This window comes from Leptodactylus fuscus, chromosome 1, assembly GCF_031893055.1.
Source record: "Leptodactylus fuscus isolate aLepFus1 chromosome 1, aLepFus1.hap2, whole genome shotgun sequence".
NCBI lineage: Eukaryota > Metazoa > Chordata > Amphibia > Anura > Leptodactylidae > Leptodactylus > Leptodactylus fuscus.
Genome location: NC_134265.1, coordinates 111068807 through 111176467, shown reverse-complemented (window position 1 = coordinate 111176467; position 107661 = coordinate 111068807). Strand labels below are relative to the sequence as shown.

The window sequence follows — 107661 nt, the reverse complement described above, 5'->3', positions numbered from 1 at the left end:
GCTGTTTGCTAAGAGTATGTTTACACATAGCAGTCATGTAGAAATTTCAGAAACTTTTCCATACGTGTAAATAAGATTTGCAAAAATTCATGCAACTTGAAATCTCATTCACATCTATGGAACAGATTTTAAGTTTCAGACATTTCTACATAAATGTGCCACGTGTGAACATACTCTATAGCGTACTGTATACAGCACCATATAAACGCCCAGATAATGAGGACTAAAGTCCATTATTTCAGTCATTGTTGCTAGCTATGATAACAAATCTAAACAGATTTGAAGATTGCAGGCATGTTCATTGATTTAGTTTGGGTGTATATTTAACTCTTTAGGGCACAGGGTAGTTTGTACGTTAATGCTTGGTGACTTTTTTTCATATTTTCCTTCCCTCGCCTTCCAAAATGTTTAACTTTTTTTATTTGTTGGGAATCACGCTTCGCAGTGAAAGGATACAATATAGGCCATGGATCTTTGTAGAACACACTTTATTAATTATAAAAGAGCGTTTCAGGGTATAGCATGCTAAGCATAGGTGCGCCCCTTCATCAGCTCTGTATCCTGCAGAAAGTAAAACTAACTCTAGGACCTAGAGCTAGTTTTACGGTCACTGATAAGCGCGATTCCCGCTATATTGTCCTGGAACCTGTACAGTTCCAAATACACAATCATTTACCTACGGCATTGGGCTATCCATATAGCCGTCATTACTGGTTGAACGCTGCCCTCCTTTAATTGGCTTTTACCTTAATGTCCAGTATTTGAGCACCTACCAATATAGAAGAAGGTGGGCCACTCGAGCTGGAGAAGGAGCTTGTGGCCCACCTTAACCTGGATTTTTATAATCCTTTCAGTTCTCAAACACAAGGAGTGCGTCTTTCTGGCCTTTTTCCTCTTCAGATCTCTTTTTTTATTTGTCTGTTGAGATGGCTATACCAGGGCCTATTATTTGCGTGCCAAGTTGTACTATAATTTTGCATCATTTTGGGGTATCTATAATGTTTTGATTAGCTTTAATTAACCTATTTGGGGGGTCCATGTGAAAAACCCCAGAATTATATCATAATTGTTTGCATCTTGCTTTTACTGCATTCACACTGCATTAAAAATGACATGGTAACGTTGTTTGCCGGGTCATCACGAATATGGCGATACAATATTTAAATTGATTTAATAACGTTTGTAGAGTTCTGTTGATGAAGATAAGTAAAGGCTCTTTATTTGCAGGGCAAGTTGTAGTATTTATTGGTATCAATGTTTGGTATGTATTACTTTTAGATCAATTCTTATTGCTATTTTTTTGAATGGAAGCCAGGTGACCAAAATATGTTAATTTGTGCATTACTGTATATACAGTCCTATGAAAAAGTTTGGGCACCCCTATTAATCTTAATCATTTTTAGTTCTAAATATTTTGGTGTTTGCAACAGCCATTTCAGTTTGATATATCTAATAACTGATGGACACAGTAATATTTCAGGATTGAAATGAGGTTTATTGTACTAACAGAAAATGCGCAATATGCATTAAACCAAAATTTGACCGGTGCAAAAGTATGGGCACCCTTATCATTTTATTGATTTGAATACTCCTAACTACTTTTTACTGACTTACTGAAGCACAAAATTGGTTTTGTAACCTGAGTGAGCTTTGAACTTCATAGCCAGATGTATCCAATCATGAGAAAAGGTATTTAAGGTGGCCAATTGCAAGTTGTTCTACTATTTGAATCTCCTCTGAAGAGTGGCATCATGGGCTACTCAAAACAACTCTCAAATGATCTGAAAACAAAGATTGTTCAACATAGTTGTTCAGGGGAAGGATACAAAACGTTGTCTCAGAGATTTAACCTGTCAGTTTCCACTGTGAGGAACATAGTAAGGAAATGGAAGACCACAGGGACAGTTCTTGTTAAGCCCAGAAGTGGCAGGCCAAGAAAAATATCAGAAAGGCAGAGAAGAAGAATGGTGAGAACAGTCAAGGACAATCCACAGACCACCTCCAAAGAGCTGCAGCATCATCTTGCTGCAGATGGTGTCACTGTGCATCGGTCAACTATACAGCGCACTTTGCACAAATAGAAGCTGTATGGGAGAGTGATGAGAAAGAAGCCGTTTCTGCACGTACGCCACAAATAGAGTTGCCTGAGGTATGAAAAAGCACATTTGGACAAGGCAGCTTCATTTTGGAAACAAAAATTGAGTTGTTTGGTTATAAAAAAAGGCGTTATGTATGGCGTCCAAAAAGAAACAGCATTCCAAGAAAAACACATGCTACCCACTGTAAAATTTGGTGGAGGTTCCATCATGCTTTGGGGCTGTGTGGCCAATGCCGGCACCGGGAATCTTGTTAAAGTTGAGGGTCGCATGGATTCCACTCAGTATCAGCAGATTCTTGAGAATAATGTTCAAGAATCAGTGACGAAGTTGAAGTTACGCCGGGGATGGATATTTCAGCAAGACAATGATCCAAAACACCGCTCCAAATCCTCAGGCATTCATGCAGAGGAACAATTACAATGTTCTGGAATGGCCATCCCAGTCCCCAGACCTGAATATCATTGAACATCTGTGGGATGATTGGAAGCGGGCTGTCCATGCTCGGCGACCATCTAACTTAACTGAACTTGAATTGTTTGTCCAAAATACCTTTATCCAGGATCCAGGAACTGATTAAAAGCTACAGGAAGCAACTAGAGGCTGTTATCTTTGCAAAAGGAGGATCTACTAAATATTAATGTCACTTTTCTGTTGAGGTGCCCATACTTTTGCACCGGTCAAATTTTGGTTTAAAGCATATTGCGCATTTTCTGTTAGTACAATAAACCTCATTTCAATCCTGAAATATTACTGTGTCCATCAGTTATTAGATATATCAAACTGAAATGGCTGCTGCAAACACCAAAATATTTAGAACTAAAAATTATTAAGATTAATAGGGGTGCCCAAACTTTTTCATAGGACTGTATATTTTTTTATGGCATTCACTATATGGGATAAATGACTATTTTGAGATAGTGTGGACTTGTTTTTTTTTTGTTCATGTTATGTATTGTTTAAGTGTAAGACCCCTTATAGATGGCCATGAGCTGGCCGTTGTCTGTGACTGAAGGGCATGGCCAGCGCATGGACGGCATGTGGATGTTAGCTAATAATGGGAGATTTTTTGTTTTATATCAGCCATTTATGTATTATATATACTGACAATTTTAAAGAGTCCCAATAATCATAAGGGGCTACTTTATGATATGACAGTAAAGCAGAAAAACATATTATTCTGGATGGTTATTAACTTATGATCCAGTTACACAATAGTGTATGACAGATCCTTGAGATAAAGGTTTGTTGACAATACATGAACTGCATGAGGAATCTAGTAGGCAGGGCCATGACATATACCCCTATCATATCAAGGTAGGAAAATTACTGATGTTCACTTTACAGGTCTGGGGACATATTGCCTTACGCTAGGTTCACATCTGCGTTTGAGTCTCTGTACGAGACTCCATCCCAGATTCTACTTCAGATTGGCAGAGAGAAAAGTCCTGCAGTATATAATTGGTGGAAACTGGGCAGAAACCCATCGGACCTCATTATAGCTTATGGGGTCCGCAGTTTTCTGCATGTAACTGCTTTTTAAGCAGATAGGGTTTCTGTCTTTTAGGTCCCCATGTGGACCTGAAGGATGGAAATCTGAATGCTAGTGTGAGCCTAGCGTTAGAGCTCCACAATACTGGGTAGTTACTGGTAAACTTAGGGCTCAAAATAATGTTTAGTCACATGCCCACCGATAAATAGAAGGAAGCCTGAAAGTTACCTAACTACATATACACAGGTGACCAGTACAGCTCTCTTTTTATATAGTATTCAATAAAGGTGTTTAGTTGGGTAGTACACAGCAATTACAATTTTCTAGACACTTCTTTATTTGTCACTTGGTTACAAGTTATTACTCCCCCTATTGCCATCTCAAGTAAATGTAAAAAAAATAATCTGGACAACCTTTACTAATGTAATTAAGTGAGATCCATTTGGGAGGATTATTTGGTCACTTTTTTGCTTTTTAGGTGCCATAAAGTAACATCAGGGGAGGACACTATTCATCATGTGGACAAGATGTGCAATGCACAGGGGCTCCTGGAGGCTGAAGGTGAAGCACAGGAGGGGAGAGCAAGCAAATGGGGAAATTACTGTTTAGAAGCCAGTAAAGGAGGTTGCATACTGTATGGGGGCCAAGAACATGTGAAGTCACTAAGGGGCATGTTGTATTGTGTGTGGGGCCCAGGAAAGAGGGTGTTATACCATGTAGGGACCGTGAAAGGAGGGGGGCCAGTAAAGGGGGGTATTTCACCATGTGAGCACCTGTAAAATGGGCTTTATACCATGTGGGGCAAAGGAAAAGGGTTGTTATTTTGTGTAGGAGACAGGAAAGAGGCTTTATACAGTGTGGGAACCAGGAAAGAGATTGTTATGGCATGTAGGGGGCAGTAAAGGCAGTTTTATACTTTGCGGGAGGCAGTAAAGAGGCAATATATTGTTTGACCCCTGTAAAGGGGGCTTTATACCATGCGGAGCTAAGAAAGGTGTCATTACAATGTGCGGGGTTGGTAAAGGGGGCTTTATACTGTTTGGGTGCCAGCAAAAGGATGTTATACAATGTGGGTATTTGTAAAGGGGATGTTATACTGTGTGGGGGCTAGTCAAAAGTTTGTTATGGGCCCCAGTCTTTCCTATTTATGCGCTTAGTTGGTATTATGCTGCTGTACAACTTCATGATAGGTGTAGTGGGTTGGGGTTTGATTCACAGTATTTCATGAAGCAAACATTTAATTCCATGTCACTAAATTGCAGCTCATGTAAGATGCCAGAAAAATTGGGCGCCATTTTTCCATAACTGCTGTCACCTTAAGGGCTAGTTCACACGGGGACAAGAAGGCGGATTGTGACAGCGGATTTCGCCTCAAAATCCACCTCCATAGAATGGTGGTCTATGTAGAGGGCTAGCTTTTTTTTTCCTGCTAGTGTTTTTTTCCGCTAGGCGAAAAAAGAAGTGGCATGACCTTTCTTCATGCGTTTTCCACCTGAAGAAAGCAATAGAAGGGAATGGAAAACGCAAAAAACACGCGTAAAAAACGCAACTCGTTTTTTGCAGCCCATTCACTTTACGGGAGGGGAAAACTACCTTGCATTTTTTGAAGTATTTTTTTTCAGGACCAAAATACGCCACTTGTAATTTACGTTTGAACTAGCCCTAACATCTCCACTGTAATTCACTTTCTGTGCTGGCTGTTAATCTTTATGCTAATTCTTTGTTACTCTGTCACTGTCTTACATAATGAATCACCTATGAACATGCCCAGTGTTAAGATGTATTACCAGTCCTGAAATGACTGACACTGGAATGTCAAGAAGGAGAGAACACATTAGTAATCTATGTAAAATGATTACCGGTAGCTTGGTAGAGGCTGAAAGCTACACTGGATGACAGCCTCATCGCTGCCTAGAAAAGACTGCTATATGACAACGCCTTTCAATTAATTTCATATTATTCCCCTATTATATTCACGTATTTATCTAGGACTCACCACACTTAATTAAAAGAGAAGAAATAGAAGAAATTCTGTTACTGCATAGAAACGGCTCATGCACAATTTAGTATAAGGCAGGGGCCCCACGTTGCGGAAACGCGGCAGCAAAAAATGCTGCATATTACAGTACCTGCAAGCTGAATGAGATTCTGGCTAACCTCATCCATTGCAGGAAAAAAAATCCACATCGGAAATGCTGCGATTTCAGAAACGATCCAGTTTATGAAAAATCACAGGATGTCAATTCTATCTTGAGAAACGCTGGTAGTTTCCTTGTACAGTATATAAATATATATATATATATATATATGTGTGTGTGTGTGTGTGTGTGTGTGTGTGTGTGTGTGTGTGTGTGTGTGTGTGTGTGTACCAATGTCACTACTTTTTTTGTAATTTTTTTGTATAATTTTTAAGGATGAATTAATGGATAGATTTGGCCTTTTTTGTGCATTGCTGAGTAGTGAATATACTGCTATATTGCTGTTTGGCTAACAGATTATTCTGACAGCCTCTATTACCTTTCTCTTTCTCCCTTTATAGAAATAACATGCTGTTCGGCTCGATGACATGGGCATGTTATGCAGGGCCGCCATCAGGAATTTTGGGGCCCCATACAGCCTAAGTGTCTGGGCCCCTCCCCCCCCCAGGCCGCAATTTTAAAACTACTTTATTTTGCGACATACCAATCCTGTATTACATTTCCCTTTATTTAGCAGCATTACAAGGCTTAATCAGATTCTATTTGCAGGTACAATCTGCTACATGTGACAGCGCCTATAGAGAGCCAACACCATTTATAAGAGCCCTCCTAATAAATCCTCAGGGCATATTCACATTGCGTTTTTGGCCTCCCTTGCCGGGATATGTTGGTAACCAGTCAGAATCAGCTGTCAACTTATCCCTGCACGAAAAACTGGCCATTAAAAAAAAGGGGGGCCTGCAGTTCTCCGTGCAGGGATAAGTGGGGAGCTGATTGTGACTGGTTACCAACGTATCCCGGCAAGGGAGGCCAAAAACGCAATGTGAACACTCCTTTAAAGTAAAAGTCCCACCCCCAAACAGGCTGCTATGCTAGTAACATAGCGGCCTACATCATTATTAATACAAAGCACACATACCTTTGGAGCTATTGTGTGCCTTGTAGTTGTCCAGCTAAAAACTTAGAAATTATATATTATTGCCCCAGTTCCCTCTCCGCAGTGCCGCACACCCGATGCCCCAACAATCCCCCTTCTCCCTTCTAACATCTTTCCATTGCCCCCTGTACCCATACCTCCCAACTTTTGAAGAACCACAAGAGGGACAAAATGTAAGGCAAATTTAGCCCCACCCACTGTTATGTTGACTCCACCCATTCTCATTAATTTTTCATGTGCACGCACACAGTATAATCCTCCTACAGTCACCCGTACATTATATGTCCCCCCTCTATCTCTCCCCCAGCTTCATATACACCCCTCATCTGCCCCCAGTTTCATGTCTCCCACCCAATCTCTGCCCCAGATTCATGTCCGCCCATCTATTTCTGCCCCCAGTTTCATGTCCCCTCCATCTCTGTCCTGTTTCATGCCCCCATCTCTACCCCCAGATTCATGCCCTCCATCTCTGCCCCCCCAGATTCATGTCCCTCCATCTCTGCCCCCATATTCATGTCCCTCCATCTCTGCCCCCATATTCATGTCCCTCCATCTCTGCCCCATATTCATGTCCCTCCATCTCTGCCCCCATATTCATGTCCCCTCCATCTCTGCCCCCATATTCATGTCCCCTCCATCTCTGCCCCCATATTCATGTCCCCTCCATCTCTGCCCCCATATTCATGTCCCCTCCATCTCTGCCCCCATATTCATGTCCCCTCCATCTCTGCCCCCATATTCATGTCCCCACCATCTCTGCCCCCATATTCATGTCCCCACCATCTCTGCCCCCATATTCATGTCCCTCCATCTCTGCCCCCACATTCATGTCCCTCCATCTCTGCCCCCATTGTCATGCCGTCCTCTCCATCTCTGCCCCCATTGTCATGCCGTCCTCTCCATCTCTGCCCCCATTGTCATGCCGTCCTCTCCATCTCTCTCTCTGCCCCCAGTTTCACATTCCACATTACACTGACTGACTTACCTTCTCCTTCGTTCCCTCGCAGCTCTCTGCGCGCCTCTCTCTCACTGGCGCACAGTTATAGACGCGATGTGACGTCATCACATCGCGTCTACAAGCCAGTAGCGGAGGCGGCGAAGCGAGGAGCTGACACAGGTCAGCTCCTCGCTTCAGCCGCATATGTGACAGCGAGAGAGGCGCACAGCGGCGAAGCGAGGAGCTGACCTGTGTCAGCTCCTCGCTTTGCCGCCGGCTACTGGCTTGTACACGCGATGGCTGAAGCGAGGAGCTGACCTGTGTCAGCTCCTCGCTTCGCTGCTTCCATCGGCTACTGTAGACGCGATGTGATCACAGTAGCCAGTAGCAGCGGCGGCGGCGAAACGAGGAGCTGACACATGTCAGCTCCTTGCTTCAGCCGCGTATGTCTTCAACTCAGATCTGCGTCCTCTGGATGCAGATCTGAGTTGAAATAGGACATACACAATGACTGCTACGGGCGCCAGGGGGCCGGCACACGGTGGCGGGCCAAAACCGGGCCCCCCCCATTTTTCAATTTGGCCGGGCCCCTGAAGCCAGTAGCAGTAGTACTGGCCTATCGGCGGCCCTGATGTTATGGGAGACTTAAAAAGATGGCTGTTAGCTGAACAATTCTTTTTACTTTTGTGAACAGTAAGGCCCAATCCTCACCATTCATGTGTTGCATAAGAGTCCCCAACCCCAACAAGATATGAGCCAAGATTTGACAAAGTCCTAAGTATGTTATGTAATTGTTTCCAAACAAGTGTACAATTATACAATGACACCACAAGACACTCTAATTGGACTTGGACAATTATATTATTTCCTACCAAATGACTTAACTAACAAAAGATAAGGAACAATATTCTATTAACACATTAATGGTCTGAATCCATTGTAACCTAGTGTATGTCAATTTACTAAGCATTGCTAATTATTCTGAACATAGTTTAGCCCATTGTAGAACAATAAGTCAGATTTCAAAAACTTTCTTTTGCTCAAGAAACTATCAATTGGATGTTGGATGTGAGTACAACAGCTCAGCTCAGCCTATACCACGCAATGTCAAAGAACAAGGTCATGAGTGCATGGATGTAAAACAAGTCATCTGTTCGTAGGAGCAGTATTCACACAGCCATCTTTGGAAGCAGCATCTGTAAATCTCTGGGAGGATTGTAGAATGGGCTTCCATATCAAGTAGCCACATATGAGCATGATGCCATTTTGCTCAATGGTAAAAGTGTCAGAATGGTAGAAAGCATACCTACTAGAGATGAGCGAATAGTATTCAAAAATAGAGTTTCGAATACCTCACTCCCATAGGAATGCATGGGAGCGTCCGTACAGCAAGGGGTTTAGTGCCGGCCGGCGGCATGTTGTCGCTCACGGAAAAAATCACCCTGGCGATCTCCATAAACCACCATTGTGAGGGGTCGGATTATGACGCGCGCCATAATCCGTCCCCTCTGCGTTCATGTGAACGGACCCTTAGGGTGAGATCAATCACCCTCTGGAGGCAGATATAGCTAAGGGTAACAAAATGGCAGATCTTCAAACTGAAGCCTCCATATACAGGCATGCTTGGCAAACAGGAGCAATTTAGAAAATAAGCAGGCTGATTCTATTAGCCAAGGTACATCAAAAATTCTAATATGGCAGAAACTAAAACTAAACAAATAGCATAACAATCCAACTAGATCTATCCCTGTGTGGCTTCACTATTCTTACCAAATGAGTATACATGATGAGGTACAATTCTTCCATTTTACGGGGCCTTTCACATACTGGCGTCTACTTGCTGCTTTCTCATTATCAAGCAAGTATGTGACAAACAAGACCCAAACGACAAACTCAGAGCTGGCTCACTTAGCCAAGATACAATGGGTAATTCAATCATGGCCGAAACTGGAGCTAAATAAACAGCAGGTAAAATTAAAAGACATATCCAATGAGCACGGATAATACGATTCAAACCAGCTTATGAAGAAATATATTCAGAGTAAATGTGTTCTTTGGCAATGACGGGCAACTGTTATAAAAATCATGCTGAAATCAAGACTGAAAAGTGATATATATATATATATATATATAATTGTATGCAAGCTATTGGTTTACTACCTGGAAGGGAGTTGATATGTCCAACACAAACGTGCCATCACTGCCGCTATACATTGAACTAATACTTTTAGTTCAGGATAACCATGGGTCAGGAAGGGGGGGGGGGGGGGTGTCTCTCAACTATAATTCAGAGTCTTAAAGGTAGCCATATTATGGTCACATCTATTATGTTTTCATACTGCTGTAGTAGAGCAGTTAAATATGGATCAACAAACAAAGATAGAGTCAGAGTGAGGCGCTTCAAAACAGATCCCATTGACTACAATGGGTGCCAGCTTACATGTGCTACGCACTGAAATCAATGGGAGGCTTTTAAACCCATTGATTTCAATGCGTAGCTCGCACACATTGAAGTCGGCACCCATTGAAGTCAATGGGATGTGTTTTGAAGCGCCTCACTCTGACACGTGTTTACGTGTCAGAATGAGAGGCGTGTTACTCGGTGGGAACAGGGCCTTAGTTTGTTATAGAAAACATATTCCTGCAAACTGTTAATATGATGTATTGAGTTGGGGGCTTTTTATTTATTTATTTATTTATTTATGTGGAATTTAGTGATCTTAGACTCTGCAAACTTGCAAAAGTTTATAAGATTGTCTACCTGTACAATACAAAAAGGAAAAATATGATGATGAAATACAGTAACTACAATATATAAAAAATATAAATTTATTCTATAATCACATAAATGAATTGCCATAAAATCACATATATTACAGCACTATACTACTAAATTCAATCCACTTCTAACTTTGGCTCAAAAGACCACAACAAAATCTGCAAGAATACGCTGCTTTTCCGCAATGTGTGGCGTTAGCCAAAAGGGAATGTGTTATCGGATTCACGCTGCCCTAACCAACAGCAACTTTTGCCCATCTGACTTGGTATGATTTAGACGTTTCTCCTGCATGAAGAAACATGTAGATCATATTACTGTGTGGGCCAAAATCGGAGATGAACCTTCCATTGGCCGCCTGTCACAGTTCCTCGCTCTGACTTTCAAAGCAAAATATAAAATGTTTTTTACATGAAAGAGAATCTTGACATTTCATACTGCCGATGGGTCAGGCAGCAAAAAAAAATAAAAATAAAAACAATGAAAATTTGCCCTTAAATTTCATTTCTATGGACCTTAAAGCTGGCCATATACATTAGATGAATACGGGCCAATCGTACCGATTTCAGAGAGGTCACCCAACAATGTAATATATACGGAGCTTGTAAATTTCACCTTGCTCTGTCCTTTGATCCTTAGCTGAATAAGCAGCTGTCTGTCAGAAACTGATCCTCCTACACAAAGTGAAATAAAATAAATCAGAGGCGATAGCAGTCAATTCAATGACATGTCTAGCGCATGTAACATACCTATATGACAACCAGGACTGTTTTAATACATTGGTAGGCCCTGTGCAAAGATGTCAGAGAAGGGCACCCCGATCATCACCCCTTAGAAATACATGACCTGCACAAATTCTAATGCTTCCTCAATGGTCCCCACCTAGTATAACACCCCTTAGTGGCTCTCACACAGTATAATGGCTTTCTAGTGGCCCCATACAATATTCCCCTTATAATGTCCCCTTCCAGGTTGCCCCCCACAGATTCATGCCCCTCTCCAGGTTTGCCCCACAATTTCTTGTTCCTCCATCCCGTGGATGCCCCCACCATGTCACCCCCACTGTGTAATGCTCCCCTTAGGTTGTTCCCACAGTATCATGTCCTCCCACCCCCAGGTTGTGCCCCCAGTGTCATGTCCCCCCCCCATTGCCCCGCAGTTTCATGTACCCCACAGATTGTCCCCACAGTTTCATGCTGCTCCCCCACTAGGTTGCTTCCATAGTTTCATGCTAACCGTCTGGTGGCATGCTCGCAAGGTGCTGCCTTAAGAATGAAATAAATACAATAGATGATGTTATTCACAAAAAAATAGGATAAGATATATATATATATATATATATATATATATATATATATATATATATAAGACATAAGTCTACATAAGTAAAGTACTTACTAGCTTTACAAGAGGGCGGCTGTCAATTACAAAGCCACTGCAGGCTGTACTATAAAGAACAGAAGGAAGGGGCCTTTTGGTGCAATCCCTTTCCCTGACTTTGTGGCTTGCGGTTGGGTTTCTTTGTAGTTTATAGGCTGCAGAGAGAACTTCAGTAATTGTGGATCTTCAGGTTAGTGTTTTCGGGAGATAACGTACCATGTCTGACAGCTCTTTACCTCTCAGGTCTAATAGGGCAGTATTCATCACTTCCTTCTATTTAGTCTGCACCCAGAATTTAGGCAGCTCTAGTTGGCACAGTGCGGGCACTAAAAGCCTTTATTGTGGCAGCACTGAGACTATTCTTATATAAGTACCATGGCATCCTTGTTCCTTCTAAGAATGAATAAAAAAAATTATAAAAGTAAATCGATCCATGATTTTCCGAATCTCATTCACATCACTAGAAGAGCTGGATTTTCCGGATGCAGCAAAGTGCAAAGTCTAAGCCTCTAATAATAATTTATTGTCCTGACAATATTCTGAGCTGCCCAGTTATTATATATGGGAACCATTCCCTCTGTATTCTCTGGAAAGTAGACGTTCAGATCCTATAACGGTGATAAATCCTCAGGAGGAACGTGTATGTTCTGGCAAGACTTACAGGTCAGTTGTATATAACACAGTATGCTGGGTGGAACTACAAGACTCATCATGTCCTCTCTGGATTTAGCCGCACTACTCAGAGGAGCCATACCTATGAAGTACAGTATATAGTGAGTTGTATAATAACCCCTGACCTGCCCTTTGCAGGCTGTCACTGTCCTGTATGTGGTACCAGGTGGCCTTGGGTCGGGACAGGGAAATGTCTGTGTACTCTCCCTGCTCTGTCTCCTCCTCTAGAGAATTCCAACCAGCCCCTGGCAGCTTAAAGATTCCGCAGTGAGGAGCACTTGTCACACTCAGCTCACCTCTGGTCACACTGGGAGCACAAGAAAAAGGTAAGAGGGGGATGGGGCATGGAGGTATCTCTGTCTACTTGTACTTTATAGTGCTGGACTGGCACTATGTCTAGAACTGGTACATGTTATGTGAAACTTCCTCAGACTTCCAGTTATTTAGCTATTGCCACCTGTAGCTGCCATTTGCACTTGTGTAACTTGTTACAGGTGATCTGTTTGCCCCTTAGCAGAATATGCGGCACATTTATTAAGCCACATTCGCCTTTTTCTGGTGTATATTGTACGTTTTTTTTAGGTCTTTTTCTGCTCTTCGCTTCATTTATGAAACATTTGCACTTTTTTCTCACACTGTAATACTGCTCTCGCAAATTTGCGTTTTGGAGAGAAAAGGAGATGTCACCTAAATGAAGATCCTTTTCACAAAGTATTTATAACTTGTACCTTTGTTTTTTTAAAAAACAAAAACAAAAAAAACTCAAATGCAAAACGCTCAAATTCAGCCCATGGGCAGAGTAAGGGTGCATTCACACTGAGTAAACGCTAGCTTATTTTGTAGAGTAAAATTACACTTGTAAATTTTGCTATCCCATTGACTTCAATGATATTTTTTTACAAGTGTAAAAATACGCCTGTAAAAAATACGCCTGTAAAAATACGCCTGTAAAATGTCATTGAAGTCAATGGGATAGCAAAATTTACAAGTGTAATTTTACTCTACAAAATAAGCTAGCGTTTACTCAGTGTGAATGCACCCTAAGAGAGCCGTCAGGTTAGAATGCATTAGAAAGGGGAAATTGCACCTTTTTGACCAAAAAGGAGCAAAGTGAATGTCTAAACTAACAGGTGCACAACATTTTACTAGGAGGTGCGCTGACATCATAAATAAGCACAACTGGCCAAAAAAAGGGCAGGTGATACATAACCCCGTAGAGATGAGCGAACACTGTTCGGATCAGTCAATCCGAACAGCACGCTCCCATAGAAATGAATGGAAGCACCTGTGACGCGGACTTTGCCGGCAGTTGGCCGGCGTCACAGGTGCTTCCATTCATTTCTATGGGAGCGTGCTGTTCGGATCGGCTGATCCGAACAGTATTCGCTCATCTCCTTATGTGCCAGGTAGACTCTTTACTGCAATGTTCAAGGCTAGTTAGCATTGTCTGACAATGTCTAGTAATATATGCTGTATAGGAATAAACAAGTGTGTGCCACAGTACCTGGACAGGGTGACAGTATAGCAAAATAATTCTACATCACTATAATGTTGGGCAGAAGAAAATGCTACTAAGAATGTGCCAAGGGGCTTCTATATATGGGACATGTTAGACTGTATTCATCCAGGACACATTTTACATTTCTGAGACTGACCCATTCATCTACATGGGTTTACAGGAAGCCATGCATATACTACAGAGATAACCCATTCACATGTAAGAAATAGATTTGCAGTCAGAGACATTTCTGCAACAAATCTGCTGTATATGAATATACCTTGGTGTTAGGACACATGTTCAGGATTATGATGGAATTGTTGTAGTCAAAGCCCATGGATTAAAGAAAAGAGAGGTACCATATATCTTTATAGGTTCTCACTCTTGTTTTAATGCCTAGAAACCTCACCCATCATCATGATCCACACCTGGTTTTGGTAAAACAGCACCTGGAAGCCTCACCTATCAGTAACATGGTAGTAATCTGGTCAGTATTTTACATCAGTTAAATTCACACAGAGTTATTTGGTCAGGAAACTGACTCAAATTCCTCCTCCTAAAAAAACCTCACCATAGGACTGTATGGTGAGGCTTTTTTTTGAGGAGGAATATGAGTCAGTTTCCTGACCAAATTCCTAACTAAAAAACTCTGTGTGAACTCAATTAAGGGCTTAGGCTGTGATCACACACACACACACACACACACACACACACTTAAACTACTTGTGTCTTTTTTTTTTGCATAAACTGCACCTTTTTGTGGTCCTGTTCTGCCCTGCACTTTATTTATGAAGCTTTTTTCCAGATCTTATTGTGCCCTTGCCCCTTTTGCTTTGAAGTTAAGGCTCCATGTAGTGTGCCGAAGCAAAAAAGTGCTGCGGGAAAAACCGCAGCAGAAACACATCGCTTTTCACAGAAAGCCAGTAGAGTTTTCCTATGGTGAGTTTCTCGCCAACGTTTCCAGAGATATAATTGACATGCCGCAATTTACAAAAATGTGACAGTTTTTGTAATCCCAGCATGTCCACTGCAGGTATTTTTCTGTAATGTGTGGATTGGTTTAGCTAGATCCCCATTCACTTTGCAGGTACTGTAAAATTTAGATTTTTTTGCCATGGCTTTTACGCTATATGGGGCCTTAGCTTGAGTCAGCTAAAGGGGGGATGGCATAAATGGAGATTCTTTTCACGCTATATTTATGACTTGAACCCTTTTAAAAAGGAGCAAAAAAGGCACAAACGCAGTCTAGTATATAGGCAGTGTAAAAGAATCCATCAGGTCCAAATGCTTTAAAAATGGGGTGAAGTGCCCATAACTTTTAGGCTGACGCCCCACATGGTGTAAAGGTTGCGATATGCCTTCGGTAGACACAATCGCAGCATTTTACAGTCAGATCAAAGTGGATATTGGATTGTAGCGAATCCCATGCCCACTTTGTGGTAGAAACATCTGCAAACTTTCTGTCTAAAGTTCTGCATGAATAACCATGATACGTTGTCGCTGGCGTTTATCTCGCAGTGCTTTTTTGCTGCAGGACGCTACGTGGGGCCTTAGCCTTAACCCTTAAAGGGGTATTCCCATATACATGTACAGGGGCAACGCATCGCAGTTCTTCCCACAGTGCTTTAAACAGGAAGGTTGCAGAGGTTTCCTCCGCTGGTGTTCTGTTACAATTATACCTATAGGGAGGGCCACACGGTGGCTCAGTGGTTAGCACTGCAGCCTTGCAGCGCTGGAGTCCTGGTGTTCAAATCCCGCCAAGGGCAAAAAAAACATCTGCAAGGAGTTTGTATGTTGTCCCCGTGTTTCCATCCCATATTCCAAAGACATACTGATAGGGAAAAAATGTACATTGTGAGCTCTGTGGGGCTCACAATCTACATTTAAAAAAAAAAAAAAAAAATTATACCTATGGGGAAACTGCTGGCGTTTCTGTAGGTATAATTGACATGCTGTAATTTCCAAAACTGCGCTGGTTCGCACAGTGTTTTTTTTTCAGTAAAGTGGGTATGGGATTCGTCAGAATCCCATCCACTTTGCCCATACTGTATAACTCCGCAATTTTTTTTATTTTCTTTTAATGTAGATTGTGAGCCCCATATAGGATTCACAATGTATTAGTATGTTTTATTAGGAAAAGTATGTTCCATTAGGAAATCCACGCAAACACAGTGAGTATGTATATACATATAATAAGTATCAGAGCATAGGTAAATAGAACACTTTCCTGAAAATACTGTTTAAACCACAGTCATGGGCACAGTGGATTGCTCTTAGTACGGTACACTGACCTGAACTAGGGTCATGAAAGTTGACACATCTACACAATTTATTATTTCTAACAATACAAATAAAAGTTGAAGGAGTTATCCAATTTAAAACAATATTGAGAGACAAATATTATTGTTTGTATAATGAAAACCTATACAATTTCCCAATATTTCCTGTATCCGTTCCTTACGGTTTTCTAGATCTCTGCTTGCTGGCATTCATTCTACTTACCTCTATTGGATAAAAATCAGTCCATGGTCTTGTGATCTACACATTTCAAGTAAAGCTGTTAGTCACTTAGATTAAGAGCATCGATTGAAATGCGTAAGTGCCGTAGAAGCCGATGCTTTTTATTTTAATGCATTGATTGATAGCCCAATCGCTACAGTAATGAACTCCGTTTGATGCAATGTGTTCTATGCACGTGGCTGAGTTCAGTCTGGGTACAACGGACCACACATGCACCATTTTCCATGGATGGGACTCAGACTTGTACAAGTGTTCTTAAAGAAGAAACAACTTGGGTAGAATAGTGACAGTAGTTCAAAGTAAATGAATAACCAAGGAATTTGCTAAGGTTGATAGATCTGTAGAGTGTTTATATCCAGGAGTGCACCCCGTTCTTAAGCAGTTTAATTAAATCTTGCCTTAATGAGTCTAAATGGTTTTAATACTTAAAACAATTCTGCTGTTCTAAAGTATTAACTATAAACCAGTAGTCGTAACTCTTGGACAGCTCTACTAACAAACTGGTGGACAAAAATTATTAAGTGCCAAGTGATCCATTAGCCTAAGGGCCCCACATAGCGGATCACAGCCAAAAAGCGCTGCGGGAAAAGCCACAACACTCTTCACAGAAAGTCTACAGAGTTATACAGTCCACTTATACACTCCATCTATACAGAAACCGCCAGCATTTCCGTAGGCATAATTGACATGCTGCAATGGTATTTTTCTGCAATGTGTGGATGGGATTCACTTGAATCCCATCCACTTTGCAGGAACTGTAAAATTCAGCATTTTTTTGCTGTGGCTTTTCCACTGCAGCCACATCACACCATTTACACCACATGGGTCCTCAGCCTTAAAGGTGTAATACCATATTATACATTGATGGAATATTCACCATATATGCCTCAAATGTCTGATAGATGCAGGTTTGCCCTCTGGGATCAGCACCTGTCTTCAGAACAGGGGTTATCCGTGCGTCATCCTTTATGGTGGGTAAATGCTGGTTGCCCATCTAGATACAGAATGAAAGGAAAGGTGCCTGCAAAAATGAACTGAACCGTTTTTCTGACAGCCATCAAAGTGAAGGGAAAGTGCAAATATATGTCCATCTCTCCATTCATTCTCCGCATCAAAGAGGCAAACAGCATCAATTAGATATTTATAGGGTAACCAGAGGATATGCCATATGAATTAAGTTGCAAATACTCTAAATCATCAGGGATACTGTATGTTTTTAACTTGTTAGAATTTAGCTTTTCTAACAGCAAAATCACTCCTCCTCCCACCCCTGTCCGTCCACTGACCAAAGTGGAAGAATATCTTCCATAATGGAAAAAACACTGCAACTACTATGATGTGTGGATGGTAGAGACATAGATTCTAATGATGCCATAGTAGTCTCCTAACTCTCTCAATTCCTTGCAGTAAGTTAGTGTTCTGTATACTAATAAAGTATCTAGAAGTTTGCTGTACTATTTGTCTGTGTTTAAACATCCAGGTATGCATTACAACGCAGCAAATAGGATGTTTTATGCTGGGGAGTGAAAGTGAGTTCAGAAATAATAACATGTCTGGAATCTCTGTCGCTTCAATGCCTTATAATAGTTCAAGGTGAGGGTAGAGCATGGTGACAAATTTCCTTTAAACATTGCCGACATAGCCCAGACTGATCATGGCTTTCCGTTTGCTACACAGCAGCCATGTAACCTTCTTAACAACAGTGCCAGAACATCTGGGTGAAGCAGCAGCGTAAATCTGTCAGGTTCACACACTACAGTTTATTATTATAGAAATTGTAATTTTAGCTTTTTTCATTCCAGTATGATTTTTACACCATAGAATTTTTTGGTGGTGGCTATGCTCTTATGTATACTGGTATTACCTCACGCTTAAAAGCGTATCTGATAAGATGGCAGGGAATACTGTGGACCCCGCACAAGATGGGTCCACAGAAAATTTTTTAGCTTGAAATCTTATGTAGCTGGCCTGGTTTTCAATCCCCAGCAGTAATTGATACACTGCGAGTTCCAAACCTGCAGTACAAGACTCTGTAACAGTTGCCTTTCTGCACAGAGAAGGGTTAAACTTCTGTCCCAACAACTCCTGAGAGTGTAGTGTTGGTAAAAATAGTGTGCCACAACATAGCGTAGTAGGGTTTATTGATTATGCTATATCATGTGTTGGATGATGTGTTATATATAAGCTTATTTTGCTTTATCATGGTTCTGGCATTTTATGGACGTTGTGTCTGATTCTTAAGTAGTGGGACTTAGTTGCACCATGGGTGAAATTTTTTACTGTCTTGCAGTGATACCTACTTACATCAGGTGTTGCATTCGCCAAAGCAGGGTGGGAGATGGCTCAGTATTTAAGCACCGTTACCACACATTGTAGGAAGTGAGATGTCTTGTAGTACCAGGCGGTAGACACTTGTATGGTTTCACACAAGGCATACATTATCCCCTACATATACATCCTGGTGCATGTTAACTATAAAATGATCCTTTAATAGTCCCACCGTGGGGAAATTTTAGTATGTTACAGCAGCATAGTAATACAGATGCAGGATAATAACAGTAATATATTTGTCAGGATACGGAGTCGCCGCGGTCTCCTTGCTTGCTGGGAGACGTGTTAGGAGTTCTATTGGGTGTGCTTAGGTCATTAAGGGTTAATCTTTTCCCTGCTTTCAGTCTCCATGTCATTAGCCATCAGGTGTGTTTTTCTGCTGCTATTTTATCCCCACCCAGGCATGGATCCTTGCCAGCCATTCACTTTGTGTTTCCTGGTCCCCCTGCTCAGTCTGATTCCCTGTCTGTTTGTATTCCATATGTTCCTTGGTTGTATACCCGGCTTGTATTTTTGACTATCCCTTGTCTTTTGATTTGGTACCTTTTATTATATCTCCTGGCTTGACCTCTTGCTCGTCTGACCTCGCCTTCTCTTCTGTGTCTTGCTGGGACTTGTGGTCCTCCCTGGTTCCATGCTGTTTAGTCTTTTGTTTTGCATTGCATTTACACTGTGCTTTCTGTTTAGGTGTGACCCCGTGACTCCAGTCCCTAGGACTTTCAGGGCCTCCTCTCCCCTTATCCTAGCCGCCGCATAGAAGGTTAGGAGCCGTGGTAGGCGCACTTCAATTAGGAAGTGCATTGGTCTGCCTCATCTCAGATATTACAGCATAGCTGCAGGGCCTGCGACCCCTTTTGTCATTAGTTGCACAGTGTTGCTTTCCCAGCTGTGTCACTTTGCACTGCCTGACCCTGACTCCAATCCTTACAATATTACAGAAGGCAGAGGAAGATGCTAGGAATCAATAGCAGCTAAGGAGAAAAGAAATAAAGAAGACTTCAGGATCATTTAGCTCTTTCTCTTTGCTTGGTCTGATGTAGATTATGTAGCCTGATCGCGGTTGGGAGGAAGGACCTCCGACCTCACTTGGGGTGAAGCAGACGGTCACTTACAGTGCTGCCAAGTGCCGGCAAGGTCTCATACATGGGTGGGAGTTATTCTCCAGCATGGAGCTCACCACGGACAGTATTCCTCTGTCACCCACCACCTGTACTGGGTCCAGGGGGCTCCCCAGGACAGAGCTGGCCCTTCTGATCAGCCTGTCAATTCTATTTCTGTCCCTTGTTGATATACTGCTCCCCCAGCAGGCCACACCAAAATAGATGGCTGAAGCAACCACAGAGTTGAAAAAGGTCCTAAGAAGTGGCCCCTGGACTCCAGAGTCCCTCAGCCTCCTGAGGCATCCACTCTGATGCTGTTTCACACAGCAGGGACCTGCCAGTGTTGCCCTGTGATTTCTTTCGAACTTAGAGTCATAAGCCATAGACGCAGCCCCACGTTTTTCAGCAGACATAGCTTGATTACGTACCAAAAAGGCGTGATACAAGTAGACCTATTTTTGGAGTCCACAAGGACTTATATGTATTCTCATATGTACCTAATTTTTAATTAGCGCGGCCACGCTTGGTAATTCTATATATTTCGGTTCTTTTTACACATGTATTTTGGCAAGATACACATGCGTTTACTCCGTGTGAACGGGCCCTTAGAGGACCCTAAAGGAGAGATGTTTTTTGGAGCTGTTCTCAACTCTGGCTAAAGGACCCTTTACGGGTCCCATTGTGGTTAAAGGCTCCACAAAGATTCTGGATTGTTAGCAGCATATCGCTATGTGTAAGTCGGGAGATGTGCTGTTGGAAAGTGAAAACTTTATAGGGATAAATGAGGCACTGATGTTGCAAACCAGTGGGCAATGATCAGGAACGGACAATAGTCAGGAACGGGCAATGATCAGGAAGGGGCAATGATCAGGCATGGGTACTCCTAGCAACGTTTGATTGTCATCATTGCTTGTTGAGACAGCTTGAACAGGACATTTTTATCTATTAAGTAAAAAAAAAAACTAATGGGGTATTGCTTTTTTACAATCTTATAACCCCTATAAATTATGTAACCAAATTACTTGTATTATTCCCTTTTCACACCAGGCATCCTAAATAATATCACAACTCACATCCCGCTCCAGTTTTACACTTGTTTGTATTTACATTGGCACAACTGTATAATAATAGTAATAATCTATATTTATATACAGCCAATATATTTTCACAGCGTGATACAAATTAGAGGATACATGTACAGATCAGACATTGCAGCCTAACAATCGAATGAACAATATAAATAACAGAAGGGGGCCCTGCTCACAAGAGCTTTCAATTTATAGGATCAATGGGGTTTTATAATCTTTGTTACTATTGACAGATCTTTTCTATGGTATAGAAATTTTGGGGATCAATTGGTACACCAGTTATTAAGCTATTTATACCACCAGTAGAGTTAGCCATACACATTAGACTACGCCTGCTAATTTTTATAGGACCATTAGACTGGTTGTTGTGCATTGATGTATCCTGACTCTCCTTCTACAGCAAATGTAGGGGAAAAGAAGTGTCAGTCTTACTGGTTTTCAGCATGTCCAATCCTTTATTCACATGGGAGATAAAGGCGCTATTAGACAAAGTGAGTTTAGAGACATTTATCAGGAACAAACACTTGCACAATATTCCAGCCTGCCTAATAGTGCCACCAGTAACCCGAAAAATGGCATTTACTTGTTCACTGAGTGATCACTTGCTTCCAGGAACAAAAAAAAAATCATTGTTTGCCGGCAGCATATCACACTGTGTGCAGAAAGCAAACAATGGAAGAACATGCTGGGAGAATGATCACTTTAGCTGTTGGATTGGTGCAGAACCGGTGCTGATCAGGGCTTGTAAGAAGAAATCTACTCATCTAATATAGGAATGTCACCCATAGAGGTCTATTCCTTCCAACCTCCCCATATCTCTTTGCCTGGCGAAGCATACATGTATTCTTAGGAGAGAGAGATAAAGAGTCAGATGGTTGTCAGTCGAGAGTTTGTCTGGAAACTGACAGATTGGTAACCTGGGAACCAAAATATTTAGGATTTTCATTTTTTTAGAATTGTATTACAGAATCAATGCCCTAGTGCCCCTAACTTATGGCAGGTGTCTGACAGGATCAGAATTGCTGCAGTCAGTTGATAACATTTATGTCATTTTAGATTTCCTTTAATTTTTCTTTATTTTATCGGGTTGAGACAGAAATCTAGCTCGACAGGGAAGGGGGGGGGGGGGTTTGGGAGGGCTGTCAATGCTCACGTTAGTAGAACAGATGGCATTGCCACCCACTCATTCTTCCTGTCATAGTCATGTATGCAGATTTTACTGTATCGCCAAGGTGCATCACATAGAAAATGGGCACAATTAACCCTTTTACTCCTGGAGATTTGTAGATAATTAGAAAGTTAAGTTTTCTGAAATTGAAATTGAATTTTCAGCCCATAAATAGCATTTCTATAAGTGATAATGAGTGCAACATGTAGTGATATCACAAAAAGTTGGACAGGTTACATGATTATAATACCCATACTAGACCATTACTGGAAATCCAGCTAGATGTGTGTATATGTGTATAGATATGGGCTAATTTGTGATGATTTGTGCAGATAAAGGCTGCCTATAGGATTGCAGTGATACAATTCTGATGGATATGTTGATAGTTATGGAACACATTCTCTACTTAGGGCCTTGACCTGTAACTTTCCAGCAAAAAAGCTTTGTCAGATTGACAAAATGGTTTAGATGAGAAACTTTAAAAGAAGACAGGCGCCGTATACAACAATACCCCTTTCAGGCTTAGTATTACGGAATTTATTATGGGATTGTGCCGTTTATAGGCACTCCTTGATCATGAGCTTGATATAGTGGAGCTTTGTGATAGAACAAAACAGTGTCGAAATTTCCTTACCGGGAGGTCAGATTGAATTTTTCAGTGTTCGTGAATAAGACTGCAAATTATTAACATGGTGGTGACACATGGCTCCTTTTTGTATATGAAAAAGCATGATGTCAGAGTTTAAAGATTTACCTGGTTTACTAAGAAATGTCTATAGTCTGCTGAAATTGTCAGAAAAAAAAAATCTACATATCTTCTTTTCATCTCCTTACCCCGTTCATTCACAGTTTCTCACTTGGATTCAGAACAGTTGATTCTTTTGACAATTTATAATATGTACAGAGATGTAAGGCTAGGTTCACACCTGCATTCAGGCTCCCCAAACAGACCCCCGAACGGAAACCTAATCTGCTTAAAAAAGTAGTTACTCACAGAGGGGTCACACGGTGGCTCAGTGGTTAGCACTGCAGCCTTGCAGTGCTGGGTCCTGGTCTTCAAATCCCACCAAGGGCAAAAAAACATCTGCAAGGAGTTTGTATGTTCTCCCTGTGTTTGCATGGATTTCCATCCCATATTCCAAAAGACATACTGATAGGGGAAAAAAATGTACATTGTGAGCTCTATGTGGGGCTCGCAATCTACATAAAAAAAAAAAAAAAAGTAGTTACTCACGGAAACCAGTGGACCCCATAGACTACAATGGTGACCGCCAGGTTAAAGCCCAGTTTCCGCCCAAAAAGGGTGAAAAATGTGGAGAGAAAAGTGCTGCTTGAAGCAATTTTCTCTTCACATTTTTCAAGCGTAAAAGGGAACAGAATCCTTGAATGGATTTCCAGCACTGGTGTGAACCAGCCTAAAATGCTGTTACGAGTAAATGTAAGTGAACTTTATGGAATTACCTGGATTTCTGCACTTATTACTGAGAAATCTGGTCAGATTGTTATCAAAGTCACAATTGTAGACAAATACAATCTAACTAAACTAATAACATACAAACAATTGTCATGTTCATGAGCACATTGAGGCAGATTTATCATTCTTTATGTTATGGATCAAATGCAGCTCCGGGCTATGTAGTGAGTCCCAGTACCAGACACACTGATGAAATGGCAAAAATCTGCACTGAGCATCTGGCACACTCCTAGCTGCACCAAACCTCATCCTCAAGAGATGTTCACCAGAGCCCCTGATGATGGGGATGGACTTGGAAGCTACTGTGGGGCAAGGAGGTTACAGGTCCAAGAGCGCAGGACGCACAGCACACCACTAGTCTCAGAAGAACCAGAAACTGAAATAACTTCCTGGAAGACTTCTAGAGATGGGATGAAGGTCTGAAGCAGAAAGCAGCAGATGGCAGTAACCAGAAGGTGGCAGCAGAAAACCTATAGAGTAGTCATCCAATCTAAGTGGTCAACATGAGGTCAGTGCAATACAGAGGGGTAATCCAGGAGAGAGGTCAAACAAACCGGATCAATAACTGGAGCGCAGAGCGGAGTAGTACCAAATTGTGATCAAAGAGCAGGTGTCTGTAGGCAAGCCAAGGTTGTAGCAGAAGAAAGCGTAGTACAGAGTCAGGAAATTAAAGCAGAGCCAGGGATGAAACCAAAAAGTCAAGCAGGACACACACAAAACACAGGAGAGAGAGCTAACTTCCAGTACAGACCAAATAGCCAGCGGTAAGCGGGAGTGGAAGTGATGAATAAATAGCTTCCAACAGGCCCAACATTAACCCTGTATCGGAAGAAGAAAGGTCCTGGTCCATGTTAGGAGAAGGCCGGCAACCCCCGCATGCTGCCACAGAGGTTCCTGCTTTACTCCTAAACATCTAATATACTACAGTTTTCTGCATACAAGGCATAAAATGTCATATTTTTTTTCACAAATAGTTTTTTGCCCAAAAAATGTGTGCCTTTTAGGCCACTTTTTTTCTTACCAGAAAAAGACGCATTGGTTGTGGGGCCATATTTTTTTTGTAATTAACACCTGGCACAAGGTGCACCTCATTTATGAGGCATGGACCTCTTCATAAATGAGGCTCACCATCCGCTGGCCAATGGGTTATGAAGGCTGGTGTTGAAAAGGATAGCACAAAAGAAGCTGATGTCCAAAAAAATCAAAACAGTCTGTCTCAAGTTTGCCTGAGACCACCTGGATATTCTATCATGCTGCTGTGCAACTGTTTTATGGACAGCTGAGACAAAAGTGGGACTTTGTAGCACAAATGCACAATGCTATATATGGAGGAAAAAGAATGCTATATACCAACACAACATTATTCTGACTGTCAAAAATGGTGGAGGGAGCATCATGCGGTATTGATGAACTGAAAGGGAAAAAATGGCTCAAATTTTCTCCTTGGCCGGGACCCCATGAAAATGCAGCGTTTTGGCCATGGCCAAGGCAAAAACCATAGCATTTTACATTACATGCAAAGTGGATAAATCTGGCTAATGCCATCCACATATTGGAGAAAAAATCTGCAGTGGAAAAGCTGTGATTTTCAAAATCACATCATGTCAATCATATGGAAAACACCAGTGTTTCTATAGGTATAATAGGGGCACAAAATCTGCAGAGGAAAACTCTGTGAAATTACAAAGAAAAACCTTGCGCAAAAAAGTGCTGTTTTTCCGCCACATTTTTGTTTTCTGAGTATTTTTTGCCACTCTACTCTACATGCAGCTTTAGCCTAAGGGTAAGTTCACACAGAGTTTTTTGGTCAGGATTTTGAGTCGGTCAGTTCTTTTTTCTGGGAGCCGGTTTGTTCCGGCTCCCGGAAAAATAAACGAGATGCTCATTCTTTTAGGCGGATTCGCCTCGAGACATCTACTTGAAAACACTCCCTGCCGACTAGGCCCATTCATTTGGGCCTAATCTGGAGCGGAGTGTGCGACTGGATGCCGGTACACTGCATCAGCATCCAGTCACCGCTACCTGTATTTTGGACCAGAATCTGAAGCGGCCTCTGCCTCAGGTTCCAGACCAAAAAAACCCATGTGAACTTACCCTAAAGGAGTGGTCTAATTTCAAGAGACAAATCTCATTGTTTATATCATATAAAGTTAAGCAATTTTCCAATATACTTTATCTATCAATTCCTCATGGTTTTCTAGATCTCTGCGAATTCATTCTGCTTACTCCCACTGGATAAAAACCAGTCCATACTCATGTGATATACAGTCCATGGTCATGTGATATACAGTCTATAGTCATGTGATATACAGTCCATGGTCATGTGATATACAGACTATAGTCATGTGATATACAGTCCATGGTCATGTTATATACAGTCCATGGTCGTGTGATATACAGTCTATAGTCATGTGATATACAGTCCATGGTCATGTAATAAACAGACTATAGTCAAGTGATATATAGTCCATGGTCATGTAATAAACAGACTATAGTCATGTGATATACAGTCCATGGTCATGTTATATACAGTCCATGGTCATGTGATATACAGACTATAGTCATGTGATATACAGTCCATGGTCATGTGATATACAGACTATAGTCATGTGATATACAGTCCATGGTCATGTTATATACAGTCCATGGTCATGTTATATACAGTCCATGGTCATGTGATGGACACAAAGCTCATTACACCTGTGCAGTGCCGCACCTCCCATGAGGCGACCTGAAGCGACCGCTTCAGGCGGCGCTATGCCAGGGCCACGGGGAGGGCGGCATTTTTGCTGACCTAAGCCAGTCCCAGACAAGCTGTCCTGGACTGGCTTAGGGTCACTGTTATTGAGCGGTGGATTGGGGAGGCCGCTGGAGCAGCGCTGCTCCAGCAGCCGCCCCTCACGCTCAGGCAGAGAGCAGGTCCTCTCCCTGCCTGCTCTCTGCCTGCTAAAGACGATTGCTCCGCTCGGCCCCGCCCCCTCCGCTCGGTCCCGCCCCCTCCACTTGGCCCCTTCCTTCCCCTTCCGCTCGGCCCCGCCCCCTCCTCCGGGGGGAGGGGAGCGGCTTTCTGACGTCCGCTTCAGGCGGCAGAAACTCATGGTTCACCCCTGCACCTGTGTGTTCATCACATAATGAATGACAGCAAGCAGAGATCTAGAAAGTGGGAATTGATACATAAAGTATGCTCGGTTTACATTAGCATTGCCTCTCCATTGTTCTGTCTGTCGTCTTAAACAGTAGATGATAAAGTCCTCCATGCAAGACTTTTTCCTCCATTGATATTCAGGTGGATGCTGTGACAACGGAGACTCCCTCACAGATATGAACATAGCCGTATATTAGAAAACTGTATAACTTTTTATTATACAATTGTTTCTTAATATATTTCTGAAAATGGACCCCCCCCCCCCCCTTTAAATAATAGGCTTCTCTCATATTTTCTTCCTGTACAATGGATGTTCACCCATTGCTTTCAGTAAGAAAAACTTGATTTCTTTGTGTGTTATTAGGTCAGTAAGATTGCTTGTGTCATGAATTATGACTTAGATACCAATCACACCATATTTTCTTAGTATTCCATGCAGTAATACAGCTATTCTCAGGATATTCACTTGCTTTTTCTTGCAGCTGTAATTGCACAATTCTATGTGTCTATCGGATTCATCTACTGATCTAGGAATTTATTACATTGGTCAACTGACTCTTCTAGAAAAAATTGTAAATCTTTGTCATTGGTCTATAAATTCTATACCATGCTATTACGTACAATCTTATATCTCGTCTGTTATCTCTGAGCCTTCTCATGTTGCAGGGTTATTATCCTCTGTGTGCACTTCATTTCCAGGAAGATTCACTGCTTAGAGTGTTTTCTGCGTCACCACAGCCCATAATATGCAGCCAAATTTACTTGTTCATAACACTCTTGGCAAAGATACTGGGTAGAAGGATATTTTTCTGTGTAAATACAAATGTACTTGTAGCTGTTACTTTTCTCCTTTACTTTAGACTGTAAACTGTATTGGGCAGGTTCTACTCACACCTCCTGGTTCAATGCTTTTTTTTTAGGTTTTGCATACTTATTATATTCCCTTCTTATGAAATGTCTTGTTTGGATGCTCAGCGCTAATCTGCATATTGATAGTCCATGCCCTTATATTAAAAGGAGTCTAAGACCACCAAAATCACTTCTAAATCACTTATATGTTGTTCTAGAGCAATTGGTGGCATAGTGAATGTATCCTTCTTGTGTTCGGCTCCAAATTGTGGAAATGCAGTTTTTTTGTTGCAGATTTTGATGCAGATTGGCTACAAAAGGAATAGCAAATATATAAAAAAAAGTTCTTATATTTCTATCTTCTGCACAATCTACTCCAGATTTTGTCTTTAGCTGCATTTCCATAATTTTCCATAAAGCCCCAAGTAGTGGGCTGCAGCAAAAAAGCGCTGCGGGAAAAACCAAGGCGGCAATGCATCACGGTTTTTCCCGAAGTGCTCTTCACAGAAAGTTCGCAGAGGCTTCCATTATACCTGTAGGGAAACCACCAGCGTTTCCATAAGTATAATTGACATACTGCGATTTCCAAAACTGCATCGGAAATCACAGCATTTCCACTGCACATATTTTTCTGCAATTGGTGGATGGAATTCATTACCCCCACTTTGCAATGACTGTATAACTCCACGTTTTTTTGTGTGTGTGTTTTGGTGTTTATGCCACATGGGGCCCTGGCCATAAAGTTCAATGTTACTGCTGATAAATGTAATTTTTGTTCCATATGCAGATGAGCTGTTTAACCCTCTCAGTAGTGGCGTAACTACCGCCGTAGCAGCAGAGGCAGCTGCCACTGGGCTCGGGACATTATGGGGCCCGGCGACAGCCGCTACCACTGCGGGTTTTTTTCCTTAATAGTTACTGGAGTTACTCCAGCCAGTAACAGGCCTTTTTTTACTTACAGTTCCTGGCAGGGCCGGGATCGGTAAGTGACACTGCGGTCCCAACAAACAGACCCCCGAGTATAATGATCGGAGGCCCGGGAGAGGTAAGAAACATAAAAAACACTGTTACTTACCTCTCCACGATCCGGGCAGGCTTCAGGCCTAGTCGTCTGACGTCTCATGACACTGGCCTGCGTCCCGGGTCATGTGACGTCTGACGTCATTGAAGATGGACTGCAGCAGAGTCGGGAGATAGGTGAGTAACAGTGTTTTTTTCATGTTTTTCTCCCCCTGGGTCTACGATTATTATACCCTGGGGTCTGAAAAGACCCCAGAGTATAATAATTGTTTATGGGTGTCCACAATGGGGCATAATACTGTGTGCAGGGGCCACTATGGGACACAATACTGTGTGTAGGGGCCACTGAGGGACACAATAGTGTGTGCAGGGTCCACTAAGGGACATAATACTGTGTGCAGGGGCCACTATGGGACATAATACTGTGTGCAGGGGCCACTATGGGACATAATACTGTGTGCAGGGGCCACTATGGGGCATAATAGAGCGCGCAGGAATGCGTAGTCGGGGGTCGGTCAGGGGGGAGATCATGTCAAAAGTTCACCACGGGGCCCCGCCATTCCTAGTTACGCCACTGCTCTCTCAGGACAGGGTGACCTTTGCCAAAGCACCAGTTTTCTTTTGTGGTTGTTACTACTGAACAGATAAACTGACACGTCCCACAGAGAGTGATTTGTAGCAACCACAAAAGAAAATGGTACACCAGTAGGTGTTGTCCTGCCCTAAGTACATTTTAATACAAGAAATGTATGGTCACTATGCCACTAACTATCGCAGCAACAGCAAGTGCATTGTTGAGTAGCAATTTTGATGGTGGAAGACTCCTTTAGCGGACATTTTTTAAAAATCCATTTTATTTGGTATATTAGATTCAGTATTGCCATCAATTTATGCTCCTGGACTTTTTAATAGGACTTTGGATATTGGATTATTTACAGTGCAAAAACATTTTATAATGAAATTCACTGATACGGATATTATACAAATGAGCTTAGATATAATACATGTAAGGGGCGTTCACACTACCGTTACTAATGTCCGTTGCTGTCTTCTTGCATAGGATGGCAGCAACGGACTTTAGCTGTTGCAGAGACACTAATGTAACAACAATGTAATGAAAGATAAAGTCCTGTATAAGATTTCACACTCTATATACAGTGTCCATTGTAAGCACGTTTGTTAATGGATGACAACATGCTCCATATGATACACTTTGTGTTCTTTTTTTAGTAGTATGTGTTAATATAACATTTTTTTGTGAGATAGAAGCACACAGTATAGCCCCCCACTCACACTTTGGTGAGTCTTGGGCACCTATGACACTGTCTACAGTCTAGAGATGCCTGACGTAGTCGTTTAGCCATCACTATTTGTCACTTGTCAAAGTCACTGCGATCTTTACACTTGCTCATTTTTCCTGATTCTAATACATCAACTTCAAGTACCATTTACTTGATTCCTAATATATCCCTTGAGAGGGGCCATTGTCATGAGAAAATCTGTGTTGTTCAGTGGTTTTAATGTTATGGCTGATAGTTGTGCATCTTTCTATTGATCTCTATCTAAAGCTAACACATGACAAAGCCTGGCAGATTTTTATTTGGAGTCTTGGCATGGGTTTAGTTTACATTACATGCCATTTACATGTTTATTATGCACATTGGCAGCTGTTGTGTGACTCTCGTGGTTTTACTTTAATACTTTTATGTTGTGCTGGTTTACATGACATAGTCGCTGCACTTTATTACATATTTGCATCCAAGCCTCAAAAATTCAGTTAATTAAACCGTTTAGAACAATAATAAAGTCATGTGGGATTCATTGGTGTCTGGTGGACTGGATTTAAAGGGATTGTTCAGGATTTTATAAATAGTGGTTAACACTTTACAGTAGGAAAAATGACAGTTAAAAGTAACCAATCCTCCCCTGTACAGGTAATGTTCTGGCGGTCCCTGTCAGTCTTTGATCGCTGCAGCCTGTCTTATACCGTCTATTAGTGCTGACACCAGAAATTCAGTGATTGGCTACAGCGGTCACATGATGTATGGTATGCCGTCACTGCTGCCTTCACCACTGGAGATTCCTTTTAATATTTTATTTCTATTTATTCCTTTATATATTTTATTTCTATTTATTGCTGATAACTAAAGGTGAAACGTTAGACACATTATCGCCAATGCAGAACCAGTGTCAGGGTCTTTTCATTGACATGTCAGGTATAGTACTTCCCTTAGGCACTATGGTCCTGGTATAACTGCAACCTCACAACTTCTCATAGATACATGTCTGGGATTCACTTAAGTATAGCCCACAGCCTTGGAGTCTCAGAGCTGTTTCTTAGACAGTCTCCCAGACAATCCTTTTTACACATTAATCATTTTCTAGTCTTGGTGGTTTTGTTAAGTGTTAAAGTAACTGGTAATATTTCATGGCTGGACACATTCTTCTCCTCCTACCATGGCGCTGATTCTTAGAAAAGTGGAATTTCTTTTCAGATTAGACTACACAGAAACAGTCTTAAATAAGAAAAAGCTGAACGAAAAGTTCTTTCTCATTTGAGAAAAGTTTATTGCAACCTTGCTGATTTCCACCAAACAAATTTTATAAGATTGCTCCAGCTTACGTCTTGTTATATGAAGGAACAATTATTTGGTTGTGAACCTATCTGTGCATAGTGATAACTTCACCTCCGTTGTTCTCCGGGCTTGTTCATCTTTTGTAAAGTATTTACTTTGTTCAGGCAAATAAGGAGGAGGGAGGGGAAGGGAGATGGAAGCTTTAAAATTGTTGCCCTTCTGTATACTATTATGTCTCAATTTTCGGTACAATGATAGTGACTAACAAAAAGTTACTAAAGAAAAAAAGCCAAACTAAAAACAAAACAAAACTGGTAATGTCATTCTCTACAATGTGTACAGGTAGATTAATGTTATGTAGGCCGGGGACCCCACATGGCATAAATGACTCGGCAAAAACCACAGCTTTTTACAGTCCCTGCTAAGTGGATGGGGTTCTAGTGAATCCCACTCACACATTGCAGAAAAATATGTGCAGCATGTCCATTATACCTATGGAAACACTGGTGGTTCCTCTATAAGTTTAAATGAAGCAGAAAGTACACAGATGAAAGTAGACTTTCCCATATTGCTTTTTGCTGCACCCCGCTATGTAGGGCCTTTGCTTTAAAGAGGGGTCTTTTTTAAGTCACAGAGGATTGTTTAGATATTTTGTTGTAACTGTCTCTTAGTATTAGGTCTGTATTGGTTTTTAGCTCCTGGCTGTGAACAACAACGTTTCAATTCAATCAGCAAACATAGAGCTTGGTAATAGTGAAGAATATGAACAGTTCACTACAGGGGTTAATGTTTCCTTAACACAACAGAGAGCTCCTTTAGGCTAAGGCCCCACGGGCCGTATCTGCAGCACTAAAGCGCTGCGGGAAGAACCACTGTGTGAACGCATTGCGGTTCTTTCCGCAGTGCTTTTAAGAGAAAGTTCACAGAGTTTTCCTCTGCGGACTTTCTCTTAACATTATATCTACGGGAAAGCCGCCGGAGTTTCCGTAGATACAATTGACATGCTGCGATTTGCAAAGCCGCAACAGCTTTGCAAATCGCAGCGTGTCCGCGCTGCAATCTTTTCTGCAAAGTGGGCATGGGATTCGCATGAATCCCATCCACTTTGCCTGCAGTGTACAAAGCCACGATTTTCCTGCAGCGTCTCCGCTGCGGGCAAATTGCGGCGTTTCCGGTCCATGGGGCCCCGGCCTTAGGCTGAGGCCCCACCTAGTGACTCGCAGGGAGTTTTTCTGCAATATGTGGATGAGATTCACTTACAGTTTGTTTGCAGGAACTGTAAAACACCGCCGTTTATGCCACATTGAAACATGGCTTTAGTTTCATCATTTAGAATTTCCCTGGTGGGACATGAGCTAGTCTCCTGGAGTAATAGGATAACATTTTCCACCCATGGCAGAAAAAGAGCATATTCATTTATGTGCCGTATCCACCGCTTTTATAACAGATCTTGCCTAAGGTGAGCCTCTGTGCAAGGCTCACCCACATGACTGCACTTAGTCCATATACATGTTCCTATCACAATAAGCACATTTTTTTGAAATTGTGCCAGAATTTTAGAATGAAAAGCATGGCTAACCCAACATGATGAAATTGGTGGGTTAAAAAGTCCTGCACAGAGGACTGCACACTTTTTCCTCCATTGGTTTCATTCTTAAAACATCGGTCACCCGGTCTCGCAGCACCTCCCATGAGGCCACCTGAAGCGACCGCTTCAGGCGGCGCTATGCCAGGGCCTCGGAAGGGCGGCATTTTTGCTGACCTAAGCCAGTCCAGGACAAGCTGTCCTGGACTGGCTTAGCGTCACCGTGTCTGCAGCCCAACACGGGAAGCGAACAGTGTATTGGGGTGGCCCTGCTGGACACAGTGCTGCTCCAGTGGCCGCCCCTCACACTCAGGCAGAGAGCAGGTCCTCTCCCTGCCTGCTTTCTGCCTGCGAACGCCGCTCGCTCCGCTCAGCCACGCCCCCTTTCCGTGTGACCCTGCCCCTTCCACTTTGCCCCGCCCCTTTCTTGCCACCTGCCCCCTCAGCTCTGCCCCTCCTCGGGGTGGGGAGTGGGGGGGTGGGCGGCTTTCTGACGCCGCTTCAGGCGGCAGAAAGCCCAGGTTCACCCCTGCCCGGTCACATCCCATCGGTCAATGGTGTCTGCTGGGCTCCGTGTGTAACAATTATTACAGTGGTCCCCATAAGCCAGCGTAAGCACAAATGTAATGAATGAATTACACGGGAAACGGTGAGCCAGTCCCACTACTGTCAGCATGTACGGCCCGTATACAACTAATGTTTGTGCCCAGTTTTATGTGAATATGTGTCACCAGTTATCTGACCTTGATTTACAGCATGTCCTAAAGGCCAGAAGTATCGTCACATTTCTACTGTTCTTACTACCTGTTGATATTAAATGTCTGATCTGAGCTTACTATATAGTGGTTAAGGTACTATATAGTGCTTAGAATCTGGCAATCGATTGGTAAATTTCTGCCCAGACACCAAACAAGCAGGAGATACTTCAAAATGCACCACTAGTTTATTCAACGCTATAAGAGCACAATAGAGATGATGATAAATATAGTGTATCTTAAGCAGATAACTATTAAAGGCAGCGCCAAACCCAGGCAAGCACAATATTTATGTGGAGTTTCTCTGTTCTTCCCGCTTTTGTGCGGGTTTACTCCCACCCTTTAAAAACATTATTGTAGGTAAATTGGCCCGTGTACAGTATATACAGTATGTGTGTATGAGGGAAATTATTTGCACTGGGTACAAACTTTGTACAGCGTTGCGGAATGTGTTGTTGCTTATTATAGCTGCAAGGAATTCAGATTTCTTGACGTTCGTTTTATTGTAACATTATTGTGAAGGTAGAGGATTCATGCCGCCTTAGAAACACAAGATTGATTTTGACATGGCACGTAATATTATGTGATTTATGTTCCAGTCCCAGATTGATATTGTGTGCTCCATTTTTTTCTTTACTTACAAATAGTTACTTATATGAATGAAGGAGGGTTGTCCATCATTGCTTGGTTGATCTTTTGTCTTTCCTGGTGTTCTTTTAACTAGCGAGATTTATGGGTTTCAGGTTTTTCTATTACTGGAGTGGAATTTTCTGTTATTAAATAACCAACAAAACTGAGTGCAGATTGATACAGCTTAGAGATCAGGTCTGTTGTAAGATCGATAGCTGTGCCCTGTCTGCGGGCCTCTTGTGATGTAACATTATGCGGGCAGCGCTGGCACCATCTGAGCCAATTGGAAAAGTCCGGAGAATGCTGGCAGCATGAAGGATTGCCAAGCACAGGCAGCTTCTTTCTGCAGCACAAACACAAGGCAGGCCCCGTGTAACTGTACATCCTCTGGTATATTCATAGTAAAATGGACACACATAATGTCCCTTTTATCTATAATGCCATTCATGAGCGAATACCTAAAGACTAAGCAGGTAAGGTATGATATAGGAAATTAGGGATGTGCATTTGTACCTTAGTGAAGGTCATTAGAAAGATGGTTCTTAGTCCACAGATGGAGGAGTAAAATAGCAAGTTTACAGAATATATATGAAATTCTGAACCCACATCTTTTCTTTTATCTTTGTTAATCCACAGCGCCATGAGGAAACGTATATTGATAATAGGATTTCTTACTGCCATAGTGGTGGCACTTGCTCTGTTTTTGGGATTGTTCTTTGGACTGCGTACTCAACCTACGGATAATTCACACATCTATGACCGAGCAGCTGTAGCCACAGATGCTGGAAAATGCTCTGAGATTGGCAGGTAAGTCAGGGCCATTTTCAGAATTCATTACTAATTACTCACATTCCTATATAGATATACAGTCCTATGAAAAAGTTTGGGCACCCCTATTAATCTTAATCATTTTTTGTTCTAAATATTTTGGTGTTTGCAACAGCCATTTCAGTTTGATATATCTAATAACTGATGGACACAGTAATATTTCAGGATTGAAATGAGGTTTATTGTACTAACAGAAAATGCGCAATATGCATTAAACCAAAATTTGACCGGTGCAAAAGTATGGGCACCCTTATCATTTTATTGATTTGAATTCCCCTAACTACTTTTTACTGACTTACTGAAGCACAAAATTGGTTTTGTAACCTCAGTGAGCTTTGAACTTCATAGCCAGATGTATCCAATCATAAGAAAAGGTATTTAAGGTGGCCAATTGCAAGTTGATCTCCTATTTGAATCTCCTCTGAAGAGTGGCATCATGGGCTACTCAAAACAACTCTCAAATGATCTGAAAACAAAGATTGTTCAACATAGTTGTTCAGGGGAAGGATACAAAAAGTTGTCTCAGAAATTTAACCTGTCAGTTTCCACTGTGAGGAACATAGTAAGGAAATGGAAGACCACAGGGACAGTTCTTGTTAAGCCCAGAAGTGGCAGGCCAAGAAAAATATCAGAAAGACAGAGAAGAAGAATGGTGAGAACAGTCAAGGACAATCCACAGACCACCTCCAAAGAGCTGCAGCATCATCTTGCTGCAGATGGTGTCACTGTGCATCGGTCAACTATAAAGCGCACTTTGCACAAATAGAAGCTGTATGGGAGAGTGATGAGAAAGAAGCCGTTTCTGCACGTACGCCACAAATAGAGTTGCCTGAGGTATGAAAAAGCACATTTGGACAAGGCAGCTTCATTTTCGAAACAAAAATTGAGTTGTTTGGTTATAAAAAAAGGCGTTATGCATGGCGTCCAAAAAGAAACAGCATTCCAAGAAAAACACATGCTACCCACTGTAAAATTTGGTGGAGGTTCCATCATGCTTTGGGGCTGTGTGGCCAATGCCGGCATCGGGAATCTTGTTAAAGTTGAGAGTCGCATGGATTCCACTCAATATCAGCAGATTCTTGAGAATAATGTTCAAGAATCAGTGACGAAGTTGAAGTTACGCCGGGGATGGATATTTCAGCAAGACAATGATCCAAAACACCGCTCCAAATCCTCAGGCATTCATGCAGAGGAACAATTACAATGTTCTGGAATGGCCATCCCAGTCCCCAGACCTGAATATCATTGAACATCTGTGGGATGATTTGAAGCGGGCTGTCCATGCTCGGCGACCATCTAACTTAACTGAACTTGAATTGTTTGTCCAAAATACCTTTATCCAGGATCCAGGAACTGATTAAAAGCTACAGGAAGCGACTAGAGGCTGTTATCTTTGCAAAAGGAGGATCTACTAAATATTAATGTCACTTTTCTGTTGAGGTGCCCATACTTTTGCACCGGTCAAATTTTGGTTTAATGCATATTGCACATTTTCTGTTAGTACAATAAACCTCATTTCAATCCTGAAATATTACTGTGTCCATCAGTTATTAGATATATCAAACTGAAATGGCTGTTGCAAACACCAAAATATTTAGAACTAAAAATGATTAAGATTAATAGGGGTGCCCAAACTTTTTCATAGGACTGTATACACATTCCTATATCCTATTAATATTATAAATGTGAAATGTTTGTGAGTTTGTGACTTTGGATGTTCGGATGTTTGGCGGTCAATTACGCAAAAACCGCTCCACCGATTTGGCTGAAATTTTCCACAAACATAGCCGCTACACTCGATTGCACAATAGGCTACTTTTCGTCACAATAGCGCACATACGTTTTTCCCAGGACCCCCACAAAACCCAAACTCACATCACTATCTTTGCAATCTCACACACTTTGGACCATAGCAAGCCACAAAATTCATATTACCCTCTACAACAGAGGTCAGCAACACCTGGCACACGTGCCAAGAGTGGCACTCCTGCCATATTTCACTGGCATGCCAGCAGCACAGGACCTGCAAGAGTTAAATGAAGTCCGAGGTCCCTTCAGTGCTCTGCTAGAGCTGGGGCATAAGGACACTCCACTTTGAGAGGGGTGCAGGAAACCCAGGGGGTGGAGCTTAATCGTTCAAGTCTCTGCCTGCCTGCCTGCCTGCTATAGTGATAGCTCCTGCCATCTGCACCCTGCAAACATTCCCTGAGGAGGACAGGAAGCTGCTAGCAAACTGAAAGTAAGAAACACACAGCTACCTTCCTTTAGTTCCTATTCTCATTAATGTCCGGCATTTGGGGTTATTAGTTTAGTGTTAGTAACTCCATGTGCCTCACATTAATAGGAATAAACCCCATCATGTCCCTCATATTAACCCCTGTGTGCCTCACATTAATAGGAATAAACCCCATCATGTCCCTCATATTAACCCCTGTGTGCCTCACATTGATAGGAATAAACCCCATCATGTCCCTCATATTAACCCCTGTGTGCCTCATATAAAGGTTACTAATATGTGAGACATATGGAGTTACTAATAAAAGACCTCAATAATGAAGATACTTAATTATTACCTCCAAGTCTCTCACATATCAGTAACTAGAGATGAGCGAGTACTGTTCGGGTCAGCCGATCCGAACAGCACGCTCCATAGAAATGAATGGATGCACCTGGTACTTCCGCTTGGACGTAGCCGGCACGATTAACCCCCCGCGTGCCGGCTACGACCATTCATTTCTATGCGAGCGTGCTGTTCGGATCGGCTGATCCGAACAGTACTCGCTCATCTCTATCAGTAACTCTTACACAGGGGTTAATGTGAGGGACATTATGGGGTTAATTGCTATTAATAAGAGGCACATGGAGTTACTGAACTGTCATGCACAGGTCCAGACTTTATGTTGCTTGCTCAAGAGTATCCTGTGCCCAAAACTTACATGTACTGGCGTAAAATAACAAATCATACAATGTCGTATATCGAAGTATATTAACCTGAAATACCTCTGTCCCAAAGACACTATGTACAGTTTCGCAGAACACCGTATAGCAGCTGAACTACAAATTACGTTCAACACAAAAGTCTCACGTATTCTCTGAATTACAGCAAAAACAAGATACAAAGTTACATTTTAGATCCCAGACCTTATACACAGTACTAAAACCTTACCCGCGCCTGTATTTACACACTTCTACAATCACCGCAGACGAAGTCGCGGGTACCAGCTAGTATATGTATAAATATGGCAGGTAGGTTATGCATAAATGATTGAGACCACAGACCTTCGAGAGATGTACATGACCCACCAAAGTACTGTTTTATTATAATATTGAACAATTGATGTTGAAGCAAACCCTATAAATCCTCCTGATAACAAATTCATTTACATTAATATCTACCAATAAAGCATGCAAATAAAGCAGATGACTGAATATAAATTAGTTACAAGGAGAATTTATTGAGTTGGCTCTGAGATGAATTGACCTGAATTTCATTGTTGACTTTCAAGGCATGGAAAATCAGCTTTATCTCATTGCAGCCACATTTCTTTTTGTTTTGCTGCAGTTTTAATTATTATACGATTATGTATCATTGCAGTGCATACTTGTTAACTTAATAAATACAATGGCACATATAACCATTGTCTTAGGGACAATATGGGTATAGGAACAGTCGTCTTTATCTATGATAGCTAGAGATGAGCGAGTACTGTTCGGATCAGCCGATCCGAACAGCACGCTCGCATAGAAATGAATGGACGTAGCCGGCACGCGGGGGGTTAAGCGGCCGGCCGCCGTCAAAGCGGAAGTACCAGGTGCATCCATTCATTTCTATGGAGCGTGCTGTTCGGATCGGCTAATCCGAACAGTACTTGCTCATCTCTAATGATAGCCATTATAGCTGATAGTATGTCGGTGTAAAAGTCATATAATAGATTAATGACTGATTCAAAGCAATTCAACCTATTGGTGATAATACAAAATTCGGACCATGGTGCGATTGGGAATACATAATGAGAAGGTAACATGCACAGTGTAAGGGTTCATGTCAAAAGATTTGGCCCAATGGTGAAAAGTCACTTACTGCCCCCTCTTTGTACCTAAACCCTCACATATTAGTATAAAATCAGCCACGATGCTGCCAGTGGTAGATAATGATAAACATAACCAACTAAACAGCCCAGTCAGCTGTTTAGTTGGCTGTGTAGTTTTAAGTTGGTTTAGGGGGCGTTCACACTTGTGCCCATGTCCGCCCACTGGGTCTCCGTCCTATTTCCCAGAGAAACTGCCTAGGGGACGGCTTCCCAGCGATCAGTTTTAAAACTCAATCATTTCAATTGGTTTATAAAGCAAGCCACCGGTGTCCATATGCAGCCTCTCTGTGGGGAAACCATTTTTTTTGGCCAGACACAAAGTCTGACATTCAAATGAATGGGTTTTAAAACTGACCACCGGAAAGCCGTTCCCTATGCAGTTTCTCTGGGGAACAGGAGACCCAGTCGGCAGAAATGGGTGAAAGTGTGAACACTCCCTCAGTAGTTTTTTTATGTTTATCTTTGCATTCTATCAAAATAGAACACACACAAACACACAAAGAACAATATAGGCAAAAAAAGAAGAAAAAAGGGAAACTAGTACAGTGAAGAGCAATCAATGTAAAATATGTTATCATCAATAAAAGTTGAACCAGACACATTTCAAACAAACAAAAAAAAAAAAAAAGTGCCCAACACCATTCATTGAGTTCGATGAGATACGATGGCGTCATCACCCACACACTCACAATCTAACTTGTGCTCGCCTGTGGTGGGAGGAATCTAGGAAAGGGATTGGTAAATAGCTAGCTGAAACTGATCCAAGAATCCCTTATTTGCATGAAGTGGTCTGGGGTATCTCTGGCCACATATTTATATTTCCAGAGACCCAAGTCTATAGTCTATATCAGTTGTTCCCTAAGAACATTAGGGAGATTTCAGTTCAACAATAGTTTTTCTGTTGTAAAATAGGAGTATCTGGTTAGTAAGCGCAAAGTCTTATGCCTGAGAGACCAACTTTAGTGTTCAAAAAGTGGTGGACCTCCTGCCAAATGATCGAAGAAATGTGCATTCCCATACCATATGATCTACGTCAGGTGGGCAGTTTAGGAAAAACCCCAGTCAGAGACCACATAGTGTGAACCAGAAACAAACTGGTGATTCTGTTTTATAGGACAGAGAGCACAACAATGGGTGCAGACTGTTACAGATTGTCAACTAAAATACCCCAAATCGCCTTTTATCTTAAGTCTGGCCAGCCTTAGTCTATGCAAGGGTTGTTGAGATGTGTCTAGAAAAGCAAAGGCACTGTCGGCAGCTACCTCTTGGGTCTCTTTCACAATAAGTGAATGTTCTTTAAATTTACATATAAATTGACATGACAGCTGCATACTGTATTAATATACAATTGATTATCATCAGGCACCACAGTAACAAGATGGCCTGTAATAACAACATAGCATCAATATTATCTTGTAAGTTCATTGCATATATTTGCATTCATTTAAAGCGGATTTATAAAAGGGGTAGGCTAATATGTTTGCACTATTAAAAGGATATTATGCATACAAATTTTATTGTATGTGACATTAATAATTTCCTGTTTTTACAGGGATGTACTAAAAGAAGGGGGTACCGCTGTGGATGCTGCTATAGCTACCCTCGTTTGTAATGGTCTTATGAACGCTCACAGTATGGGGATTGGAGGAGGTGTGATCCTTACCATATATGATCCAAAAACAGGTAAGGAATAGACTGTGTTCAATCTTTGGCATAGTTGGAAGACTGATAATTAGAGATGAGCGAACACTAAAATGTTCGAGGTTCGAAATTCGATTCGAACAGCCGCTCACTGTTCGAGTGTTCGAATGGGTTTCGAACCCCATTATAGTCTATGGGGAACATATACTCGTTAAGGGGGAAACCCAAATTCGTGTCTGGAGGGTCACCAAGTCCACTATGACACCCCAGGAAATGATACCAACACCCTGGAATGACACTGGGACAGCAGGGGAAGCATGTCTGGGGGCATAAAAGTCACTTTATTTCATGGAAATCCCTGTCAGTTTGCGATTTTCGCAAGCTAACTTTTCCCCATAGAAATGCATTGGCCAGTGCTGATTGGCCAGAGTACGGAACTCGACCAATCAGCGCTGGCTCTGCTGGAGGAGGCGGAGTCTAAGATCGCTCCATACCAGTCTCCATTCAGGTCCGACCTTAGACTCCGCCTCCTCCGGCAGAGCCAGCGCTGATTGGCCGAAGGCTGGCCAATGCATTCCTATGCGAATGCAGAGACTTAGCAGTGCTGAGTCAGTTTTGCTCAACTACACATCTGATGCACACTCGGCACTGCTACATCAGATGTAGCAATCTGATGTAGCAGAGCCGAGGGTGCACTAGAACCCCTGTGCAAACTCAGTTCACACTAATAGAATGCATTGGCCAGCGCTGATTGGCCAATGCATTCTATTAGCCCGATGAAGTAGAGCTGAATGTGTGTGCTAAGCACACACATTCAGCTCTACTTCATCGGGCTAATAGAATGCATTGGCCAGCGCTGATTGGCCAGAGTACGGAACTCGACCAATCAGCGCTGGCTCTGCTGGAGGAGGCGGAGTCTAAGATCGCTCCACACCAGTCTCCATTCAGGTCCGACCTTAGACTCCGCCTCCTCCAGCAGAGCCAGCGCTGATTGGCCGAATTCCGTACTCTGGCCAATCAGCACTGGCTAATGCATTGTATTGGCGTGATGAAGCAGTGCTGAATGTGTGTGCTTAGCACACACATTCAGCTCTACTTCATTGGGCTAATAGAATGCATTGGCCAATCAGCGCTGGCCAATGCATTCTATTAGCTTGATGAAGCAGAGTGTGCACAAGGGTTCAAGCGCACCCTCGGCTCTGATGTAGCAGAGCCGAGGGTGCACAAGGGTTCAAGCGCACCCTCGGCTCTGATGTAGCAGAGCCGAGGCTGCACAAGGGTTCAAGTGCACCCTCGGCTCTGCTACATCAGAGCCGAGGGTGCGCTTGAACCCTTGTGCAGCCTCGGCTCTGCTACATCAGAGCCGAGGGTGCGCTTGAACCCTTGTGCACACTCTGCTTCATCAAGCTAATAGAATGCATTGGCCAGCGCTGATTGGCCAATGCATTCTATTAGCCCGATGAAGTAGAGCTGAATGTGTGTGCTAAGCACACACATTCAGCACTGCTTCATCACGCCAATACAATGCATTAGCCAGTGCTGATTGGCCAGAGTACGGAATTCGGCCAATCAGCGCTGGCTCTGCTGGAGGAGGCAGAGTCTAAGGTCGGACCTGAATGGAGACTGGTGTGGAGCGATCTTAGACTCCGCCTCCTCCAGCAGAGCCAGCGCTGATTGGTCGAGTTCCGTACTCTGGCCAATCAGCGCTGGCCAATGCATCCCTATGGGAAAAAGTTTATCTCACAAAAATCACAATTACACACCCGATAGAGCCCCAAAAAGTTATTTTTAATAACATTCCCCCCTAAATAAAGGTTATCCCTAGCTATCCCTGCCTGTACAGCTATCCCTGTCTCATAGTCACAAAGTTCACATTCTCATATGACCCGGATTTGAAATCCACTATTCGTCTAAAATGGAGGTCACCTGATTTCGGCAGCCAATGACTTTTTCCAATTTTTTTCAATGCCCCCGGTGTCGTAGTTCCTGTCCCACCTCCCCTGCACTGTTATTGGTGCAAAAAAGGCGCCAGGGAAGGTGGGAGGGGAATCGAATTTTGGCGCACTTTACCACGCGGTGTTCGATTCGATTCGAACATAGCGAACACCCTGATATCCGATCGAACATGTGTTCGATAGAACACTGTTCGCTCATCTCTACTGATAATGTAAAAAAAAACACACCAGCTTGTGCCAAGTGCATGCATGACTGATTCAGGAGATATAGTAGAAAGCGGGCAGTGAATCAGCTCTGTAAAGGGATTTAGAGAGCAGACAGATATTTCCTTACATGTTTTAATACCATGTGAAATATAACCAATATCATTTTCTGTTTAGCATAATCTAAGTGATGAAACAGTTGCCAATGTAGTTTTCAAGTCTGTTCTTGCTACAGTAAACTTGTGTTTTCCTGATCTTGCTCCATAAGCCAGTGTACTTTATTCCTATGGTAAAGTAGACTTTATACCAATGATGACTGACACATACAAATAAGAAAGATAAGCTGTAAGGTTATGTAAGTCGAGGAAGTAGCAAGTGAAACTCAGCCCGCAACTGATCAGTATTTAAAGCATGTGCGAGTGGTGGAAAAAAACAGAACTTCTAGAGATAGATAGATATGGGGAATACTGCAGACTTTCTAGGTATTATTCTGAGGCCATGAAAGTTAACTATTCAGTTACAATACATTATATACTCCTTCAATAACATTCTGGTTTTAATCAATGTAATAAAAATTAGTTTTTATTATCCCTCTATACAGCATACATGGATGATACATAGATGCGTAGTAGTTTGCCAAAAAAGTAGAAAAATAGAGTATTTTCTGTGGTTATACCCTCCATCTATGTGAGGAAAATTCATTTACTAGGGTGTTATAAAGGATTTTTAGCCACATGAAACCTAAAAAACCTTATAAAATACTGTGGTAAGGGCAGGTTCACACCTGTGCCCGATCTCCATTTTGCAGGTTTCCGCTTCCTGCCCCAGAAACTAGACTGGAGATGGAAGTGTCCGCCCGTGAGCGCCTGTGAGCATCTTCTGCTCTCCGCGGCCAAACCGTATTTTTAACCGGACACAAAGTCAGACATGTAGGACTTAGTGTCCAGTTAAAAAAAACTAGTTTTGCCGCGGAGAGCAGAAGACGCTCACTGGAGCTCACCGGTGGACACTGAATGCCGGGTTTCTGTCTTCTGTTGACAGAAAACGGAAACCTGCAAAACGGAGATTGGGTGCTGGTGTTAACCCACCCTAAGATGCCTCTTGTTTGTTGAAAGTTATCTCCACTTGTCGCAAAGTGAGAGGAAAAAAATCCTTAAACTGAGAGACCTTGGGATATCACTCCTGCAGATAGCTATGGGTTTAGGCTGAGATGTCAGCACTGTTCAACACTGTGTGTCCCATGAAAACAGTGGCAAACTGGAATAAGAGCAAGTGGTGCACAAAAGCAAATCTCTGCACAGGCGGATTGTTTAATTGAAAGAATAACATGTAGTGATCCTTTGTGTACTAAAAGTGAAATTGGATGTCACATCTGAAACCAAAGGAGGCAAAGAGTGCCAACACAAACCATCAAAGGCACTCGTACAACATTTGGTACAAGCCAGCACTCTCAAAAGCTATCATGCTCATGGCAAGGCAGCAATGGAGGCTGAAAAGAAGGTCTATCTTCTTCAAGGATGAGTCCTGTTTTCATCTTGGATTCAATGAAAACCAGATATTGGTCTGGAGACCACATGGGAAATACCATGAGCAGGCCTTCCTAAGGGAACATCACACTGGTCCTATTCCCAGGATTATGGTGTGGGGTGGCATAATTTATGGCAACAGGACCCCTCTGGTCTTCAATTCAGATACACTAGCAGCTCAGCATTACATTGATCTGGTTGTGGAACCAGTGGTAGGGTTATTTCTCCAAAGTGTCATAGGAGCTGTCTCTCAACAGGACAAAGCCAGGCCACATGTTGCTTGTACTACTGTGAGCAGCCTTTGTGACTTAATCATGCTACCATGGTCTGCACTGTCTCTGGACATGTCTCCCATCAAGCACATATGGGCGTCATTGGTTGGGAACTGCAAAGATTGTTGTCAGTAGCCAATCTTGATGATGCCAAGACATATAAGTGCATGCATTTCTCCATTTGTCATATTCAGTATGACATGAATAAATCTGTACTGAATAAATCAAAATGTTCTGACTAATTTGTTTTCATTGTTTTTAACAATTTGCATATCATTAACATATCTATTAAATCCATAATTTCCATAACGCAAAGACTTTTCCTTCTTGGTTCTGAAATTTCAATGTGGATGAGTTTATATATTTTATAGGCGTCAAGAAGTAAAGATGTGTACCAGTCCAAGGCTCCATGTTGTAGAAACGCAGCTTTTTTTTTGTTGCAGATTTTGATGTGATGTTTTTGAGCCAAAGCCAAGCGTGTCTACAAAAGGAATGGAAATGTATAGAAAGTACTTATACTTCTATCTTCTCAATCCACTTGGCTTTGGCTCAAAAAAATGCAACAAAATCTGCAACAAAAAAGCTGCCTGTCCATGGGGCCTCAGCCTAATACTGGTAATCCTGACCAATATATCCTCCCAAACAGAAGTCCTGCATACTTCTATTCAATTCATATAAAATACAAAAACTCCATTGCCTCTGGTAGATCAGTATATTAGTAGTGGTGCATCTACCATCATGCCTTCTAGTAAATGCCTCTCAGTCCGGTTGAATTTACAACTTATTGGTAGCTGTATTTCCTTAAGGGTCAGTTTGCATGACATTATTACTACCCATTTAGTGGCTCTGTCTATTTCTGTAAAATTGTGAACACACAATATATCTAGTTGAAAAAAAAAACAAGGAGGAGGGTCTTTTTTTCGCAAGTGCTTTTTGGCTGTGGATCGCTACATGGAGAATTAGCCTCAAAGTGTAACTGATGCAAATCAATTGGGCATCTAAGTTCTGAATCTGTTTTATTTTTTTTGATGGATAAAAAAGTATGGTAGGATATTCTTTTCTCTGTCTCCATTTGGGCAGTTTTATGTCTCCTTTTTTGACAGACAGCAATAATGTGGGATGAATATGAATTCCAGTGACTGAACATGTCTCTTTAAGAAAAATATTTGAGTCTTTACACTCTTTGTCCTTAGTCTGCTTGGATATGAATAGCAGAGGTATTGTCTGGTAATTTTCCTGACCTGGCATGAATCTTCTACTGTCTTTGTACCATCTGTTTTACTATATAAACAACAATCTGCAGTTTGGATTCCAACAAATGCAAGTGAAGACATGCAAGCCAGGATTTACATTTTATCTGGCAAGCCAGCTGGCAACGCAACCTCACTGAGATGAAAAACAAAAAACAAAATAAAAAAAACCCTTGCCCTCATGTATGAGATCTTTCTCCAGATCAATGGTCTTCTCTGTGTTACTAGTTGTAACATCTGATTCTATTTGTGTTGGAAAGCAATGTTATAACATTAAAGGGAACCTGTCAGCTGGTTTGGAACCACTGAACTGCCAGCATGCTGGTATGCCCCAAACCTATGTATATTAATGCTGCCCCTCCTTGGAATATGTACAGGATAGATCAATAACTTACCAGCCTGGTGAGCCTAGGAGATCACATTGGCGCAGGTGCATTGTCCCCAGTAAAGTTAAATTCAGTAAACCTTGCTTCAATGTGCAGGGCCAAAGAAGACTCCTGGACCAACTTGCCAGTGAGTTATCTCTACACAATCTGGGGATAGCCTCTCTGCTGCATTAGGTGAACTATAGAAAGACACCCCTCCAAAATAAAAGATATACCTAACCCAGTTGCATGATGGAGCCCCACTAATTAGGCCATGCCTAAATCAAAAACTCCCTTGTTTTGGCCCCTACATAGTATAACACCCCCTTTTTTCGGCCCCCACATGATACATGACCCCCTTTTTTGGTCCCCCACATACACAGTTTATGACCCCCTTTTATATTCCCCCCTTCCCACACACACACAGTCTAAGTTAGGCTGCTACTGATAAATTTTACTCACCTATCCACTGAGAGCGGCCTGAACAGGAGTGCGGACAGGTGAGTAAAAATTATCAACTGTTATCTATTGCAATATCACAGTAAGTAGCTGCAAATTTAAAAAAATGCCACCCCCTCAGTTTATTCCATGAGGACTGTCAATAAAAAAATGGCTGAATTTCATTGGTCTTTCTTTTCTGACCCAACAATTGATCCATTTTTAATGTCCCCCTCCAGTAGCCCACAGTTTATTGTCCCCAATCAACTACCCCCATGGTTTAATGTCACCTTCCTGATCCCCCTTTAATTTCCCCCAGTTTAAACTGGGGCACCAGGAGAGGGACCTCATACTGTCGGGTAATAGGAGATGAACATTATAATGTGGGGGCATATAATGGGTGACTATAGGAGCATTATACTGTGTGGGGGCACATACAAAAATGGATCAGAGTGGGCGGAGTCAACATAGAAGAAGGTGGTGCTAAATTTGCCATGGTGCGCCGCTCATATTGTCCCTCTTTCTGTCCTTTGAAAGTTGGGAGGTATATAATAGGGCTAATCCACTAATACCTACCTGCTGCATGTCAATATTACGTTGGTTCACACTAGCAGGACTTTTCTCTCCACCGATTTTAAGCGAAATCTGTGGCGGAATCTCGTACTAAGACTCCAGCATAGATGTGAACCTAGCCTGAGAATAGGTTTATAGGGGCTAACCACATATGAAAGTCATATTATATATGTACATGAAAAATGACTCATTTTCATATACATATATAAGGCTGTATAATATTATTATATCAATCAGATCCCAGGCCAGAGAGAATTAAAAAACAAACTGCAGAATTGATTCAGTACCTAATTCTCTTCCTGTTCTGGAATGCACCTAGAACCCTAGAATATCACTGAAGCACATACATTGTACATGTACATGTACATTGACGTCACAACAGTGTCCTGATGGTGTACAGTGTCACAATGATGTCTGTATTTTTATACCCTGTATCTTGATGCTGGATGGAGGGAGTATATCAGAATGATGCCTGCTGGAGTCCTGTATACTTGTCTGTTTCAGCTATGACTGTTTTTTTTAGCCACTGACTTGCTTGCTACTACAGACAGGCAGCTAAACATCAGTGCTGAAGCAGAGGTCATCTTTATGAATAGGGCTCTGGGCAATTGCCCAATTTTCCCCTCCTAGCATCGGTCCTGTGCACACTGGAGAAATACAATTCATCATTTCATTTCATAATTTAAATAACTTCTGACATGTCATTGAAAATATGTCTCTAAAATCCAGAGAGCCCCACAGGGGGTACAGTATCTGAAACATCTCATGACATTTCATAACATTCTTCAAAAACCTAGGTATTTGCTTGAATCAGCATTACTGTCTTGGTCTGTGCTATTGGTGCTGCTCTCTCCTTTTGTTGCTTATGTCTTTGTGATACTCTCTGGAAATGTTGTAGGAGCCCGTTGCCCAAATTCCACTCCAACTACGCCAACAAGGGTTATTTCAAGCGATGCTCACCTCCCACTACTCCAACATTGCAACTTGATTTCCTCTTCTTGACTGTACTAGTGTCATTGTCAAGAAATACACAGTCACTAGTGTTTATTGAGGTAGATGATGTTTAGCATAACAGATTAGTATCAGTTGCTCGGTAGTAAGAAAGTCAAGATCAACATCAGCAGTCCAACGTGACAGCCATTTCTCGCTCAATACTCACCGTATTCTATTATCAGGCACACAACAGATTCACTAGAGTGGGCTTCAGAAACAGACATGGATGGAACGTCAGAGTGGTAGTAATAGAGGTCCAGAGAGAAGATATAAAGATGTGAAGGTGCACAAAAACCATTTTATATGAGAGTTTTCCCACCCAGCGTGACTACAAGGTGTCAGGTCATAGTGCACAAAGACTCTATGTAGAGTGGCGCCAAAGAGACAATGCCTGCTGCACAGCAAATGGTCACAACCTGGTTTCACCCGTTTTGGAAAATCACCTCACTGCCTTCTTTCCAGAAAATACCAGACTAATGTAGACACAGTGACTCAGCAGCAGAACACGGTATGAGGGCGGGTTTACACCAGCGCCCGGTCTCCACTTTGTAGGTTTCTGTCTTCTGCCCGAGAAACTGGACAGGAGACTGAAACCAGCAGTCAGTTTTCAAACCCATTCATTTGAATGGGTTGGCAAAGTGTCCGCCTGTGAGTGTCTTCTGCTTCTCCGTGGCGAAACCGGTATTTTTTTAACTGGACACAAAGTCAGACATGCAGGACTTTGTGTCCGGTTAAAAAAAAAAGGTTTCGCCACAGAGACCAGAAGACGCTCACGGGTGGACACTGACTGCTGAGTTTCCGTCTCCTGTCCAGTTTCTCGGGCAGAAGACGGAAACCCACAAAGCGGAGACCGGGCGCAGGTGTGAACCCGTCCTCACAGTGTTAAATCATATAGTGCAATAAGTCATTAGCATATTCAACATAATACATGTCATAAAATGGACAATAGAGGGCACAAATCCCAAGTAAATATACACATCAGTTAAACAGGCCAATCCTGGGTAAGGCTCTAAGCAAGTCACCCACCTAAGGTCATTGTGTAGAAGCTGGTGGCTCCTACCACCTTACATTGTGAACACCTATTACAGGGCATTTATTCTAAAAATTCCAACATCCCAGGGCTAGTAGTGTGCAGATGATGCCAGGGAGGAGGCCCATGGTGGTGGCTCTTCACCTGTGTCATTCTGCCAAATTCTCTTACAGTTCGTGGGGCACCACAATGGTGAGAGAATTCTACATGGATGATAGTAGAAGGCTCTAATAGGGCACTTTCTGTTGCAGGTCTCCTACATACTGATGAATTGGGGTTCCCTTGATGGTGGGGTATACAAGTGGACCTGGACGTTAGTGGCCTGGTCACCCCCTCCCCTTCTGTCACTTACAGGAGAGGAGAGAATCTTGGTGACTGTCTAACCCAAAGCCATTTAAATCCTCAGAGACAGAATACTACCTGGCTGAATAGAATGTCCGCAATGGGACATTTAAACGCGATGACTGCAAGGCATGCGATGTTGTCCTTAAAAGTGACTAGGTACAATATGTTTCAACTCGTTCCTTTGATGCCACTAATAATTTTATCAACTGTTGGACAGCAGGGGTGATGTGTGTGGCTACCTTCCCCTACCCTCTCAACTACATTGGAAAATCCAAGAAAGAGTTCCGACTGCGGATACTCAATCATGTACGGTCCATAGTGTGCAAAGAACACAGGACCCTCAGCACTATGTTTGGGAATATAGTGAAGGGAATCCTCGATGCTTATGCTTTCAGGGTATTAAACTAGTTTGGCAACCAATGAGAGATGGAGTGCATTTTCTGCTATCAGAGTGCAAAGACACTTGACCTAAATTAATCTATTTCATTTGCATCTTTCATGTAGCTTCTTTATGGATCTATTCAGTTTCTCTTTCTGATCTTCTGTTCATGGGTTTGACAATATTGGTGGTTATTAGTAAGATGATCCTATGATTTATGCATATGACATCATGTATAATGTGGCATTCACCAGCCTCTAACAATGTTTTGTGTGTCATGATTTCAGAGACTCTGTGAGGCATGCAATAGGACAGGGGCGTAACTACTGTGGTAGCGGATGCCACAGGGTCCGGGACATTAGGGGGCTTGTTATATGCTAGACTTTAATCATATGTCAACTCTGGTACATGCTCAGAAGTGAATAACGGTATTCTCTGTATCCCATTACCTCTATACCTGAGTGCAGTATTAACTATTATTTCAATAGTCCTCCTGATTGGATAGTGCTTATAACACACTATTTTGTAATTTTTATACTAATAATGCATCAATCCTCCTTCTATTATATTCCACTTCACAATTGCATATCATTACTCATGCAGATGTAATGCACAATGGCAAAATGACTCTGGCCATACTGCGTGAGTTATTTATTTTTATATCGTTGATTTTCCTTGGGTCAAATGTGGCTCTATATTTTATAACCCGAAGGACAGCTCCATTGTCTTTTTGAGCCATCCTCTCTTTGATTAGCCTCCTATTAGAGTTACTCGGTCCGCTATATATTCATGTATATGATTGGTATGTACCACACATTAAACCAATTGTAACATACTTACCTCTACTTCCTCGAACCAGCGCTGTAAATAGTGAGGCGGGGTAGCGTCCTCACTACCTAGTTAACAGACCTCACCTTCAGGTATACGTCCTTCTGGGGAGTGTCCTGCAATCCGATCGGTCCAACACTGCTTATGTCAGTAAAAGGGGCAGAGCAGATAGATGGGATACGGCTTTTTAAATCCTGCTTCTTCCAGTATTCAGCGTTGGCTATTCTAGTACTGGTGCCCACCATCCCAGTAAATGCAAATCTTATACTTATGAAGGACCTTATCTTTATTTACTTCTCCTGATGAACTCTTAGATACTCTGCAATAGGGGGAAATGCGCTGAGAATCTTAGGAATCTAATACATCATGCTTATATCTTATACACAATATAATGTAATTTGAGTAGTGACAGCTAAACATAATGTCACGTATGGGCCGTCCTAGCACATGACGCTGGTGCAGCTGTCAGGACTCAACTCACTCCACTCACTCAATATTTCATTCACCCTTCATTCAGGCTACAAATTGAGTGTAAGTTGTTCCCCAAAACAGTCCATGCGCCCCTAAATACACACCGCCACCACCACTGATTTGACTCACATACATCAAAAGCTAATGGGTTCATACAGCATCTCAAAATAACCTTGAATTTAACAATTTAATACCCAAAGGGAAGTTAACAAGAATAACATAACATGGCAACACAGCTTTAAAAATAAATTGGAGGAAAACAGAATAATACTTAAAAGAATCTTTCCAGGAGCTTGGAGATCTTCTGTAGTGAAAATGGACACATCCAGTTCTCTTAGCTGACTCCATAGATGTGACAAAAGCTCTAGGTCTCCCAGGCACACCTCACTGCCAGGGTGCTCCCCTCCTCTCAATCCCCAATTCAGGATCCTGAGAAAGAAGGATGTTTTCCTGGCTGTGAGAAAGCTGTGTCTCTGTCCTGGCTCTGGATGTCAGCCCAGGGAACTCCCCTTATTGTCTCAGAGTCACTAAACCAAAACATCATAAAGCAATAAAACAACATCTGGTCAGCCAGAGAAAGGCAAATTCTCCTCTGACCCCCATGTATACACGCAAACCACTGAGGTACATTGATAACACATCAATATAAATAAGTAATATTACATAGCTTATTTCATCACATCTCCCCCTTTATTTGCTGCATGACTTATAAATGGCACACACCATTAGTAAATGTTTGCAGACTCATAAACCATTATCGAGTGACCATGCCATGATAATATCGGGAACTCGGACCCTGCACACCTTACCAGCCTGCGGGCCTTTACTCTTTGAGTTCAAGGCTGAATGAGGAAACTGCAAACTGCTGTACACATCAGCAACTGATAATTTAGGACACTTATGGTCGGGAATCTGGTGTTAGGGGGTGATCCGGTATTGTCCTTTATGATCCTGTACAGCATCTCCTTTAGTAATGGATCGTCCCCTACATGATCACTATGGGCCACTTCTTTCTCCTGCAGAACCTTGTGCCTAAACTCCGCCACAGGCCGCATACTCACAAAGTGTTTATGCTCTCCAGCTTCCCATCCCCAGACTCTGTACTAAAGGAAGGCGAGGAGGAAAGTTGCAGCCTCTCTACTAGGCCATTCCCTTGGGAAGCTGGCTGGGTTCCATCTAAGACAGCATTGGTTATGGGACCCTCGGGGAACCCTGCTATAACGTTGGTCCTAGTCTTCTCCCCCAACACTGGTTCTGGTACTTAAACCACTTCAGGTTCACTGATATCTTCTTCCTCCCAAGTCTGAGTGGAGACACTCTTAAGCCTCATGCCCTGAGCCCCACCTCATGCCTGCTCTGGGTCCTCTTCTTGAGTGTTGGCATGTCCCAGATCCACACTCAGACCCCTAGGGCATTGAGGTATTGTTTCAGAGAATCCATCCTGGTAGTCTCTCAGGTTTCCTCTAGCCCTGACCGCTAGCTGGGAGAGTTCTTAGGGATTCGTCACCTCCCCCTAACTTCTATATGTGGGGACATCTCAAGTTCTGGCACAGGTTTAACCGTTCCATGTCCTCCCTCCCCTCGGGCCTACGCCCATTATATCATGTATTCAGTTAAAAATTAGGGGTTCAGACTGATCTTTCTTCATGCAATGAATGGAAAGGGGAGGGGCTGATTTTCTTCACAGCCTCCTCACACATCTGCAAACAGCTTTTTCTTTGCACTGGACTGAACATGTAAGATAAGTCTAGTTATGGCTGCTTATGTTATTGCTGATAGGATTTGAGTTATAGACGGCAAGCAGCTTTCTTGACTCAGATTTCTCTTTCTGTGTCAGGGATCTGTTGAGCTGTACAGTGCCCTGTGCTGCAGCCATAATGGGGAAATTAGCAGCAGAAGAAAAAGTGATTAGAATATTACGGTATATATGAAAATTGCTGCAGGTACCCTGTCAGCATCATAGGAGGAAAGGGGCAGGGGAACTACAGGCAGAAAGTGAAATCTGCACGTACCTCTTGGCTCTTGACAGCCCAATGAGCGTTTCCATGTGTATAAAGTGGGCTCCCAGGTGCTCTGAGCCCCAACACCTGCCCAGGTTTGCCAGGGATTAATGCTGGACCTGACTGTTCCTGTAAGAAGACCTGGTATAATGTACATATAGTCTTTTCTCTACACGGCGGTTAGGCTGTACAACCAACACCGAGCTAAGCAGAGATCATTCCATACAGAGAACTGAAAGATCCTTAAGTTGTGATATCCCTCCTACTATTTTTAACCTTTATTTTTTATCTGTACCTACTGTCACTGTAATGCCTCTACCGTCGATATTTTGTATTATTATTGTATTATCCATGCTGCTGTAACACATTGTCTTTCACCATGGTAGGACTATTAAAGGATTATCTTATTTTATCTTATCTTATATATGTCGCAGCGAAATGATGAAACTGGGGATTTGATCAAATCCCGGGAGATGTTAAAATAACAACTCTGTTGGGTCATTTCCCTAAAGAAAGTCACTGATTTGATCAAATCTCTGACCTGTTTTAATGAAATGCTGAAATAGCACAAGTCAGGACTCGCACAGCTCTGTTTCACTTTCGCTTTACCTCACCACTGTATGAAGCGCCGCGCTTCTGACGTGACACACATGAAAAATGGGTTCAGATATAGAAAAAATCAAACTCTGACCGAATTTGTATCTGAAGAACAGTTTACTGAAAGTATCAGGACGTTTTTGAACAAGCGGCATGATAAAGAAAAACCTTTGTGGACTCACAAAGGATAGAAGAAGCTATCACAGTCATTGAACAAAGGACACATACACAGGACTATTATGGAAAAAATACAATGTTATGGAAGTAGGTACTAAAAAAATCTTTGATTTTGAAGAGAAAGTCTGACTCCGATCCAGTTGTGAAAATAGTGCCAACGGAAAATTTTTACCACATACTTCGAGAAACCCATCAGTCAACTGGCCACAGAGGAAGAGATAAAATGCTGTATAGTTTGAAATTGAAATACCTAATACCTACTTCAGTTGTACTGGAGTTTTTAAAGCTGTGCACGGTATGTCAGTCTAAAAAAATTTTTTCCAGCAAAAGGAATCGTTGTTTGCCCAATTGTGTCTAGCAACTTCAATCATTGTGGCCAAGTCGATTTAGTTGACTTACAGTCCACCCCAGATAGAAATTACAAATGGCTATTATAATAGCAGGACCACGCAACGAAATTCAGCTTTCTTCGACCGTTGACTTCAAAAAGAGCTACTGAAGTAGCAATGGAGCTATTAAAATTATTTTTGGAAGAAGGTTGTCCTCATATACTACAAAGCGACAATGGCCGTGAGTTTACGGCTGCTGTCATACAAAAATTAACATGCAAAATTTTAAATGGTAGGCCTAGACATCCAGCTAGTCAAGGATCTGTTGAGCGATCAAATCAAGATGTTAAAGCTATGTTACGTGCTTCGCTCATTGACAATGACACAAAAAATTGGGCTATAGGTTCAATTCCAAAAGAATTCCTCTTTTCATTGAACCATTAAACGATCACCTTACAAAGCTTTATTTGGAACAGAACCAAAAACAGGACTCCAATCTTTTCACATTTCGAAAGAGTTGCTTGAAAAACTTGTTACCAAAGAGGACTTGGATCTACTTCTTAATCAGAAGGACCATGACATTATTTTAACACCAGAAGACTTAACAGCAGCTTCGTTAGAGAACAACAATGACGACGCTTCAACTTCAAAAGATCTGCCAGTATTTGAATTAATTGATTACAATGCTTCAACTGTTATAGTGTGTTATTTCATCATTTCACTAAAACAGGTCAGGGATTTGATCAAATCACTGACTTTCTTTAGGGAAATGACCCAACAGTTCTTATTTTAACATCTCCCGAGATTTGATCAAATCCTTAGTGTCATCATTTCCCTGCGACATATACACTTTGTAATAAAATGAATGCCTGAGCTAATTTTTTCCTTTTATTTTTCTTACAGGAAAGGCTGAGGTGATAAATGCTCGTGAAACTGCCCCAATATATGCCACAGAGGGAATGTATGGAAATAACTCAGAGTTATCACTAAGAGGTAACATCACAAAGTCCTGAATTTGTTTCCTTATGGGAATGGATATTTTTTATCAGCCTTCCCAGAAAACTTAGTATTAAATAAAAGAGAATAGATTTGGAGGGTTATCAGTCCCTCAAACTCGACCTTTATTAGTAATTTTAAAAGCCCCCCCCAAAATAGTGGAACCGTTTGACTACCACCAATAATAGGAGATATTAAAAGGTGGAATGGAGTGGTAATAACGTCCTAAATATGTAAGTCTCTCGGGAAAAGGCCTTAATGTTCGACCTATAAAATCCACCTGACATAGACTCACTAGCCTTAGGCTGAGTTACTGGTCTAACTGTTTTTTGTTATTTGGTTTCATGAATCATCCACAACCCCCACATACTAGAGGACAGGCATGCATACAATCGAGCTGAGCCGATGTTAGGACTGGCCGCTGGTGTGGCTATACATTACAGCCGACCTGAGCGACTACACGCTACTAACACATATTGATGCTATGCAACATTGCAGGCCTTATTTACCGTATTTTCGGACTATAAGACGTACTGGACTATAAGACGAGGAGGAAAATAGGGAAAAAATATCTTGAAGCAAAAAATGGTAAAATATTTAATATATGGAAGTTGTAGTTTTGCAACAGCTGCAAGGCCACATTGACAGGTGACCCTGCAGCTGTACGGGGATGCATAGAGTGTTTTTTTTTTTTTGCGGGGCCAGATGTACTTTTTAGTTATAACCATTTTGGGGAATATCTATTGCTTAGATCACCTTTTATTGAAAAAAACCCCGGCAGTTTAGCAATTGTGATATTGACGTTCACCATACAGGAAAACTATTAGTAGACTGGGCATTTTCGGACACAGGAATACCTAATGTGTATGTGTTTGACATATGATTTTTTACTGTTATATATATTCTAGGGAAAGGAGGTGATTTAGAACTTTTACTTATTTCATTTTTTTATTATATATTTTTAAAGCTTTTTTTTTTTTTAACCATTTTATTCCCCCCCGGCTCCCGGCTGTCACCCGAACAGGTTGGCTCCTGCGATATCGCCGCACAGGAACCAGCCTGCAACTTTACAGCTACGGGAACGGTGGGGACCGGCCCTGGGGGAGAAGGGGCCGCCATTACAGACCCGGCATCCGCTGTAATAGAGAGGCGGATGGCGGCGAGGGATAGACGTCGGCACAGGTGCCGGGGCCTGAGACATCGCTGCCCTGCCCTGCATGAAGCCAGCAGCAGCAGGAGCGATGCTGATATTCCCGGCGGGGGGACGGAGGAGCGGAATAGCAGCATCACTCCTCCCGCTGCTGGCTTCATGCAGGGCAGGGCAGCGATGTCTCAGGCCCCGGCACCTGTGCCGGCGTCTATCCCTCGCCGGCATCCGCCTTTCTATTACAGCGGATGGCGGGTGGCCACATTCAGACCATAAGAAGCACCCTTCTTTTCCCCCCAAATTTGGGGGAAAAAAAGTGTGTCTTATAGTCCGAAAAATACGGTAAATAGCTCGCATTGTCTCTGATAAACCGGCTTTTGTCTGGTGAAACGGACCGTCAGGCCGAGCTTTTAATCTACTAATGTGTTGACAATTGAGCGTGTGTGGGGTGGAGGGTTTTAAATAGGAGGGAGTGATAACTACATTCCCTGCTAGTATGTATTAGGCCCTAACATCGGCTCAGCCGTATGCATGCCTGTAATCTAGTATGTGGGGGTTGTGGGTGATTCATGGAACCAAATAACAAAAACCAGATAGACCAGTAACTCAGCCTAAGGCTAGTGAGTCTATGTCAGGTGGATTTTATAGGTCGAACATTAAGGCCTTTTCCTGACAGACTTACATATTTAAGACATTATTACCCCTCCATTCCACCTTCTAATATCTCATATTATTGGTGATAGTCAAACGGTACGACTATTTTTGGGGGGCTTTTAAAATTACTAATAAAGGTCAAGTTTTAGTGCATTTCATTTTTGGTTTGTTAGTTTTCTAATTAGTGCACATATTTTTTGCATTTATATTTACTTGTCGGTCAGTTATCAGTCCTTCACCTTTATAAATATTACTTAGCTACAAGGCTCTCCCAACTTAGTGCTATCCACAATGAAACCGACTGCCCACAATGGGTGACATTAGAATCTGCACCGGTAGCCCCAATCTCTCTGCAAGCCTTGCTTTGGGCCCCAAGATTGGCACCCCATAATATTCATACATACATAGCATAGCAATGGTATTTTACAGTGTTGGCCAAAAGTATTGGCACCCCTGAAATTCTGTCAGATAATACTCATTTTCTTCCATAAAATGATTTCAATCACAAATTCTTTGGTATTATTATCTTCATTTAATTTGTCTTCAATGGAAAACCACAAAAAGAATTGTCAAAAAGACAAATTGGATATAATTCCACACCAAACATAAAAAAAGGGGTGGACAAAAGTATTGGCACTGTTTGAAAAATCATGTGATGCTTCTCTAATTTGTGTAATTAACAGCACCTGTTACTTACCTGAGGCACCTAACAGGTGGTGGCAATAACTAAATCACACTTGCAGCCAGTTGAAATGGATTAAAGTTGACTCAACCTCTGTCCTGTGTCCTTGTGTGTACCACATTGAGCATGGAGAAAAGAAAGAAGACCAAAGAACTGTCTGAGGACTTGAGAATCAAAATTGTGAGGAAGCATGAGCAATCTCAAGGCTACAAGTCCATCTCCAAAGATCTGAATGTTCCTGTGTCTACCGAGCGCAGTGTCATCAAGAAGTTTAAAGCCCATGGCACTGTGGCTAACCTCCCTAGATGTGGACGGAAAAGAAAAATTGACGAAAGATTTCAACGCAAGATTGTGCGGATGGTGGATAAAGAAACTCGACTAACATCCAAACAAGTTCAAGCTGCCAGGCAGTCCGAGGGTACAACAGTGTCAACCCGTACTATCCGTCGGCGTCTGAATGAAAAGGGACTGTATGGTAGGATACCCAGGAAGACCCCACTTCTTACCAAGAGACATAAAAAAGCCAGGCTGGAGTTTGCCAAAACTTACCTGAGAAAGCCAAAAACGTTTTGGAAGAATGTTCTCTGGTCAGATGAGACAAAAGTAGAGGCATCAACATAGAGTTTACAGGAAAAAAAAGAGGCCTTCAAAGAAAAGAACACGGTCCCTACAGTCAAACATGGCAGAGGTTCCCTGATGTTTTGGGGTTGCTTTGCTGCCTCTGGCACTGGACTGCTTGACCGTGTGCATGGCATTATGAAGTCTGAAGACTACCAACAAATTTTGCAGCATAATGTAGGGCCCAGTGTGAGAAAGCTGGGTCTCCCTCAGAGGTCATGGGTCTTCCAGCAGGACAATGACCCAAAACACACTTCAAAAAGTACTAGAAAATGGTTTGCGAGAAAGCACTGGAGACTTCTAAAGTGGCCAGCAATGAGTCCAGACCTGAATCTCATAGAACACCTGTGGAGAGATCTCAAAATGGCAGTTTGGAGAAGGCCCCCTTCACATCTCAGGGACAACCTGGAACAGTTTGCCAAAGAAGAATGGTCTAAAATTCCAGCAGAGCATTGTAAGAAACTCATTGATGGTTACCGGAAGCGGTTGTTCGCAGTTATTTTGCCTAAAGGTTGTGCTACCAAGTATTAGTCTGAGGGTGCCAATACTTTTGTCCGGCCCATTTTTGGAGTTTTGTGTAAAATGATCAATGATTTTACTTTTTTTTCATTCTCTTTTGTGTTTTTCCATTGCAAGCAAAATAAATGAAGATATTACCAAAGAGTTTGTGCTTGCAATCATTTTCTGGAAGAAACTGAGTATTATCTGACAGAATTGCAGGGGTGCCAATACTTTTGACCAACACTGTACTGTAATAGTTAAATAAATAGTTGTGAAACTAAATAAGAGGATGCAGCTATAGGGGATGCAGTGGCTGAAGTTGTTACCAGGTGCTGGACCCTGAGGGCTTCCATTAAATATACTACTATTTTAAATGGCAAAAAGTAGGTAGGTGCCCCATTACAGATTTTGCAATGGGGTCCAGGAGTTTAGGATTGCGCCTCTGAAACAGTATGCGTTTATATGAGGATAGAGTCTCCTAGAGTCCTAGTTCTGAAAAGGTGTGGTAGTATCAGGAAATACTAAGCTTTGGATTAGAGCTATGCAATATTTGGCATTGTGCATCCCATTGTACAATATGATTCACTTAAAGTATGAATCACCTAGAGCATAAACAGTTCAATATTTATATAGTGAATAACCATGATGTAAAAATGGGAAAAAATAAATATAAGAAATATTTCATAATCTTTACACAATATTTCACAAATAATACCTTTAAAATGGCCAAATCGGGCCTGTTATTTAAAGGGGTTATCCAGGTTTGTAACATTGATGGCTAGTGTAGGTAGGTATTCCAACTCTGTCCGATAGATTTCAATAGGACAGTGCTGCAGTACCTACACTTGCCACTACAATATGTATGGCGAGTGAGCAGCACAGCTCATGGTATGCAAATCTGCAGGGTCCTGTTAGCGCAGGTCTGATATTGATGGCCTATTCTAAGGATAGTCCATCGATGTTATAAAACTAGATAACCCCCTTAACATAGTAGTGCCTTTACTGAGAAGAAGAAGAACAAGAAGTTCATATTACAGTAACACCTGCAAAACACATGACACCAAGAAGTGGTTTTAAGCAATATCAGTTTTTCCCAAGACTGCTCTATCACAAAGGAGCCCCTCCAGAAATTTCTGTTTTGAAGTATTAAACACTGGAATTTCTGGTACCAGTTAAAATCTTAATGTAACGGCTATAAAGCTCCTGGACATATTTTCTGGTCCATGGTGGTCTCCAGCATCCTCCTTAAAGGGGTTTTCCCATCTCTTTGTTTCAGCAGCTTTGCCTTTTATTTCCTCTTCCCTCTTACTGTATTCCCCCCCCCCCCCTTCCCATCTTGCTGAACAGGACACTATGAAGGACCACAATACTTATGATTACTAGAAATCTTATATAAATGCAGATCAAATAGTATGCACATGCTTGTAGAGAATGGGCTCAGTGTTATCCATGTGTTTACATAGAGAGATAACAGACTCAGATTTATCAGCAACTGCAATTAGCTGAACTGATTGTCCTGCTGGCAGGGCTGTAGATAACAGTGAGACCAGTGAAAGATGTCACTTGTCTTATCGCACAGGTCCAGCATTATGGAAATGCTGTTTAACAATGGGAGGAATAAGTTCACATAGCAGGAAAAAAAGCATAATTTCTAAAGCAATATATTTAGGAAAAGCCTTCAATTTACATAAGCTACCAGCATAGATAGGATTCGTGAGATGGGAATATCCCTGTAAGCCCCTTCTGGCCTTTGTTTGACATCACAAACCCAGGGTCCTGTCGTGATGCTCAGTGCAACCTATGTGACCCCTGAAGCCCCTTCACCGGTCTCAGCAGTGGTCCTGAGACACATGATGTCAGATGAAGACCAAAAATATGTCCACTATAGGTGAGGCAATGTGAATATAATTTTTTTTTTCATCATCTACCCTGAGCCTTCACTTATTATACTCTGGATAATGAGGAAACCACTAAAAAGTTCACCCATCCCTAGACACTGACCAGTGGTATACCTACTATGTAGGCAGACTATGCAAATGCTCTTGGGATCATGGGGGTAGTCCATCTTTTGCTTCATTACACTGATGCAATTACTGGCAGCCACCACTAGGGGAGAAGAGTGCAAGTAGAGTTTTACAGCTTCCATTGAGTTCAATGGTAGCTGTATTAATTCCTATAAACTGAGATCTCCCTAATGGTGGTTGCACACAGTAAGTTTTATAACTCTGAGCTGCCTGGTATAAATAAATTGAAAAATACTGGCTTTTCAAAACTTTTGCCGCACAGCCATAAGATTGTGACTTTTCATTGATATGCACTGGTCTTGCCAGTTTTCTTAAAAGTTGAACTACAGGGGACAGGATTCCCACTCAAACAAATGTACTGGTGTAGATTCATGGATCGCCTGAGATACTGTATGTCAATTTATTAAGAGGCGTTGTGGTACACTTCACTCATGGCTGTTTATTAACCCTTAATAAATCTTCCCCTTGGTGTTCTCACTGAGAACCATATTTTTTTATTACCACTGGAGTCTCATATACCATCCGAGACTTCATAAATTGTAGGACAATGGGTTTGGTCTATATGGCCACCTGAGAATCTCCTAAGAACTTTGTGGGGAAAACCACACGCAAATTAAGGAGAAGGATTCTGGAGCATATTGGCAATGTGAACCGGAAAGAAATAAGCCTATTAGCTACAATATATGGGAGGTACATGGTGGCAATCCAAAATCAATATCATTCCAGGGTATCAAGGTGGCGAGACCCTCGATTGGCAGAGGTGATTTGAACAAAAAGAACATTACAGAGAGAGGCCCCATGGACCTATAGGCTCCAGAACTCCAAAGCCTTTGGGTCTTAATGAAATTATTTCTTTTACTTCAATTATTTAAAAATAATGTCCTAACCTTTTGATATGTAGCAAGCTTGGGGATGTCCTTAGGTGCCCCTCTACCCTGCCGTGTATTCTTATTGGTCTAAAGATCTCTCCACACCATTCCTTTCCCTTTCCTTTTCTCTCCTCCTTACTCTAAAGAAATTCCATCTTTAGGAAGGGGACACTATTTTGGGGGTAATGTTCCCCCTTCCCTCTTCCCTAATTGAGGGTTGTGTAGGTATATTGTGTTCCGTATTTTCATAAATAAGTTCAGATAATGAGGTTTTTACTTGAACCACAATTAATTAATTTTGGCTCCTTGATATTCTACTCCTTTTACACCATCGGTTGAGGGTAAGTCTGAGCTTTGTATAGTATATGGAATTTTCTTGTCCCATCTACATGTGGGTGTCCTAGGTAATTTACACCTATAGTTATTTTTCATCATGTGCAAAGAAGTAGCTCTTCTACAAGACATTTACCATGGATATGCAGGATACTATCGGGCCTGCCATGGAACACATTAAATATTTAAGCTGAATGGCATACTAGGTGAATATCCACATTATCTACGCAGGAGACGATTCTCTAGTTCACCTCTCCAACCTATGGAATATGCAAAACATCCTGTTACTATGCCTACTGCCTCGCTCTGGTTCTTTAATCAAGCTATGGGGGGCATAGTCTTTTAGACATGCTACTTTGAGAAAGCAGATTAGCAGAGCGGTAGGCAAGTTAACCTGTAGTCCCAGATATAAAAGGACTCACTGTGGCGCTCTGCGGGTGGATGATCTTTTTAGTTCATATGCACACCATCAGGGCATAGGGAACTGCATTTTTAACTGCAGGTATCTTCAAGGCTGGTCATACTTTTCTTCTGATGCATCCAATATGTACATGGAGGAAATGCGTTGAGCTTAGACAGAGTCTTTACTAACCAAGTGCAGAATCTCTATTATTCAGCATCCCTTTGCTAAGAATACTAAGACATCTGCTTTAGCCGGTATAATCAGTGCTCCAAAATATTCAACTTCCACTACGTGGGACTGGGAGGAGAGACCTGATGACTTGAAAATATAGCTGTGCTCCATCTTGACTTTTAAGGCAGCTGTCACGGCCATTTCTTTTCATAGATATTCAGCTAGACAAGGGGCTAGATGAGGATAGCTACTGACATGTTAAGTCCTTTCTGTGTATCCTTTGCTTCCCACACCAATAGAGGAACTTTGGGAACCCATGACTCTGCCGCCAGCTTACCAGTTGCCTTTCCCAATTCAATGTATTTGGTAGATATTGGCCACTGCATATTGAGGATATCCCAGAAGATTGGTTGTTTTGGAGATCTAGTATGATCTGCCCTCATCACAGGCATTAAACCACTCAGATAATGTGGTCAAATGCGGAGAGATTAACACTTATTGCCAGTTTACTTCAGCAGATTGATAGAAATCTCGGCAAATAAGCTGTGATCAATTTATTATCAAGAGACTCTTCTAACAAGTAAGGATTGTCCATTGGCTTTATTTGTTGGCCAGCAGTAACTTTTGATCCAACCATGAACTGAAAATCTGCAATGTAGCTCGGTTACTATAAATTTTGCCAATGATTTTTTTGCAGCAAGTTCCAGATTCCTGTGGCACATTATTAGAATATGTTGGAAATAATAACCTTGATGCACACACAAAAAAAAGCAGGAAAACAATTTGGTTAATGCATCCATTTACACAATGCAAGGATATGAAGAGAAGTATTGATCAGTTTAAAAGCAGTTCAGGAATTACGGTAAATAGAAAGAGGATTACCGGTTTGGAACTGGCTTGTCTGATCAGAGTCATCTGTTCCTTTATTAGATCTTGTCCAATAGCTTTTCATTAGCAATACAATTATTATGCAATTTCCATGGCCATATTTTCCAACAGGTACTTTCTTTCAGTATTCTCAACAGCGCAATACAAACATATTCATGGGAAATTATTATAGTTTCCGCTGAAGATATGTTCAGCATATCGGAATTGCTACAAGATCTGCCACAGGAATCTGAGGTTTGGATTTCTGCTGTGGATTTTCAGTTTGATTTGCACTAGATCAACATGAGGTTTTTCCCTGGTCAACGGAGCTAATCCATGTTTGGCTATTCTGCATTTCCATGAATAGTTTAACCTAAGCTAACCCCTCCCCCCCCCCCCCCCACCACACACACACACACACACACCTTCCAAATTACTTAGGTTACCAAAAATCTTTATTTACCTAGATTGTCGGATGATCATGCGACCACCCCAGGCACATTTTCCAATTTTCCAGTGATGTTCCGTTTCCTGAAAATGAACCTCACCCATACTAAACCAAACAAATACCCAATTCCCCCCATCACGCCATCAAACTTACCTGTCTTCCTGTCCGGATCTTCTGGTCATGGGGAATCATTTGTTCTGGGTGGCCGACACCTCTTCTTCTTGCCAGCTGCTCACACCTGATGAATAGAGCTAGAGTACCAGCCATCCAGAACAAGTGACCTTCCCTGCCCAGAATATCCAAACAGGAAGACAAGTAACTCTAGGTTCACACCTGCATTCTGGTCTCCGTTCTGTGGTTTCCGTCTTCTGCATGCAAGAAGATGGAAACCACAGACCGGGTCCGGCCGTGAGCTGCGGTGAGCGTTTTATGCTCTCCGCCACGAAACGTTTTTTTTTTAATCCGGACACAGAGTACTGCATGTCCGACTCTGTGTCCGGATTAAAGAACCCGATTTCGCGGCGGAGAGCATAAAACGCTCACCGCCGCTCACGGCCGGACAGCTTTCTCACCCATTCAAATGAATGGGTGAGAAAGACTCCTGCAGGTTTCTGTATCCTGCTCTGTTTTATGCAGGAAATGGAAACCTGCAGAACGGACACCTGGGCGCAGATGTGAACGAGCCCTAAGTATGATAGGGTGTGGGAGGGTTGAGTTAGTTAGCAAAGGCTAGTAATGGGTGGGCTAGCTCTAGATGTAGGGAGTTGGTGTGAGTGAGAAAGGAAGGGGGAGTGAGAGAAGGAGGTGTTGTGAGTCTGCTCTGAGTGAAGTGCAAGACTTCATGGTAGTTGTAGGAAAACAGAACAAGAAGAGATCCAGATGCAGAAGATGTCAGGAGTGCCCAGAGAAACCCAGAAATCACTCAAAACACTGCTAAAGGTATTTGATTGCACTTCTTAACCTATTAATAGTACTAACAGACCTTTTTTGAAAAAATATTTTTTGCCCAGAAAATCCCTTTAAGAGCCTGACAGGCACTTAAAACTTCATTTTTATTATTCTTTTTTTCTAGCGTGTGTTTACCTCCTGCTATTTATCTTCCATTAATAATCATATCATCTACAGGTGGATTGTCCATAGCAGTGCCAGGAGAGCTTCGAGGATACCAGTTAGCGCACCAACGGCATGGCAAGTTACCATGGAAACGTCTGTTTGAACCAAGCATTAAGTTAGCCCGCGAGGGATTTCCTGTTGGCTTAGGTCTGTCGCAGGGTCTTAATTCAGCAAAGGCATTTATTGAACAAGACAAGTCACTTTGGTAAGAAATGACATTTTATTTGTCACTACCATTAAAGGGATTCTATCATTAGAATCTTGTTTTTAATTTTAACTAAGCCCACGTCAGAATAGCCTCGAAAAAGGCTACTCTTCCCCTACCTTTAGAATTCTCCTCCGCGCCGCTGTTCGGTAGATATCCCAGTTTTTGTTGTTATGCTAATGAGTCTCCAGACAGCACAGACATGCAAAGTTGTTGATTTTGGATGAACATGTAACAATGACGCGGGAGAAGAAAATGGAGGTGGCACTGGAGAGCTTTCAAGCAACACAGGGGATGCCCCAGTGCTGTTTGAGCACAAGTTGTCTGGAGACTCATTAGCATGATGCCGAAAACCAGGATATCTACCGAACGGAGGCGCAGAGAAAAATTCTAAAGGTAGGGGAAGAGTAGCCTTTCTTAAGGTTATTCCAATTAGTTTAAAATATGATTCTAATGATAAGTAATGGCTCCTCTGTTGCTCCTGTTTTTATTTACACTTTGGAACCTCTAAAAATGACTGTAAAACTCCACTGTAAACCAACTTTTGCCAAATGAGTTATATGAAATTAAAATTAAGTTCATTGTATTCCTTAACACTAGACCTTTTGATACTTAAGGGGAGTATGTCAGATCCAAAATGCTTTCCGGCACTGCCCCCAATGCACTTGAGGTTGATTTGCATATTCAGAAAAGGAATATTATCTCTGAATTGTTTAATCAGTTTTTGAACATGAAGATATGTTTTTGCTCCTAGTAACAGCCCCTATCCAGCACTATTACCTGTTTGGGAGGCATTTCAGACCTGACAGATTCCCTTTAGGCTAAAGTCCCACATTGCAAAAAACACAGCATTTTTTGTTTCAGATTTAACAGAAGGGAAACGTCTAAGAGCTGCCTTTATATTTTCCATTCCTTTTCAAGCTACTCCTGACTTTTTTTTTTTTTTTTTCCATTGTCATGTCCTAAAAGGTATAACATTTGGACTTTCATTCCCATTATTCAGATCCTGTGAGTGTGAAAGTAGCCTAAGGTGCCATGTAGTGAAACTCAGCAAGAATGTGTTGTGTTTTTTCTGCAGTACCTTTTCTCCTTCTATTAAAGGGGCACTATCACTGGGAAAAGTATTTTTTAACTAATCACACCCTTGCATAGGCTTTAGAAAAACTATGCCACATCTATCTTTAGTATATGAATTGCCTCAGTGGTTTTTGAATTAGCCCATTTTTATTCATATGCAAATTAGCCTCATTGTGCACCCTCTGCTATTCTTTCCTATGTATGTGTACAGCACAGGCTGCTTTGTGTGTGCACACACAGATAGGAAAGAATAGTAGAGAGGAGTGCTGCTGGGAACTTCCTGTGCTAGCTGGAAGCTAATTAGCATATGAATAAAAACGGACTTATTCAGAAACCACTGAGGCAATCTACATACTAAAAGGTAGGTGTGGAATAGCATTTCTAAAGGCTATGCAAGGATGTGATTAGTTAAAAATGACTTTTCCCAATGATAGAGCCCCTTTAAATCTATAGGAAAAACGCTCACTAAAATGAACAGGCTGTGTTTTTTATACATACATAACTTTTCTGCAGCTCCTTTTTTCCATAATTTGTGGATGAGATTAATAATAATCTCATTCACTTTGCTGGTACTGTAAAAACACAGTTGGTGGATACAAAAGGAATAGGAAATATAAAGGAAGCATTTATAGTTCTCCTGCCTTGGCTCAAAAAAACGCAGCAAAATCTGCAACAAAAAAGCTGTGTTTCTGCAAAGTAGTGCCTTAGCCCTACTGGGTTCAGTCTAATATCTTGTGGGTTAATGTGGAACACCAAAACAAAAGCTATAGGTTTTGTCTGTACAATTTTTTCTCTCTATATATTTATTTTATTGTTTTAGGCTAAGGCCCCACAGGATAATCCACAGTGCTAAAGTGCTGCGGGAAAAACCGCGGCGGGAACGCATCTCGGTTCTTCCCACAGCGTTTTGAGCAGAAAGTTCATGGAGTTTTCCTCTAAGGACTTTCTGTTACCATTATATCTACGGGAAAGCCGCTGGCGTTTCCGTAGATATAATTGACATGCTGTGATTTCCATAATGTGCCGGCTTTGGAAATTGCAATGTGACCGTGCTGCGGTTTTAACCGCAAAGTGGGCATGGGATTCACATGAATCCCATCCACTTTGCCTGTACTGTACAACACCGCGATTTTTCCTGCAGCGTTTCTGCTGCAGACAAATCGCGACGTTTCCGGCCCGTGGGGCCCCAGCCATACTTTGCTGTCAGTTTTATTTGGCTCTAGGTTACTTGTAGAAAAACTCCAAAATCCAAAACGCTAGTACTCTGTTAAAGGCACCCTGTTTAGCAATAATGTCAGCAACATTTGGCTAGTGTGTTACTACACTTATAGGGCAAAATATATTTTTAGATGCAGTCAATGACTTATATGTTATAGGGCAGAACATACTTTGTTTCAAAGGCGCATCCTTGAACACATTATGGATGTTGCCAGAGACTTGAGAGTTGCCATATTAATTTATTTCAACACCACCATGTTTGGCACTGAGGAGTAGAACTGAGAGTGGGAGATTCCTTCATGATCCATTGGGGTCTTTCACAGACTCTTTTACTCATATGCCACTATACAACAATCATCAACAGCGATCATAAGTGATGATGTCTTTTTCCAATCTTTGGCAGACCTCGTATATCTTTTTTTAGTATTCTATCTGTAGCCCTTAGGCCTAGCTGACACAAAACTTAGGGGTGAAGTGCCTGATAATAGAATTCCCTTACCATCATATAGGATACTAATTGTGCATTGTCTCTTTCACACTCACGACTTATACTTTATGCAGAATCAGGTCTCAGTAAACCCCCAGCAGGAGAAGAAATCCCTCTAAAGTCCTTTTCAGCTAATTTGTATAAGAATAAAACATTGATATTCATGAAAATGGAGCTGCAATTCAGAATAATAAAGGAATATTTGGAAAGTGTATAAACGCCCTACAAAGTACAGACATTGGCTTGATAGCTATTATACTGCTGATAGACTCCCTATAATGTCTTGCCAGTGAGGTATTCTGTAATTCAGAAGGGAAGGCCTTGCAAAAAGGAGATATTGTGAAGATGCCTAAACTCGCGGATACTCTGCAGATTCTAGCTGATGATCCTAATTCCTTCTACACCGGTGCACTTGCTAAGCAGATTGTGAAAGACATCCAACAAGCAGGTACGGTGATACATGATCTGTTTTATCAGGTCTATAGAAGACATGGACAGCTGGACGTATAATGATATGTCCTCATATATCTTACATTGTGCTGCAGGTGGAATTATTACAGAGGAAGATCTAAGAAATTATACAGTTGACCTCAATGAGGAACCACTTCGTTTTCAAATTGGAGACTACACCCTGATCAGCCCCACCGCACCTCTGAGTGGTCCTGTCTTGGGACTCATCCTTAATATTCTGAAAGGTTAGACAGACTTATCATTGGCTGGTTTTGTGTGCTGCAGAGATACATAGACTATTGTGGTTTAGAATATTACATTCTCTGAAGTAGACCATGGGGATGCCATGTACTTTAATGTTGTATATCCTCTTATTGTCATATATTGACTTAACACACTATAGTTAGTGTTGAGCGAGTAGTATTTGATCAAATACCTCACCGGCATAGGAATTCGTGTAATTGGCTGAACACCAAGGGGTTAAACGCATCGAATATTCAAAGCGTTAAACCCCTTGGTGTTCGGCAGATTACATGCATTCCTATGCTGGCGAGGTATTCGATCGAATACTACTCGCTCAACACTATAGTAGCACTTATAATAATGTGTATTCATTATATAATGGTATGTATTTTATTCTCTCATATTTTGTGGCAGGTTTTGGCTTCTCTGCCCAGAGTATAAAACCTGACTCTATTGGACTCACCTACCACCGCATTGTAGAAGCTTTCCGTTTTGCCTATGCCAAAAGAACTTTATTAGGAGATCCCAAGTTTGTAAATATAACAGAGGTAAAAGCAGCTTTGACTAATAGACTTGCATACAGAATATTATTAAACTATGAGGATCTGCCTCACTCAGGCCCTTGGGTCTCTGCAGTCCCGGTTCTCCCTCTACCCCACAGCTCACTTCTTTAAGCAGAGGTTGTTGCACTGACCAAGGCATATACCGTATTTTTCGGACTATAAGACGTACTAAGGTTTTAGAGGAGGAAAATAGGGGAAAAAAATTTTGAAGCAAAAAAATTAGTAAAACATTTAATAACATAATATTTCACCAATGTAAATAGAAATGGGGGTTTTCAGATACAGGGATACCAAATGTGTATGTTTTTGTTTTATATGTATTCTAGGGATATGGGGGTGATTTGACCATTTACAGTATATATATAGATTGTATTGTAGTCTATGGGAGATGCTCAATATTAATATTGAGGCTGGTCAGGGGAGGCTCCAGCGTGGCACAGTAACAGCGGAGACTCGGTAGCTATGGCAACCGCTCTGCAGGCCGCCATCTTTAAGACCCTCGCCCCACCCGGTCCGGTCCTCTATCCTTCACATGTCCAGAGCGCCCTGCCCCCCCCCCCCCCGCCTCTCTAGACTAGTATTGTAGAGATGCAGGGAATAGGCGGGACTTGGTGCGGCTGGAGAGTGTGGGCGGGAGACGTGAGTGCATCACTCACGTCTCCCCTCCCAGTACCCGCCCACACTCTCCTAAGCCCCGCCTTCTCTATAATACTAGTCTGCGGAGGCAGGGCACAGGGCGTTCTGAAGCCACATGAAGGACAGAGGACCGGACCAGCAAAGGGCAGCGGCAGCAGGTAAGTTGAGCAAAGTTCACGAGTAGATAGATATTACTGTACATAGACAAGTCAATGTACAGTAGTATCTATCTACTCGTGAACCTGCCTCGTCGTCCTCACAGCAGCGCAGCACACAGTGATCCACCTGCTGCATTCGGACTATAAGACGCATCCCCATTTTCCTCCCATATCTGGAGGGAAAAAAGTGCGCCTTATAGTCTGAAAAATACGGTACTCTTAATGGCCAAGCTCCACTAAATGTAAGAACACACTTACGACAGATACAAACACCACCCTCAAGAGTTTCCACACCACCACAGCTACAGTGGCTTCTAAAAGTATTCATACCCTTGGAATTTTTTCACATTTCGTCACCTTACAAACACAAACTTAAATGAATTTTATTGAGATCTTGAGTGATAGACCAACACAAAGTAGCGGATAATTGTAAAGTGGAAGGAAAATGATACATGGTTTTTCAAAATTTTAATCAAATAAAAATTTGAATAGTGGGAAGTGCAAAAGTATTCAGCCTATTGTAATCTGATACCCTTAAATATAATCCAGTGCACACAATTGTTAATAGAATCCAGCTGTGTATAAGTCTCACCTGTTCTGTGAAGGCCTCAGTGATTTGATAGAGAACACTAGTGAACAAACAGTATCATGAAGACCAAGGAACTCACCAGACAGGTCAGAGATAAAGTTGTGGAAAAGTTTAAAGTAGGGTTAGGTTATAAAAACATATCCCAAACTTTGCTCATGCCATCCAAAAATGGAAAAAGTATTCTACAACTGCAAATCTACCAAGACATGGCCGTCCACCTAAACTGGCAGATCAAGCAAGGAGAGCACTGGTCATAGAAGCAGCCAAGAGGCCTATGGTCACTCTGGAGGAGTTGCAGAAATCCACAGCTCAGGTGGGAGAATCTGTCCACATGACAACTAGAAGTCATGCTCTCCACAAATCTGGCCTTTATGGAAGAGTGGTAAGAAGAAAACCATTATGAAGACAAGAAAGACATAAGAAGTGTTGTTTGCATTTTGCCACAAGCCATATAGGGGACACAGCAAACATATGGAAGAAGGTGCTCTGGTCAGATGAGACCAAAGTTGAACTTTTTGGCATAAATGCAAAGTGCTGTGTGTGGTGGAAAATTAACACTGCTCATCCCCCACTAAACACACCATCCCCACTGTGAAACATGGTGGAGGCAGCATCATGCTGGGGGGATGTTTTTTTTCAGCAGGGAAAAGTCAGAGATGATAGGAAGATGGATGGAGCTAAATACAGGACAATCCAGGAAGTAAACATAAACCTTCCAGTGCCAGAAATCGTGCCATGTTTATGGAATGAGCTCATTTGACTTGAGGACCTGCAGAAAACAGCAAAATGGTTCATTACACAACAGGTCTTACATCATGAGTCAGGATCACTGACTTTTTTTTTAAAGGGAAGTGACCTGTAACAAATAAAAAAAATAATATTAACAATGCACAACATTTACAGTTTTGCAAGACACACCTTACATCTTATTATAAGCATTAACTAGATCAAATTTTCTACACCACTTTAATGGGAAACCATAGGGACATTGTGCGTTGCCTCCACAGACATGACTTTTCTAAATACATGAGACCTTATATAGCCAGGATATATGATAGTCCATTATAAACACAATTTCGGAGTCTGACATCTGTAATATTATTTCTACATCCATGTGTCACATCATAGATATGTTTCTACTTGCAGGTAATGACTAACATCACTTCAGAAAAGTTTTCTGAGGACATAAGACAGAAAATCACAAGTAATACCACCCACTCAGCGGAATATTATGAGCCTATATTTTACACTCCAGATAACCACGGCACAGCACACATATCAATCGTAGCGGAGGATGGAAGTGCTGTGTCTGCCACCAGCACCATCAACCAATAGTAAGAGTGAAAAGAAAGCGATCTGTATATTTTTTCTATCATATCCCTTAGTGTTATTGTAATCATTCAGTAAAAAACACAACATAATTCATGTTTATTGAAAGTTACATGCTATCACTAGCTAGAGATAGATATTACTCCTTTTCTCTTTATTGCTTATTTACTCGTAGCTATGGGGGTGGCAGAGATGGTAAGCGCCCTAGTGCCCAGAGACCACCCTGGCACATAACAGGACACCAGTATTGTAACTATCATGTGGTAGGTGGGAGCCTATTGAGATTTTGCACTGTTACCCAGGAGATTCTAAGTACACCTCTGATACACCTCTGATTGAAAGGGATCATACAGTTAGGGCCAGAAATATTTGGACAGTGACACAAGTTTTGTTATTTTAGCTGTTTACTAAAACATGTTCAGAAATACAATTATATATATAATATGGGCTGAAAGTGCACACTCCCAGCTGCAATATGAGAGTTTCCACATCCAAATCGGAGAAAGGGTTTAGGAATCATAGCTCTGTAATGCATAGCCTCCTCTTTTTCAAGGGACCAAAAGTAATTGGACAATGGACTCTAAGGGCTGCAATTAACTCTGAAGGCGTCTCCCTCGTAAACCTGTAATCAATGAAGTAGTTAAAAGGTCTGGGGTTGATTCCAGGTGTGTGGTTTTGCATTTGGAAGCTGTTGCTGTGACCAGACAACATGCGGTCAAAGGGACTCTCAATTGAGGTGAAGCAGAACATCCTGAGGCTGAAAAAAAAGAAAAAATCCATCAGAGAGATAGCAGACATGCTTGGAGTAGCAAAATCAACAGTCGGGTACATTCTAAGAAAAAAGGAATTGACTGGTGAGCTTGGGAACTCAAAAAGGCCTGGGTGTCCACGGATAACAACAGTGGTGGATGATCGCCGAATACTTTCTTTGGTCAAGAAGAACCCGTTCACAACATCAACTGAAGTCCAGAACACTCTCAGTGAAGTAGGTGTATCTGTCTCTAAGTCAACAGTAAAGAGAAGACTCCATGAAAGTAAATACAAAGGGTTCACATCTAGATGCAAACCATTTATCAATTCCAAAAATAGACAGGCCAGAGTTAAATTTGCTGAAAAACACCTCAAGAAGCCAGCTCAGTTCTGGAAAAGTATTCTATGGACAGATGAGACAAAGATCAACCTGTACCAGAATGATGGGAAGAAAAAAGTTTGGAGAAGAAAGGGAACGGCACATGATCCAAGGCACACCACATCCTCTGTAAAACATGGTGGAGGCAACGTGATGGCATGGGCATGCATGGCTTTCAATAGCACTGGGTCACTTGTGTTTATTGATGACATAACAGCAGACAAGAGTAGCCGGATGAATTCTGAAGTGTACCAGGATATACTTTCAGCCCAGATTCAGCCAAATGCTGCCAAGTTGATCGGACGGCGCTTCATAGTACAGATGGACAATGACCCCAAGCATACAGCCAAAGCTACCCAGGAGTTCATGAGTGCAAAAAAGTGGAACATTCTGCAATGGCCAAGTCAATCACCAGATCTTAACCCAATTGAGCATGCATTTCACTTGCTCAAATCCAGACTTAAGGCGGAAAGACCCACAAACAAGCAAGACCTGAAGGCTGCGGCTGTAAAGGCCTGGCAAAGCATTAAGAAGGAGGAAACCCAGCGTTTGGTGATGTCCATGGGTTCCAGACTTAAGGCAGTGATTGCCTCCAAAGGATTCGCAACAAAATATTGAAAATAAAAATATTTTGTTTGGGTTATGTTTATTTGTCCAATTACTTTTGAGCTCCTAAAATGTGGAGTGTTTGTAAAGAAATGTGTACAATTCCTACATTTTCTATCAGATATTTTTGTTCAACCCTTCAAATTAAACGTTACAATCTGCACTTGAATTCTGTTGTAGAGGTTTCATTTCAAAACCAATGTGGTGGCATGCAGAGCCCAACTCGCGAAAATTGTGTCACTGTCCAAATATTTCTGGCCCTAACTGTATTTCAGTAGTTGAATATACACCTATGTTGTCTTTCAAATATATATACCCCAAACTGAAAATACATATGTAAGGTATAGACGCTATAACGCCTATAGACGTATAGGTATAGATGCTTTTGTGGCCAAGGACAAAAACATATGAGAAGTTAAATGGTACTAATCTAAGAATCTACACTACTAAACCAAAATTTTAGGCAGCTTTGGAAAAAATGCTATAGGGCAAGAATGTGTTAAAAAATTGACACGTTTAATAGTATATTTTTGTCAATTAAAAAACACAAAGTAAATTAATAAAAGGGAAATATATATCAAATTAATATTTGATGTAACCACGCTTTGGAGGAGAAGTCCTGTAAAGTCAAGATCAGACAGGGTTTTTTGGGCTGGATTTTGATGCGGAATCCGCGTCAGAATCCGGCTAAAAAAACACTTCCCATTGAAATCAATGAGGGCTGGTAATTTACTTTTTCCACAAGCGTTTTTTTTCCCGCTCGTGGAAAAAACAAGCAGCATGTCCTTTCTTCAGGTGGATTCTGCAGCTGATTCAGCAGCGGACATCTGCCTTGCGACACTCCCTCCCGACTAGGCCCATTCATTGTGGCCTAATCTGGAACGGAATGCAGCGACTGGATGCCGGTGTACTGTATACACTGCAACGGCATATAGGCGTGGCTAGCCGTTTTTTGGACCGGATTCTGAGGTGACCACCACCTCAAAATCTGGCCCACAACACCCCGTCTGAACCCACCCTAAGTGATCTCATCATCCAGTCTGTCTAGGATTACATGAAGAGACAGAAGGATTTGAGCAAGCCTACATCCACAGATGATCTGTGCTTAGTTCTCCATGATGTTTGGAACAACCTGCCTGCTGAGTTTCTTCAAAATCTGTCTGCAAGTATATCTAGAAGAATTGATGATGTTATGAAGGCAAAGTGTGGTCACCTCAAATATCGATTTCTCTTTTGTTCAATCACTTCATTTTATTAATTCACAAAAATAAAATAATTTTATTTTCTATACTTTGCAGCATGTTTTCCACACCTGCCTAAAACTTTTATGTTATACTCATGGGAAGAAATCTCCTGGCATCTTGTATGTTTGCATTTACTGAAATTTCTGAAATTTCCCCAATGTGGGACTATTAAAGGATTATCTTATCTTATCTCTTATCTTATTTAGCAGTATGTTGTATGCATGTAGAGGTCTTTTACTGTGGTATATATGTACAATAATATATTTTCTAAGCAATATTATCTTATTTCAGCTTTGGATCTAAGGTGCGCTCCAATGTAACTGGAATTATCTTCAATGATGAAATGGATGACTTTGGCTCACCATTCATAACCAACGGGTTTGGTATTCCACCATCACCAGCTAATTTTATCAAACCAGGTATCTCTAGACATTAAAGGGAGTCTAGCAGGTCTAAAATGTCTCCCAAAGCTAACAGTTGTGTGCTAAAAAGGAGAAGAAACTTACTATTTGGCTACAAACCAATGCAGAGATAATCAGCTTTTTATGGAAATGTAGATAGCACTGCTGGTGCACTGGCGGCGGGTGTCATTTGCCAGCTTTACCTTCAGACAGACAGGATAAAGGCAGAGGCTGAAAATCAGTGGCGTAACTAAAGTTTTCAGGGCCCCGATGCAATCTTTAGTCCGGGGCCCCCTACCTCATCCTACATCAAATTCTTGATAGTGATGGTTACAGGAGCTAAGGAGTTTAATCAACCTTAGTGTGGTGTCTGTGGATCTCCTTGGCGTATAGGCCAGATGGAAGCTGCAATCTGAATACTAATTTGCGGTTGCTTATGGGCCCCCTAAGGTTCCTGGACCCCGATGCAACTACACCCTCGCACCCCCCAAGTTATACCCCTACTAAAAATGTTTACACAACTAAAGTGGGAGTGACAATTTAAAAGCTAGAACATTTAAGACTATCTACAGGCAAATTTGGCAAATCAAGTCTACTCCCAGTGTTCTAGTAGGCTGACTAGTATATGCCTAAAAATATGCTCCTTGCATTGTTGATTTCTAACCACAAAAGTCAGTTTTTGCTCCTATTAAATTTTCATTCACTACCTTACTATTGGTTGGGTAGGCATTTTGGACCCAATAGACTTCCTGTTAATAATAATGAATTGGGCAGGGGGGTTGTAATATGTTTATATTATTTTGTGAATATACATGTATACATGAAGTTGAATCAAAGAACTTGAAACATTAGTGATGTTAACTTTAAAAACTCTTGCAGGTAAACGACCTCAGTCTTCAATGTGTCCATCTGTCCTGCTGGATAAGGACAGAAATGTGCATATGGTGGTTGGAGCTTCTGGGGGATCTAAAATCACCACTTCAACAGCATTGGTAAGAAACTGAGAAGAGGGGAGCAGCTGAAACTGGGAAAACAATAAAGCCCTAACATAGAATACGTTTGTTAAATACGTGGAAAAAAATGTTCGCATCCCATCTGTTGAAAGTAAATCAACCCAACATGTTTATATCACCATAATAACAATGTTATCCAATGTGTTTTTACTAGTCACCATAGTTTCATGGAGACATAAATGGAAGGTTCAGATATGATGTCCTTCTTGTCATACTTCCAGAAGTACAAAAGATATTGGGGAGATATTTAGTGGGGTCATCACATTGAAGATCTGCTCCAGTTGTCCCTGTGACTGCCTGCTTATCGTACCAAGCATAAACTATACCAAACTGTAAACTAAAACTGTAAGAGACATGTAAGGCAATTCATTTGGCCCGATAGTTATCTAAGAATATATGACAGTGTCACTAGGAAGTATCAGGTACAATGTTATCTCTTCTTTTGCAGGTCATTATGAACTCTCTATGGTTTGGCTATGATATGGAGAATTCGGTGGAGCTAGCACGGGTACACAATCAGCTATTCCCCAATGACACCACTGTAGAAGAGACAATAGATGAGGTCAGTGTCCGAGCATACATAGATGTCTTGAGTGCTCATAGCAAAATTTAGAACTGGAAATGGTTGTTGCGAGTAGTTGGAGTTGGGATGCTGGCAGTTGGGGGAGGGTTCATTTACAATACTTGGTCTTTGTGAGTTTTGTAAGAGGAACCTGAGGGCCCTCCTTTCATGGGGCATATATCAACGGTCTACCTAGGTATGGTATTGGTCGGCAATGACTGTTTAGATATTCTTACTTTGTCAAGTATACATGACTGTCTGTCTATGCATTTGTGTCACATACTGTTATATATAAATATGTATTACCGTATTTTTCGGACTATAAGACAAAGGGTGCGTCTTATAGTCTTAATGTGGGTTTGCAGCATGGCCGCGCTACTGCCACCGCTGGTTTTCTTCAGCGGCAGGAGCGTGACAATCTGCAGGCCCCGGCAGCTAAGACAGTCCCCGGCATCTGCTGTAATAGACCGGCGGATGCTGGGGAGTGTCTTAGCTGCTGGGGCCTGCAGATTGCCGCGCTACTGCCACCGCTGGTTTTCTTCAGCGGCAGGAGCGTGACAATCTGCAGGACCCGGCAGCTAAGACAGTCCCCGGCATCTGCTGTAATAGACCGGCGGATGCCGGGGAGTGTCTTAGCTGCCGGGGCCTGCAGATTGTCACGCTCCTGCCGCTGAAGAAAACCAGCGGTGGCAGTAGCGCGGCCATGCTGCAAATCCGCTCCTCCTCCACAGGTCCCGGCAGTAAGTTAGCCCCGGGCCGGTCCCCACCGGCCCCATACCTTTAGTGATGCAGGCCGGCTCCTGCACGGCGAGGCCGCAGGAGCCGACCTGTTCCGATGACAGCCGGGAGCCTAATGAAGGCTCCCAGGCCTGTCATAGATATATATTACTATCGCGGCTGGTGTATGACCCTCCGCGATAGTAATGTATAGAATCTCCCATAGACGGCAATACACTTGTATTGCCGTCTATGGGACTTGCAATCAAATGATTGCGGGTTCAAGCCCCCTAGGCGGGGGATAATAAAATAGTAAAAAAACAAAAAACAAAAAAAAACACTTAAAAAAAATATAATAAAAAATAAAATAAATAAAAGTTCACCTCCTTTCCCTAGAATACATATAAAAGTATAACATTACTGTGAAACATATACATTAGGTATCCCTGTGTCTGAAAATGCCCTGTCTACTAATATTTTTATGTACAGTGAACGTCAAAATCAAAAGTGCTAAACTGCCGGGTTTTTCTCTCTGTTTTGCCTCTGAATTAAATAAAAGGTGATCTAAGCAATAAACATTTCCCAAAATGGTATATCTAAAAAGTACACCTGGCCCCACAAAAAAAAAACACCCTATACATCCCCGTACAGCTGCAGAGTCACCTGTCAATGTGGCCTTGCAGCTGTTCCAAAACTACAACTCCCATATATTAAATATTTTACCATTTTTTGCCTGAAAATTTTTTTTCCCTATTTTTCTCCTCTAAAACCTACATACTAAAATATAAGTAAATATATAAAATATATCTAAATATATAAGTGGAAAAAATATAAAGCAGCACAGCTTAAATACCAGAAATGGGTGCAGATCCAGAAGGGAATGGTCACCTTCCCAGAGTCAACAGAATAGACAAAACTGGCAGCACTTCTAATAATAAAAATTCAAGTTGGTGTCTTTAATCCCAGATATGCAACATTTCGCTCCCTCACACTGGAACCTTTGTCAAGCTTCGCACATCTGGGAATAAAGACACTAACTTGAATTTGTATTATTTGAAGGCTGCCAGTTTTGTTTATTCTAAATATATAAATGCCCATTTAATAGATGCAAGATAAAGAGGGGTAGAGGAATATCGAAGTGTTCAGGATGTCCATTAGTGTAATTTTACTTATGTACATCTACAACATTCCAATGCCGAAACCTCTTCAAAGGAAAGACAGGGCTACATGGGTGACATCAAGGCAATATTGCATGACAGCTAGTAAGTATGGAAGTATGGTAGACTTTGTCCAGACTAAGACATGGTTGGGGTAGGCATCTGTCTGTAACTTCATTTATATATGTGATACAATTGTTGTTATCGACATAACAATCTGTTACTTTTAGTAGAAAGATACTAACTAGGTCTACATTTAGTAAAGCTTTGGTACAACCCAATGCATGGTAGGGTTATGTTTGTACCAGTAGCAGAGAAACAAGGATAACCGTCCAACTCCATTTTTTTCAATCTGGCTTACTGGTGAACATGAAAGAAAGGAAAAGATATGTTTATTTTTTACACTATGAGCACTGTGGGTTCGCTGATCCTATATTTGGGTGACAGTTGATATCCTTATTGTTTTCTTTCTTAATGCCTCATATTTCTTTCTTCCAGCATATAGCAGATGAGCTTCGGAAACGTAATCATTATGTAGTGTATTCAAAAAGAGCTGGATCTGTGGTCCAGGCCGTTGTACGGACCAAAGGCAAGTGGGCTGCAGCTTCGGACACCAGAAAGGGAGGATATCCTGCAGGCTATTGATTGTAGCCTATACGGGCAGCTGATCGTGATCTGAAGTCTACATTAACCTTTTCTACATAGGATTTGAACATCCTTTCAATGAATTTAAGACTTTGACTCAGGGACCAAATTACATTGACCAAATGTGTAATCCTAAAAATACACAAACTTTGAATTCTGCCTTTCTTCATTACATAGTATGCACAATTGTGCGTTAAATAATGGAATCCCTGCTGTGCTGCTATAGACTGGGAATACTTGTCATGTTGTCATCAAATATGCAAATGGGATTACATGATAATGTGCAACACTGGACAAATCAAACTGTGCCTTTTATCAATTGCTCACCCTGACAAACCAAAGGAGAACGCCATGATCCCTCCATGACCACTCCATGATCCCTCAATGATCTCTCACTAACCGAAGTCATTCCATAATTAGAAAAGGGAGAAAACATTACAGAGGATATGTATCTTCTTCTGGAGACCACCAGTCATCTGGCAAAGCATCACCACCACTGGCTGACAAGACATCTACATTAAGGTCGTGGGATGGATATGTTGCACAGCTTTGAACCAAGTGATAGCTTTTGTGCAATAAGGTGTTAAAATGATATTGGAAGTTAAATGAAGGGTGGGCAGAATGAAAAGCTAAAATTATTAGATGCTGCCAAAATAGTTGTAGCCAAAAAGCTCATTTTGTACTGTGACGTAAGTGGGTAATGTACATGTACTCCAGCTCCATTTACTGTCAGGGAGTATTCTTTGGTTGTCAGCCAATGTCTGGATCAATTAAATAGACTAAGACATTCGGTCAGATATATGCCAGCTGCATTAATAGTTATTACATTAACAGGTACATGCTGTATAAATAATGTACATGCTTTTAATAGGTGGCAAATTTGGTTCTTTTTGGAATTTGCGGACAGGGATATTTTTCTTTCCACTCGCCTTCCTTACGGAATCTATATTTGACTTATTGTTCCGTCTCCGTCCATTAAAGTAAAGACTTTTATAACTTCTTGTATTGGTTGGTTGTATTTCCATATTTGTATACATAAAAACCTTATGACACACTATAAAAAGGTTGAACAATACACAGTATCCTCATGTCCTCAAATTACACGTCTAGTTTTACCTTTCACCTCCGCCATTTTTCATCATTGCAGTTTTGTTTTTTACTCTCTGCCTTCCAAAAGCCATAGCATTTTTGTTTTTGTCCTCAGAATATAATATCCATACAGTGTACTGAAAAGCTTTACAAAAAAATCACATGATAACACACTTTCAAAAATTCTAAATTTTGAAAAATAAAAAAATATCTTTGTGTCGCCATATTGTGACACGCACATCTGTTGTAACTATGGGGTAGCTAAGGGGTGTAGTGGTAGCAGTTGCTACTGGGCCCTGGACCCTACAAGGGCCCCAAAGGCCCCTCTGCCACATAAACTATACCACAAGGTACCACAAGGTAAGTAGGGACCCCATTAAAGATTGGGCTTCAAATTACACTGCCACATTTTATTACACTGTTGGAAAGATGGGTATTACTCTAGCATGTATCCACCTTGGCAAAAGTAATCATATACTTAACAGTAGGAGCAGAATACTGCGCACATTACATCTTGCTAGCGCCCCCTGCTGAGGTAAAGTGAAAGCTGAGCTCTGATTGGTTGCTATGGGCAACTACACAAGTCTGCCTGTGAGGTGGTTTTCATTACTGAGATGTGAGCTCCTTCAGGTCATAGACACCAAACTGTAAATCCCCAGAGAAATTTTGTTGATCTGGCCACAGGTGCTAACATGCAGCACATTGAGGTGTATTGGAGGCATGTGAAAACTGAAATTTTAAGAAAAATGTGTGGTACCTCCGAAATTTTGTTGCCCGGACACCTGGCGGAATATTGGTGGAAACAAATGCATGCCAAAACTCTGTTCCCTGTCATCCGTAGCAGCGGCACAATGTGGGGTATTTCTGCCCCTACGTGCTAGTAGGACAGGCGGAATATTTTTATTAGCCAATAAAATACATGGCTTGCCCTATAAGAGGACACAAGAACCTCCCCTCTGTGTGTTTTTTTCTGTCCTGTGTGACAGAGGACAGGTGGGAGGACTTGTGTCCTCTTGTGGGCCTGGTGTAGTCTTACCTGACTCCTGGGCACACTGCTGCATTCTCTTTTCCTGCTTGCAGTTTGCAGCGCCTAGTCTCTCTTCTTCTCATCTGAGGATTAGAAGAGTTTTTTTCCATTAATATCCTAGCGTGCCGTCTGCCGGCATCTCTCCCCTCCCCCCCTCCCCCCAGTCTGTGGGACCTCTACCTTCTGGCTCCATTATGCTAGGCTCCCCTCCTAGTTTTCTTACCATCAGCAGCATGTCGGCTGTCCGTGGGCCCGTTGTTGTGGGTGTAAAGGCCCTCCACTGGAGGAGCCCTCCTCCAGAGAGATGATGGCCTGGGTCAAGGATTACATGGTGAGTACAGGTTCAGCAGATGTACAGGTTCAGGCTATATGTCCCTCTGCTATGTACTCTTTTCTTTCTTCCAAGATGATTCCTTGAAGGATATCCGATCCACCTTGTCTCAGCTCTCCAAAAGACCATGCCCAGAGAGACGTTCGTTGTCCCTTCTCCCCTTGGAACGACTTCGGGTAGCTGACGAGGAATCCTCCAAGGACGACTGTTCTTTCCAGCAGACCTGTGTTTCATTATGATCAAACTGCCAGGCTGCTGAAGTCCATCCGGTTTACAGTGGACCTGGATTTTGATGGGGAAGCCTCCACGTCTGCCTCTGGGGGTCACATCACCTTCCATGCGGACGCTACGTTGGCCAATATTATGAGTCAACAATGAAAACATCCGGAGAAAGGACACTCCTTATCCAGGATTTTCAAGTCTCTGTTTCCAATGGACCCTTCTCAGTGGGATTCCTGGGGGCCTCCCCCAAAAGTGGACCTCGCCGTGGCAAAATTGTCGCGTAGGACCCTGGTGCCCCTCGTGGATGGATCAAATCTGCAAGACCCTTTGGACCGCAGGGCTGACTTAATTTGAAGAAAGTCTACTCCGCCACCTCTGCCCAAGCTTCCGTGGATATAGCCTCCTCCGCGGTTGCAGACTTCCTCTGCACTCGAATATCTCTGCTAGAGCGCGACATTGACTCCAGGGTCAATAGGGACAACATATTGTCTTCCATGAGCAACTTCCACAGAGCGGTGGACTATCTGTCGGAGTCCTCTCGACATCAGCTAAAAATCGCCTCCAAATCAATGGCGCTGTCCACAGCAGCTAGAAGGCCTCTCTGGTTGAAGCTCTGGCGGGCGGCTTTCGCCTCCAAAGCTGCCCGAGAGTGTTTGGAAGGGGACTTGACGTCCTTATGGAGGGCCTGTCAAGGTAAGGGAAAATCTTTGCCCCAGGCATCTAGGAGCAGACGGGCTCCAGCTAGAGGTTCCTCTTCTGGTTACAAGCGCCAGCCGCAACAGCGGCACTCAAGATACCGCCCTAGAGGGTCCGGACGAGGTACTCCCAGGGAAGACCCAAAGAGGAAACCTGAATTTTGAAATTTTGACATGGGGCAGCTCCCTTTGGCCCCTATCCCTGTCGGAGGACGTCTTTCACATTTTTTAAGGACATGGAGCTCCCATATTCAAGATCCATGGGTGCTGAAGATAATTCGTCAAGGCTACTCCATAGAATTCGACCATCTACCACCCGATCGGTTCATCATCACTCGACCTCATCCTCCTTCTCAACAGTCCAGCTTGACTGTTGGGAAGGAGGATGAGGTCGAGTGATGATGAACTGATGGTCAACATGAAGTGGACTCCGCCGATCCCCCTACTGGGGCTATCCCGGACTTTCTTCAAGACGGTCTAGACAGGGGTCTGGCTGCAGCCACATTGAAGGTACATGTAGCCGCTCTGGCCGCCTATCTGGGGAGGCGTTTGTCTCAGGATCCCTTAGTGAGCACCTTTATCAAGGGCGCAACTAGGCTGAGACCAGTGGTGACTACCCCTGTCCACCAATGGGACCTTACTACGGTCCTTACCGTGTTATTTGAAGATCCATTTGAGCCCCTGGAAGAAGCCCCCCTTAAGTTCCTAACTTGCAAGGTGACTTTTCTGCTGGCAATAATTTCTGCCAAAAGGGTCAGTGAGCTGCAAGCCCTGTCTTCAGAGACATATATCTCCTTCTTCCTTGACCACATGCAGCTCCGATTCCTTCCGGGTTTTTGCCCCAAGGTTCCGTCTACAACAAATATTAATCAGCTTATTTCCCTTCCAGCCTTCTTTCCCTCTCCTGCCTCACCTAAGGAGGAGAAATTCCATACACTGGATTTGGTCCGGTGCTTACGAATCTACCCTGTTTCCCCGAAAATAAGACAGTGTCTTAGCGGGGGACAATCGGCAGTCATGCCGGTGCTTCCTTAACGGAGTGCCGGCATGACTGCCGGTTGTAGGTGGTGCAAGAGGTGGTGGTGGGGAGGTATGCTAGTTACCATCCCCATCTTCATAGCAGCGCTGGTGCTGCTGTTGGTCGCGGTGGTGGAAGTGGTTGGCGGGGCTTAGCAGAGATTAGCGAGGCTTCCGGCGGTTGTGCCAGAGAGCCTCACTTAGTGAGCATTGCAGCCGGCTGAACGCTGTGCTCCGTGTGCACAGGAAAGCTGGCTGCCTCCTCTGCTGTGATACCACTGTTCCGACTGCTGTGGGATGAGCTGGGAGAGTGGACTCCCCGCAGCATACGATGCTTTCTCAGCTCATCTTACAGCAGCAGGAACAGTGGTATCACAGCAGAGGCAGCAGCCGGCATACCTGTGCACACGGAACATCGTGCACAGTGTTCTGCCGGCTGCAGTATTTTTGGGGATGTCTTATTTTCGGGGGGTGCCTTATATTAGGCAATTTAACAAAACCTCCCCCCATGCCTTACTTTTGGGGGATGTCTTATTTTCGGGGAAACAGGGTATCTATCTATCTATCTATCTATCTATCTATCTATCTATCTATCTGTCACACCCGCCCCATTAGGAGGTCGGAAAACCTCCTTATTAATTATATGGGGAAAAACAAAAGCCTTAGGGCCTCTAAAGCTACAACATCCCGGTGGGTCACTGAGACTATTAAAGCCGCTTATACCTCCCAGGGGATATCTTTTACTTCAGCATTATTGATAGGTGCCTACTGTTTATTATATAAAACAATAATGTATGTTGGCAAGGTGGAGACATACTAGAGTAAGGTGGATACATTTTTGTTAAAGTGGAGACACGGGGCTTCACTTTTGCCAAGGTGGATACATGCTAGAGCAGGGGTGCTCACACTTTTTCCGCATGCGAGCTACTTATAAAATGACCAAGTCAGAAGATCTACTACCCACTTCTTGTGGGGCGGGGCCTGTGGGCGGGACCTGGGCCTCAGCATTGTCAGATTGACATCGGATCCCAGAGAGGTAAGTAACATTGTTTATTATGTTCTCTCCTCCCCTGGGGCTCCGATTATTATACTCGGGGGTCTGAAAAGACCCCCGAATATAATAATAGCGGTAGTGGGATCACGGCCTGGGCCCAGGCCTATTCACTACCGCCCGCCGTGGCATATAGTACAAGGGGAAACGGGGGCGGCAGTGAACAGATCCAGAGAGGTTGGTATATAGGCCGCTACCTGTTGGGAGGAATACTCCAGCAGGTAGTGGCCTATTATAAAACAAAGTTTTCATACTTACCGACCTCAATGCTGCTGTTGCTCCCGCTGCCGCCGCATCCTTTTCTCCTGGCAGACGTCTGTGTATCAGCGTAGGCGGCGTGATGACGCCACCTACGCTGAAACGTAGACATTTGAACCAGCGCAGGGAGAACGTCAGCTGTCTTGCGCTGCTTCAAACAAAAAAAAGTAAAAAAAAAAAATGTCACGCGATGAAAAGTGAAGCCCCGTTGAAATCAATGGGAGCCACTCAGGAGTTTTTTCTGGGAGCCGTCTCTTCCAGCTCCAGGAAAAAAGAAGCAAGATGCTCATTCTTCAGGCCGAGTCGCCTCAGAATTCGCCATGAAGATACTCCCTCCTCCGGACTAGGCCCATTCATCGGGCCTAATCCGGAGCGGTGTGCGCGGCTGGATGCCAGTGCAGTGCAATGGCTTTCAGTTGTGGCTACCCGCCTCAGGTTCCGGTCCAAAAAACTCCATATGAACTTACCTTTACACCACGGAAAATCAGTCGCAGTGATTGAGACCTGAAACTCTCTGATCGCAGACACTTTACCTTTCAGATGGCATGGTCAAATGGGACCCCAAGGTGAAGAGGTTAAAGAAATTCTCTAAGGGCCCGTTCCCACGGAGTAAAGCTGCGCTCATTCTGACACGTAAACACGTGTCAGAGTGAGCACTTCAAAACAGAATCCCATTGACTTCAATGGGTTCTGTTTATGAACCCATTATGACTTCAATGGGTTCTGTTTAACGTGGGTAACACATTGAAATCAATGGGTTAAAAAGCTTCCCATTGATTTCAATGTGTAGCGCGCGTAAGATGGAACCCATTGAAGTCATTGATTTAAATGGGAGCCGTCATTTTGGTCAGGATTTTGAGGTGGATCCGTGTGAACTTACCCAAAGGGTCGATTCAAAAGAAGTTTTTTGGCGCTGATTTAGACACTGAATCCGCGTCAGAATCCATGTGTAAAAAATGCTTCCCTATAGAGTTCTATGGGTTCCACTAGCTTTATTTTTCCACTCACGGAATTTTTCCGCTAGTGGAAAAAAACCCTTCCTTCAGGCAGATTCCGCCTGCAAAAACAAACGCAGTCAATGGAAGGCAGAAAATCCAAGTCTCGGATATGGGCACGGAATTGGCTAAAATCATGCAGAAAAACCACTAGCGTTTTTTTCAAAGTTAATATACTGTGCTGGAGAAAAAAAAAACTAAAAAAGCCTCAAAAACGCTCCAAAAACCACTTCAAAAAACCATTTCCTAATTCCTGAAGCAGATTTTCTCCTCACTAAAATCCTCGCCAAAAATCTCAGTGTGAATGGACAGCAGAGACCCCGTAACTATGGCATTCACTTAGCATATTTGACATGCACCATATTATTATGGCAGATGTCAGGAATGAGTTAAAGAGGACCTTTCACCACTACTGCCAAGTCCAGCTCTTTCCATAATCTAATAGTTGCTATCCCACTAATTCTGGTACAGTTGGAATGATGTCTGTAGTCCCCATCATTCCCAAGCAATAAGTGCACTTAGTTTTTAATAGCAAAAAAGAAGGGGGAAGTCCACAGCCAACAACAAATTGATAGTATATTGTAGGATTTCCTGATGCGCGGATAGAGCCTCCCGGACGAGGACAAAGACACAATGCAAAAAGGTAGGTATATCCAGCAACCAAGGAAAGTCCAGTAGTAAAATAAAACTTAACTTTTATTAATGCATAGTACAGTCCATAAAAAACATTGAGATACTGTGTGTGGATAAAAAAAAGGTATTGCCTACAAAAACATACCCAGATGGAAAAACGAATTCACATACGCATGGCTAACCGCTGACGCGTTTCGAGTACTTCAACTCTTAGTCATAGCGGTTAGCCATGCGTATGTGAATTTGTTTTTCCATCTGGGTATGTTTTTGTAGGCAATACCTTTTTTTTATCCACACACAGTATCTCAATGTTTTTTATGGACTGTAATATGCATTAATAAAAGTTAAGTTTTATTTTACTACTGGACTTTCCTTGGTTGCTGGATATACCTACCTTTTTGCACTTAGTTTTTAATGTCTCATATGCTATTTAGCCACTCTACTGTTAGATGGCTAATATAAGGCAGGAGCAAGCAAGGGGCGTTATTCAGAGTTTGATACTGTCCATCAGTATCAGTCTCATGCTAAGTGGTATATCAGACACCAAAACAAACTGCATTGATTGCTCTGGAATGGAGGGGAATAGTGAAAAAATGTAATTGGCACTGGAATCAATGTAGCCAGCAGCTGACAAGAACTGGAGTTGGTAAAATTGGTGAAAGGCCCTTTTCAAAGACTAAGCATTATTTTTCATTTGCTCATTGTCACTCCATGAGCCATAATTTTTTTTATTATTTTGTCAACATAATTGTATGACGACTCCTCAATCTCAATGGGCACTAACTGCTACAATTTTTCTCATAATTTACACTTAGCATAAAACATAACTTTTAATATAGTCAGCTAAAAACATTGAACAATGTAGCTAGGGCTAAAATAAACAACTCGATAAACACATAAGGACACTATAAGGATGTTGCTTTCTTGCAATGTCCCTATTATAATATGCCAAAGATACAATAGGGTAGTTGAGCTTTGGGGAGTAATGACCACAACTTTGCAGGTACTGGTTTACACTGATAATGCGCCCCAACAATAATGACCTGACTGATACCGTTGTTGTATAAGGTAGATACCCCTTATCCCCCTGCTCTGATATCCTTTAGACTGCCCTAGAGCGATCGCTCATTAACACAGTTCACTTGACACTTAAGCACGTAAGCTGTGTCCCTGTCTGTTCAGATAGTCAGCCATTATTAGGTAATCAGGGTTCACACTAAATGTGCTTTTTTGTAACTACTCTCTCTACGCGTTTCAAATACACATTCTCAACAGGAGAGGATAATCAAAATAATAAAGAAGATATTGCGGTTAAAACCGCATTTCCCGGTTCCCTGATGGTGGGAGCCAGTACTAAGTGTCAAACGCTGACTGCTACCATGCTGGGGTTTAAATAGAGCCCTAGCGCAACTGAGTTCCTACGTGTCCCGGATCCTGTGTGTTGATAAGTGAGGTGAGTGCTGCATGTCTTATAAATCGAATCGATGCCATTTATATAGTGCGGAAGAACCGAAAGGGTATGTTGTCTGTAGTTGAATAGGGAGACCTTGTATATTTTCTTCGGTTTATTTAAGTTAGATTCTGTTCACCATTTATATCTATTATAAAGTGTATAAGGCGGCAGAGAAGGGAGAGTCATTCTCCATCCTTAATCCCTAGAGTAGAAGTACTGAGTGATTGAAAAGTCCTTGTTTCACTAAGGACTGAGTAGAATCTGCGCAAGTAAGTGCAAAGATTCAGGGGTGTCTCGGTAAAAGGACACTAAGCCAGAAACTTGCACATTAGAGATTAGTTCAATGAAAACAGAGTGACTGGGAGTTCCCACTAAGAGAAGTCAAAGTGACCCTCTATTGTCTTAATTGCCCTAGAGGAGTGGGAAGCTCACGGCTGACTGGCCATCAGCTAGTATGGGGAAGGGACCCTCTGAGATAGGGTACACCCCATATGAACTAATGGGGATGGGAGAGAGAGAAGAAGTTGCCGCCCAAGTAAAAAAAATAAATAAATTCTTAAGAGAGCAGGGGTTCCCAAGACAGGACTGTTTGATATTAAATTTGGGACCAATAGAGATTAGATTATGCAGGACAAATACAGGGATAGAGGGAAACTCGAAAGTGTTTTAATTGTGGAAAACAAGGACAATTGGCCAGAGATTGCTGGTGTCCTAAGCGAAGTGATAATAACAAAAGACAGTCTAGAAGCTGCCTGCCTGTCCCTGATCAGGGGTCAGGACAATAAGAATTAAAGAATTTCTAGAATGTCTATAGTGTCCTTTATTCAGGAAAGGTTGTCCCAGTTTGAGATTTCTCTTCATGGTAATGTCTGTAAGATTGAATTAATGGCATAAATTTGAGATTATCATTATTATGTTTATTTTACAGTGATATACAAATTGGTGAGAAGATGAAGGCATCTACTTACATGTTTTGTTTTGTTTTCTCCTCAATATTTAGCTGTGTGGGGATTATAACTAACTCTGTGCTTATTTGTAGGAAATGAAGAATAAGATTTAGCCATTCTGAGATAATAAGTGATCTTATTAAATCTTGATTTTAGTGCAGACAAGTTCTTTATGATTTAATAAATATGTGTTGTCTGGAGCTCCAGTGTGACGTTGCATGTTTGTATGGAAGGTTCAGAGAAGTGAATGGGCCCATATGTGTGTCAGTTATATGTACATGTTACATGTGTCTGCCATGTGTACATGTTCTGTTTGTTCATGTCTGTATTGTTAAATTTTCAGTCTCCACAGCGAGCAGATGAAGATATTGACTGCTGATAACCACAAAGGGTGGTGACAAGTAGATATGAAAAGGGAAGCATAAAAGTTCTTTCCAATGTTGAATACATATATGTATGTTTTGGTGAATATGAGATGTACTTGATATACCATGTACATGTACTATGTACTCAGTGTTTATTGGTGCTTGTGTGTATCAAGAATATCACATGGGTTTTATACTTATTTAAGTAATATGAATATTGGTTATGGGTTTATACTATAAATCTATGAATGTTAACAATCGGGATTTATTGTGTGAAAAAGTTTTATCTAATACTTGTACAATGTTATTGGTCATTGTTATTCAGATGATCCTTTTGATATGGGATTAGGCCCCATAGGGGTAGGCAATATATGTGAACTATCTTACCACAAGGGGCACAGAACACCCCTAACATGTACACGCAGGTAAAGATAAATTGCAGTTCTACAAAACTAAAGTAGTGTTTCTGGGGCATTGTTTGTTACAAGGTGCTAGACATCTGACTAAGTAACTCAGAAGTCACTCACATATCTGCCCTGTAATGTTTTTTTTTTTGTGTGTATAAATTTTTGTTATGGTGATCAGGGGAGAGATTTCATCCCTTATTTAAGGCTTCCGCCTTCTCTGCTGATATATTTTGAGCATTTACTTACCTCAATGAATTGTTTGTAATTCTAGAGTGTTTAGAAGTTGTAGAGAACTGACTTTACTTGGGATTATATAAATAAATCTACTGGGATATGTAGTACTACAGCTATGAGAAGTGTGGGGAGAGCCAGTGCAGCTGCTTCCTTGATAAGACACTGATTGCAAGGGCTCTGCTGGAGGAGGCGGAGTCTAAGGTCGGACCTGAATGGAGACTGGTGTGGAGCGATCTTAGACTCCGCCTCCTCCAGCAGAGCCAGCGCTGATTGGCCGAATTCCGTACTCTGGCCAATCAGCACTGGCTAATGCATTGTATTGGCGTGATGAAGCAGTGCTGAATGTGTGTGCTTAGCACACACATTCAGCTCTACTTCATCGGGCTAATAGAATGCATTGGCCAGCGCTGATTGGCCGAATTCCGTACTCTGGCCAATCAGCACTGGCTAATGCATTGTATTGGCGTGATGAAGCAGTGCTGAATGTGTGTGCTTAGCACACACATTCAGCTCTACTTCATCGGGCTAATAGAATGCATTGGCCAGCGCTGATTGGCCGAATTCCGTACTGTGGCCAATCAGCACTGGCTAATGCATTGTATTGGCGTGATGAAGCAGTGCTGAATGTGTGTGCTTAGCACACACATTCAGCTCTACTTCATCGGGCTAATAGAATGCATTGGCCAATCAGCGCTGGCCAATGCATTCTATTAGCGTGAACTGAGTTTGCACAGGGGTTCTAGTGCACCCTCGGCTCTGCTACATCAGATTGCTACATCTGATGTAGCAGTGCCGAGTGTGCATCAGATGTGTAGTTGAGCAAAACTGACTCAGCACTTCTAAGTCTCTGCATTCGCATAGGAATGCATTGGCCAGCCTTCGGCCAATCAGCGCTGGCTCTGCCGGAGGAGGCGGAGTCTAAGGTCGGACCTGAATGGAGACTGGTGTGGAGCGATCTTAGACTCCGCCTCCTCCAGCAGAGCCAGCGCTGATTGGCCGAATTCCGTACTCTGGCCAATCAGCACTGGCTAATGCATTGTATTGGCGTGATGAAGCAGTGCTGAATGTGTGTGCTTAGCACACACATTCAGCTCTACTTCATCGGGCTAATAGAATGCATTGGCCAGCGCTGATTGGCCAGAGTACGGAATTCGGCCAATCAGTGCTGGCTCTGCTGGAGGAGGCGGAGTCTAAGGTCGGACCTGAATGGAGACTGGTGTGGAGCGATCTTAGACTCCGCCTCCTCCAGCAGAGCCAGCGCTGATTGGTCGAGTTCCGTACTCTGGCCAATCAGCACTGGCCAATGCATTCCTATGGGGAAAAGTTAGCTTGCGAAAATCGCAAACTGACAGGGATTTCCATGAAATAAAGTGACTTTTATGCCCCCAGACATGCTTCCCCTGCTGTCCCAGTGTCATTCCAGGGTGTTGGTATCATTTCCTGGGGTGTCATAGTGGACTTGGTGACCCTCCAGACACGAATTTGGGTTTCCCCCTTAACGAGTTTATGTTCCCCATAGACTATAATGGGGTTCGAAACCCATTCGAACACTCGAACAGTGAGCGGCTGTTCGAATCGAATTTCGAACCTCGAACATTTTAGTGTTCGCTCATCTCTAGTAATAAACCTTGCATTAGGAAACAAAGATAACAATGGTTGGACAATTCAGACTGCGGTGTGTCTTATTTATGTCTTTTAATGTAAGCTTTGCCTTCAACGCTGCACTACAAGTCCCTTCTAACCTGTTAACAATAGTTTCAGGGGAGCAGGATTTTAACTAGACTCCTTGTTTCCGAAACCTCAGACAATATTAAGATGTTATAGTCATAACTATTGTGGAATTGTTAAAAGCTAAGGCTTTAAAAGAATGTACGGCAGTGGATAACACACCACTGTTCAAAAAGGGTGAACCAGACACTTCATGAATACCCGGGACCCTCCCTTTAGATGACTGTGACAATATGTTGATAATGCTTCTTCTTCTTTGTGCCCCAGATAAACAGACACGTGAAGCCGCTACCATAAACCTGCTGTGTTTCCTCTACCAGAACGGTTGTAAGGCCAGTAAAGACAAGCTGCAATTTTGTAAGCAAAAGGTGGTGTTTTTAGGTCATTGTCTGAGCAAAAGTACCAAACATCTTTCAGATGAACGAACCAAAGTGGAAAGAGACATGCAGGTGCCAATCTCCCATGCTCAGTTACATACCTTTTTTTTGGGGTTTGGGGCATACTATAGTGCACGTTTGGATGCTGTCGCATGGGGAACGCCCTCTTGTGTAAGGATTATACTCTCAGTACAGGCCCTGCTTGAGAGAAGCTCAGACATTGTCCTAGATCACCCCCTGGTGGTATACACACCACATGATGTCCATACAATCCTCACACAGGTAGACAGACGTCATTTGTCTTTGGCAAGACAGAGCAAAATGGAATTTGCTCTACAATCCTCCTCCAGCATCTCATTTAAGCGTTGTTTGACTTTGAATCATGCAACTCTTTTACCAGTAGGAGTTCAAGATTCAAAGGGGGGGGGGGAGTAGATGATGAGATATTTTTGATCTCCCTTTCAGAAGATGACTTATTTGACAGTCAACATAAACATGACTGTGTTGACCTGATCTCTCAGGAGACAGTCAGCTTCAGTCATGTTACTGATGCCTCATTGGAGAATCCTGACTATGAGATGTTTGTGGAGGGTTCCAGGTACCTAACAGAAAAAGGCAAATTTGTTACAGGGTATGCTGTAGTCACTATTAGAGATGAGCGAACACTAAAATGTTCGAGGTTCGAAATTCGATTCGAACAGCCGCTCAATGTTCGTGTGTTCGAATGGGTTTCGAACCCCATTATAGTCTATGGGGAACAGATACTCGTTAAGGGGGAAACCCAAATCCGTGTCTGGAGGGTCACCAAGTCCACTATGACACCCCAGGAAATGATGCCAACACCTCTGGAATGACACTGGGACAGCAGGGGAAGCATGTCTGGGGGCATCTAACACACCAAAGACCCTCTATTACCCCAACATCACAGCCTAACAACTACACACTTTACACACTCAATACCACCTCTCTGACAGTAGGAAAACACCTTGAAACATGTGTATTTGGCACTTGCAGTGAGGAGAGCTTGTCACCAGCAGTGAATTTGGCCCTTGTAGTAAGTTGAGGTTGGCACCAACATTTGTTTTGAAAATCAGGGTGGATTGAGCCTCTAACCAGCAGAGTTTGGGCAAATTCATGGTGGAGGGAGCCTCTAAACACCCCAGTTTGGGCAAATTCATGGTGGAGGGAGCCTCTAAAAACCCCAGTTTGGACCAATTCATGGTGGAGGGAGCCTCTAACCAGCCCAGTTTGGGCAAATTCATGGTGGAGGGAGCCTCTAAAAAACCCAGTTTGGACCAATTCATGGTGGAGGGAGCCTCTAACCAGCCCAGTTTGGGCAAATTCATGGTGGAGGGAGCCTCTAAACAGCCCAGTTTGGGCAAATTCATGGTGGAGGGAGCCTCTAAACAGCCCAGTTTGGACCAATTCATGGTGGAGGGAGCCTCTAAAAAACCCAGTTTGGACCAATTAATGGTGGAGGGAGCCTCTAAACAGCCCAGTTTGGGCAAATTCATGGTGGAGGGAGCCTCTAACCAGCCCAGTTTGGACCAATTAATGGTGGAGGGAGCCTCTAAACAGCCAAGTTTTGGGAAATTCATGGTGGAGGGAGCCTCTAACCAGCCCAGTTTGGACCAATTCGTGGTGGAGGGAGCCTCTAACCAGCCCAGTTTGGGCAAATTCATGGTGGAGGGAGCCTCTAAACAGCCCAGTTTGGACCAATTAATGGTGGAGGGAGCCTCTAACCAGCCCAGTTTGGACCAATTCATGGTGGAGGGAGCCTCTAACCAGCCCAGTTTGGGCAAATTCATGGTGGAGGGAGCCTCTAAACAGCCCAGTTTGGACCAATTAATGGTGGAGGGAGCCTCTAACCAGCCCAGTTTGGACCAATTCATGGTGGAGGGAGCCTCTAAACAGCCCAGTTTGGGCAAATTCATGGTGGAGGGAGCCTCTAACCAGCCCAGTTTGGACCAATTAATGGTGGAGGGAGCCTCTAAACAGCCAAGTTTTGGGAAATTCATGGTGGAGGGAGCCTCTAACCAGCCCAGTTTGGACCAATTCATGGTGGAGGGAGCCTCTAACCAGCCCAGTTTGGGCAAATTCATGGTGGAGGGAGCCTCTAACCAGCCCAGTTTGGACCAATTCATGGTGGAGGGAGCCTCTAACCAGCCCAGTTTGGGCAAATTCATGGTGGAGGGAGCCTCTAAACAGCCCAGTTTGGGCAAATTCATGGTGGAGGGAGCCTCTAACCAGCCCAGTTTGGACCAATTAATGGTGGAGGGAGCCTCTAAACAGCCAAGTTTGGACCAATTCATGGTGGAGGGAGCCTCTAAAAAACCCAGTTTGGACCAATTCATGGTGGAGGGAGCCTCTAACCAGCCCAGTTTGGACCAATTAATGGTGGAGGGAGCCGCTAAACAGCCCAGTTTGGACCAATTCATGGTGGAGGGAGCCTCTAACCAGCAGAGTTGGTGGAAATCAGGGTGGAGGGAGCCTCTAACCAGCAGAGTTGGGGGAAATCAGGGTGGAGGGAGCCTAGTATTAGCAGAATTGTGCAACGCTTATGGTGGATGAGTATGAGGATGCGGAGGAATTGGAGAGGTTGAGTACAGACATGGAGTTTCATGTTGGGGTGCTTTACACAGGTGGGCACAAAAATGACGGCTCTACCCAGTGGTGGTTCATTTTTATCAAAGTGAGCCGGTCGGCACTCTCAGCTGACAGACGGGTGCGCTTGTCAGTGATGATGCCACCGGCTGCACTGAACACCCTCTCAGATAGGACGCTGGCGGCAGGACAGGACAGCACCTCCAAGGCATATAGGGCAAGTTCAAGCCACAGGTCCAACTTCGACACCCAATACGTGTAGGGCGCAGAGGGGTCAGAGAGGACAGGGCTGTGGTCGGAAAGGTATTCCCGCAACATGCGCCTATACTTCTCACGCCTGGTGACACTAGGACCCTCCGTGGCGGCACTTTGGCGAGGGGGTGCCATCAAGGTGTCCCAGACCTTAGACAGTGTGCCCCTCGTTTGTGTGGACCGGTGAGAACTTGGTTGCCTACTGGAGGAACTGCCCTCCCTGCCGCCAACGTCACATGCTGGAAACATCTCCATCATATTCTGCACCAATTGCCTGTGGCAAGCATTGATGCGATTGGCCCTCCCCTCTACCGGAATAAAAGACGAGATGTTGTTTTTATACCGGGGGTCAAGGATAGCAAAGATCCAGTACTGGTTGTCCTCCATGATTTTGACAATACGCTTGTCGGTTGTAAAGCACCCCAACATGAACTCAGCCATGTCTGCCACAGTGTTAGTTGGCATGACTCCTCTGGCCCCACCGGAAAGTTCAATCTCCATTTCCTCCTCATCCTCCATGTCTACCCATCCGCGCTGCAACAATGGGACGATTCGAAGTTGCCCGGAAGCCTCCTGTATCACCATCACATCATCGGACAACTCTTCTTCCTCCTCCTCCTCCTCCTCCTCCTCCTCCTCCATTAAACGCAGTGAAGCGGACAGATGTGTGGACCTACTCTCCAGCTGTGACGGATCGGATGCTATCCCTAACTCCTCTGTGTGATCTGAGTTATCCCTGATGTCAATCAGGGATTCTCTCAGAACACACAAGAGCGGGATTGTAAGGCTCACCATCGCATCCTCAGAGCTCACCCTCCTTGTGGACTCCTCAAAGACCCGTAGGATGTCACAAAGGTCTCTCATCCATGGCCACTCATGGATGTGAAACTGAGGCAGCTGACTTTGTGGCACCCTAGGGTTTTGTAGCTGGTATTCCATCAAAGGTCTCTGCTGCTCAACCACTCTATTCAACATCTGAAACGTTGAGTTCCAGCGTGTGGGGACGTCGCACAAAAGCCGGTGTTGTGGCACATGCAGGCGTTGCTGGAGAGATTTTAAGCTAGCAGCGGCTACTGTCGACTTGCGAAAGTGGGCGCACTTGCGCCGCACTTTCACCAGTAGCTCTGGAACATTGGGGTAGCTCTTTAGGAAACGTTGCACCACTAGGTTGAAGACGTGGGCCAGGCATGGAACATGTTGGAGTCCGGCAAGCTCCAGAACTGCTACCAGGTTCCGGCCGTTATCACAAACGACCATGCCTGGGCCCAGGTGCAGCGGCTCAAACCATATTGCCGTCTCATCGAGGAGGGCATCCCTCACCTCGGAGGCAGTGTGCTGTCTGTCCCCCAAGCTGATCAGCTTCAGCACAGCCTGCTGACGTCTACCAACGCCAGTGCTGCAACGTTTCCAACTCGTAGCTGGGGTCAATCTAACAGCGGAGGAGTAGGCGGTGGCGGAGGAGGAGGCGGTGGCGGAGGAGGAGGCGGTAGAGGAGGAGGAGGAGGGGGGTGTTCTTCTCGTGTCCCTGCCAGGAATGTTAGGCGGGGAGACGAGGTACACCAGGCCAGTTTGGGAAGCAGTCCGAGCCTCAACTACATTCACCCAGTGTGCCGTCAGTGAAATGTAGCGTCCCTGTCCGCATGCACTTGTCCACGCGTCGGTGGTCAAGTGGACCTTTGTGCAAAGCGCGGAACTAAGGGCCCGCCTGATGTTGAGTGACACGTGCTGGTGCAAGGCGGGGACGGCACACCGGGAGAAGAAGTGACGGCTAGGGACGGCATAGCGAGGTGCCGCAGTTGCCATCAGGTCCAGGAAGGCGGGAGTTTCAACAAGCCGGAACGCCAACATCTCCTGGGCCAGCAGTTTAGCGATGTTGGCGTTCAAGGCTTGCGCGTGTGGGTGGTTAGCAGTGTATTTCTGCCGCCGCTCCAATGTCTGAGAGATGGTGGGTTGTTGTAAAGAAGCGCCTGATGGTGCCTTTGATGGTGCAGGAGAAGGAGATAAGACAGGAACAGGGGAGGATGAGGGAGAAGTCAACAAAGTGGCGGAGGCAGATGAAGTGGTGTCCTGGCTCGTCCTCTGGAGTGCATCGCCAGCACAGTCAGCAGTGGCAGTGGCAGAGGCAGAGGCAGTGGCAGAGGCAGTGGCAGTGGCGTGAACGGCAGGCGGCCTTTGTCCTGCCGTTGCTGCCTGCCACTGATTCCAGTGCTTGGATTCCAAATGACGGCGCATTGAAGTGGTGGACAGGTTGCTCTTCTCAGAGCCCCTAATCAATTTCGAGAGGCAAATTGTGCAGACAACACTATATCTGTCCTCGGCGCATTCCTTGAAAAAACTCCACACCTTCGAGAAACGTGCCCTCGAGGTGGGAGTTTTTCGGGGCTGGGTACGAACTGGAACATCTTGGGAGATTCCAGGTGTGGCCTGGCTTCGCCTAAGCTGCTGACCTCTGCCTCTGCCTCTAGTTACCCTTTTTGGTGCTGCACCTGCCTCAACATCCACACTACTTTCCCCGCTTGACATTCCTCCTGTCCAGGTCAGGTCAGTGTCCTCATCATCCACCACTTCCTCTTCCAACTCCTGTCTCATCTCCTCCTCCCGCACAATGCGCCGGTCAACTGGATGCCCTGACGGCAACTGCGTCACATCATCGTCGATGAGGGTGGGTTGCTGGTCATCCACCACCAAATCGAACGGAGATGGAGGAGACTCTAGTGTTTGAGCATCTGGACACAGATGCTCCTCTGTTAGGTTCGTGGAATCGTGACGTGGAGAGGCAGGTTGAGGGACAATGAAAGGAGCGGAGAACAGCTCTGGGGAGCAGGGACAGTTTGGGTTATTGTTCTGTAAAGCTTCGGAATTTTGGGAGGAAGGAAGACAAGACTGTTGGGTAATAGGAGGAGAGGAGGCAGAGTCTGACTGGCTGCTGGACAATGTGCTGTAAGCGTTCTCTGACAGCCATTGCAAGACCTGTTCCTGGTTCTCGGGCCTACTAAGGTTTGTACCCTGCAGTTTAGTTAATGTGGCAAGCAACCCTGGCACTGTGGAGTGGCGCAATGCTTGCTGCCCCACAGGAGTAGGCACGGGACGCCCTGTGGCTTCACTGCTACCTTGCTCCCCAGAACCATTCCCCCGACCTCGCCCACGGCCTCGTCCACGTCCCTTTCCGGGAGCCTTGCGCATTTTGAATTCCTAGTTAGAAATTGGCACTGTATACCAGTAGTAAAAATTGTGGGTGCACGTAACCCCAATATATTCTTTGAATTACCAGTCAGAAACTGGCACTATATGGCAGTAGCAAGAAATGAGGGTATTTGTATTCCCAATATATTCTTTGAATTCCCAGTCAGACAATGGCACTGTATACCAGTAGTAAAAATTGTGGGTGCACGTAACCCCAATATATTCTTTGAATTACCAGTCAGAAACTGGCACTATATGGCAGTAGCAAGAAATGAGGGTATTTGTATTCCCAATATATTCTTTGAATTCCCAGTCAGACAATGGCACTGTATACCAGTAGTAAAAATTGTGGGTGCACGTAACCCCAATATATTCTTTGAATTACCAGTCAGAAACTGGCACTATATGGCAGTAGCAAGAAATGAGGGTATTTATAAACCCAATATATTCTTTGAATTCCCAGTCAGACAATGGCACTGTATACCAGTAGTAAAAATTGTGGGTGCACGTAACCCCAATATATTCTTTGAATTACCAGTCAGAAACTGGCACTATATGGCAGTAGCAAGAAATGAGGGTATTTGTATTCCCAATATATTCTTTGAATTCCCAGTCAGACAATGGCACTGTATACCAGTAGTAAAAATTGTGGGTGCACGTAACCCCAATATATTCTTTGAATTACCAGTCAGAAACTGGCACTATATGGCAGTAGCAAGAAATGAGGGTATTTGTATTCCCAATATATTCTTTGAATTCCCAGTCAGACAATGGCACTGTATACCAGTAGTAAAAATTGTGGGTGCACGTAACCCCAATATATTCTTTGAATTACCAGTCAGAAACTGGCACTATATGGCAGTAGCAAGAAATGAGGGTATTTGTATTCCCAATATATTCTTTGAATTCCCAGTCAGACAATGGCACTGTATACCAGTAGTAAAAATTGTGGGTGCACGTAACCCCAATATATTCTTTGAATTACCAGTCAGAAACTGGCACTATATGGCAGTAGCAAGAAATGAGGGTATTTGTATTCCCAATATATTCTTTGAATTCCCAGTCAGACAATGGCACTGTATACCAGTAGTAAAAATTGTGGGTGCACGTAACCCCAATATATTCTTTGAATTACCAGTCAGAAACTGGCACTATATGGCAGTAGCAAGAAATGAGGGTATTTGTATTCCCAATATATTCTTTGAATTCCCAGTCAGACAATGGCACTGTATACCAGTAGTAAAAATTGTGGGTGCACGTAACCCCAATATATTCTTTGAATTACCAGTCAGAAACTGGCACTATATGGCAGTAGCAAGAAATGAGGGTATTTGTATTCCCAATATATTCTTTGAATTCCCAGTCAGACAATGGCACTGTATACCAGTAGTAAAAATTGTGGGTGCACGTAACCCCAATAAATTCTTTGAATTACCAGTCAGAAACTGGCACTATATGGCAGTAGCAAGAAATGAGGGTATTTATAAACCCAATATATTCTTTGAATTCCCAGTCAGACAATGGCACTGTATACCAGTAGTAAAAATTGTGGGTGCACGTAACCCCAATATATTCTTTGAATTACCAGTCAGAAACTGGCACTATATGGCAGTAGCAAGAAATGAGGGTATTTGTATTCCCAATATATTCTTTGAATTCCCAGTCAGACAATGGCACTGTATACCAGTAGTAAAAATTGTGGGTGCACGTAACCCCAATATATTCTTTGAATTACCAGTCAGAAACTGGCACTATATGGCAGTAGCAAGAAATGAGGGTATTTGTATTCCCAATATATTCTTTGAATTCCCAGTCAGACAATGGCACTGTATACCAGTAGTAAAAATTGTGGGTGCACGTAACCCCAATATATTCTTTGAATTACCAGTCAGAAACTGGCACTATATGGCAGTAGCAAGAAATGAGGGTATTTGTATTCCCAATATATTCTTTGAATTCCCAGTCAGACAATGGCACTGTATACCAGTAGTAAAAATTGTGGGTGCACGTAACCCCAATATATTCTTTGAATTACCAGTCAGAAACTGGCACTATATGGCAGTAGCAAGAAATGAGGGTATTTGTATTCCCAATATATTCTTTGAATTCCCAGTCAGACAATGGCACTGTATACCAGTAGTAAAAATTGTGGGTGCACGTAACCCCAATATATTCTTTGAATTACCAGTCAGAAACTGGCACTATATGGCAGTAGCAAGAAATGAGGGTATTTGTATTCCCAATATATTCTTTGAATTCCCAGTCAGACAATGGCACTGTATACCAGTAGTAAAAATTGTGGGTGCACGTAACCCCAATATATTCTTTGAATTACCAGTCAGAAACTGGCACTATATGGCAGTAGCAAGAAATGAGGGTATTTGTATTCCCAATATATTCTTTGAATTCCCAGTCAGACAATGGCACTGTATACCAGTAGTAAAAATTGTGGGTGCACGTAACCCCAATAAATTCTTTGAATTACCAGTCAGAAACTGGCACTATATGGCAGTAGCAAGAAATGAGGGTATTTATAAACCCAATATATTCTTTGAATTCCCAGTCAGACAATGGCACTGTATACCAGTAGTAAAAATTGTGGGTGCACGTAACCCCAATATATTCTTTGAATTACCAGTCAGAAACTGGCACTATATGGCTGTAGCAAGAAATGAGGGTATTTATAACCCCAATATATTCTTTGAATTCCCAGTCAGACAATGGCACTGTATACCAGTAGTAAAAATTGTGGGTGTATATAGCCCCAATTCTATTGCTAGGGGACTTGCAGGGTATTTCTGGGGTGAAGGTGGGGGGGCACACCGTTGGAACGGGTATCGGGGGTATATATCGGGTATACGGGAATACACTGACAGTGTATTCCATTCAGGATCCTGGGAAAGCTGGGTTGCGGCGATTGAGCCCGTCAGTGCCACGTTACACTGACAAGCTTCTCCCTGGAATTGAAGTTATATGTAAGCCCAATATATTCTTTGAATTCCCAGTGAGACAATGGCACTATATGGCAGTAGCAAAAATAGTGGGTGTATATAGCCCCAATTCTATTGCTAGGGGACTTGCAGGGTATTTCTGGGGTGAAGGTGGGGGGGCACACCGTTGGAACGGGTATCGGGGGTATATATCGGGTATACGGGAATACACTGACAGTGTATTCCATTCAGGATCCTGGGAAAGCTGGGTTGCGGCGATTGAGCCCGTCAGTGCCACGTTACACTGACAAGCTTCTCCCTGGAATTTAGCTCTTACAAGAGCTGTTGTGGTTGTCTTCTCCTTCCTATCCTAGCCTGTCCCTGCCTACCCAGAATCTAAGCCCTAGCTAGCTGGACGGAAACCTCCGTCCTCGGTGAATTGCAAGCTCAGAATGACGCGAACCTGGGCGGCGCTGTTCTTTTAAATTAGAGGTCACATGTTTTCGGCAGCCAATGGGTTTTGCCTACTTTTTTCAACGTCACCGGTGTCGTAGTTCCTGTCCCACCTACCCTGCGCTGTTATTGGAGCAAAAAAGGCACCAGGGAAGGTGGGAGGGGAATCGAGTAATGGCGCACTTTACCACGCGGTGTTCGATTCGATTCGAACATGCCGAACAGCCTAATATCCGATCGAACATGAGTTCGATAGAACACTGTTCGCTCATCTCTAGTCACTATACATGACACCATAATACAAGAAGCCCTTCCACCACACATGTCAGCAAAAGAGGCTGAATTGAAAGCTCTTACAGAAGCCTGCAAAGTAGCTAAGGATAGCACAGCAAACATTTACACTGACTCTAGGTATGCTTTTGGCATTGCACATGGTTATGGTCCAATATGGAGGTCCAGGAACTTCCTGACGGCACAGGGCAAGCCAATTAAAAATGGAAACTCAGTAAGTCAGTTGATGGAGGCCATATTGCTCCCTAAGCAGTTGGCAATTGTGAAAGTTAGAGCTCACACAAGGGGAAGAGACCCTGAGACTATTGGAAATGAAAAGGCTGATTGAGCAGCCAAAGCAGCAGCACTACTGCCATGGAAGGGTCTCAACCAGGTGAGCAAAATAGACATTGACCTAGCAGATCCCAAGGGGCTGTACTGTAAGGTGACTGGTGCCAGAGAATGTGAAAGAATGTGGAAAATGGGGGATATATTGTGTCTGCCCGCAGCAGCATAGCCCCAAATGGCTGGTTTGGCCCACGGTAAGGTGCACGCCTCTCAAAATGCCATGGAGTCACTAGTAGGTAAATTATGGTTTGCCCCAGGGTTTGGAAGGGCTGCAGGGAATCACGTAAAAGCATGTCACATATGTGCTTTATACAGTCCAGGGCAGGTAGTTAAAACACACCGCATACACACCAAAACCCCTGTATCCATTTCAGAGAATACAAGTAGATTACATACAGTTGCCTAAGTCTGTAATGTACATTACATATTGGTTTGTGTGGTTGGGCCAAGGCCTATCTTGTGGGTCGGACAACCGCACAGGTAACTGCCAAGAAATTGATGTCTGAGCTCGTGTGTAGATTTGGGATACCTGAGGTGATAGTCTGATAGAGGTACACATTTCACAGGTGAAATAATTAAGGAAATAATGTCTGTGTTGGGGATTGAGCAAGCTTTCCACACACCCTACCATCCCCAGAGTTCAGGCAAAGTGGAAAGGCTGAATGGCACACTAAAGTTAAAAATCCAGAAAGCCATGGCAGAGACAGGAAGGCCCAGGCCAGAGTGCCTGTCTCTAGCATTATACTCAGTGAGGACCACTCCGAATAGAAAGACAAGTCTGTCACCATTCGAGGTGCTTTTTGGAAGTGTGCCTAGACTAGGGTTGTGTTTTCCTAGACTTTACAACTCAATTACGACAGCACTGCCAGCTATGTCCAGAACTTGTGTCAAAGATTGAAAGCAACATATAAACAGGTGTTTTCTTCTATTCCAGACTCTTTTGATTTTTCAGGAACACATAGCTTGCAGCCTGGTGATTGGGTGGTCGTGAAAATACATACCAGGAAGCCTCTTGAACCCAGATATGACGGTCCCTCCAAGTGCTGCTGACAACTGCCACTTCAGTCAAACTGGAGGAAAATTCTATCTGGGTACACGCTTCCCATTGTAAAAAGAGTCCTGAACTACAGCAAGAATGAAAAGATGGACATTACTTGTTTTATGCTTTCTTAGAGGACTCAAAATCAGTGAGGAAATTGTGGGCAAATGTAATTGTAGGGATACCAATAGTGGGGTGGACAGATTACCCATGGTGGCAAGGTAACCTTACTGGGGATAATAAGAATATCCAATATGTGACATATAGTGGAGAGAGATGGGTTGCACAAAACAAATCCACTGCTACTATATTAGGAGGATTCCCCAAACCCTAAGTTTTGCTGATGGTAGGAAGAAGAGAGGGTATTTTTGGACACCTTGGGTCTTAGAAAGAACATTACCTCCTGGAAATATGCACATCTATTTGTAAAAGGGAATAGGTGAATGGATAATGGGGATATTACAAACCATTGCACAAATTACCATGATTATATTGCTTATATACTGCTTTCTCAAGTTAATTTTGATGTGTTTTAATCGATGTCTTGATAGAGATAAACATAAGTGGTAGACATTGCAGGAATATCAGATGGGGAATCCAGCGGGCCTGGCATCTACATTGTAGATGAACCGTACTCATCTGATATTAAGGAATGTCTAAAATGGGGGATATGTGAAGGGTTAAAATATCTTTTGGAAAATACATGGCTTGCAGTTCAAAATCACAAGGGTGAGAGGGGGAACTGAAACTGATCATCAGCATATATCTTTAGCTTCTTATAGATTAAAAATTGCCTGTTAAGCAGCAAAGATGGAAACTTTAAGACAAAGGCTTTTTAGCCTCAGCCTGTCTTGTGACATGACGTAATAAGATCATATGCCTTGCTGCTTGTCTGTGACTATATATACTTGAGATACTGTACAATAAAGTGTGGCACTTGAATAACTGACAGCTGTGTCTGTTGTGTGTGTCACCCGAGCGCTCGTAACTTCCTCTTTTTCAATTAGGCCTACGACAAACATACCTCAGGGGGTCTTGAGCCCCCCCAACACCTCCTTCATACTTGTCTGACGTCTCTGACGTCACATGAACCTGGCCTGCTTCCTGGGTCATGTGATGTCCGACGTCATTAAAGAAGGACGAGAGCGGCGACCGACAGCGTAGGAGCCGGGGGACAGGTAAGCAACTGTTTTTTTAATGTTTTTAAAACATTATACTCTGGGGTCTGAAGAGACCCCAGAGCATAATAATTGTTTATGGGTGTCCACAGTGGGACATAATACTGTGTGCAGGGGCCACTATTGGGGATAATACTGTGTGCAGGAGCCACTATTGGGGATAATACTGTGTGCAAGAGCCACTATGGGGGATAGTACTGTTTTCAGGGGCCACTATGGGGGATAATACTGTGTCCAGGGGCCACTATTGGGGATAATACTGTGTGCAGGGGCCACTATTGGGGATAATACTGTGTGCAGGGGCCACTAAGAGACATAATGCTGTCTGCAGGGGCCACTAAGGGACATAATTCTGTGTGCAGGGGCCACTAAGGGACATAATACTGTGTACAGGGGCCACTATGGGACATAATACTGTGTGCAGGGGCCACTAAGGGACATAGTACTGTGTGCAGGGGCCACTAAGGGACATAATACTGTGTGCAGGGGCCACTAATGGACATAATACTGTGTGCAGGGGCCACTAATGGACATAATACTGTGTGCAGGGGCCACTATGGGACATAATACTGTGTGCAGGGCCACTAAGGGACATAATACTGTGTGTAGGGGCCACTATGGGGTATAATACTGTGTGCAGGGGCCACTATGGGGGATAATACTGTGTGGGGACACATAGGGGTGCAGGCTGTGTGAGCAAGAAGGGGGGAATGGGGGGGTTCAGGCTCTGGGGGGATGGGCACTGTGAGCATACAATACTGTGGGGGGTGTCACTGGTGAGCACATAATACTGTTTGGGGGTCACTATGGAGCATGTAATACTGTTTGGAGGCCCCTGTGGAGCACGTTGTACTGTCCCAGTATTGCTTACATGTGAGGCGCTACGCTGCTTTCTCGCCGTATTCTGGATAACTGCAGTTGTGGGTACTAAAGCTGTATCCCTTTCAAGTATCTGAGATATTGCTTTAGCGCCCATAACCACCACTATCAAGAATTCGCTCTAGTAAGGAGAAAGGGGACCCCGGACAAAAGATTGTACCCAGGTCCACAAAACTTTAGTTACACCAATGGAGGCTGCTCTGGCCACAGGCACCGCCATTAATATATCTTATTTTTAACTAGATCGACTGTGCTGATACACAGACGTACTGCGCTTGAATGTAAAGTGAGCGACTCCGTTCATTAGGATCCCAGGTAGGATTTTTTTTTTAGCTAAGGTGTGGGTATTTTAATAGTACAAGGGGTTGTTTGGAGGGGGAAATTATAATTATAAGGGAGGGGGCATTATGGACATAAGGGGGGTCACATATAAGGGTTATTAGGGGATATTAGGAATACAAGGGGAGGTTATATTAGGAGGCATTATGAACATAAGGGGGTGGTCATTGATATTAGGGGTCATTATGGGTGCAGCATTTGTCAGGGGGAATCAGGGGCATACTCTTGTCCTCACACAAGAGTTGTTTGGTCAGGATTTTGATGCAGAATCCGCATAAAAATCCTGCTCAAAAGACTGCCTCCCATTCACTTAAATGGGATCTGGCCAATTCATTTTTCCGCGAGCGTTTTTTTTGCGCTCATTTAAAACAGAAGCAACCTGCCCCTTCTTCTTGCAGATTCCACGACTGATTCAGCCACGGACGTCTGCCTCATGACCCTCCCTCCTGACTAGGCCCATTCATTTGGGCCTAATCCGGAGCCGAATGCCGCGACTAGATGCCGGTGCACTGCATCCAGTCGCAGCTAGCTGTTTTTTTGGACCTCAGAATCCGGTCCAAAAAACTCCTCTGTGTTCCCGTGTGAACCCTGCCTTATACTGTGTGGGGTAGCTGTGGAACATTTTACACTGTGTAGGGAGCAATGGGGAACAATACAGATTACTGTGTGGGGGTCACAGGACGGGAAACTTTAAGATACATTGGGGAGGAGTGGGGGAAATAAATCTTGCCAATCTGGGACCTCAAAATTTGTGATGGCAGAATAGAATAAAAGTCAGAACAAAAGGAAGATAACAGCAGAATTAGAGTCAGAATACAGGTAAGGGACATTTATTTTTCAAACACAACTAAGTGCGGTAGAGTAGGGGTCCCCAACAAAATTCTCATCCAATAGTGGGTCCAACCTTCAGAAAGTTTGGGAACCATTTATCTAGGGAGACATTCCCCTTAAATAAGAATGTCTTGGCTATTTCTTCATGTTTGTTTCAATTTCCAATTCACTGTATTTTATATATTTTATTATATATTTTATATACCTAATATTGTATATGATCTATTTCTTGACAGTAATTTTATAATAACATTTTTGTGTGCATTTGATGTGCATATCTATTAGGGAGCCTTCACACGGAGATACGCTTCGCTCATTTTGAACGTAAACTCGTTCAGAGTGAGGAGCATAAAAAACAGATCACATTGTCTTGAATGGGTACCGGCATACGAGCGCTACCCATTGAAATCAATGGGATCTGTTTTTTACGCCGCTCACTCTGAACGAGTTTTTACGTTCAGAATGAGCGAGTGTAAACTCCATGTGAAGGCTCCCTTAATGTAGGTTTTATGCAGAAAGAAATTTCCATATATTATATATTGTTCTAAAAATCATTTATTAGTACAATATCTTTACAAAAAACTCACAGACGGTATACAGTACAAAATAATGCCATTGTATAAGAGGCCGTTGACAATAAACAAATCCATTAACCAAAAATATTTCAAGCATCAGGCACAGTTTGTTTCCTTATATACTTAATGTAGGTTATACACAATATGGCAATATATAATTTTGCATTAAACATATTC

General features: G+C 42.8%; 1 protein-coding gene across 1 annotated transcript; it reads left to right on the top strand.

Moving 5' to 3' along the window:
• Positions 1–12785: 12785 nt before the first annotated feature.
• On the top strand, positions 12786–80740 carry GGT1 (gamma-glutamyltransferase 1). Its single transcript, XM_075276013.1, has 13 exons — positions 12786–12814; positions 34864–35034; positions 40699–40829; positions 55423–55512; positions 65358–65550; positions 68623–68780; positions 68878–69027; positions 69440–69573; positions 72118–72305; positions 75571–75698; positions 76560–76672; positions 77142–77255; positions 79628–80740. The coding sequence occupies exons 2-13, from the start codon at positions 34868–34870 to the stop codon at positions 79772–79774; spliced, it is 1713 nt and encodes a 570-aa protein (XP_075132114.1). The 5' UTR covers positions 12786–12814; positions 34864–34867; the 3' UTR covers positions 79775–80740.
• Positions 80741–107661: the final 26921 nt, after the last annotated feature.

Coding starts and splice junctions, on each gene's coding strand:
- GGT1 (XM_075276013.1), top strand. CDS start 34,868: ATGAGGAAACGTATATTGATAATAGGATTTCTTACTGCCATAGTGGTG. Junction 72,306..75,570: donor ACCAGCACCATCAACCAATA/GTAAGAGTGAAA, acceptor ATCTTATTTCAG/CTTTGGATCTAAGGTGCGCT. Junction 77,256..79,627: donor TAGAAGAGACAATAGATGAG/GTCAGTGTCCGA, acceptor TCTTTCTTCCAG/CATATAGCAGATGAGCTTCG.